The 117,680-nt window shown below is 46.3% G+C and overlaps 2 protein-coding genes, 1 long non-coding RNA gene and 1 pseudogene across 14 annotated transcripts in view; 2 read left to right on the plus strand and 2 right to left on the minus strand.

The window, feature by feature from the left end:
• Positions 1-9,609, plus strand: part of Coro2b (coronin 2B) — a 117,393-nt gene extending 107,784 nt beyond the window's left edge. Inside the window, exons 12-15 of one of the 8 annotated variants that reach the window (XM_060384969.1) lie at positions 494-4,920; positions 5,048-7,438; positions 8,618-8,929; positions 9,126-9,609. In XM_060384969.1, the coding sequence (XP_060240952.1) occupies positions 494-625 (132 nt within the window). In that variant the 3' untranslated portion in view covers positions 626-4,920; positions 5,048-7,438; positions 8,618-8,929; positions 9,126-9,609. The remainder of the gene's footprint in view (positions 1-493; positions 4,921-5,047; positions 7,439-8,617; positions 8,930-9,125) is intronic. The other 7 variants (XM_060384972.1, XM_060384970.1, XM_060384968.1 and 4 more) reach the window with 7 other exon arrangements.
• Positions 9,610-39,110: 29,501 nt separating this feature from the next.
• On the minus strand, positions 39,111-78,149 carry Anp32a (acidic nuclear phosphoprotein 32 family member A). Of its 5 annotated transcripts, none has more exons than XM_060384975.1 (7): positions 77,053-78,149; positions 46,840-46,989; positions 46,518-46,640; positions 43,962-44,154; positions 42,967-43,064; positions 40,557-40,620; positions 39,111-40,324 (listed from the first exon to the last, which is right to left on the minus strand). In XM_060384975.1, exons 1-7 carry the CDS (start codon positions 77,629-77,631, stop codon positions 40,263-40,265), a joined length of 1,269 nt encoding a protein of 422 aa, XP_060240958.1. In that variant the 5' UTR covers positions 77,632-78,149; the 3' UTR covers positions 39,111-40,262. The 5 variants fall into 5 exon arrangements, with proteins under 5 accessions (XP_060240958.1, XP_021496151.1, XP_060240960.1 ...); XM_021640476.2 differs by having other exon boundaries at positions 76,842-77,065; XM_060384977.1 differs by lacking the exon at positions 77,053-78,149 and adding an exon at positions 76,396-76,476.
• LOC132654612 (uncharacterized) lies at positions 75,207-80,912 on the plus strand. The gene is made up of 2 exons (XR_009592258.1): positions 75,207-75,804; positions 76,421-80,912. It is a non-coding gene; the product is annotated as an uncharacterized LOC132654612 (long non-coding RNA).
• Positions 80,913-93,200: 12,288 nt separating this feature from the next.
• LOC110550531 (translation machinery-associated protein 16-like) lies at positions 93,201-94,194 on the minus strand (annotated as a pseudogene).
• Positions 94,195-117,680: the final 23,486 nt, after the last annotated feature.

Consider the following 117,680-nt stretch of genomic DNA (forward strand, 5'->3'; position numbering starts at 1 on the left):
CAAAAAGAAGAAGAAGAAGAAGAAGAAGAAGAAGAAGAAGAAGAAGAAGAAGAAGAAGAAGAAGAATGGGAGAGGGAGGGAGGGAGGGAAAAGAGAGAAGGGAAAGTGGAGGCAGGACAATTAGGAGTTCAAAGCCACTGTCAGCTATATAGCAGAGCTTGACGCCACAGTGAATTAAAGTGAGACCCTATCTCAAACGAAGGCTTTAGGTTCAGACCCATAAAGGGGCCAGCTTGGGGTACTGGAAACTAGCCTCCCTTGGGCAGGTCTGCACCCCGACTTTCTAGTCTCCCTTCAGGAGTAGGTAGGAGCCCTGAAGGGATGAGCCTGGAGAATAACTTCAGGGAGCACTGGCCTGGCTGTCCCAGGGCGGCAGGAGGCCTGGGGAAGGTGAGCAGGCGGGGCAGGTTTGGGTGGGGCGGGCTGACTGACAACCATGGTCCTCCTAAGTTCTCCTCATCTGCTCTCTCCCTGCACCCCTGCTGCTCCCCAGCTCCTCAGGATGTTCTTCAGGCAGCAGGATGAGATCCGAAGGTTGAAGGAGGAGCTGGCACAGAAGGACATCCGACTCCGTCAGCTCCAGCTAGAACTGAAAAACCTGCGCAACAACCCCAAGAACTGTTAGCCTCTCAGTGGGCTGTTTTCCAAGCCAATCTCTCCGGTGTTTCTACTGGTCCCTAAACTGCCCCTTATCTGTTGAGCCCAGAGACAGGGCCTGGACTGGAGCTAGGGACCATCTGGTAGACCCTAACTACCACCTCAAGAACTGGAAGCTGACCTTTGACCTCCTGACTTCATGCTAACACCAGTCCCCCAGCCTCTCCTGGAGGAGACCCCACCCCTGACTGGCAGCCCTTTCCCCTGCAGCCCCAGGAGCAGGGTTCCCCTTGGCTCCTGCAGGTGTCCTCCAGGGAGGGAGCGGGAAGAGCAGGATTGAAGCCTGACTTAGAACTTGAATGTGTCCCCTGCAGAGGGGTTGCCGGGACCTATCTACACAGGGACCAGTTGCCCCAGTCCCAGCATCACTTCTGAAGCACAGTGAGGGCTGGGTGGTTGCCGTGGAGCGCTCTGCCCACCTCCGGCCTCTTTCTCTCCCAGCTGCCCTGGGAACCCAGCTCACCCTACCAAAGGTGAGCTCCTGGCAGGCAGGCCCTTTGCTTTCTGAACCGTCCCCCACCCGACCCAACCCTTTGTCTTCAGGGAATGAGGAGGATGCTCTCCAAGGCCATAATGACCCCTTGCCTTCCCCGTGGTTCTCTTCAAAGCCCTTTTAATCCCTTTTCATTTAATTTGTGAGGCAGGCAGGGAAGGGTTTAATGTCCCCACTTGTCAAATGACAGAACTGAGGGGTTGCAATAAGGAAGCAACCTAGGGTCACCCAGAGGACCCTTGACATCCAGACCCTGCGGCCAAGACCCTTCCCACTGTACTGAGACTCCAAGCATTTTGTGGGCTTCCCCAGAATGAGACCCGGGAGCCACTTCTACTGTCCATCCAACACCAGTAGTGCCAACCCACCACACTGCCCGGTGAAGCCCTCACATGCAGTGCCCGGGATCCCCCCTGGCCTGCACTCCTTGCTCTCACTCCCTACAGGGAGCTCCGTCTAAGATGAGGCCTCTTCCTGGAAGCGGAGGCTGAGAAAGGATAGAGCTGGGCCCTAGGGCAGGCAGAGCAAGGGTCCATGGCTTCCAGGATGCTCTGCCTGTGTCTCCCCCCACCCTCCTCTTCCCACTTCCAAGCCTGCTATCTCAGCCACTTTCAGCCTTACACACGCAGGAGGACCACAGCCTCTCCATCCGCACAGCACTTTAAAGTTTACCCAGCTTTTTGACACACAGATCTCACTGACTCTCGCATCCGCCCCACTTTGCAGCGCAGGGAAAGGGAAGTGGCCCTCGGGCTCACCCTCCAAGATGCTCTGTTTCCTCTGGTCTTCTACAGGCTTGCTTCCCTCCCTCTTTCCATTTCCCACCCACCACACAGAGCTCCAAAGCACCAATGTCACGACAGTCACTGCCATTTGGGCAGAGCAGAGAAGGGGATCTCTGTTGTTGGCTGGGATCTGCTACGCACAGGAAACTCCTTGCCTGCCCTTCCTGTGGCCACCTTGCAAACTTCCCAACTGCAGAGGCCCTTCCAGGGAGCTGGGGTGAGCTTCCCCAGCCCGGGCCCTCTCCACTCCATCCACTGATGCTCCCTGACCCCAGCTTGCTGAAGCAACTCCCACACCACCCACAGCCAGACTGTCAGCTCTCATCTCCTCCTCCACACTTCTGGAGCTTTCTTTCTGTCCATTGACCATTGTGGTCTTCTGTGATTATTTATGCTGCCTCCCAAGGATAGAACTGAAATAAAATGTTTTCAACTTATCAAGCCAAGGCACGGCCATGTCATTTAGCTGCAGTGAGATCCTGCTTTTGGTCACCGCACTGCCTCTGTGGCCAGCTGCACACTGAACCGTCTTTCTGACACGCAGCTACCTCTGTAGAGCGATCCTAGCATGTTCTGTTCACCTGGCATGTTTAGTTATTAATTTTTTTTTTCCAGACAGGGTTTTTCTGTGTAGCCCTGGCTGTCCTGGACTCGCTTTGTAGACCAGGCTGGCCTCTACCTCACAGAGATCCCCCTGCCTCTGCCTCCCGAGTGCTGGGATCACGGGAGCGCACCACCACACCGGGCTCCTCCAGCACTTTGATATTGTGGGACTAACAGTGCTTGGCTGTGGGGTTTGTCCTGGTCCCTGTACCCTCATCAGTGTCCCTGGCCTAGTGCATCAGATGTCATAGCAACATCCACCTAGTTTTGACTGACAAAAATACCCCCCATCTATTGCTAAGTGACCACGGGGGTATCAGAATCACCCCCAATTCAGAACTAGTGTTCTGGGGCTGGTGAGAGGGCTTAGCAGGAAAAGGGACCTGCCTCCAAAATAGACGACCTGAGTTGTAGGAGGAGAGAATTGGCACATTGGACATGGGATACTTGTATACATATACACACACATAAATAGTACTACAATTTTTTTTTCCTTTAAACATTTTGATTATGTGTATGCAGTACCAGCTGTGGCCAGAAGGGGGCATTGGGTCCCCTGGTGCTGTAGTTACAGCCTGTTGTAAGCCACCATTTGGATGCTAGGAACCAAACCTGGGTCCTCTACAAGAGTAGCTGGTGCTCTAACCGCTGAGCCACCTCTCCAGGCCCATATTACACTTTTTTTAATGAACTGCTTCTTACAGCTATGCCAAGTAAAGTGTATCAAACTTAGAAATCTACTACTCAGAGGCTGGAGCAGGAGGATTACCAACAGTTCAGCGCAGCCTGCGATACACAGCAGGACCCTGTCGCAAAAGGAGAGGCACGCTAAGAATATACCTCAGCTGGTATGGTGCTTGCTTAGAATGCAGGAAGCCCTGGCTCTGATCAGAAGCACGGCAGGAAGATCAGAAGTTCAAGGTTATCTTAGCCACCCAGGGAACTCAAGGCCAGCCTGGGCTATAGAAGACCAGGACTGTTCAGTATCCAGCCCTGTGTTAGGGCCCAGGAAGACTGTGTCGTACACTGGAGTGGCATGTCACAGCCTGCAAGGGACTGATCCATGAATCTGACTCGCTAGGTTCTATCACTGTGCTGGCGGAAGAGTGATGTGCCCAAGGTCACTGAGCCAATGTGATGAGGATTTTCTAGGTCCAAGGACAGAGGATCTGAGGGGAGCCTGCTCCAGGAGGGTGCTGGGGTGCATCATGAGAGCAGTGATGGTGGACACCAGTACTCCCTCACCACGCCAGGCCTGTCTGAGGACAGGGTTGGCAGTGTGAAGGTACCTCACAGGTACCTCAGAGGAGCCAGAGGAACTAGCCCAAGCTGAAGTGGGGAGCATCAGAGAACTATAGGGGCACTGTGCACAGGACCCTGGGCAGGTGAGGCTCAGATCCATTCCACTGTGGGAAATCCCGCACGTCACTTCTCTGCGCTGGGCATTATTTTCCCATCTGTACAAGGGGGGGAACAATTCCCAGGGTTCCCTGTTGGTCAAACACCTGAGGTTTCCATGATGCCAGCTGCTGGAGAGGACAGACAAATTCCCAAGACCACCCGTTGTCTGCATGAGTGATACAAACAAGCTCCTCAGGAGGAGGGGAAGCAGCAGGGGTTCCTGTGAGGCCTGAAGGCAGCATTGCCTAGCGTGAGTTTGAGCAATCCTACTGAAGTTTCTGCTCCTAGATCAATTTTGTGGGTTGTAAGGGATTCTGAATCCATTCAGAGGATGGTCCACGTAAGCTGTCAGGTGGCTGAGACTAACGTTGCCTGGACCCAGGGGAGCAGGTAAACGAGTAAACACATTAACGTGGCTTCTCCTGTGGCCCGCCTGGTCCACGCCCAGAACAACAACTCTTCAGCCCTTGCTCCAAATGGTAAATTGCCTACGGTAAGTACTGCCCTCGGGAGCCCGTTTTCTAAACCATGTCTGTTAAGTATTCTTCCCATTGGCTAAGTATTCTTCCCATTGGCTACCACGCGTCCTTAGTCATCATGTGCTATGCTGGGGTGCAGCTCCCACGCGGCTGGCTCAGAATGCTGAGTTTCACCCCTGCACAATCAGGCACGGTAGCCTCTGCCTGCAGTCACAGCAGTTGGGAGGAAGGAGCACGAGGTCCACAAGTTTGAGAATGTCTTTGACTTTATAGTGAGTTGGAGGCCAGCCTGAGCTACACGAGACTTTGTCTTTGAAAAAAAAGTCTTCTGCTATGAAAGCTTTCAGTCTAGTCTTTTAGGCGGCCTCTCTGCCAGTGATGACTCAGCTCACCACCCAGCTTCACTTATTTAAAGGCGGGGAGGGGACGCAGCCTTCTGTGGCTCTTCAAACCATCTCCGTTGGAATGTTTCCCCCAGACATTGCTCTGGCTTCGCCCCGAGGTAAGGCTGTCTTGGGCTAAATTTCAGATCCTTTTCTTCTGTGCGTAGGCCTTTATGTGTCTACAGGTGACGGTACCTCTCCCAGTTCTAACGCCTGTCCTTCCCCTGAAACTGGCTGGATTTCCAGCTTGGTTTATCCAGCAGGTTAACTGAGGACTGTACGCCGCACCTCAGAACTCCAGTCATGTCTATCTGCATCATCCGAGCACCGCCTGGACTCAGAGCCCTGAACTACAGAGGCTGCCCTCTGGGATGGGTTCGAGGAGGGGTGGTCAGCAGTCTGGGGAGGTTGCTGGCTCTGGGGCTGTCTTCCAGCCAGTCTCCTGAGATCTCAAGATGGGTTCAGGCATTTTTAGACTTTTAGCACTGGGCCGGTATCCAAGGCTGTCCGAGGACCCATGCAGAACCTGGCTGCTTCTTCACTGTGGGAAATGATTTCATCCTGAAAACACTCCCACCCTGCCTGCCTTCCAGCTTGGAAGGACTAAGATGCCTCAGCAGGGACACACAGCAGTGGCAGACACTTAACCTTGGCCAGGAAGAATGAAGAGATCCACTGAGGCCTGTGGTGCAGAGGAGAGAGGAAGAGTATGGTGTGGGCCTGTGTGCGCATGTGTGTGTCTGTGTGTTCGTGAGTACATGCCTGAGTGTGTGCATGCGTGCCTGTGCATGTCTGTGCCTGTGTGTGTGTGTATGAGAAAGAGAGAGAGAGAGAGAGAGAGAGAGAGAGAGAGAGAGACCTCTGCCCCCTGCTGGATGACAACTGAAGCTCCCAGGTGTGGGGAAGTCTTCCTGTTTTGAAATAACCTGCAGCTTGCTATTTCAATTCAGTAACAAGCACCGCGTCAGCCTTACTCCGACCCCTTTGCTGACACCTGGCTTCTTAGGTGGACACTGCCTGGCAGCATGGTCCCTTAGGTTAACCATTGACTTCCCAGAGCACTGGTCCAACACACACACACACACACACACACACACACACACACACACACGATGTTAACCACTAATAGCACCTGAGGAGGGGAGAGGGGCCTGAAGACACAGATCTTAGATATCAAGGTCACCCCAAAATGCAAAGACCAGGAAGAATTTGCTAGAAACTTGAACCTAGCCAGCAGGTGGCAGATGACAGCCTTCCTATGAGACTGTTCTGAGCTGGATGCCTTCTCCATCTCCCATTCTACCCCTGAATGAATAGACCCAAACACAGACCACTGGGGCTTCCTGGTGAAGCAGGCACTCGGGCTAGCCAGGATCTGAACCACCCAGGCGTGGGTGAGTGAAGCTCTCCAGGGGTCCGGAGGCTCCTAGCCCGGGAGGATGGCGTTCTGAGAATGGCCAGAGGAGGGCGCTCTCCTTCCCCTTCCGCAGATTCTGCTGTCATTGCGGGCTGCACGCCTGCTTGCCTGCGAGCTGGAACGAGGCTGAGGCTGGCTTCCCGTCCCAGCACGGATCTGACCTGCTCGGTGACCTTGAGCAAAGTTCCCACAGGGACAATGACAGGGAGGGGCCCTTTCTGCCCAGAGAGTCCGCAGTTCCCCGGGGTTTGGGTCTGAGCGGGGAGGGGGGGAGGGAAGAAGAGGAGGGTAGAAAGGAAGAAAGGATCTGATAGGAGGAGCCAAGGGTCAAGGGCAGACCCTAGCAGTTGGGGGTCATTGCCCAGACCAGTCCGGGAGCGCGCCAGCTGCAGCCTACGCAATCTCCAGGAAGCTGCTGTTGAGAGAAACAGAAGCCGTTCTCCCCAGCTCCCTGCCTCCCGCCCGGGAAAACACAGGGCCAGAGGTGAAGGCGGAGCCTCCTCTGGGGTGAGAAGCCGAGGAAAGGCCTGGAGTGGACCTACGCTAGTGTGCTGCTTGGACCGGAGGAGGTGGAAGGGCATCGGTCAAGCAGCGGCAACAGGTCCAGCTGGGGGCTAGTGGCCTGGTTAATGGTGAGAGTGTGTTGAGCTGTGGAATTGACCTTGACTGAGGGAGAGGGAGGGCACAGTTCCGGAGTGCAACTAGAGATGAGATGAGAAGATCCCTCCTATCAGGGGATACACCATGGAGCTCAGCAAATGCTAAGATTCCCAAAAGAGAAGGGAACAGTCTCAGAAAATCGCAGACTTTTCTCTGCCCTTTAGATCAGAAGTAAAATATTTGCCAAGTACTTTTTTTCTGCTTCTGAGAGACAGAGGTGCAGGATTTCTTGGAGCACCAAGTGCCCTTGAACGGTGGCTGAAGATGACTGACTGCTGATCCTCCTGCCTCCACCCCCCTGGTGCTGAGATCATCATCCACACCCGACTTAGGACGTGCTGGAGATCCGCTCCGAGGGCTTCCTGCTAGACAAGCACCCTAGCAACTGAGCTGCATCCAAATCCTGCTGGCTACTGCAATCGCTGACCGACGGGGCTGCCCCTTGGAGCTTCCGGGAAGTCCGATTAGAGTGTCCCTCATACCTCCTTCCCTAACACTATCCTCCATCGACTTAGGACGCCAGAAATTCACAGTTCCCCACAAAATCACTTTTAAAAATAGTAAGTTCTTTTACTTTGCCTCCTGGGTTTTGGAGACGTTTTCATTAAAAATTTCTTTGGTCAGGTGCTCCTCAAATGTCCTCCAGCACCCTAAACTCTCCTGCGTGCTGGAGCTGAGGAAGAAGAAAGACTGGGGTTGGTCTCGGAGAGAGCAGTGCAGTGTTTAGTTCCTACAGAGACTGCACGTGGCATGTAACTTACGTGTGTGTGCATAGTATGTGTGCGAGGACTGAGAGCTGGGCTGTCTCAGCAGGAGGGGGCCTGTGAGCCTGGAGAGATGGCTCGATGGTCAATGCTCTTGGAAAGGATGCCGGTTCTGTTCCTAGCATCCCTGTCTCATGGCTCACAACTGGCTCCAACTTCAGCTTCGAGGACAACCTCTCTGGCCTGGGTGGACACACACACAAGTTCCATGCACTTCTACAGACATTGACATACTTCTTGTTTTAAACAAAAATTTTTTCTAAGGCACACAATTGATTTTCAGGGGAGAGGGGTTTGATTTGTTTTGCTGTTATTGGAGACAGTGTCTCATATAACCCAGACTGACCTTGAATTTACTTTATAACCTAGACTGCCCTTGAACTGATCCTCCTGCCTCCACCTCCCATGCATAACTTTCAGTCCTTGGTTTTTTGAGACAGGATCTTGCTAGGTAGTCCAGGCTAGTCTCAAACTAATGATCCTCTGTCTGCTGGCTCTTTTGTGAGTTCCCAAGTGTTGGGTTCACAGGTTTGCACCACCACACCTGGAGTGGCCTGAGTATTTATTTGTTTGTTTATGTTTGCCTGAATGTATGGCTATGCACCACAAGCCTGCAGTGCCCAGTGATGCCAAAAGAGGGTGTCAGATCTCCTTGGTCTGAGGTACAGATGGTTGTACCTGTTAAACCTGGATCCTCTGAAGAGAAGCCATCCTCGAACCTGTTCCTGGGTCCTTTTAATGTACATTGCTTTGCTCTATGGTCTCAGCCTCTTCTGCCCACTAACCCCCTCCCTCTCTTGTCTTTAGAGTGGGGAGCACTGATTGTATCTTCTAGCCTCTCAGCCTACTCTTTGTAGCATAAGGCCTATGGCCTCCTTCCCTTGCAATAAGCCCTTTTTTCCAATGCAAAAGCCTTGCTTTCAAGTCTATTGCATCTTGTCTCAGCCATGAACTTGTTTTTGTTTTCACGTTTAGACTGTCTCCAATATGAGCTGGCCTCACAGTCACCACAGAACCACAGAGCCGAAGATGGAGCTCCTGGCCTTTTTTGCCTCCACCTTAAAAAAAAAAAAAAGATTTATTTACTATTTACACAGCATTCTGCCTGCACACCAGATCTCAGTATAGATGGTTATGAGTCACCATGTGGTTGCTGGGAATTGAACTCAGGACCTTTGGAAGAACAGCAAGTGTTCTTAACCTCTGAGCCATTAGATTACAGGCTTACTCTCCTCCCCCTCCCAGCTATCAGCCATGGACTTTTGAAATCTGTTCAGACAACTAAGAGTTGAGTATTGACTATTTGTTGATTTGCTCCTACCAGCTAAAAATCTGATCATCAGGCCTGGCGGGGGTGGGGAGTGTGGCTCAGTTGGTAAAGTGTTTGCCCAGCATCACAAAGGCCTGGGTTTGATCCCCAGCATTGCATAACCTGTATGGTAATGTTCATTTGTCTTTTTTCTTTCTTTCTTTTTTTTTTAAGGAAAGAGAGAGAGGAGAAAGAAAGGAAGAAATGTAGGTGTGCTGGCGCCTCAGGAAAAACTGTGATTATTTCCAAAGCCCACACTCACCAAGTCCTCTCACCATACATATGCAATGCATCATTGAAATGGTCAAAGGGAATAAGACCATACAGACTTCGGGGAGTTAATTACTGATGGTGGTTTGAATTAAATGGTCTCCATAGGCTTATAGGGAGTAGCATTGTTTGAAAGGACTAGGACAAATGGCCTTGGTAAAATAGGTATACCTTTGGAAGAGGAGGTACTAGGGCTGGGCTTTGAGGATTCAGAAGCTCCAGCCAGACCCAGTGGCTCACTTGCTCTTCATGCTGTCTGCTGATCCAGATGTAAGAACTCCCAGCAAATCTCCAGCACCATGTCTGCCTGCATGCCACCGTGCTTCCTGCTATGAACTAAACCTCTAAACTGTAAGCCAGCCCCAGATAAATGTTTTCCTTTGTAAGAGTTGCTGTGGTCATGGTGTCTCCACAGTAATAGAAACCCTAGGGCAAATGATGATACAAAACTAGAGAACAATGTTCTTTTGCTATTTTCAGTTAACATCTGCAGTAGATGCCGGTGACACAGAGCAGACTAAAAAGCCAGGCTTGGTGGTGCATGCCTGCAATTGGGAGTGACAGACAAGAGGATCAACAGTTTAAGGTCACCCTCAGCTTTGAGGGATGTGAGACCAACCTGGGATATCTGAGACCCTGTCCCAAGGGGAGAACAGGACACTGAGACACATGGCTGGTTTAGCAGGAGATGCAGGTGTGCAGGTGAGGAAGGGCACTCGGTCCAATGTGTATGCACTAGAGCAGTCACTGCAGAGGGCAAGAGAACGCGACCCCTCTCCCACAGAGGAAAAGAAAGGCCTTGGGGAAACAGCATGACTAAAGTCACTGGGAACGACAGCTGGCACAAATGAGCCTGGCATGGCTGAAGCCAAGAGGAAGGCTGGCGAGCTGCTGAGAAGTTACTCTACAGGCCTGGAGAAGCTAGGGAGGTTTCACTCCAGACTGTCTGGCCAGAGAGCACGTCCAGCCGTCTCCTGTTGAGCCCCAGCCTGGCCAAAGTCAGGCAGGGATTCCAGATTGGCCACTGTGACCATGGCTTTCATGAATCCAAGCCCTAGTCATCAGGCTCACCCACAAACACTTTCCCGCACTAAGCCAGGGCTCCGTCCAACCCTGGGAGGTTTCAGTGCACCCACACCAGCCAATGAGATCAGAAATATTTTTTATAGTGCGTGTTTTAAGAGAGGCAAGGTGGGGAGGTAAGGGAGGGTACGTTTCACAATCAGCGGGGTTTGGTGGCCTTTTGCCTAGAAGAGGCTAACAGTGCCAAGCAGAGAGAAACTGTCAACAAGGTTTCTGGGAGAATGCCACCATGCCTGCCATCAGGGATGGCTTCCCAGGGCATCCTTGCTAGTAGGAACTGCGCCTTGAAGAAGCTCAGGTATGAATGAAGCTGGTGGAAAAGCAAGACAGGGCCGAGAGGAAGCTTTGGGGGTAGTGGCCCTGGCTTCAGTGCAGAGGTGTACAGGAGCCCTCCCCAGCGGCCCCTTCCTAACAGCCGAAGATGGTTATCTTAGGAGATAACATTTCACACTGTGAGAAAAAGAAGCAGGCTCGCTGACAGCTCTATCTTTTCCTTGTGCACATCTATAAAAGCTGTCTGTCAATTAGCCCCTATATCCTTGGGCCTTCCTTACAGGATCAGCAAGTTTGCCCTCAAAGACACCGGCTAGACTTGCAAGGGACATTTTCCATTCTCCTAAAATGTAAACAACTGACTGTTACTGAGTGAAACAACTGACTGACCTGAGATCTGGGTTTAGGTTCTAGCTCTTCGTAAAATGGGCTACAGTACTGCATGAATGAGGCATAGTGGCACAAGCCTGTGGTTCCAGCACTGGGGGCTGGGAGGAGGCAAAAGCAAGGATATTAGGAATTCGGGGATAGCCTCAGCTACATACTGAGTTTGAGGCCTTCTTGAGCTACTTGAGATCCTGTCTCAAAAATAACAGAAGAGGGCTGGAGAGATGGCTCAGTGGTTAAGGGCGCCGACTGCTCTTCGAAAGGACCCAGGTTCGATTTCAGCACCCACATGGCAGCTCACAACTGTCTGACACCTTTACCCTAATGCACATAAAATAAAAATTAAATAACTTATTTAAAAAAAATAACCAAAGAAAGATAGAAAAACAAACAACAACAAAAAACCAGTGATGGGTCCTGTAATCCCAGCACTGGGGAAGCCACAAATGCAAGGCCAGCCAGAAAACTAAAAAATAAATAATAAAGCAACATGTGTTAGCCGGAGCTACCCAGCCTTCCCGAATGTGAGAGCTCCGCAGAGCTGCTGGCTGCTGAACAAGCCATAAGGAGTGTCATTCTAACCATCAGCCAGCAGTCCCAGAAAAGTCAGAGGGCCAGAGAGCAATTACAACTTGGCAACCTCATTGCAGATGGGAGAGATAAGACAAGTTACTATTTTATCAGCTGACACCAGAGTTCCTCTTAGGGAAGGAAGCATCTTTGTTTAGGAAAAATTCCGTGATAGGTTAGGGGTGAAAACAGGGATTGGGAGGAAAAAACAAAAGATGCCAAAAGACTCTGAGGAACGAGCAAGAGTTTGGGATGAGGAAGAACCAAAGAAAAGGAACATGAAGCTAAAGCCCACTCAGGCAGACACTGTGGCTTCAGCACTGGAAAGGCAGAGGTAGGAGGATCATCACTTGGAGGCTAGCCTGACATACATAGTAAGAGCTCAATTAAAAAACAAAACAAAAAAAAACAATCAAACAAAAAGAAGCAAACCCAAATAGTAGGGGGCTGGAGAGATGCTCCTTGCTGCCCTTGCAGAGCCCCCGAAGCCACATAGCTTACACCACCTGTGTCCCTGCCTCCGGTTCCTAATCTGAGGCTCTCTTCTGGTCTCCCGGGGTACTGCACACTTGTGGTGCGCATAAACTCACTCATGCGAGCAAATGCCCACACACAACTAATTTAAAAACACAAAAACCTTTGTAGGTGGGACATTGTAGAAGCTCCCTTTTTATTTGTTTAAGATTTATTTATTTTATTTTATGTGTCTGAATGCATGTATGTGTACCGTGTGTGTACCTGGTTCCCACAGAAGTCAAAAGAAGGCATTGGATTCCCTGCAACTGGAGGTAAGAATGGTGAACCACTATGTAGATGCTGGGAACCCAACCTTGGTCCCCTGGAAGAGCAGCAAGTGCTCTTAACCACTGAGCCATCTCTGCAGCCAAGGAAGCTGTTTAAGAACAGCTGTGAGATTTAATCTAACCCTTTTCTCCAATATACTACACCTGCCCAAACTCCTAATAAATGTTACGCCACCCCATTAGCTGCAAATGCCTGGGGATTAGAGGAGAATGGACCGGGTCCACTTTGGGAAGCAGTTCTGAGGTACAGATGAAGGTGTGCCCAAGGGCAGCTAAGAGGGATTTAGAAACCTGAGTTAGGGAAATCTCAGCTAATGGCAACACAGGAAGTTTACTGTAGTTTGTGATGCGGAATTCACAGAATTCACACGGTGCCTTGCAGTCGCTGTATTAGGATCAGCCTGGCACACACCACCAATGTTTGGGTCACAGTTCTTGTCTGTTATCAGTGTAAACATTTTCTCTAGGCTTCTCTCTGGCTGAGGTCAATTCTACTGACTGTTGCCGCTGAACTTCAGCCCTGACTTTCAAGCAGATAAGAGATTACACTATCACATTTAGCTTCTTGCTTCTCTTTTCTGACTGCCTGTGGCCACTGGAGGCTCTGGGCAGTGTTTATCTGATGCAGTGGCACAGGTGAGTCCTTTGTGATAAAAATCTACGCACCTGCCTACAGGGAAAGCCACTCCACCTTCTCGTTTTGTTGAATCCTGGGTGGCCGGAAAGCCTTGAAGGGCAGAAAAGCCCCAAGGAGACAGAAGCGCAAAGCTTCAGAATTCAAATGTGGATTAGACATGAGATGGAAACTCTGAAGAGACAAGAAAACATTAAGGAAGTAGAAAGAAATGCAAAAATATGGAGCCAGGCTTGGCGGTATGTGTCCATAATCCCATTCATATGGAGGTAAAAGCTGGAGGATCAGGAGTTCAAGGCCATTCTCCGATACCTAGTGAGTTTGGAGGCTAGCCTGGGCTCCATGAAACCCTGTCTTTAAAAAAAATCCAAAGCCTCAAGGTGGTAACACATACCTTTAATCCCAGCAGAGGCAGGTGCATCCCTGTGAGTTCCAGTCTACAGAGTAAAGTCCAGGGTAGCCAGGACTACACAGAGAACCCTGTCTAAAGAAAAAGAACAATCCAGAGCCTGCGAAATGGTGTAGTGATCAGAGCACTTGCTGCATAAGCCTGATCTGAGCTTGAACCCTGAAGCCCACTGTGGAAGGAATTCTTGAAAGTTGTCCTTGAAATGTGGCTATGGCATAGGCTCAATTTCAAGTGCTCTCACGCTCTGTGTGTGTCTCTGTGTATGTGTGCACAGGCACACACGTATGTATCTCATATGAATAAAAACAAATTTCACAAAACCTGTAAGATACTGTTGGATCACTGATGATACAAGAAAGTCAATAGAGGGCTCAACCACTCGCACCTAAGTTTGAGTATAAAACTGGAATTATGGCACGTGCCAGTAAAACCAGCACTCAGAAGGTGGGGGTAGGAGGGTCACAAGACCTTCTTTGGCTGACTAGTGAGTTCAAGGCCACTTTATCATGACAAAGCCCAAAGAGTCAGCCTGGGGAATGCCTGCTTCTCTCAGTCTGCTCCCAGGCCTGAGTACCCCACTCTCCCTGGTTTGATGGGCCATCTGTACATGCAACAGCAAGTAGCACACAGAGCTGAGGAACATCACCCACCAGAGCCAACCCTCTGAAGGTATTTACCACAGGGAGGGCAAGGCTGGAGGGGTGTTGTCAGGCAGGGAAACAAACCATGACGAGGTAACAATGAAAACTCAGTTCAGATTGATTTCGTCAACCTGGATCAAGTTGTGGGGAGTCTGATGCCTGCAGTTTACTGTCAGCATATTTCAAGGACAGTGCAATTTGGGAAACAGTTTCAGGGCAATAAACATTTCCATTCCAGCTTTCTGGGTAACAATCATTCCAATTCCAGATGCACAATAAAGCTTGAGGTGCGACTATATACAAACTCCTTTGCAAAGTACATATGACCATGAGGGTGGTTCTGTAGCTAAAAGGCCTAGAATCTAGTATGGTCTCTGACCAAGATAGCATAGAGATCAGCACGGCATTGAGTATGGGTGACAGCTCCCCTAAGGATGGGTTCCATTAGCTGGGAGCTAAAGAAAACAGAGGGAGAGTCTGGGGCAATCACTTTGGGGATTTGGGTGAGGTCTGCCTCCACAGATAGCAAAAAGATCACCGGTTCTTTAACAATATCCACTCCCAGCTTTCTGGGCAGGGAAACAGGTATTTCCTCCTTTGAGGAAGCATCCCTTTGTGATTAACATTTCTGCAATCTGGGGGCAAAAAGACCTTTGTGTCCCCAACAGGAAGTGTTCTCTCTTCTAAGAACTCCTAAATAAAGAATACTTTTAAAGTTGACTTTTCAGAGGCTAGAGAGATGGCTCAACAGTTAAGAGAGCTTGCTACACTTACAGAGAGCAGAGTTCAGATCCCTCACAGCTTACAACCTCATAGAAGTCCAGCTTCAGGGGCTCTGGTACCCTCTTCTGGCCTCCATAGACATCTGCACATGCATGGCATATACACACAGACATTAACACAAATGCACACATAAAAATAAAAATAAATGTATTTTGCAAGTTAAATTCTCAGGCTGGAGAAATGGTGTGCTGATTATTAGCCCACATTGCCCTTGCAGAGGACATGACAATGCCCACCACTACCACTGCCTATGACTTGAGTTCTAGGCCTCTAGGACTCAAATGCACACACAACTTAAAACTAATACATCTTTTTTTTTAATTAGATTCTCATGGTTTTTAAACAATTTATGATTTGTTATATGAATATTGGTGTTTTGCCTGCATGTATATCTGTGAAGGTGTCAGATCCCCCGGAACTGGAATTACAGACAGCTGTGAGCTGCCATATGGGTGCTAGGAATTGAACCTGGGCTCTCTGAAAGAACAGCCTGTGGTCTTAACCGCTGAGCCATCTCTCCACTCCTACCCCTTTTTAACTGCAGAAGTCATTTAGAAGAGGGACTCTTAATTAGAAAAATACTGTCATAAGACTGGCCTGCAGAGGAGTCTGTGAGGCATTTTCCTTGTTAGTGTTTGACATAAAAGGGCCAAGCCCACTGAGGGTGATGCCACCTCTGCTCAAATGGTTCTGGGCTCTATAAGAAATCAGGCTGAGCAAGCCAGAGGAGCAAGCCATAAGCAGTGTCCCTTCATGGCCTCTGCATCAGCTGCCAGGTTCTGGCCTGTGTTCTTTGGTGGTAGATTTTACACCACGCTTTTGGTCACGGTGCTTAACCACAGCAATAGAAACCTAACTAAGACACTATCTGTTAGTCTGTGTCACAGCAGCTCCCTCTGAATTCCCAGCAATAGTTTGGGCCTTAGGTGCCTAAGCAGCTAACCAGCACCCTGACTCCTCAAGGACATCTGAACAGCAGATGTGGTGACTGAGTAAGGGTCCCCATGTGATGTCTATGCACTTTGGCCCTTGAACTCACCAGTGTATTCTGATGCCCTCAAAAGGGAGATTTGCAGATGTGGGAGAGATTCTGCTTTGGCTACAGTGACTGATATCTGCAATCCTCAGGAGACTGAAAGTACCAGCATGGCCTGTATATCAGGTTCCTGGCCAACCAAGGCTACACAGCAAGGAGGATCCACCACAAAACTCCCAGCACTAGGGAGGCAGAGGCAGGAGGATTTCTGCAAGTTGGAGGCCAGCCTGGGCTTAACACCTGTCCCATCTAACCAGGACAACACAGGAACACTCTGTTTCAAAATAATAATAATGAAGATAGTTAATAATAATAATAATAATAATAAAACAAAAAATTTAAATATGTGTTGTGGAATAGTGAGATGAATTTAGTGGCTCTCCATCTAGAGGACCTGAGCTGGATTTCTGCTACCCACATGGCAGCTCACAACCATCTGCCACAGTAAACATAAATACATAAGTTATTTACTTATAACAATAAATAAACCTAGCATAAATAAATGAGTTTATTTTTTTAAGTAGGTGGTCCTACGCAGCTGAAAATATAAATCAGTTGATGAAATACTTGCATACACAAAACCCTGGGTTCAATCTCCAGCCCTTCACAGACCTAGAATGCTGGTGTATCCCTGTAATGTCAGCCTTTGGGAGGTGGAGGCAGAACAATCAGAAGTTCAAGGTCATCTTCTGCTACATAGTGAATTTGAGGCCAGCCTGGGTTACGTGAGATCTGTCTCCAGAATAAAGGAAGATGAGAAGGAGGAAGAAATGTCTCCATGTTGAGATTCATAAACACAGCCCTTTGCCCTGTACCGCTTGGGCTGTGGTCTTGCATCTCTGAGCTGGAGAATTGGTGTGGGCTGAGAGACTGGCCCAAGGCAGGAAGAGAGAAGGAAGGAGAATCATTCTCCATAGGGGTCAAAAGACCTCTCCCAGGACTGTAAGTGCAAATCTAGCATGGGACACACAGTGAGACCCCTTTGAAAAGATAGAGGTGGGAAAAGAGAAGAGAGAGGAGAGAGAGAGAGAGGGGAGAGAGAGCTTGGGCACTATTGACAGAAGCAGCCTAGAACCCAGCACCCCCAGCACCACATAACTGTACCATGGAAGTATACCTTATAATTCCAAGCCTCAGAAGATGAAGGCAAGAGGACCAGAAGCTTGAGACCAGCCTAAGCTTCTCCAAAAGAGAAGAGCACAGCCTCTCCCAGGAAAAAGACCCACTCACAAGCATGGTGTGAGGCCCAAGCTGTGGTGCAGGAAACAGGAAGGGCGTTCAGCTTTGGTGAAGGGTACTCGAAGAACACAGAATGCCTTTCTGGAGGGACTTAACAGCTGGTGGCTCCAAGACGCACAGGAGGGCCAATGAGGGAGTGAGAGCCTCAGCTCCTGCAGTTCTGTGGTACAGGATGAGTCACAGAAACATGCATTTACTCAGTGATGTAATCATAGTCTGCACCCACACCGGGATGGCTGGAGAGCTAGGACCCCAAGCGGCTAGCCTGGGGCAGGTTTCAAAGGGTCAGAAAAGGGAAAGTAGTGTGTCAGGAAGGGAAGGAGAGAGAGAGACTGTGCTGTGCTGGCACAGTGGGATGCCAGCCCTTCCCCAGTGGGTTGCAGAGAAGGAGAAAACATGATCTATATCCCAAAGGGCTGCTGGTGAGCAGGCTGCTGGTCTACACTGCGGCACAGTGTGTCCTCTATTCTCTCTAGTTCCAGGAGCCTCATTTCTTCACTTTTGGTTTTTTTTTTTTTTTGTTTGGTTTTTTTTTTTTTTGAGACAGTTTCCAAAATTGTCCTCAAACTCATTGTGTAGCAGAAGATAATCTTGAACTTCTGGTTATCCTGCCTTTTATTCCTCAGGGCTAGGATCACATGTGTGTTCTACCAGGCCCAGATAATACAGCACTGGGGATGGGATCCAGAGCTTCCTACATGCTAGAATCTAGCACCTGAGGTAGACAAACCTCACCCAGTTGTGCCTCGATCCTCATGTCTCTTCTCTGACCTACCAGCCGGGAAGCAGTCTTGAGGAGCCTGCGCTTGCAAAGTTAGTGCCCAGCCAAGTAGGAGAGTTGCAAAGAATACAACAAAGTGACCTGGTATAAATGATGCTTTCTCTAGCTTCTTGCAGACACAGCACAGCTTTGTGTCCAGGACCGTGGCTGCCACTGATACCTGGCCACAGAAGAACCAGACGGCCACAGTGAGAAATGCTATTGCAAATCAATTTTGCTACTGTTTTTTCTTTTTTAATTCTCATACAAGAAAGGTGTAGGATAAAAGAAAAACAGTCCATGTAAATGAGTTGGAAGGAGCATCTCAGTCACCACAAAACTGAAAGAAAGGTCTAAGAGACAGACAGACAGACAGACAGACAGATAGATAGCACTGGCGAGGCAAAGACTGAAAAATTCCTCTGGCTGTCCAGCCTGGCCTAATCTGCAAACTGCAGGACAAAGAGAAACTTTGTCTCAAAAACCAAGATGGTGAGGCTGGAGAGATGACTCAGAGGCAACTGCTTTAGGCAGCTCACAATTGCCTGAGGCTCCAGCTCCAACCATCCAACACCCACTTCAGGCCTCCTGGAGTACCTTCACTTGCTTGCACATAGCCACTCACATAAACATAATTTAAAAAATAAAATCACTTAAAACAAAACACCAGGCAGTGATGGTACATGCCTTTAATCCCAGCACTCAGGAACAGAGGCAGGTAGATCTCTGTGAATTCGAGGCCAGCTAATTCTAGAATAATCAAGACCACACAGAGAAACCCTGTCTCAAACAAACAAACCCTTTTCCCCTTGAGTTGCTTTTGGGACTGGCTCAGTGGTTAAGATCTCTGGCTGTTCTTCTAAAGGACCCAGGTTCAATTCCCAGTGCCCACATGGCAGCTCCCAACTGTCTATAACTTCAGTTGCAGGGGATCTGACACCATCACACAGATATACATGCAGGCCAAACCCATTGCACATAAAATCTAAATAAACCGTTTAAACAAAACAGCAAGGCGAACAGCTCCTGAGGAAGAACACTGAGGTAGTCCTCTGACCTCCACATGTACACATGCACACAGATGTAAACACGTGTTCACATACATGAACACACACACACAAAGGTGATCACCCTTGTGATCCCAGCTCTTGGGAGGCAGATACATGAAGATCACACATATGTTTCCGGCCAGCAAGACCTGTATAGTGAGGCCCTGTCCCAAACAAAATGCAAGGGTTTGGGTTATTGTTTAATCCTAAATAACTACATGAGGCCCTGTGCCAAAATAAAAACATAAAGAAGTTAAAATACAGAGATAACTGGTCATGGGGTGCTTTTCCCCACGTAATACACCTATAACACGAAGCCAGCACCTAAGGCTCCAGGAACATCCTGGGAAAGGAGGCAGAAAGACTGTAAGAGCCGGAGGATAGGGAAATCTGCTGTGAGAGTGCGTCTCCTAAGAATGACTTGAAGCGGCACCCGTGGAATCTCACCCACATTGCTGCCCATCTGAGACCTGAGCAAACACGACGACAAAACCCAAAACCCGACAGGGCCTCCCCCCCACAAAGAACTACAGGCAGCTAAGGAACACCGAGAAGGAGAGGAATTGTCTTTCCCAGGGAGGAGCCCCTAACTGGTTACCTAACACCATGTGGCCGTGCCTGAAATTAAATATCTATATTGTGTGTGTAACACAAGTAAAAAGAGTCTATACGTTTGAGATGGATATGGGTGGGGACATAGGACAAGTTGGAGAAAGGAAGAGAAGGAAGGAAATTATGTGATTACATTTGAAATTAAAAAAAATGAAATCCCAGTTTAAAAAGGTATAACACACCATGACTAAGCAAACTTTATTCCGAGATTTCAAGGTTAATTTTACAGAATAAAGGGTGAAATCTGTACAGTCATTTCAATGTGTGAAGAAAATGCTGTTCAAAATTCAACACTCACAATCTTAAAGTTCCTTTAAAGATTTCTTTTTATTATTTTAAACTGTGTGTGTGATTATGCCTGAGAGTGGATGCGTGTGTGTGTGTGTGTATGTGTGTGTGCGCGCGCGCACGTGTGCATGTTTGTGAGTATGTGTGTAAGTGTGAGTGTGCAGGAGAGTGTGTGTGAATGTATGTGTATGTGCATGTGTGTGAGTGGGTTTGTGTGTGTGTGTGTGTGTGTCTGCATTTGTGTATATGCGTAAGGCCAGCACTGGAGTCATAGACCTGTGTAAGGAGCCAGAAGTTCTCCAGAAGAGCAGTAAGTGCTCTTAACCACTGAGCCATCCTGCAGCCCACAGTTAAAACAAGTGTGCTGGGACACACTTGTAATCCTAGCCCTTGGGAGGTTGAGAGGGGAGGCTCTCAAGCTTGGGCTATGAGACTGTTTCAGTAAACCAGCACAAACAGGAAAGGGGCTCACAAGGAAAAGCATCAACTGTACTGTTGTGAGGTACCTCCACCAGAGAGCACACGGACACTCTTGAGGCAGAGTATGAAGTCTGTTTTGCTGGCCAGCAGCTACATGGGGAACCTGCCCAAATCATGCAGCCTGGAGTTCACCATTCCTTCCCTTCCTTTCCCGAGTAAAAACCACGTCCAGGTTGACACACTCTGGTTAGCAAGAACAGCTGGGGGCTGTTACAGTACAGACGGCTTTTGAAGGCTGGGCTCCTGAAAAGGAAGCTGCCTTCACTGTCAGACGCTGAGGAGTGTGCCGTGTTGAGCAGTGGCTGAGTCGAGCAGTGGCTGAGTCCTGCACTCGCCCTGTGGGAGAGGTCAAAGAAGGAACATGTTCCACTTACTCTGCAACCCCCTTTTAAATTGATATTTATGAGCCAGACCTGGCCTGGTGAACCACACCTTTAATCCCAGCACTCAGGAGGCAGTCAGATCCATGTAAGAGGCCAGCCTGGTCTATATAGTGAGTTCCAGCCAAAGCTACAAAGTGAGACTCTGTCTTTAAAAAGTTATGTATGCATTTATGCAGCCTTTGTGGTTCTAAGACTCAAACTTAGGACCTCACAAATGCTAAGCAAGCTGTGTGGCGCTGACTTACACACGCCAAGCCCTTTAGAATTCTTTATTTTTGTCTGACCATTGAGATAGTTCATAGGGTGATGGTACTTGCAGAACAAGCCTGCTAACGTGAATTTTATTCCCAGGAACCATGCGAAGGTGGAAGGAAAGAACTGACTCCACAGAGCTGTCCTCTGTCCATGTGGGCACCATGGCCTGCAGTTCTCACACACACACAAAATAAATGTTATAGATGGTTGTGGGTCTGCCATGGGTGCTGGAATCCAAACCCAGGTCCTCTGCAACAGAGCAGCAAGTTCTCTTGATCACAGAGTCATCTCTCCACCCCTCAACACAAAATCTCTTCGCTAGTCAATTCATTGCGGACACATGGTGCTGTGTATAGATTTACTGCATTCTTTGTTATGGCTGCATTGCTTTCCACAGTTTCATGATAATATTAACTAACTCCCACTGGAAGTTTTTCTTTAATTTTATGTGCATATGAGGTTGTCAGATTTCCTGGAACTGGAGTTACAGACAGTTGTGAGCTGCCATGTTGGTGCTGGGCATTGAATCTGGGTCCTCTGGAAGAGCAGACAGCCCAGGATTTTTCTTTTCTTTTCTTTTCTTTTCTTTTCTTTTCTTTTCTTTTCTTTCTTTCTTTTTTTTTTTGGGGGGGGGTTCAAGACAGGGTTTCTTTGTGTAGCTTTGGCTGTCCTGGAGTCACTATGGAGACCTGGTTTGGCCTTGAACTCAGAGATCTACCTGCCTCTGCTTCCCACATGCTGGGATTGCCTCCACCGCCTGGCAGGATTCTTTTTTTAAACGCCATTTCAAGACTGTATTTCTATTTCTGCACTGCAAAGTGCAGATTATTGCTGAGTGGCTGATTCTTTTAGTGGGGTAGTTTTGCCCTATGTACATCAAGCTTCCCTACCCATGAGGGTTTGCATCTGTAAAACCTGAGCAGGTGCTTTCCACATCACACCTGCTTTATCACAACACGTCTTGGCTGCTTGTGTGAGCACTTTTGTAAGACAGTTTTCTAGAAACAGATGGTGCCGGGAGATGGGTCTGGTCACTCAGGTCAGGTGATCTTAGCACTAAGATGCTAAGGTGGGAAGAGCGCAAGCATGCTTAGCCTGGGTTATGTAGCTCAGGCTACTGAGCAGACCCTGTGTCAAAAAATAAATGAGAAAAAAAATAGAGACAGGGCTGGGAAGGAGAACAGAAGGAAGGGGGGGAGGAAAGAAGGGAGAGAAGAAAAGGGCCAAAATGCCTGTAAAGTGCCTGACCTGCTTCCGCCGCCACTGGTGTCATGTGAGACATCCCTCTGCTGCACGCTTGCTCTTCATCATTGGGCCCAGACTTTTAAATACTTCTCAAACATTCATGGGCTGGGGATGTGGCTCAGTTGGTAGAGTGCTTGTCCAGCATGCACACAGCATGGTGGAGAGCAACAGTCGTGGTGGCGATCGTATCAATGGTAGGCGGAGAAAGAAAGATCAGAAGTTCAAGGGCATCTTTGACTAGAGTTTGAGGTTAGCCTGGGCTATATGAGACACCCTTCCCCAGTTAAACTTTTTTTTTTCTTTTTCAAGACAAAGTTTCTCTTGTGTAGCTTTGGCTGTCCCAGACTCACTTTGTAAACCAGACTGGCCTTGAACTCACAGAGATCTGCCTGCCTCTGCCTCCCAGAGTGCTGAGATTACAGCAATGTGCCACTGGGCCCAGCTCAGTTAAACATTCTTGGTCCATGGTTAGAAGCAGACTTGAATTTTAAACTTGGGTTTAACAGAGTTGCAAAAGTATCAAATTCCTATCTTTGTTGCCTTCAAGATGCAAGTGTGGAAATGAGTCATCCAGGCATCCCAGCTGGCTCCCAAGACAACATGGCTCCAGAGAACTCATCCTGGCTTCATCTGTGACAGCAACAGCCCAGAAAACAAGAGGACTAGTTAAATAATTCATACAGTGAAATACCCGCACAGTGGATTACTACACAAACATTTAAAATAGAAAGACGCTTATCTGTACTCAGAACAATATCTAAGATGTATTTCTCATTTAGAATCCACGAGTGCAGCCACTAGGACCCAGGTGTCTCCCACGCTGGGGACACATGCTTCTTCACCCAGCATATTTGAAATGAAGATGGATATTATCAAAGGCCCGCCATAATCCCAATGGAATGCTTTTTCATATTTACAGTCTACAGCATTTGTAACTTTACAAAAAGCAACATCATTAACCAAGTTCAAGGCATTTTCTTAAGTGATATGCAGCTAGTATATGTGTTTTTCTTTTTATTACAGTTATTTAGTATGTGAACAAGTGTGTATGTGTGCATGCACACATTCGTGCTTGTGTGTGCAAGTGTGTGCTCTAGCACACAAACACTGTGAGGACAGAAAGCCCACAGGCTTGGTTCTCTCCTTTAACCATGTAAGTCTAATAATCAAATTCAGGTCATCACCTTGGCCGCAAGCACTTTTACTAAGTTATCTGGCAGCCCATACACACACACACACACACACACACACACACACACACACACACACCTATGAGGGTGGGCCGCCGACATTCTGGAGGTCAGGAAGGAAGATTGACCTAGGCACTCTGGATTTCCAGAGCTGAGGCTTTTAGGCTCAGGAGTCAAATAGTCGGCTAATAATGACAGTGTCACATACAGAGGGCTCTGGGCTCCAGGTCTGACGTCAGTGCTTGCTGTCTTAACTTAGTTCTCAGCTAGCATGCAGCAGGGGTGACAAGGACATCTCTCCTGTTTGTGTGGATGAGGAAACAAGCAGTGAGAGGTTCAGACACTACTCACAGGTCAGGTGAGTCTAAACCTCTGTTAACCAAGTCTAGACAACCGCTCGCAAACATACCTGGAGCTCTGTCTCCACGGTGATTCTACACCGTATCAAGTTAGTAAACCCGGTAAGCCATCACACTCATATGTAGAAGCTGGGTTCTGTCACCAGCACCACATACACAGGGACTGACAGTGAACTCCTGTAACTACAGCAGTAGCAAAGTGGAGGCAAGAAGATGAGGATTTCAAAGTTATCCTCAGGTTCATAGCAAGTATGAGCCTACCCTGTCTCAAACTAATAATAATGTGATATTTTGCATTTATAAAATGGAATTTTGAAAGGAATAAAAAGAAACTGATGAGTGTGTGTTGCTTGTAGAGTGGATAGAGTGTATGATGGGAATGAAACATTTTATTCTGCACCTTTTTACATAATTTGAAACTTTGTTTCAAAGAAACACAGCACTCTTGTAAAGAGAAGCCATCCCGAAGATCCGGAACCCAGTTGTTTTTTTGATATTTTGATATTTATCTTTTAAGCCTCTGACAGATTTCATTTTGTTATTTTGTAGTATCAGGGGACAATTGATGAACGCTTCCCTTAAGCCTGACCACACGTGCCAGGATTTCGAAGCTCTAGTCCCGTGGCATTGTCTCACACGTGGGTCCCCCAGATCTAGCCAACAGAAGGGCAGCACCATGGCTAAACCAGCAAGACATCCGCCTTCCCTCCAAGGGCGACAGCACGGATGCCAGCTGCGTTGGAATGGGGATTTGTCTTTTAATTCCTTTATCTAACCACAGATTCAGTGGAGTTGACTCTCTGACATCCTCTTCCTCAAAATTCACACGGTCTAGGTTGCTTAAATGTCCAGATTCAAAATAGCATCTTTCCCCCATGTTAAAAACTGTGTGTGTGTGTGTGTGTGTGTGTGTGTGTGTGTGTGTGTGTAAGCAGCCTTCTAATAAAAAAGCCCCTGGGAGTTTGCTCCAGACAAGGTGTGGATCTCTGTCTATCTCTGTCTAAAGGTCTGCTGCCTCAGCAGCCCTCAGACATGGGAGCTTATTGTACTCCCAGGACTCAGGACTCACAGACTTCCAGAGCCATCAAAAGATCTGCGGTAGAAGTGGGGATATAATAGTCAGTAGGGTGCCTAGCATGCAGAAAGCCCTGGCTTCCACCCTCAGCACTACAAAAGCTAGGTAAGGCAGCACACACTTGTAATCCTAGCCCTTGTGTGGTAGAGGCAGAAGCAAAATTTCAAAGGTCACCCTTGGTGGTGACATCATGAGTTCAAGGTTAGCTTGGGCAACATGAGACCCTTCCTCGCCTTCCCACACCAGCCTCCCCAAAAAGGAGGCTCATGCTAATATCATGTGGGGTTTTTTGTTGTTGTTTGGTAGTTTTGTTCTAAATTTACTTATTGAGGGCTGGGCATGGTGATGCAATCCTTTCACCCCATCACTTGGGAGGCAGAGGCAGGATGATCTGAGTTCCAGGCCAGCCTGGTCTATAGAGCAAGTTCCAGGACGGCCAGACTATACAGAGAAACACTATCTTGAAAGCCCCAAGCCTGCTAGAGCCCTTCAATTTTTATTTTGTATGTATGATTGCGTCCATGTATGTAAGCGTACTGTTTGCCTGCCTACTACCTTTGAAAGAGGGCACCACAGTTGGGAATGGTTGTAAGCTGTCATGTGGGTACTGGGAACCGAATCAAGATCCTCTGCAAAGCAGAAAATGATTTACCACTGAAACACCGGCCCCAGTAAACTCAGATTTTAAGCAGCTACTAAATCACACAATGAAGAAATACTCAAATAGGCTCACAAAAAAGTAGTATATTTCAAATAGCTGTATTTTAATTGGATTTTATTTTATTTCACATCATTTTATAGACAAAATCTTATATATCCAAGTCTATGTAAAACTACAGAATGACTAAAATAGGCCCTTTTAGTTCAAAAACAAAGTTAAAATAAATTCATTTTATTTTTGCTAACCAGGAGATAATTACAGAATTCATAAACATTCACCCACAGTGCAATGATTATATATTCCTGACATGAAAAATCATATTATCTACAGTTACTTCAAAATCTAAATTAATTTAAAGATAAGCAATACACTGAGAGGAACAAATGCCAGCAACACACGAGCATGGGATTAATACAGTTATCTCACAAAAAGCTCCCAGAAACCCCACAAACACAAGAACTCTCCCCTTCCATGTGAGGGATAGGGATAGGGAGATGATTTAAGGAGAAATACTGATTTTTATCATGTGGCTCAGTGTATTTAAGGTCCTGGGTTCAACTCCCAGTTTCACTCACACACACACACACACACACACACACACACACACGTCACTAATAATAACAAAAATTAAAAATATTTAACTTGAGTTGGGTGTGGTGGCATATACCTGGAATCCCAGCACTCAGGGATGCAGAGACAGGCAGATCTCTGTAAGTTGGAGGCCAGCCTGGTCTACAAAGCAAGTCCAGGACAGCCAAGGCTACAAAGAAAAACCCTGTGTCAAGAAAACAAACAAACCTTAATTCACCTGTAGGGGGCCTGGAGAGATGGCTTGGTGGTAAGAGCATTTGTTGCTCTTCGAGAGGACCTGGGTTTAGTTCCCAGCACCCATATCAGGGGGCTCCCAGCCATCTGTAACTCCAGTTTCAGGGGATAGGGCAGGTCTGGCCTCCTCAGGCATCTGCACATGGGAAGGGAACACACACACATTTAAAAATAATAAATCTGCTGGAGTGCTGGCAGAGTATGTCTCTAATCCGAGCACTCAGATAGGAGGGAACTTTGTGAGTTCAAGGCCAACCTGGTCTACAGAGTGAGTTCCAGGACAGCCAAGGGTACACAGAGAAACCCTGCCTCAACCCCCTCCCAAAAACAAACAAACAAACAAACAAACAAGTAAATAAAAGTTTTACAAAATAGAGACCTATTCTCTATCTTCCTTGCACACACTCGTTTACCAGGGGACAGATGTTAATGCACAACACTAACGATTGTGAGCAAAGCTGTATAAACTATTTCCCTTTGTTACATTCAAAAGAATAAAGAAAACAAATTAAATCCATTTCCTTCGGTGAAATGGGCGAGGGAGCACAAGTTTAAAGGAAACCAGAAGGTGACCACGATGCAGGCAAATACACCCTCTCATCACATGGAATAAAGAAATTCAAAACTGACTGAAAAATAATTACTGGTATTAAATGTCCAAAACAGCAAAACGAAGCCCCCAACCTCTCTGTAAAAGGAACCTTTATTCTCCTGAGGCAATTGTCTCTGAGGCTTACTGCCTTCTTCTGCTAACCTAGGCCTAGCCCTGGAAGCTTGTAGCCTCTGTACAGTTTAACCTAGGCCTAGAGTGTTTTCAGCCTCTGACATTCACTGCTTACTAAGCTCAACTTTTCTTGCTCTCACTGAGCTCTGGGCTGGCCTGTTCAACTCAGCTGTTCTGGTTCAAACTCCTCTCCCAGCTGATTTATTCAATCTGGCTTCTCTCTTGGCCCCTGAATTGCTCTGGTTGGCTTCAAACTGACTCCAGTAATCTTTTTTAATCTTCTGTCTCTTTCTCATTCTCTGGCCCATTCTGTCTTTGTCCTGCCCAGTTCACGAACCCCCAAAGACCAGGAATAAACAGACTCCGCTATAAATACAAGAGGTTTTTTTAATTGTAAATTACAAGCTGCAGCTTGGGCCCACACTCCCCACCGCCAAAGCGGTGGGAGCTGAGCCCTGTGCTCAGGTTAATTGGGTGATTTAAAGATTCTGGTCCATCCCAGCATGCCCAAGGCAGGGGCGATTCCTGCCTGGCAAGCATCTATTGGTCAAAATGCTACATTTTGAATTGATTGGCTATAGGAAGGTCCCCAGACCATAGTGACCTGGTGTCCTTCCCGAGAGGGAATGGGCCAGTTTCCTAGCAACTGTTATCTCTAGTGGGTGGGGAAAGAATGCAGTAAGGCAGTCCTTCCCCTCAGGGCATTACTGGACTTCTCCACCCACCTAGTTCAGGCCTTAATTAATAGCTGATTTTTAATCTTTTGGTCTCTCATCTTCACCTGTGTCTAGCTTGTTCTCTCTTCAACCTCTCTTTAAAAAACTCTCCCAGTAAAAACTGCCTCCTGTCTCTGTATTGCCCTGTAAGTAGCTTCCCTTTCCTCACTCTTCTCCTGAGAGTTGGGCATATCCTATTCTGTCAAATCTTCCTCTGATTTGTCACTTTTTCTGCCACTCAATTAAACATTTTCAAACATGAGTGCTTCCTTTTACAAACTAATTTTACCTTCATTGTTGGGAATTAAAGGCATGTACCACCATTCCTAGACCTAACCTTTTTTTTTGTTTGTTTGTTTTACCTGAAATTTGCTCTATACCAAGCTGGCCTTGAGCTCAGATCTGCTTGCCTTTGTCTCTTCTATTAAAGGCATGTTTGTATTCTAGACAGATCACACAGACCTAAAAGGTCTTTGGATGTGATCTCTTGCCAGAGCAGCCATGTTCTGAATTAAAATTCCTCTACAAACTTCTGGCACAAGGAACCCACATTTAGGAAGGAAATTTCAAAATGTGGCCTGAGACATACTCAAGGCAATGTTGCTCAAGCCTTGTTGTAGATAAGGAAAGTTGGAGGCAAGCTGGCACATGACAACAGGGAATCACACAGCTGTCTAAACAGACAACATGCATGCCTTGGGAACACGGCTAACTTAAAATCGTGCTTTTGGAGGCAGCTCAATGAGGCTATGCACTTGAGTGAAAAAAAAAAGCATATTGCCATGTTATTAAATGGGTTCTAGGTGGGTCATAGATGATAAACAGAGTCTCAGTATAGCTCTGGCTAGCCTGGGACCCACTATGCAGAACAGATTAGCCTTGAACTCAGAGATCTGGCTGTCTCTGCCTTCTGAGCACTGAGATTACAGGTGTTAACCATTGTATCCAACCACAGTTTAAAGTTTCTATTTATAGTGTGTGTGTGTGTGTGTGTGTGTGTGTGTGAAAGAGATGTGTGCATGTGTAGAGGTCAGAGGACAACTTTGGAGGACAACTTTAGGAGGTCATTTTTCTCTTTTCACCTTGGGTCATCAGGTTACAAAGCAGGTGCTTTTACTTACTGAGCATCTCGCCAGCACTTTTCACTTTGGTAATATAAAAAAATCATGTTGAGGGCTGGAGAGGTGGCTCAGCAGTTAAGAGCACTGGCTGCTTTTCCAGAGGTCCTGAATTCAATTCCTAGCACCCACATGGTAGCTCACAACCATCTATAATCTGGTGCCCTCTTCTGGCGGGCAGGTGTACATGCAGGCAGAACACTGCATACATAATAAATAAATCCTTAAAAAAATATGTTGAAGTATTTTAGTTGACTGTAAAAACATGTTAATGTTCTAGGTGGTTACAAATTGGCTATGGTTGTCAGTTTATAATCTTGGTTTTTCATACATTTTCACACTGTTGTTTCATTACAGCATTTTTCATACACACAGAAAACCTGAAATATATTTGCCAGCTCCATTCTATAATTAACCTTTTTCTATATTTACTTCATCACATGTACACTGATCCAACTAATTTTTATGCATTACTAAATAAATTCCAGAAATCAGTGCCACTTCATCTTCGAGAGCCCCAGCACACAAGCCACTAGCTGTGGCTCAATGTTTATTTACAGTTGTGTTGTTTTTTAGCCTGCACTCAGTGAAACCCATAAATCTTACATGGTTGATAAATTCTGATAAATGCAAACACATGTCCAATACACACCCCAATTAAGATGTAGAGTAACTCCATCATTCTGCCTCCTGCCTCTCTCCAACACATTCTCATCCCTGTGCCCCTGCTGGCAAACTAGTTTCTGACATCTACAATGTATGCTACTTTTGCTTGTTATTAAATTTCATATGCGGGTTTGGGGATGTAGCTCAGTGGTAGGGCATGCGTGTTTAGTGTGCACAGGGCTCTGGGCTCGGCCCCCAACACTATGCTACACACACACACACAATCTGTGGAGATTGCTTAGCGCATAGTGAGAGCATGCAGACCTGAAATCAGATCCCTAGAAGCTACAAAAAAGTCAGGTGTAACGGAATGCACCTGTGAGCCCAGCCCTGCGTAGGGTAGAGACAGGCTTCTGAAGGCAGAGGCAATCAGATTTCGGGCTCACAGTTTCAGAGGCAGTCTGTGCCTTCTTTTTATGCCACTCCTCTCAGATCTTTGTCACAGCAACAGAAACTAACACACTGTCTGTCAGGTTCCAAAGAAACCAGGGACAAGTCTAGCTCAGTGTCTCTGGCCCCTCCCAGCACTTCTCACCCCACTCCTTACCCTAGGGGCTGGACTTCCCTTCCTCCAGCTCCTGTTTCCTATGTAACTCAGCCATTTTGTCCTCAAGCTCTCCTGGCTCTTCTCTCCACAGGTCTGCGGTGCTTCTCTTAGTCTACTTGCCCTCTCCCTCTCTTCATTTCCTCTTTCACTCCCCACCCCACATCCCTCATGGCCCAATTCAGTCTGGACTCCTCCAGATACCTCTGTCTGCCCCCCTCCCATATACAAAATCACCCCCATTCTCAACCATACTTTGGAGCGGTCATGTTCTCATTTTCATTCCCTGTCTAAAGCGAAACTGTGCAAGCAGGGGGCAAGGTTCCCTGTCGCAGATGGGGTTTGCTCAAATGGCTTGTTTTGGCTTGAGACATGCAGAGAACAGCAGAGCTACCTCAATGCCCGAGGTCCTGGAGCAGCCACGTGTTTGAGTGACAAGAGGGCATTTATCGAAAGTCTCTCAACTACCTGTTGTATGCTCTGTTCACAGCTGGGCTGCTGTGGGTGCCTCCCGATTTTCTCCTTGACATCTGACTTCCAGTGATCAGGTCTGGAATGCTGGCTGGGGAACACCTGACTCTCGTACATGGTCACAAGGATGTGTGCTCAGGGCCTCCATCACAGAACTTCCTGCTGGGATGGTCTAGAAGAGTGACTGGACCCCAGGTGACAGGAGAAAGACAATCCCTGTACCCAGGTACAGCAGAGGACGGAGAGCTGTGGGACACAGGAGAGTGGGAGGTCCCAAAAGGAGGATACAGCATGCTCCAGAACTCAGAAACGACAAACAGAACACAAGACAGCCACCTGGCTGTGAGCACCCCCCCATTGCAGTGGTGCTCCCTCTCCCCCATCTAGCACCCACAAAGGCTATTTTCTTTTTATTATACTTATGTGTTTATTTATTTCATGTGTGTGTGCTGTGTTTGGGTGCAAACATGCCACGCGTGTGCATGCCAAGATCAGAGAACAATTTGCTGAGGTTGGTTCTCTGCACATGGGTCTTGGGGACAGAACTTGGGTCTTCAGAATGAGCAGTTAGCACCTCACCTGGTGAGCTCAAAAGGGTTATTTTCTACCACCTCTTACACCTTAACTGTTGGGAACCAAATGTGATGGTTTTGATTATCAATTTGATGGAATCTAGAATCACCATCATAATAAAATTCTGGGTGCTATGACCCACACAGCTTTGGAATTGATCTGACTTTATTCTCTCCCCACATTAAGTTAAAACACCTACCCCAAATGTGGATGACACCTTTCCTTGACTTGGGTTCCTGGACTGGATAACAATACACCATATGTAACTAATACACTATGGTTAGCTGGTTAGCAGATGGCAGGCTGTCTCCATGGCACACTGCCTGATGAAGCTCCTTCCTGGTGGCCTCTAGCTCTCTTGGGTGACCCTGTTCTCTTAAAGTCTTTGAGTGAAGCAGCCACAAGGGAGGCTGTCCTGTCTGTGCTCCAGAGCCTGGACTTGGGAATTCTTTTCATTCTCCATTACTGCCTCATTTCCCCCTTGCTGTTCAGGCTCCACTTTCCTGCTCATCTTGGCACAATCAGCCTGTGTTGGAGACAGGTGGATCCTGAGAAAGGGAAGCAGCACAGGAATGGCCTGGAGTGGCTGGGAATGGAAGAGACTCCAGGCTGCTGTGAGCCTGAAGAGAACAGACCCTCAGGAGACAGACTTCGGTGAGACAGCTTGTTTAATGGGGGAAACAAAAGCTAGTTAAACCTTTGGGGTTGTCTAAGGGCTTTCAGGAAGAGTGTAGATTATTGGCTGGGGCTGGGGCTGGGGATGCCTCATTTGCATAAGAAGGAATTCCAGGTACTTCAGGGCACGACCTTAGAAGCAGAGAGGAAGTTTATCCTGGCTGACCTACTCCAGGGAGCAAAGGTGGAGATACAAGTCTATGTGCTCTGGACAGGCAGGCCCAGGGCTTTCCCGAGGTTTGGACATGCCTTGACCCCACTCTTGCTCCAGGCTGACTTCTGTCACCCCCACATCTCCCAGCCCTACACTCCTTCCCCTCTTTAGAGAGCTTCCTACCTTGGAGACTATATTATTTTCTGTCACTGTGACAAATATCTGAGGGAAATGAATGACTTAAAAGGACAAAATATTTACTTTGGCACATGGCTTCAGAGATTTTGATCTGTGGTCAACTGGTCAACTGAGTCCATTGTTTCTGGGCCTGTGAAGTAGGAAGTTACCGTGGAAGGGAGTGGCTAAGCAAAGCTGTTCCCTTCAATGAGAAGATACACTCAGATGTGGAGGAAGCACAGAGGGAGAGGTGGGGAAGGGCTTGAACACTTCTTGAGAAAAAGATCTTATAAAGCCCAGAATGGCTGAGGATGACCTTGAACTCTGAATGTCTCCGCTTCAACCTCTGAAGTTCACCTCCACTGAGGCTCCCTTCTCCACTTTGGACATCTCTGCCATTGGCCTCTTCCCTCCTCTCTCCTGTCAGTGCTGACTCACCTCCTTAACCAGCTTAGAACTCAAACTGTAGCCTCCTAAGTTCCCGAACACTCTGCTCTAGGGGCTGTTGTTGTTTCATGTATCCCAGACTGTGTTGAACACAGCTGCAGCTGAAGATGACCTTGAAATTCTGGTCCTTCTACCTCCAGCTCCCAATGCTGAGGTTCCTGGTGTCACCGTGTGTAGTTGTTATGGTGCTGGGGAAGAAACCGAACTTCGTGCATGCTAGATAAGAACTGTACCAATGGGTAGCCCCAGCTCCTAAATGCCCCACTTTAAAGCTATACTCAGCGGTCTCCACTAGCTGAGCTGATCCACCCTCTGCTGTACTGTCGTTGCTTTCCCACCACCCAAGAATGACTTCCTCATGCCTTCTGTCCCCATCTCAAGCTCCTGTCCCCACCCCACCCCTCACTGTTCCTGTGTCTTATTGATAACCCCAGATTACATTTTCCTTCAAAAGCCAACATGTGCCCTCCTTCCAATTTCCTACCAGTGAGTCCACCCACTTAGGCAATTGATGGCCTTTCTCTTCCTCTCCTGTTATAAAGGATGAAGTGTCGTGTTTCTATGGAAGACAGTATTAGTCAGGGTTCTCTAGAGTAACAAAACTTATGAATCTCTCATACTATATATAAAAGGGATTTATTGAAATGACCTACAGGCTGCAGTCCAGCTAATCCAGCTGGCTGGCTGTGAACAGAAAGTCCAAAATCTAGTAGTTGCTCCGTTCATGGGGCTGGACACCTCAGCTGTATTATAATAGATGAGGAAATTCACACCATGCAACAGGTCTGATACAGGAGGTTTATTTGAGGAAAGGGAAAGGGAGAGGAGTTAGAGTCTGGGTGAGTCATGAGCACAAAGAGGGAAAGAGAAAGAGGGAGAGCATAAGAGACAAGAGGGAGCGCATAAGAGAGAGACTGGTAGGTCCTGTCAGGTCTTTTTATCTGGCACACACCTGGCGTGTACCTGGAGGAAGCAGGCGGTGACATTAGTGGTTGCTGGGCCCCTGAAAGGCAAGCTAGTGTGATGCCTGTATACTAAGAAGCTGTCTTCAGTATATGCTGGAACCCTGAAGGAGGGGCTCTAATGCCAGTGAAAGAATGGCCTTGCTAGCAAGGTGAGAGCTTCCTTCTTTCATGTCCCTATATGGGCTTCAAGCAGAGATGTGACCCAGATTAAAGGTGTCTCTTCCCACCTCAAAACCCAGATTAAAGGTGTCTATCTTCCCCCTCAAGATTCAAATTAGAATTGGATCTTCCTATTTCAAATTAATTAAAACTTTCTCATTGGTCTCCTCTCCATTTTTAGATTTTGGTTAACTTCAGATGTAGTCAAGTTGACAACCCAAAACAGCAATCACTGATTACTGAGTGTGGTGGCACACACCTGTAATCCTAGCACTCAGGGAGGCAGGTGGATTTTTGTTAGTTTGAGGACAGCCTGGTCTACATAGTGAGTCCAGGACAGAGAAACCCTGTCTTGAAACAAACCAAAAAAAAAAAAAAATAAAAAATAAAAAATAGCAATCACAAGGTGAACTTGTACTTAAATCCAAGATTCCATGGTTCCTCACTTCCCCATGTCTTCCATAACTCTTTCTCTTGCACCATTCCTAGCAGAATGTATGCTCTGACCTCCTGAGCCTTCTAGAGATGGGAAATGAGAGGTGACTCGTTCAAGGTCACATAAACCTCTGGCATTGGCCTAGGATGGCTGCAGCAGTTCGGCCCCTCTGCCTGTGCATCATCACCTGATTTTTCAAGCACCAGAAGCTACCGCCAATGCTTGGAAACAGCTAGTACTCTGGTGAGCAGCAGAGACCCATTCTTCTCGTACCTGAGTTTGCTGTGAGATATCTGTCTCCAGGGATAACGGGAACTCTGTGTTGCTGGCTTGGAAGGAGAGAGAGCTGCAGAGATGAGAGGGAGGACTGTGTGGAGTGTGAGAACTCTTGAGAAAAAAATCTTGAGAAAAAGTGTGAAATTAGTCAAGATGAAACTTGCTGTGGTTAACTGTGAGCCATGATGGCTCTGAGAAGAGCAGGGCAGGAGGCTATGGGTGCTGGCGCTATCAATGCCTTTCTGGTCAGGTGACCTTGAATAAATAAGGACTATCTTGAAAGTTTTGGGAAGCAAAACAACAAACTATCAACTGATGCTCCTGAAGTGACTCTGTTTGTCCTGGCTAGTTTTATATCAACTTGACACAAGCTAAAGTTATCTGAAAGGAAGAAAACTCAATTGAGAAAATACCTCCATAAGATTTGGGTGTAGGACATTGTCTTAGTTAGGGTTTTATTGCTGTGAAGAGACACCATGACCACTGCAACTCTCACAAAAGAAAACATTTAATTGGGGCTGGCTTACAGATCAGAGGTTTAGTCCATTATTATCATGGCAGAAGCAGGGCAGTATGCAGGCAGACATGGTGCTGGAGAAGAAATTGAGAGTTCTACACTTTTATCTGCAGGCAGCAGGAGAGTGTGTGCCACACTGGGTATAACTTGAGCATAAGAGACCTCAAAGCCTGCCCTCACAATGACACACTTCCTCCAACAAGGCCACACCTCCTAATAGTGCCAGTCCCTATGGCCAAGCGTTTAAACACATGAGTCTATGGAGGTCATTCCTATTCAAACCACCACAGGCATTTTATTAATGCTCCCTCCATTCCAGGAAGTTGCCTGTCCTCGGGCAAGTGGGGCTTACAGCCTAGAGGCATTTTTATTTTACAGATAAGCACATCAATTTCAGCTTAAAACATGACTTCAGCCCTCACAGTTGGCTCTCTCCTTCAACCATGAGCGTTCCAGGTTTGGCAGCAAGCACCCACAGAGTCATCTCGCTGACCTATCTTTTTTTTTTTTTGTTAAAGAGTTCTCACTCTCCACTTCCCCTTGCTTTTTTCCAGTAATTCCCAACCTTTGAGATATGTTGAGACATGCAGGTAGTTGCTATCACCTATTTTCCACAGGAGCTATGAAAATCATGTAGACCCAGATTTGAAGTTCAGCTCAGCAGTGTGGCAAGCTGCTTAGGCCACTCAGCGACTCTGAGTCTCACTGCTCTTAACTGAAGGAATGTGGCTACAATCCAACTTCCCTCTGCAGGTCATTGGTGGTATTCAGTTTAATACCGTTTTCCAAACTTCCCTCACTTGAGTAAGAGTGCTCTGAGGGATTGTTAAAACCCCAAGCCCCGGGTTTTCCAGGCCCCAATCTAGAGTGAATCAGGATTCCCATGGGTGAGACCTAGAGCTTGCACAAACCCTGGAGACTCCAGTCAGGAAATTTGGGGGAACATTGGTTGAGAATCCCTTACTGTGCCCAGTACTAAGCAGAAAATGAGCACTTATGTGTGTGGAGTCTGTGTAGTGGGGATGATTGTCAGCCAGATAGAGTTCTAGTGAGTGAAAGGCTTCTTCAAGGACAACTGGGGGCTGCTTGCTTTGCATTGGTCAGACTGAAGCTGAATGGAGAGCCCTGGGAAGCTGGCTGCCCTGACTTTCTGGCTCTGGTTGCAGGATGAAGCTCTTCCTGGAAGATGCACCTACGTGACCAGCCTCCTCCATGTTTTGCTTTTGGTTGTTGGTTTTTGCTTGTTTGATTTTTTGAGACTGGGTCTCACTCTGTAGCCCTGAGGTGGCTGTGGTTAAGAATGCAGAGGACCTGAGTTTGATTCCCAGCATCTATGTTGGGTGAGCTCCAGGGTATCCAATTTCCTCCTGTTCTGGTCTCCTTGGACACCTGCACTCATGTACATATAGCCCTCTCCACATGCAGAACTTAATCTTTCTGGCTGGAAAGATGGCGCAGAGGTTAACAGCGCTGGCTGCTCTTCAGAGGTCCTGAGTTCAATTCCCAGCTACCACATAGTGGCTCACAACCATCTATGAGATCTGGTGCCCTCTTCTGACATGCAGGTGTACATGCAAACACACATTGTATACATAAATACATCTTAAAAAAAAAGTCTTTCAAACAACAAAACTGTCCGTATTCTACTACTTTTCACACGTCTCTGGACAGCAGGCAGACTGTGAAAACACCCTGCTGACATCATCCAACTGGACCTCAGGAGTGAGTGTTCACAACCCCCGGTCCACCCAGTCGAATGGTCCCTGCGAGGAGGAACTGTTATGACCCCTGCATCTGCTCCTGGAGTCCCAGTGACAGTGTTCCGGTCTACCCTACGAGCACCTTCCTGGCTGGCTTCAGATCTGTCCCTGTCTCTGGCCCTCTCCTTGTCCTAGTCTTGCTTATGCCCAGCCTGCCACAGGAACTGCTTGTTAGGGACCCACTATGGGAATCCTTCCAAATGTGAACAATGAGTTTCTGAACCAGGATATAAATAGTCTTTGCAAGTCAGCAAATGAGAGCCTGAGTTGCTCACCTCTGGCCTGCATCTGCTAGCACTTCTAACACAGATAAGAGCCGTGTCTCTGGCGTCAAGCACCTGGGGTTTTAAGACACTTACTAGCTGGATAGTCATCCTGCATCTGAAGCTGTTTACATCTCTGTGCAACCTAGGAAACCAGAGGGAATGATGGGCTGAAAACAAGAGGCCTGGAGGCCACACCCAGGGCATCCCCACCACCCTCTCTTCAGGCTGGACTAGGAGATGCAGAGAACCTTCCACTTGCGCTAGGAATGTGGAGAATTTGATGGGCCCTATTGCCTCATGAAACCTGTAGGCTTGGCTCCATTCCTCCTGCAAATGCTGCACTCCATCCCTTCCATCCTCACTGTAGTGCCATCCTTCAATCACGTATTTCAGCAGAGGTAAAGGTGTTCTGGGCTGGAGGCTTGGCTCCTCCACTCCCTTATGGTTTGATCTTGGGCACATCACTTGCCTTCCCTGAACTTCAAGTTAGAGGATGAACTAGGAGCCTTATTTTCATGTAACCAGGCTGTTCAAAATCTTCTTATATAGACATGGATGATCCTGGACTTCTGATCCGCAAGCCTCCACCTCCCAAGTCCTGGGATTCCAGGTGCCACTATGGATAGTTAGGACTCCCAATGGCTTCCTGGGATCCATCTGTTCAGCCCTTGCTAGTACATTGCTGACTCAGTCATGATAGCGTGAACAGAGGAATCAAGCCATGACACCTTACCCAGCAGGGCACAAGTCAAGGTGCAGGAGGTTAGGGGGACTTAGTGTAAGGACAAGAAGGCTGGATCTGGGGTCAGACACAAGCTCAGCTCCTCAGGGTTCTTGTCTGTGACCTTGAGTGAGGTACAGGGCTGGACACAGGTTCAGTGCTCAGAGAAAGCTCAACCTTCCTTCTTCCCACTCAGTGAAACTGAAGTCATTACAATCAGTGTGACAGGCCACCTGTAATCCCAAACTACTCAGCTCCAGTCTTCCTCATCTGCAGGGGTGGGTTCCAGATCATGTGTGCACATATGCAAACATGGAGGCCACAGGTCAACCTAAGTGGTTGCTTTTAAATGTTCACAAGGGCATCTCAGCAGAATCTGGGGCCTGCGTAGGCTAGATGGCTGACGGGTGAGTCCTGGGGATCCGCCTGCCTGCCTCCCTATGCTTGGTGACAAGTGTGTGCCACCGCATCTAGCTTTGTACAACAGATGATGAAGAGGGTACTCAGGTCCTCATGTCTGTGTTTTTCTGACTGAACCATCACCCCAGAACCTTCACTAACCTTTCTCAAAGGTTGATACAGAAAGGGAATGCCCTGGGGGCTGTCTGCAGAGTGTGTTCACCACCCCACTACGTTATCTAAGGCACCACGGAAGGAGCCCGGGTCACCTGTCCTGATGCGGCACAGCCAGGACATGGCTGCCTGCCTCCCGGTCCTGACCACAAAGCTTAGCCTGTTGAATAAAAGCCTTTGCCATGGAGCCTGATGTTCCAAGTTCAATCCCTGAGATGCATATGGAAGAACTCTCAAAAGTTGTTCTGATATGCAACACACACACATACACACACACTAAATAGATTTAAAAAATTTTAAGTGTGAGTACTTATCAGAAGAATGCTGCAGGGGAAACTGAAAAAAATCTAACAGTCTACATATTTGACGGGTAAGCCACTCAGAAGCCAGCCATGGTATTAGCCGGGACACTTGGGAACAGAGAGGTACCCAGGACCACAAGTAAAAAAGTAACACAATAAATACCAGCTGGAAGTCTACAGTTTGTTAAATAACGTTTTATATGTTCCTGAGTTTTCAAGAATACATTCTTTACAACAAGAAAAAAAAAACATGAAAGATATTCAAAGATATTAAAAAAAAAACCAAACAAACAAAAAAAAAAACAACCCAAATACTATTTATTGTTGGTCTGCCCTTTGGGTGCTTTATTTTTTGTTATAAGTAAGCCTTGCATCCACCCTTCCTTCCTTCCTTCCTCTTCCTTTCCTTCATGTAGCCTTTAAGTAGAATACATGCCATTAGGCTTGCTCTGAGAACAAAAAAATGTCTCCAATCTTGGTGTAAGTAACATCCTCAGGAGAGCTTAAAGTTTTAGCAGGTGATATATAAGACTTCCCTCCCTGGCCAGCAGCTGATCCCAGGACGATCAATGGCTTGTAAGAACTCAAAAGAAGCCATCCCCCAAAAAATTGTATAAAAAAGATTTATTGAAATTTATCAATGACAAACAGACATAAAACTCAAAGTTTGGCTCTTCTCAAGGGTGGGAGAAAAATGAGTTGCAGATGTTCTTCTGTACAAATGAAACAGTGTAGGAAACAGCACGTCACTTCTAAAGCGATCCGGAAGGGGGGTGCTGAAAGCAAACAGCATTCACTAGGAGGAATCTGCGGTCACTTCAGAGTCCCACTAGGTAAGAAAATACAATTTTGCATTCCTTTTCCGTGCTCCTGATGTATGTGAGAAGGAAAACAAAACAGAACAAAAACCCAGTGGACATGCAGCGTGCCTCCAGAGCTTAGATTTGTAAAAAGAGTCTAAGCTGGAGTACCCGAGATGAGTCCTCCTGTCATTTCTGCAAAACAAACTGCTCTAATATTTTACAGAACAAGATAGAACATGATATTTTTTTTTAAAGAAGTTAAAATATGAAGGTTTGCTTCTTTTCATTACGATTACCAACCCATTCCTAAGCCTGCCGGTTTTTGGCTCTCAGGATCACAGCGCCGGGAGTAACAAAAGTTCTCTTTGCAAAAGCAAAGCCCACTGCCATCTGTGAAGGGGGAGAAGGGATGAGAGATGGGGAATGTCCCCAAACCAGTGCCAAAATACGCCTTTAGGATGCTATTTACAAACCAGGGTGCTGGGTACCTCTGGCAGAGACCACATGAACCAGAACAAGAGTGATTGAACACAGAGGCTGGGATTCTGTGCCTCTTCAGCTGTGAGTTATCTGGGAGGCCAGCCACAGCCTCCTGACCAACTCTGGGGATGTGAGATATACCAGAAAATGGAGAGGCCGGCCGCCAAGCCATCCTCTCTGAGAGTAGGAACAAATACTTGCTGGGTGTGCGCTAAGCTATTGCATTTACGGGGGCAAAACCAGACACGAGGAAAAAGGAGGGGGGAAAATAAAAAGAGTGGCAGTAAAAATAGTATTTTATTCCTCCCCCTCCCGCCCACCCCCCGGCAACCCCCAGTACACTTTTCCCCTCTCATTCCCACAGCAACGCTACAATCAGAAAAAAATAAGTTTTGGGGGCAGGAATAGGAGGGGGGAGGGGATATGGGTAAAAACAGTCAAATCACGATAGGAATTTTCCCAAACAGGTTAATTCCCCTTAGTCATCCTCTTCACCCTCATCTTCGGGTTCTCGTTTTCGCTTCTGACTCCTTTCTTCTTCTGGAAAAGAAGGAAAAGGTTCGGTTACCAGGCAGCCATCTTTCATTCAGCCCTGTCCCCACCATGAACCCAGAGCTGTACATCTAGGAAGCAGGGCCATCTAATGAAAAAGGCACAAAAGTGTCGGGACCCTTGGATATACCCCCTTCTATTGTCTGGTCCTCAAAGCAAGGTAATGCTAGAGGCAAAGGGGCTGGGCTGCCTCCGGGAAGGAGCGGGAAGGATGACATACCACCAGCCTCCTCTTCGTCTTCCTCATCTTCCACTTCTCCATCGTTGTAACCTTCTTCATCCTCCTAGAGGCAAAGACAGATAGCAGAGCATTAGAGGTGCTCCTGCTGGATCTGGGAAGGCTCAGTGGCAGTCCATCCCAGCACGTATGTAAAAGCTGGGCCCAGCAGCACGCCTGTGCATCCAGCACCTTGGAGATACAAACAGGTGAAGCCCCGGAGCTCACTGGCAGCCAGTTTAGCCAAATCAATGGGCTCCATGTTCAGTGAGAGACCCTGGCTTAAAATATAAGGTAGAGAGAGACAACTGACAGACAACTGACACATGGGGTGTACATACACAAATACATGTGTACATACACACAAGTATATACAGTATACCCACATACATACATGAGTTGAAAGAGAGATAAATGTCCCTGCCTAGGAAGATTTTGCATCCTAGCTCAGAACTCACAAAGGCCTGCAGCTCAGGGCAAACACACAGTAGGGCTTCTTACTGTTTTGTATCAAGGCTTCCGACATATGTCCTAAGATATTTCCCACATCAAGTAAGATATTGGCAAAGCATCTTGGGGTGGGTAGTTGTGGCCTGCCCCATGTTAGAAACTCTGGGCAAAGTCCCTAGAAAACGGGCAGCTTGCCAGTGTGCAGGATCTTAGGAGAACAGACTCCCCAGGCAGATGCCCTGTTGTTGAAAGTAGGCCATCCTTTCTTGCATCTGTCCTCAATATGGTTTTAGCTTCAAGGGAAGACCCCAGTTTCAGCAACTACAGAATCAAATGGGCAAGCCTGGCTCTTGGTTCTTTGCCTCTCCCCTCAGCCAAGCCTAGGCATCATGTCGGGGGAGGGACGGGCTCAAGAGCCTTTGAGGACCTCACTTTCAACTTGCTTGGAATTTAGCCAGGCCTGTGACTTCATCCTCCCGACCCAGGGCCCTTGCTCTGGGTATTTCCCAGGGTTCCATGCTGGTAGCCTTTCTGTTCCTGAAGCCCTGGTCTCCAAGGTGCACAGCAGACCACTGTTTCCAAGAACTGTTGAAGTAAATTTGCTTTTGTATCACTGTATAGTTCTCTTCCTGGTTTGTCTGCTAAGACTGTGTGTGTGTTTAAGCGATCCTTCACTGGTAACTGGATACGGGCAGATGGTCAATGAGATTACAGAAAAAGAAAACAAAGTTGACATGTGGGGCTCTTATGACAGGCAGGAATAGGACAGCGGACAGTCCACCAGCCAGCATGTCCCATTACCCTGTCCTCAGGGAAAGAGTCGTTCCCTCCCCCAAGTATCCCTTAAGGGTGGGTCTGTCAGCCTGGACCCAGAAGAAAGAGAAACTGCAGTAACAGACTGGAGTCTGGCTTTTCGGCTCACCATCCCGAGCCCTGGGGAAGGGAGTCCAGGAAACCTGCTCAAGCGGTGTGTGGCAGGTGGACTTGTGTACTGTCAAGGCAGGAGGCAGAAACTAGGAGGAACTATGGTGTGTATGCGGTGTGTGTGTGCCTGAGGTTGAAGTCACCTGTCTGCGCGCTGTCACTGCAAACCCTCCCTGCTATACTAGTCATCAGCAGCAAGAGCAGATTTAGCGTTCTTAACAACTCATGAAAAATGACTCTGCCCTCGAGACCCGGAGCGCTAACTCTAGTACACGTGAAAAGGAGGAAGGTGTGGACACCTAATGACTCATGGCTGCCACACAGCCCTCACGAGACACCTTTCAGTGTGCTACTTTACTCTCAATAACGTAGTGAGAAAGGCCACTTGATCCCTTCTCCACAGATGCCAGGACACCCAGAAAAGCCAAAAATTTTGTTCAAGTATACACAGCTAGCTCAAGGCAGGGCTGGGACTGGTTATTTAAAAAAAAGGTAGGAAAGCCAGGTATGGTGGTACATGCCTTTAATCCCAGTGCCTGGGAGGCAGAGACAGGCAGACCTCTGTGAGTTCAAGGCCAGCCTGGTCTGCAGAGTGAATTCCAGGATGGCCAAGGGTACAGACAGACTGTTTTAATAAAATAAAACAAAAACAAAAAAGTAGGGACTGGCAAGAAGGCTTAGTGACGTAAGGGTACTTGCTGCTGCCAAGCCTGGCACCTAAGTCTAACTCCTGGAAGCCACAAAGAGAAAGAACAAAATTGACCCCCAAAAGTTGTTCCCTGACCTCCACCTGCAAAGACAGGCCTTCCCTAAAGCATGCAGAGGCCCTGCTTCCAGCATTCCCTTCCCCACTTGGAAACCAACTTCCCCAGAACTACAGCCGATGCCTTTGCAGCCAGCCTGTACTGTCAGAATCTCGGAAAGGGACCCCTTTCCGTTCCCTGTGGGTGGGCAGGGGACAGACAACCAGGGCTCCTGGGTTGTTGTGACTGACAGGACTCAGGTGAGAATGCGCAGGCGCCCTGCCCAGTCTCCTTACCTCCTCCTCTCCACTCACATCTTCTTCCTCCCCTTCTTCTTCCTCATCCTCTTCCTCCTCGTCTTCAACTAGCTGGGCATATTCATCATACTCCTCCTCTATGGGGGATGAGTAGCAAGAAGACAATAGGGATTGAGATGCCTGGTGGGCCATGTCTGCCCCACCCCCACCAAAGCCCAGAGCCCCACTGCTCTAATGCATTGAAGTGGCATTCACACAGCCAAACACACCAAAAGTGACTCATGTTACAGGCCCTTCTCCAGGTCACATGCCTAGAAGAGCCTATGTGTAGGTAAGGCCACAGAGACCCTGAGGTCTGAGCCAGTAGTTCTGGGGTGGGCCCAGCGAATCACAAAGGATAAGTCAACAAAACTCATCTCTTTTCAGAGAAATGAGTTGTTCAAGGCCACATGTGGCCTGAGTAATGGAGCAACTAGGTAGGGGCCTGGGGGCTAACCTGGGGCCCCACCACAGACCCCTGCCACATACCACACTGGCACCCCAACAGGAGCACATTCACAATTTATCGGGCAAAGGACCTCCACCAAGGCCAACAGAATATATGAACATCTCACAGAAGAGCCCAGGCCAACAAAGAAAACAAAATCTTTTCTTCATTGACTGGGCCTATTTAGACTCTTAGCTTTGTTTGGGCTATAAAGACACACAGGAAAGCTGCAGGGTGCCAACTGCAAAGAAGCTGCAGTGGACAAAGGGAAGGGGCTGGAGGAGGGGCTCTTAGCCTCCTCTTTCTCCCCTAGGGTTCTAACAATTGCCTACTGTGGCCCTGCATGCTGCGACCACCAGGGGGCACCACAGTCTCTCCAGCAGATGACCTGGTCTCCAGGATAAAAAAAAAAAAAAGAGGTCGTCAGGCACATCCCCTCTTTTGGCCTCTTCCCCTCCCAAGTCTGAGGTCACACTATAGGATCTAGATATGGCTCGCCAGCTTGTTCCGGGTGAGCCCGCATCCCAGGGTCTCCACTGTCACCCACCATCTTCATCTTCCTCGTCGTCATCCTCCACGTAGCCCTCAACATCAGAGTCAGGGGCCTCCTTGTTGTCCCTGTCATAGCCATCGAGGTACATGACCTGGGGCAGGAGCTTGAACACGTTTTCTCGGTAGTCATTCAGGTTGGTCACCTCACAGTTAAACAGGTCTAGGCTCTTGAGATTCTCTAACTTCTTCTGCAAGTGGAGAAAGGCAGTCAATGGTAAGGGTAACTATGGAAAGTGGGTGGGGAGGGGAACCGCCCTAGGAAAGGCAGCAAGGCCAGCCCAAGGACTCCAGTGAGAAGCAAACCAGGCATGTTGTGGCTGTCTGCGTGTGTGTAGAAGCTTGTGTGCTCGCTTGCAGATAATCAGGTCAACGCTGGTTATCTTCCCTTGTTTTGTTTTTTTTTTTTTTTGTTTGTTTTAAGATAGGGTCTCTCACTGAACCTGGAACTCACCCTTTTGGCTTTTTGGTCAAACCACTGGCCTACCAGCCCCTGGGATCCACATGAGATCAATATCCCAGCACTGAGGTTCTAGGGGTGTGTTGTCATTCCTAGCTTTTACTTGGGCCCTGATGTTTTGATTGCATGTCCTCACATCTGCATAGCAAGTAAAGTACTTCCTGTCTCCCCAACCCAGACCCACACTTGCCCAAACCTCAGCGTACAAAATGGGTTGGACTTGAGGGTTTGAAAAGTTTCACCAGGAGTTAATACTTTATTCAGCTTTTAGCCCGTGACTGGCTTGAAACCAACATGGGGCCTTTTGGTATATGGGCTGAGGGCTTTGTGCACCCCTGTGACAAGAAGTCCAAAGGCAATGAAAACAACAACATGAACTACCCAACTCTGGCATCTAATGATCACCAGGCAGGAGCACAGCCCTTGCAAGCATTAAGGCAATTTATCCCCACCTCTGTAAGACAGAGCTAATCATCAGTGCATCTGAGGAAGGAAAGGAAAGGCCTATACTCTTAGTCTGTTAAATAACTCTCAAAGAGGACAAGAGACAAAGCGAAGGAGGACCCAGTTATGCTTGTAGCAATGAATATGATATGTCCTTTTGTGTCACACTTTTGTGTCACAAGATGTGTCCACACTATCATGTTGAATAGCTGGGAAAATTGGGGCCCAGGAAACTAGCAAGCGAGGTAGCTGGGTCCTATTCCATGAGTCCCTGTTGCCATTCGGACCAGGCCAAACTAGGAAGAGCAGAGCCCTCAGGGGCAGTGTTGATTCCTAACAACTTTTGTTTATAGACTTAGGTGATTGTCAGTGGCCCCAAAGGCAGGGAGGGCACCTGAGCTCCTATGTGAGGGGGCCCGGCAGCCCCCAACCCAAAACAGGTTCCAACCCTGGGAGGACACAGGACATCATATCAACAACCAGGACGGGAAAGCTGCATGAACACATGTGATTTGCATGCAGGGAAGAGTATGTGCCTGGTCTCCAGTGTGGTTTGGCTATACTGCTTCGCGAAGACTTTATTGACTCAGCCACTCCCGACACACACTCCCAACACAAGTGATTCAGAATTTAAGATGCTTCTCCTTGTGACAAAAATGATGACATCAGGATTTCCAGGCAGATGGAATAGCTCTGCCTTGTTCCTAGGTCAGGGATAGACCTGGAAAGAACTTTCTGTGGTCAGTGTTTTATTAGCTGACCCCAAGACACAGAGAGACAGGCGAAGTCAAGGCTTGAAAGAAACATGCAAGCTTGCTGTCACTGTCACCTGACAGTCAGCGTGACCCTGACCCAAGAGTGTCCAGATTGAGGGGTGCTTTGTGACGGGGCTTTACTTGGACCAGCCACTTTTGCAGTGTCCCCAGGACCTTCCTGACATTAGCTTTGTGAATGGGCTACTTTTCTCTGTTTCTGAAGAATTCTTGTTTATCACATCTTCAGGTGGTCTTCTTCAAAATCAAAAGAATGCTGCACCTCACACCCTGGTCACAGAGACTGTCATTCTGACCATCATTTCCCTTTCTAACTGGAAAAGGAGTAAAGCAAGAGCCAGAGATGTCATCCATCATGCATGTCTGAGGCCCTGGTCACCAACAGAGACTCTCTTCCCTCCATATGCAAATGGAAGGCCTGCACCAGGCTCCCTGCAGACACAGCCTCATGCTCCCCGAATCCTGTGCCAGTACCAACCACTAACCCACTAGCATAAACGCTGGAAGAAACAATGGCCAGACTACCTCCAGGGTCAGCTTAGATCTAGAAGTGTTCCTCCCTCCTCAAAGGGTGGCAAGCCAGTCAGGCTGTAAGCCCAGGCACACCACAACCCAGGCTGAAGGGCATAAGCAGACCAGGGTCCATTCCCTGCCCCACACTGGCTGCCCATTCTGGCCAAGTGACCTTGGTCAAACCGAATTCTCCTGGACTAAGCAGAAATAAGAAACAGTTCCTGCTTTAGCTCACAGCACAGAGTGAGAGTCAAAGAAACAGTGATAAGAGGGGAAATGAGTTCAAAAGACAATCGCAAAAGCTGGGCTCCCCAAAGCAATCCCCACTGCCCCCAGTGGAAAGGGAGGACCCCAAGGGACTCACCAGTGGCTCTATTGTGCTGAGGTCTTTTATTTTGTTGCCACTTAAATTTAGATGCTTAAGGTTCGGACATTTTTCTGCCAATACTTCCAGGTCCCCTGAGATTCTGTTATCGCTTAATTCAAGCTGTATGAGGCAGGGAGGGAAAAAGCTTTTAAAATGAAGGCTCAGGGCCCAGAGCCTCCTGACTCTCCCCAGACAGCGGGAAGGGATCATCCCCAGGGACCATGCCAGCCAGTTGGAGCACGTACCTGGCCTTGCCCTCAATTATGCTCCCTGAACACAAAGCACTCCCACGCCCAACATCCTAGGCCCTAGTGTTTACCTTCTTGAGTTTGTTTAACTTTGGTAAGTTCGAAATGGAGGTGAGGCCTACGTTGATTGTACTTAAGAATTCCAGTTCTTCAAATTCATCTGTGAGGCCTTTGATTTTGCCTTCAATTGACCGACAGTTGTCCAGGACGAGTTCTTTCACCTGGAAAGGAAGGATGGTGTTGAGTGGAGGTGGGGAAGGGTCAGAGAAGCCCCCACTCCCAATGTCGAACCTTCCCGCTTATCCAGGTCAGAGTTGTCTCAGAGCAAAGGATCACCACCAGCCTACCCTGCTCTTTCCACCATTAGCAAGGCCAAGCCAGAAGAACCTTGGGTAAGCACACCTCTAGAACCAGGGAGTCATTTCAGAAAGGACAACCAGTAGGCTTTACTGTCACTGAGGCTGGGGTGTGTGTGTGTGTGTGTGTGTGTGTGTGCGCGCGTGCGCGCACACGCACAAGAGCGTGGACAAGTATAACAACCTCCCACTACATGCTCTTCAACTTCAGTATACAACCAAAACTCCAGTCTCCCACCACCCACAGGCACCCAGGTAGCCCCAGGCAGATCACCCACCGGAGGTAGGACGCTCATGCCATGCTCAGCCCCCACTTTCCTCTCCCTGAAAATCTCATGGCTTGCACAGAACGCACTCACGCTCAAATCCTTTTTCTATGCTGCCCCCTGAGGTCTGGCACTTATCTCTGTGATCAGGTGCCGGGCCGCTTCACCATTAGGGCAAAACAGCAGAGAGCCCTTTCTAAGTCCTCATGCCTAGACAGCGCTGTTCAGCAGAAGTTCCCATCAGGGGAAACACACAGTGCTGTTCAAGAACAGAGCCTCGAGTGGCCCTGAGCACTCGGCATTATTTTAATCGTAAGAATACGGAGAGGCAAGGCACAGTTACTGCATGACATGGCTCACGGTGTAATTCTTGTTCCCTGCCTTGTAGATGAAGATGAAGAAAACTGTACTCCCCAGACAGCCCATGCTGAAATATGAGGGCCAGTAAGGTCCCCACCCTATCAGCTCTCCAAAGACTTGCAGTGGGTGGTGGCAGGGAGGTTCCTTTGTTTCTGACCAAGTAGAAAGAGACAGTGGGGAAACAAACAAACAAACAAACAAACAACAACACAACACCACTCTGGTGAGGAAGTTCCAAGCAGGGCAGTTGCTGGCTCCAGTGAACACAGCAAATGGATGCTAGGCCAGGGAAAAGCCAGTGGGTCTCAGGCACAATCTCAAACAGCCCAAGGAGTTGGCAGGCAGGCCAATGTAACCCTGGGCAAGCCAGGTGCTTGGGGAACCCAGTCTCTTGGTGATAGAAGGAACACTTACTGTGGTATGGAACTGAAGGTTCCATACCAAGGCCCTCATATATATGCTAGGCAAGCACCCTCTCCTTTTCTTATCTTTTTACTCTTCCTTTTCATTTTGACACAGGCTTTCTCCAAGTTGTCTACGTTGGACTTTTTGATGTTGTTTTTCAAGATAGGTTTCTCTGTATAGCCTTGGCTGTCCTGAACTCAATTTGTAGACCAGGCTGGCCTCGAACTCACAGCCATCTGCCTGTCTCTGCCCCAATGAGTGCTGGGATCAAAGGCATATGCACCTTGAAGTTGTAACCTTCCTGCCTCACCTCTGAAGTAGCTGGGTTAGAGATCTGTGGCTCCAGGACTGGCTGTAAGGAATCTAAAATAAGAAAAGATTCACCCCTCCCTCTGCAACCTTGCCCCTGAGGACTCTGCCTCAGAAACAGCTTCTACTGTTCAGCCTCTGGAAAGCATTAAGAACATTGACTGGATATGTGGCACTCTCCCATCCATGGGACTTGACCACAGGCCTACAGGGCTCACAGGGTCACCACTGCCCTCTGAGCCCTCCCTTCCCCCAACTAAACAGCACATGAGCCAGTCCTGTCCGGCTGCATCTCTCCTCTAAGAGGACCTTGCTTAGATCTCCCTCTGGTCTTCCAGCAACCCCTTGAACTCAGTCTGCAGGGAAAAGGCAGAACAGAGTCCACTTCAGGCTAATGACATGGCAGGAACTATGGGGCACCTGGTCTCAGAGCCCTGCCTTCCTTCTTCCGGTGGATGAAGGTACAGTGAGAGCTCCTGGTAGGATGGCACAGCAGGAATTCAGAGTTCCACCGGAAGGAGAGAGAGCCAGGAACACCACCTTCCTCCCGCAATCACAAGCTCCAAGCCTCTGCCCTGGCCTCGCTCCATCTTCCTGATAGATCTAAGAGCTGAGGTTGGCCATGAGTCTAAGTCAAGACACTCACTGGTTAGAATACGTTGGAGGCCTCCACCCGAGGGCAAGAAAACTGTAGAGAGAGAAGGCCAGGCTGCCAGCAGCAAGCAAATAGAGCAATAGTGGCTGCTGGGACAAGTATTAGCTGTTGGACTCCTGTGGCCCAGTCTTCTTCCTTAACTGGTTCCCCAGCGAATCCTGGCTTCCAAACGCAGATTCCACCATATCCTGAGTCTACAGACATACTGTGGTTTTCCCAGAGTGGTCAAAGGCCTCTCCTCTCAATGCCGAGCCTACAGAGGACCAAGGATGGGAGGGGCCATGCTGGACAGTCAAGGCAATTCCTCAGGAAGCTGCTTCTGTCCTGGGGAGGCACAGTCCCTCCCGAACTCCTGCTGCCAGGGGAGGGAGCCTAGCATTTCTACAAACAGACGACCAGGTCAGTCCCCACCTCCCAGCACCACACCCAAACTGGGGGGCCTTCTCACAGCTACTGCTGTCACACACACACACACACACACTCCAGACACATTTTAAGTATTTCACACAAAGCCAATGAGGTGTCTCACACCTGCAATCCCAGCACTCAGGTGGATCTCTGTGAGTTCCAGCCTGGTCTACCAAGTGAGTCCAGGACAACAAGGCTACACAGAGAAACCCAGGCTCTAAAAACCAAAATAGATAAATAAATTAGAAAAAGTATTTCACATAGTTCCAAGACCAACTACACCACGGAGGGGGATTCTATTTACAACCACATCAAAAACATCTGTCTTGTGTTGGAGATGTACTTGATTCCCCAGCATCACACAAACTAGGTGTGTTCAAGGTCACCACTGGCTACATAGCCAGGTTGAAGCCAGCCTGGACTATAGGAGAACTTGTCTCAAAAAATAAATAAGAAAAATAAACACTTCTCCTGCTGTGACTTCGTAACCAAAATGGCCACTCAATGTAGCGGTCCTTGAAGCATCTGACACCCCCAGGCATAGTGGCACATGCCCAGACACCACTCAACTTCAGAGGCTCTCATAGCTATAATGGCTCCCTTTTGGCCATTTCCTGCTTCACCAGCTGGGTGGGTGTCATTTCCACCTTCACAGACACCTACGTGCAGAGCTCAACCTGGCCCCAGCTCAGGTGTGTGTCCACCTCTGGTGGAGTGTGGGCCCCCAAAGAAAGGCATTGTTTGTGCTCCCTTTGAAAAACTCTAAGGTACCCTTTCGCAGTCTCCTTTGTTCTGTACTTCTTTCCTGACAGGCAGTATGAATGCCAGCACCTAGGGAGTAAGAGGAAGGAGCCAGAGCACAGACTCCAAGGTTTCAATATTCGATAGACAGCCCAAGGCATGCAGGCTCACAAAGAGAAAGGCAGGTGAGTTACCCGAGGAGTGGCTCAAATGGGACAAAGCAAAAGCTCTGCCCACAGTCCCATGTGAGTCATCTGCCTGTCCCCCTGCCGGTCTCCAAGGTCTTCGAATGAGCGGACACACCCTGCAATCGCTATCATTTCCAGTCCACGTCCTCCAGACTCGGTGGCTCTTCTCTAGCCCTTCCATGTGAGGACAGTACCCTTTTTGTATCCAGGGTGTGCTGTGCTTAAAAAATAAAAATAAAAGACTTTCCTTGCCAAGTCCTGAGTTCGAGAGAGCTTCAAGTTAGGATTAAACTGAAAATTTGTACTTTAGGTTTAGCATATTCACAAGAATTCGGCCAGGAGCCCCTGTTCTTATTTAAAACAAACAACTGGACCCCACCCCACCCTCAATTTGAGTCTGTCATCATTTCTCACCAGTGGGAACTGAATTTCAGAATAATAAACAGTAATACACTCACTCAACCCAGAACTTGTTTCAAAACCACCAAGTCTGGTCTCTACAAATTTCTCAGATGTGACCTTTCTTCTACATCTCCAACACTGCAGCCCTGGTCACTGCCACCAAGCTACTTCAAATTTGTTTGTCTTGAAATGAAGACTGTGACCTCAGTGAAGGATGTGGTTATGTAGTAGCCTAGGCTACTGGTAGCAGCCCTCACGCTGGATGTGAGACCCTTAATTTGGGCTGAATGATACCATCTCTTTTCTCTGGGGTTCAAGCTTCTACCTCCTTAGGAAAAGCACAGTGACATCTGCTTAACCTATAAAGTGCAAATTCTAGCCTCCCAAAACACTCATGGCTAGTTAATGTCCGGGAAAACATTCAAGTTTCTAAATGTGACCCACCAGCCTCCCCCATCACCTACACTTGCACCTAAATCTAGTTCAAGCCCCCCTCCCAGGAAGCCATCATTGTAGCTGGCACCCAGTCTGGGCTCTGGGCTCAGAGGCGGAGGCTGCATGAATCATTTAATCATGTATTAAGCATCTGATCCTCCTAGAGGTCAGAGACTGTCCTTCCCCATAATCAGCCTAGCAGGAATGCACAGCACAGTGCTGCTTAGCAAATGTCCCCCTTATTGGCCCTGGCACAAGAGAGACACAAAATGGCCCTGATGTGCAGAGCACGAACAGCACACTGTAACGGGTGAAATCAACACTGCACAACCTCTACCTTTCATGCAATAGCTTTGGGTATGTGCCCCAGCCCTGACATCAGGTCAGCTGCTGCCCTACTAAACTGACACAGCACTCAGCAAACAGGGCTGCAGTTCTCCCTACACAAGACAATTGTGCCACCTTGTTGGCTGAAGGGACACAGGAGCCATAGTGAACCAAGATGGGGGGGCAGGGGAGGAGTCTGCCAGAAGAGGGCTGGTGGCAGGCTGGGAGAGGACAGCTAGCCGGTAAATAGCCCCATCCCAGAGTATCAAGAAGCAGGATGAGTTAGGGACAAGGCATGTAAGATGGGCCACTGAGGGCAGGTAAGAGGTACCCAGAAGGACCAAAGAAAGGTGCTGTCTCAGACCACTGCAAAATGAAAAGGTGGGTCTCTTGCCCAAAATTCACTTAAAGGGACGAACTGATGGATAAAAATGTTCGCCTAGGAGGTACCGAGCCTTGCATTTCATCTCCAATACTACATACATATCAACTGGGTTAGAGGGAGGAGGGTTACAAGTTCAATATCACCCTCAGCTGACAGTGAGTTTGAGGCCAGCCCAGCCCAGGTGAAACTCTGTCTCTACAAAACAAAACCTCACATAGCAGTGACATCCAACTATGTGAATTGGTCACATGGCCTTGAAGCTGGCTCTGATTAAAATGGACAGCTTGGGTCTACCACAGCTTCCCAAAACAAACAAACAAACAAACAAACAAATAAATAAAGACTCAAGGGGAAGGACACTTAGAGAGTCACTTCTTACTTTTTCAGAACTTTTGTGGCAACTCAGTGAGGGTAGGCAGGAGGCAGGCTCTGTAGGCACACAAACCTGGTTCTAGCCCAAGTTCCTCTGTCTAGCCCAGCTGTTCTCAACCCATGGGTAGTGACTCCTTTGGGGTTGAATGACCCTTTCACAGGGGTCCACCTGGGACCATGGGAAAACACAGATATTTACATTATGATTCATAATAGCAAAATTACAGTTATGAAGTAGCAACAAAAGTAATGTTAGGACTGGGGGAAATGTATTAAAGGGTTGCAGTGTCAGGACGGTTGGGAACCACTGGTCTAGCACACCTTACCTCTTTGGGTTTCTAGTTTCTTCTCACAACTCTAGTGCCAACCTAGGGCCAAATTAAACAATAATATGTCCTTAAACCTTAAGGGTCCTTCCTAACTAGTCCTCAGTCCTCCAAGGGCTCCTGGCCCATCATCCCAAGCCTCCCAACCTGCTCTACAGACACTAGCGTGCTTAAAAACCCTCTGGGTTCACTCCCTACATTGTTTTGCCTGGCTTTCTACACCAGCCCCTAGCCAAAATTTCCCTGAACAAGCACTGGATAAATGTACGCAGCTTGGGTTTCACCCTTGCCAGCCCCTGACTAACTGTTCCAGGTTCCAGGCTTTGAACAGGAGGGAGGGAAGACTCAAATCAAATTGACCCTGTGCTTTCTGGTGCTCCTGGGTTTTAACTAGGTCAGCTTTTAAATGGGCCATCCCCTGTTGCAGATCCATTTCTAGCTTGAAGGCCAAATTTCGTGAGTCATCGAGGTTTGAGGTGTACGCTTGGTTGGGTTTGTTTTAACGGTAAAGTCTGCTTACCAACCTGGTGTGATGAAACTTAAAAAACTCAATCTGGTTCCACGAAGCAAGGGACACAGCTCTGGGGGAAAAGTCGGATATTTTAAAAGTTACAGGGATCTTGGGGATTTCTGATCATAATCCACTGCAAGGAATACATTTTAGGAGCTGGAGAGATGGCTCAGCAGTTAAGCACACTTGCTGCTCTTGTAGAGGGCCAGAGTCCGGTACCCAGCACCCAGGGTCAGAGGCTCACAACTGCCTGTGACTCCAGCTACCCTATTCTTGTCTCCCCAGGCACCTTCATGCACATAAAATCACAATACACAATTTTTAAAAAACCCACTCTACTCAGAGCATGTACACTTTTTGTGTGTATAAGCACACACAGTGAAAACAAACACCACTTAGGATTTATATCAGTCTTTTACTGTGTCTCTGTGACTGAATGCCACGAGTGTAGGGGAGCCTTCAGAGGACAATCTCTCGGAGGAGTTACAGGGGGTTGTGAGGGCTGGGTGTGAGTCCTGAGAACAAGTGCTCTTAACTGCTGAGGCATCTCTCCAGCCTTCTTATGGCTTACATTTTAGAAATATGGCACACAGCAAGGGGTGCCACGGTCTGGAGAGATTGATTGTTTAGTGGAAGCCCCAGGGGCAGGCGGACTGGGCAGAAGAAGGAGCAAGTAATTCTGAACTGGGTGATTTTTCGTTTTGTACACACCAGGCCTTCTGTCCTAGGTCAGACTCATACCTCCCCCCACCCCCTGAAAGTAAGGGAAGACACAGCCCATCCACCAAGCTCCCAAGTTCCTACAGTCTCCTGGCGGCCAGAGCTTGGGGTCTCCACGCTTTCATAGTCTTAGCTAGGGGCAAGGCCCTTCCTCAATTTAAAAACAAACAAACCCTCCCCAAGAATTGAAAGCGGCTTTGGGCCCTGGATTTTTGCTGCTGCATACAAAGCAGCTCGGCAGGCAAGCAGCGGGGGAGCACGTGGCGCGGGCAGCGGTGACGCCATCTTCATTACTTGGAGGCAGGGGGGCGGGCTGAGGGAGAGCAGGCCGGCTCATAGGTCCAGGGCCGCAACAGCTCCAGCCCTCCAGCCCCGTGACTCGCTCTTGTCTCTGGCTCCTCCCTCCTCTTCTCACTGCTGCGTGACTTGGCATATACTTCTCCACAGAAATAGTCGGTGCTAGGGACGCTCTCCTCACTTGGTGGTACCTGGAGGCCCTGTGCAGGCCAGGCTTGCAAAAGGATGTCTAGCTTCTGCCCCAGCCCGGATGCTGCGCCTTTGCGTTCCTCTTATCTTTGGGTTTTTATTTGTTTTCTTTTTTAAAGATTAAAAAATGTGATGAGTGCTTTTCCGGCATGCCTGTGCACTGTGTGCGTGCCCCGTGCCTGCAGGGGCCGAAGAGGTCTTCGGGTGTTTTGAAACTGGTGTTACAAACGCCCATGAGCCACACGTGGATTCTGGGAAGCAAACCCGGGTCTTCTACAAAAGCAGCAAGCGCTCTTAACCGCTGAGCCAGGACTCCAGCGCCATTTATTCCTCCTCTTAAAGCCTCATTCCTGCCTTCCATCTCAACCATCGACTCCTCCTGCACCAAGCCTTCCCTGGTTGCCTGGCCCTGCCCTAGTCCTGCCCAACTTTCAGGTAACAGAAAGTTACCAGAGAGGCCGGAATCAGCCTAAAGAGCTGCTGTGGGGTCTGGCTGGCTGTGGCCGAGGGTGCAGTGGATGGGGTTGGGGAGGCACGGGAGGCCGGAGGGTGATGACTGAACCTACCCGGCTCCATTCCCTTAACAGTTGTTCTTTTCCTGTCTTCCTGTGGAGGCTAGAATACAGGAAGAGACAGAGTACTATTCCAGGCATCCAGAAAAAGAGGGGTTAGTCAAGAAGCACTCACAGAATATGCGACAGATGCAACCAGGCAGTCTCTGGAGTTGGCCTCTGTCCCTGCCATGCCTCTGAATTTCCTGTGTGCCCTGGCAGAAGTTGCTGCCTGACTCTGGGCTTTCTGCCCATCCTCCTTACTGCACACTGGGCAGTGTGGCTGGAGTAAAATGATGAGGTCCTTCTGGTCCCCTCTACATCCCTTCAGGCAAGGCTTCCTAAAGGAGGCACGGGGACCTCAGAGCTGAAGAGCTTGGGATCCAGCATGCAAGTGTGCAGACTGTTCATTATTCTAGGCAATAACTAACATGGAGAAACTGGTCTCTGGTGTCTTTCTGCACACCAAGAAAAAAAAAAAGTCCCCCAGGGCCCAGGGTGGGATTTCCAAATGTGGGGGTCTGTCAGTCATCTCAGAGAATGCCAGTAGCTTCCAAGCCCCTCGAGGCAATGAGAATGAGCAGGAACCACCTCTATTCACACACCCCACTCACCAACAGATTCCTGCTGAAACCCACAGTGGTTGATATGTTCTTATTAAAGAGCTGCAGCACTGTCCCTTGCAATAGGAAGGCTGGTCAGGACAAAGAGGACAGATCCAATAATGTCATAATAATGTGGCTTGTTATTCCCCCAGCCTTTAATGGCCACAGAGATCAACTGCAAACCCAGAGCAGGGTTCCCAGGCCCCCAACCCCACACCTTTCCAAGGCAGCTTCCCACTGCTAGCCCCACTCCTCTACAGCAAAAAATGTTGACACCAAATGACATTGCATGTCACAGGAACTCTTATCTCCCCTACCCTTCCCAGGAGCCTGTCCCTGTCCACCAAGGCCCTCTGCGAGCTGCTGCACAGGTCTAAAGACTCAGTGTCGGCCTCCCCCAGTACCCCACACAGAGCAGCTGACACCAGTGCATGCTGAGTGGTCACATGGGAACGAGCCAGTCAGACTCGGGGAAAGGCTGGCTGAGTGGAGTGCAAGCGGACAATAGTTCTAGAGAAGCTTCTAGATGGCTAACTCCTTCTGACTTCTGAGTCAAAACATCCCACTAGAACCACTGCTGGGCAGATCAGCTGTACCAGCTGAGGGATGCCAGTGACTAGCTGCTGAAATCAGACGGTCAGACGAGAGGCTTCTACCCTGAGATGCTGGCTGCACAATACAAATGAGATCATTTCCCCAGTCTCACTGTCCAAAGACCTACGCACCAACAATTCAAGGATTCTGCCCATCCCAGCCACTGCCATGACCCATCTCAAAAGTCACAAGGCCATGCAGACTCACAGACCGGGACACTGGAGCCTTGGTATGGCGATCTACCATTTCCAGTTGGCTTGGTAAAACAAAACAAACACATGCTTCAGGGATGGAGATACAGCTCAGTTGTTAGAACGCTTGTTTAGCATACAACCCTCCGCTTGATTTCCCCAGCACCAAGTAAACCATGCCGGATGAAATGCCTGTACTCCCAGCTCTCAGGGGGTCAGGAGAATCAAGGTCAGGGCTATTTTCAGCTGCATGAGCTGGAACCCAATCTGTGGTATATGCAAAAATCAGTCAGCCTGTGATGAAACCTTGGGCCATTCACTGTCTTCTCAGCTGAGGGCTCAGATGCAAAGACGGTCCAGTCCAGGGAGACCTCCTTGAAGCAAGGGGAAAGAGAGGGAAGTACCCAGACCCAAGCTGGGCCTTCTCCCTGCCAGGCCTTACCCAGAAGGCACAGAAATAAATACACGAGAAGCCAAATAGCTGCAGAGAAGAAACCTTGTGCTTGGCTTCCTTCCTGCCACCTCTACCAGAACAGACAGCAGACCTCCATCACAGGAGCCGAGCAGGCCCCTGTGCTAAAGCCTGGGTATCCCGGCTCTAATAGGGAGTGAAAGATTTGGGCAGAGATGGTAACCAACCATGCAGAAGAACCTCACCGATTAGCCTCGGGTTACGCATAAGAAGTGAGTTAATCAGCTCTTCCTCCCTTAACCTAACAGGATACACTCAACTTGCCTAAGGGACAAATCAAATATGGTAAACTTCCTGGTGGAGAAGGAGGAGGGGAGAGGGAGACAGTGGGAGAGGAGGAAGGGGAAGTAAGTCAAACCTGCAGCGCCTGGATTGGCTTTGCTTCCAGAGCCAGCCACTTTCCCTGTCTTGCTAGGGGAATCTGACCTATACTTGATATTTAAAATAGGATATGGATTGAATTAACTGCTGTTCACAGGTCTACAGATGCTTTAATTTTGTTTATTGTCAAGACAAGGTTTCTCTGTGAAGTGCTGGCTGTCCTGGAACTTGCTCTGTAGACCAGGCTGGTCTCAAACTAGCTCTGCCCGGCAAGTTCTGGGATTAAAGATGTGAACCACCAACTGCTTTAATCTTAAAATGCTAAAAAACAAAACAGAAGACCCAAAATGTTACAACTTTTAGAGAGTCAAGGAGAGGCTAGTTAGCTAGAAATGAGTGGTAAGGTTCAGGAGATCAATTCCTGAAGGAGGGCCTGCCAAGCAGCCCGCACACAGTAAGCTATATTCAAGCTGTGCGGAAAGGAATAAGCAGGAATTCACGGGGGTGGGGGTGGGTTGGCTCACTGGTAGAGGGCTTGCCTAGCATGTATTAACATGCCTTAAGTTCAAGCTCTAGTACCAAAGATTTGGGGTGGGGTGGGGGCTTGGTGCTTGTCACCAAGGCTGATGACCTGAGTTTGATTTTTTGAAACATACATGTGGAGAGCACCAACTCCTGCAAGTTGTCCTCTGACCTCCACATGCATACTATGACACCCATGTTTGAGTACACACTGTCTGTAAAATGTAACAAAAACTTTAAACTTTAAGACAAGCAGTCATGGTGGTGGCAGGGACGTGACCAAGTCTCCTTGGTGGCAGTGTCCAAACCTTAAATTCCAGAACCTCAAGGGCAAACAGGATGGGGAGGCATCTGAGAGCTGGGGTGATGCACAACTGAAGGACCTGGATGGGGGCGGTTAAGCAAGAAGGTGGGAGACCCAGGATAAGCAATGCTAGCAAGCATCTGCAAAGATTCTGCATACAAACTGCCAAGGGCCTTATGAGGCCCTGCTAAGCACACGTTGTGGGTCTTTTCACTTCTAAAGATACCCCACCCCCCACCCCAACACACAGCCAGGGAAGTTACCTGCCTGGACTACAGGCCCAGTCATTCATTGGACAGTTTTATTTTTAAAGATTTATTTATTTACTGCATGAGTGCTGTATTTGCATATACACCTACATACCAGGAGAGGGCATTAGCTCTCAGTATAGATGGTTATGAGCCACCATGTGGTTTCTGGGAATTGAACTCAAGACCTCTGGAAGAGAAGACAGTGCTCTTAACCTCTGAGCCCCAGCCTCTGCACTGAACAGTTTTTAATGAGTAGCTGCTGTATGTCAGGGACCAAGCTAGGCATTAAGGTATGACACTGCAGAAAAACAGTGTGATGCCTGCCCTCCTATGTGTGTACCTTCTAGTGAAAGAGCCAGATACTAAGCCAGTGATTGTATATACAACTAATGCTCAAAGGAAAAAGCAATAGTGACAAGGGACAGTACTGAAAGGGTGGTTGAGGACGGCTATCTATCGTCTGTGTAGACTTGAACCCCAAAGAACATCTGATCAGGGATGGCTTACAATGGAAGGAATATCCGTGGCCAAGACTAAGTGGGAAGCATGCTTGGTCACACTCTGCAGCTGCGTAAATGTAAGAGAGTTCGTGGAGGGAGGGCTGGTGAGACGGCTCACGTATTGTGATGGAAGGATCCGACTCAGACAAACTGTCCTCTGACCTTCACAGCTGCTCCACAGTACATGAGCAAAGGGACTTTACTGAGGCTGCGAATGGCCATGTATTCTGGTAGAAATAGGCATACACTACACAATAAGAAACATCTTATAAATAGATGCTTTGATTATTAGCACAGGGACACATGAGTCAGTCTGGTTTGGCTCCAGGCTTTTTCACTTCAGAACTGAGACATATTTTGTTTGTTTTTGTTTTTGAAACAAGGTCTCATGTAGCCTAGGTGGTCACAAACTCTACTGTAATTGAAGATCTTTAACTTCTGATCCTCTTGATTCTAATAATCCAAGTACCATGAATTCAGGTGTACATCCCGTTTAAGCCATGCTGCAAATGAATCTAAGGCTGTGGCATGCTAGACAAACTCTACAAATTGAGCCACAATCCCAGCCTAGAATTGTGGCTTTGGTCATGACTTCACCAACTCAGTGTGTTCACCACTAGAATGGGAAGAAGAGCTATACCTACAGAGGAGTCCATGGAACCGGGCAGGCCAGATGCTGGCTAGGAAGGCCCTTCGAAGGCTGTGCTGTGCTGTGTTTGGCAGTACCGCAGTACATCTCACAAGCTACATTCCTCACCAAGCAAGATGCTGCACCCCAGAGAACAGAGAAGAGGTGCTGGAAGCCCAAGTCTCCTGCTTTGCCTTGAGGTTATCCCTCAGTAAATGTTTGTTGATCAGAAAGGCATTAAAAATAAGCCAAGAAAACACCCTGACTCCCCCACTATATGGCATCCAGAACAGTCTGCTGAACCCTTCACTTCACTCAGTTGGGGAAAGAAACAACTGAGTTACACCATGGCAGTGTGTTGGGGGATAAACTCCAAAGATGGAGACAAGGGCTGACACCTTGGAGGAGGCTTCTTGCTATGGTTGCGGTCCCAGCCTTAACAAGCACACAGCCAAGAACGTTCCCATTCAGATGAAGAGGCTGTGATAAGAATACAATAAGAAAAAAAAAAAAAAAAAAAAGAATACAGTAAGAAGCTGGTCCAAAACCACCTTCGTGTTGTTGCTTGTTTTCCAGGTGTTATAGTGATGATGTTTAACTAGTAATACAGTCATCTTCCTGGTTTCAGAATCAGACTGTAGGAAAATTCAGCAAATCCTCCGACCACCAACCAGTAACTACCTCCTGTTGCCTCAGTAACTACCTACTCCACCTATCTATCTCCAGAGTGTTTGGAATTTTTGAATCTTACTTTTCTCAACTTACTCCCAAACCAACCTGTAACATTGCTGGGTTTTTGTTTGTTTGTCTGTCTTGCCTTTTCCCATACAGTTCACAACCTGCCTTGGCTGTCACCTGAGCTTTTGGGAGTCCAAGGCAGAGAATCATGAGGCCATCCTGAGCTACACAGTAAGCCTCTGTCTCATAAACAAAACAAAACAAAACAACCCCAAGAGCCTCCCTGGCAGTCCTGAAGGTTGGACCTGAGGCCTCATGCATGCCAGGCCAATGCTGGACTGCCCTAGACCACCAAATGGTGTCCTGTCATATGGGGGCCACTGTTCTCATCAGGCCCTTCTTCACAGACATTTCCAATGTTTAGCTGCAATAACTAACCACAGAGTATAAATATGCAGGCACATGCCACTCTGTGCTCACCTGGCTCAGTGCTTCAATCAGATCCCACCCTGATTACAGGGTCACAGTCCACAAAGTCCTCCAAACCTAAGGCCTCATCATCTTTCTGGATAGGTTACTTAACCCCAGTCCACACCACAAATGCCTAAAACTCACTCAATGGAGACTACAACAGAAGATGGGGCTACAGTGGAAATGCTGTCCTTGCGTCCTGACCCAAGAGTGTCTAGTCTGGGAGGGGCATGCAAAAAGAACCCATGACAACACAAAAGGGAGGTCCAGTCTGCCAATCTGACCTCTCTGAACCAGTCTACCTGTCTCAAAAACAAGTGGCCCAACCTATACCTTGGGATGTGCTAATAGGTCCAAAAGGTGATGTTTACCAAGTACCTAGCCACAAGCACCACCCCAAACTCACCCTAGGCACTCAGGAATGGTCAAGTAAGCCTCCTCTCATCCCAGGAGAGCTAAGCACAACAGGGTAGGGAGGTGCTTGCACTGTTGCCATGCCCATTCACGGGGGTGCTGTTTTGCTCTTGCTGAAGAGGCTGCCAAGACCTGCTCATGTTTGCAGAGGCGCTAGGCCTTAGGCCCCTAATTACACTTTAAGCCTACTTCCCAGACCTAGGTAAAAAAATCTCTGGGTGTGTTTCTTGTCTGTGGGAATAAACCGTGCTGTATGAAGTATGTCAGAGCCTGGAAGAGAAAGGACCTTCCCCCGAAGGCCCTGGCACAGCCAGAGGCATGCCTGCAATCTCAGCACTTAGGAGGCTTGGGGAGCTCCAGGAGACCCCAAGTTTGCAGAGGCAAAGGTGAAGGAAAGTGGGGAGGGTGGGGCAGACAAATAGACTAGAGGTCTCCCAGGTTATCCTGAGTGGCTGGAAGGTGCAGGTCAAAGCGAAGGGTCTACTCTAGGTTGCACACGCAGCTCGGAAGTGGACCTGGCTGTGCACTCAGGACAGCTGCTCAGCAGCCACCACCTGGGCCCCCTCACCTGTTACTTAACTACTTTGTAGCACTTCTGTAGCTTAAACAAGGTATCCCGCACACAGGCAGAGAACAGTAACAAGCAACCAGAACACAAATTTTAAAAGACTACTTTTCCTTGCTCAGAGAATAGCCCACAGTGTTATGAAAAAGCACCAGGGAGCCCCAGTGGAGCCAGAAGCACCTTTCAAATTCTCTAAGGTAAAATCCAATGGTCCGAGGTGGTTCACCCTGGTCCTTGAGACAGGCTGGCTGGTCAAGTTCCCTCCCCACAAATACCACTGCAAGGGGCACTAGCACTCCTGCCCCAAACCACCTGGACTTCCACCCATAGGTGTAAAGTCAGGCAAGATCTAGATAGAATGAGAGAAATGGTGGATGTCTTTCAGATCCACTGTAACCTCAGAAAGACCAGGGTGGAGCCAGGCAGGCATGGTGCCAGCACTGCAGTTCTGTGAGTTCAAGGCCAGCTGTCTACGGAGTGAGCTCCAGGACAGCCAAAGCTACACAGGAAAACAACAACAAACAAACACAAAACAAAACCCCATCCTGAAAAAGCAAAAGGGTGGCAGGGTGGTGGTGGTGAGGTGGGGGTGTTAAATGGTTAACAAAATGGGAGGCGTCTCTGTCCAGACAGAGAAGACCAGCTTAAAAGTAGCCGGTCTGCCTGGAAGGGTGGCGATGTGGTCATAGTCCACTCCCTCCAACACACCCAGCTATAGCTGAAAAGGCAAATTAACAAGTCCATCTCAAAGTTCAGGTCATTCATTCAAGGAATCAGCCTTAAGAGAATAACAAGACATTCTGGGATGTCAAGGTCTGGCCTAGGGCTGGGAGGAGTGGAGTACTGGCCAGCCGCAACATAGTTTCCCATATTTGTTTCCCTCTCTCCCCTTGTCTCCTCCCTGCCTCCTTGAACTTCTGATCATCCTGCTCTTCCACATCTCAAGTGATGGAATTTCAGGCACAAACTATTCCCGGTCTTGTGCAGTATTGTGGATTAGACCCAGGGCTCTGTGCATGCGAGGCAAGCACTCTGCCACTGAGCTACATCTCTCTTCTCAACGTTAAAGGATTATTTTTATTAATTTTATGTAGACGAGAGCTCTATCTGCATGTACACCCGCATGCCAGAAGAGGGCATCAGATCCCAGTAGAGGTGGTTGTGAGCCACCGTGTGGGTGCCAGGAATTGAACTCAGGATCCCTGGAAGAGCAGACAGTGAATACTCTTAACCACTGAGCCTTCTCTCCAGCCCTCTTCTTACCTTTTATTAACACAGAGAGATTATCACTAAGTTGCCTAAGTTAGCCTGGAACTCTCTGTAGCCCATCTAGGCCTTAACCTTGCCTAGACCTGGTGCTACAGCTCTGGTGTTAAGGCTTGTCAGCTCACATCTTATTCTTCTGGGAACTCAGAGATACTTCTCTAATCAACTGGATTTTAAGCTATGAATCCAAATCCAGCAGAGGTTATTATCCTGTCCACTAAAGTGTCACCACCTCCAGGAAGCCTGCCTGGACCACAGCTTTGTGTTCATGGCTTGTATTGGTATCTTTGCTGTGGTTTGTGTGGGAAGGACAGGTGATGTGACTGTCTGCTTAACTGTCATATCCAGGAAGCCGGCAACATACCCAGTATACAGTAGGTATTCAGTCTCTGTGTACAGAAAGAATGGAAGCAGTCAAGGCCAGGCAGGAGTCAGCAGGGAGCCAGGATTCCAGCTCTGTGCTGCCGTTTGCCAGCTGGGAAATGCCGGCTAAGCTGCTCACCACTGGGAAAGCATGGAGTTAAAACTTAAAACATTCAGGGAATACAGGTCTGTGTTCTGGTGCAGTGGGCACTTCCCCCAGTATAAGATCGACCTGGCCAGCGCCTACAGCCACTGGTCAAGCTCAAGGGCACATGTGAACTTGTCCTGTGCCACTTCTGACAAGGACCACACAGGCCACTGGGGTAGATAAAGTCCCTGAATGCTCCCGGAGAACAAACATGCCCTGAAACCAGTACCCTTGTGGATTAAGAGGACAGCCTGCATTCCAACTGGGCTCCAGCCACCACATCCCAAGCAGCAGCCCAGAGTGTTGCTCCAGAAACTGCCCCAGACTCACCCCCGGAAGAACAGATATACCTACATTCACCCAAGACACATATAAGCGTGTCTGCAACAGAGCCACAAACTAGATGGAGCTCAGAAGTGGAGCTGCTTGCTATGGCTGCAGGCCAGCCTCTGCAGGAGCTCCCCAGACCCTCAGAGCCAGTGGGGAAGACAGCACACTGACAGCTCAACATCCAGGCAACATCCGTCCTCCCTGCAGTAGACATGCAGCAGAGAAAGGCTAGCTTCAATCCTGCATGTGGATGGGACGCTTCCCACAAGCAGTGAGGCAGAGGCCGAGGGCACCTCTGCCACCAGGGAACCTTCCTATTCATGCCGTGGGGGAGTCACGCTGGACTCCGGAACCCTCAGAATGCTCCCTGGCAAGTGTACAGAGAAACACTGACCAGATGAACTGGGAGAGCCACTGGTGCACACTCCCACGAGGAACTATGGGGAATCCACTGGGAAGACAGACCATGGCCTCACATCCTGGATGCCACCTGGGCAGATGTGGAGGGTCCCCTCCCTCCACTGGGTCCAGGAGGACTTCCTGGGCAAGGAGCCTTTGGGGAGCTGCTTGAAAGATAAAGGATGAGAGAAACAGCAGCCCAAAGCTCTGGAGAAGCAGGAGGACTAATGCCCTGGGACAGTCAGAAAAGGCTGGCCAGGCAGAATCCCACCTAGGATATCCCAGAGCAGGGCATGCCTGAAGCTGCCGGTGTCCCTACAGGGCCACTTCAGCACAAGTCAGGGGCTCTGTCCTTTTCTCAGGTCTCCCATCTGCTTCTGAAGCTGAGTGTGAGCCATGCTAAGGAGGAGAGCTCCCCCACCACACAGGAGACAGGCACAGCCTTCTTCAGCTCACCTGACCCCCCATTCAATCACCTCTGGGGCTCAGACCTGGTGCAAACTACTCTCCTCCCTTCCTGGAAACAGACCCTAAAAAGACATGGCTGTTATCTTCCACTTTATAGAGACAGTGACTGAGGCCCAGAGGGGACCAGCTAATACCCTGAAGACACTGCTTCCCACGTTCGCTGTCCTGGACCAGCAGTCCTGCACACTCATGTCTGTGTTGTTCACAGCTGATCGCTCCCTCAGTGGCTCTCTGATTTTCTCAAGCGGGGTCTTGAAGTGAACCTGCAGCTCACTGATTGGCTGAGCTGGCCAGCCAACCAACAATCCTCTTGTTTCTGCCAAATCTCTAGTACTGGTATTATTGACAGGCAGTACCATGGCAAGCTTTTATTGGGGACCTGGGTCCCCATGCTCACACGGCAGGTACTTCACCAACTAAGTCACCTCCCCCAGGGCCCAGGTCCACTTTTCGTCATAGTCTAGTAGCAGCAGCCTCCTGGGACACAGGTACATAGACACAAGTGTGACGAGCAGAATGTGGGCATGTTTAAACTTGGCATGAATGCCTGGAGGGAGGAGGGGGAGAGACGCAGGCCAGGCAATGGGTCCTTGCAGCCCTGCACATTAAAGCCTGGACCGTTCTTTAGCTGTTTTCCCTTTTACTTCCATTTAGCATGTTTCTTCCCATCTACTGAGAAGCACCCTACTTCAATGTGCCCCCACCCCCAGCCCCAGCTTCGAAAACACACCCAGAGGCAGATTCGGCAGCTGGGGGGAGCCTCATTTGGGGAGTCCCTCAGATGCTCCCCTGGCAGTGCACGGAGCCTGCAGTCTGAGTCACTAACCACATTCTTTCCTCCTGTCTATCAACCGCATTCCACCACAAGACACAGGCCTCCCACACCTGTGCGCCACCCAGGACACAAGGGCAGAATGCAATTAGATAATAAGTTTGCTGTGCAAATGGCTTAGGAGAACAGGCCAGCCTTATTTCAGTGCTAGTGCACGGGACATGGCTGATGGACAGGGAATATGACTCACTTTTTCTTATAGTCATATCATGTTGGTCTCCTGTGAGATCAAGGGCAGATCAAGCTGGTTGCAGAAAGTGGGACCAAATCCCTCTAAATTTACCTTACCTCTGCCTTTGCCAGATCCCTTGCTTTCCAGTCTTCATGATGCTTGCAGGTAGGCCTGGGCCCTGAGACTAGCTGCAGTCCTTTCAGGACTCTGCTGCACCCTCACACAACAGTGAGGAGCACGCACACTTACACACATCCCTGAGCCTCATTGTTCCCTCCGATTGCTGAACTTTCAGCCTGCTGCAGATTCTTTTCTGGTGTCGTTCTCAGAAAAAGGAAAGCAAGAGAAAAAAAATCACCCAGGTACCCATCGGCCCAGTGTCTCTGGTATGTGGGAATAGGATCCTCTTGAGTCCCACTTGTGGCTTCTCCAGCTATCTGCAGGGAGAACCCAAGGCATATCCCTTTGGGACCTTCAAGAGAATTAGAGTGGACTTTGGAGGTCTGCACACAAAATCAATCAAGCTGGCATGCAGCAGTGGCCTCTGATGAGCTGGGTACCTTAGGCTGGCTTACTAGTGGGTACTGTAACTGTCCCCCACCCTATCCCCATGCCAGGGTTGGGAAGATCAGCACATGGACAGTGTTTGACATGGTATGGACTTTATAACTAAATTAAAAATGAAGCACACAAGCCAGAAGTGGTGGGACAAACCTTTAGTCCCTGCACTTAGAGGGCAGAGGCAGGTGGATCTCTGTGTGTTCATAGCTGGCCTGGTCTACACAGGGAGTTCCAGGCTAGTCAGGACTACATAGCAAACCCTGTCTTAGGAAAGAAAGAAAAGAAGGATGAAAAAAAAATAAGGAAGAAATGTTTTTTAAAACAGACTTAACTGAGCTGTCCAGGATATTCCATTAGGCACAGGGAATACTACTACTTCGAATATTTTTAAATGCCTCCTTAATTTATGTTCTTTGAGATACTTAGTGCATACTTATATGTACACAGTCCAGAACTGAAAAACAGAAAAGTAGCTGCACGCAGTGGCTCACACCGACGGTCACAGTTGGCTAGGCTGAGGCCGGGGCATAATGAATCCATGAATTCAAGGCCAGTCATGGTGATACAGCAAGGCCACCTTGTCTCAGAAGAGGGGGAGAAATGAGGTGCATGGTGGCACACACCTGTAATCCCAGCATGTCCAAAGCTGAGGCACATGGACCACAAATTGGGAGCTATCCTGGGCTACCACAGTGAGAGCCTATCTCAAAAACAGGAAAAAATGATAAAAACAAAGAGTAGGTGTGGTAACACGTGTCTAGGATCTCATTACTTGGGAAGCGGAAACACAGCGATTGCCTTGGAGTTCCAGGTTCACTTGGGTCATATAGGGAATGAGAGTAGCCAGGTCTATATGACAAGAACTGTTTCATTCCTTCCCGAATCCCTGCATCTGTCTTTCACTGACAGGACCTGCAGATTTTAGCTGACAAAGTGAAATAATCAACCAGAATAGAAGGTAGAAATACAAATACAAATCCTACCATTTGTATTCTTATTTTCTACTCCTAAGAATTTCCAAAAAAAAAAAATAAAAAAAAAAAAAATCTGGGGAGGGGGTGTGGAGAGATGGCTCAGTGGTTAAGAGTACTGTCTGTTCTTCCAAAGGACCCGGATTCAATTCCCAGCACCCACATGGCAGCTCACAACTGTCTATGCCCCCAATTCCAAGGGATCTGACACCTTCACACTAATGCACATTCTTCTGCCAGTCAGCAAGGCTCCCAGCTTCCATCTGCTGGACAGCGGGTGTTAGGAGATCAGTCCATATGAGTACTGTGGATCCTTCATTCCAGCAATACTAGGAGAATGCTTGCCAAGTGTGGGCGCAGTGCTGAACACTGGGGATACCCTAGGGTGAAGGGCAGGTCCTTGAAGCACACAGCATACTGGCTTCTCAGGGGAAAGAGATGCTAATTTTTTTTTTTTTAAGAGATGCTAATTAAAGAGGCCAGGAATGTGCAATTATAAGGGAAAATCCTATGTAAGTTTTCAACAAAAGAATGTGACCTAGACCTTCCCCGGAAGGAAAGGGAGGAGAGCATTATCTGCAAACTGTGGTAGGAGTGGCTTAGATTCAAATGAAAGGGGTGGGGGAGAGGCTGCCAGTAACGCATAAGTGGGGAGGAACATCAGTTAAAAGGCCAGGAAGGGCTGCACCAAGTGGGGCACCTTGTTGAACTTTCTAAGGAGTTTCAGACGTTATCCCAATGGTCAATTTTACACACAGGATGGGGAAAAAAAGGGTCACCTGTGCTTTAATAAAATCTTTTTTGGCTGAAATTGGAAGCCTGGCTTCAAAGAGACCAGAACTGTGGCATGGGGAGGTAATCTGGGATGGTGTAAGACTGTTGTAAACAGTGTGGTAAGTGAAATGGGGGGGGGGGGCTGCGGGGGCAGGGCAGAGAGGGTACAGAGGCCATGGGCTGGGCTTGAGCGCAGGGTGCTGCTGGGATATACAGGTGGAGAGTGGCTGGGAGGTAAACATAGCCCAGGCATAGCCCAGGATATAAAGGGCCCAGGTCCCACAGTCAGCTGAGTTTAAGACTAACGGAGATGCAAGCTAGGCTAGGAAGCAAAGCTACTCAGAGAGGAGGTAGGGATGGTAAATGCAGTTACAATAATCTAAAGGACAGGAGACAGCAGCAGCGGAGGGACCCAGCTAAAACAGGAATCTGGTCTTTTGTTTTGTTTGAGACAAGGTCTCAGTTGCATAGCTCAGGCTGCCTTTGTGATCCTCCTGTCTCAGCTTCTGGATTGCTGCCCCTGTCCAAGTCCAGTGATCTAAGACCACAGAAATATCCTCAGTTCAGAAAGAGTCTATATAGAGAGAGCCAGTGGAGTCGGGAAGAGATGGCTCAGTGGGTAAACAAAGGTGCCTGCTACCAACTCTGCTGTTTAATTCCCAGGACCCACAGAGTGAAAGGCAAGGGAAGCAACTCCCCTAAATAGTCCTTTGACCTGTAGGAGCTCACACATGGCGTGTACACAGAAAGGCACACACGACAGTGTGCACAAAAGGAGGGATTGCAGGGAAGGCAAAGAGAACTTCTTAGGAAACAGGCTAGGAGAGAGTGAAGGACCAGGAGCCAAATCTGAGTGGATGCCTGAAGCAGAAGATGTGCAATGAATGAGAAAGGTGCTGCCTGGAGAGGGCTGTGGACACACATCAACCTCTATAGAAACCATGGTGGGAAGGTAGAGCTGGCTGGGGGACTGCGCTGCTCTGCAACGCTGCAGCTGCTCCTGGACCTACAGCGGCCACTGAACTGCTGCTTCTGACTTGTCATCACCAGGTTCTAACCTCTTTTCCTGTAGAAAAGAGTGCTACTTAATGTTAAATTTCTCTCTTTCTCTCTCTCTCTGTGTAACATAATGTCCCTGAGTGTGTGTACTCAGGAGACAACCACAGATGCTAGTTCTTCAATTCCACCCTGTTTGACTTGAGCCAGGTTCTGCTGTTTTTCTGTTGCATATAGCAAGCTTCCAGAGACTTGTGGTCTCTTGTCTGGAGCCCTGGATTACAGATGCTCATAGCACACTGCACACCTCCCGCTTTTATGTGGGTTTTGAGGATCTGAACTCAGATTAAGGCGAAGTGGCAAGTGTTTTACCACTGAGCCATCTTTCTAGCCTCATATTTCTGTTTTGAAAAGCAACCACCAATTTCCACACTCTAGCATAGTGGCAGTGGCGCTTCCGGTGCCTAAGACTGTTGGTAGATGGTGAGACAGCCTCAGCTTTAGAGACCCCAGCACACTGAGGCTAAGGGATTTGCCCAAGTACTGAAAGGAAGAGATAGGAACACACCAGACACCCCTCTAAAACTATCTGACTCAGTGAAAGAAAAACGTGGGTGCCCTTCATAGCGCACAGCATAACGTGCTAGGGGAGGTGGTAGCAAAGAGCACTGGCACAGGCCATAACTCTGGCAGGCATCCATCTAGGATAGGCATGAAAGCAAACAGCTACTTTTACCGCGAGGTTGTGTGGGGTAGACCTCAGTAACTGGAGCAGCCAAAGCCCGGCAGTGAGCTGCCATGAAATTGGGAAATGCACTATTATGTCACTGCAGGGCTCATACACAGCTTCGAAGGGCAAGCTCCATCCTCCAACCAAACGGTAAAAGAGTTGAAGGAACCTCAATATCCAACCCTTAATATTTTCCAAACAGTAATAGAGTGAAATCAACCTGAGCCTAAGGTAGCGTATATTTTTTTAGATTAACCAAAGGTGTTCGTGTTTTAAAAACAGTATGTATATATGTATGAATATGCTGGGCAATTGTTCGAATGTCACTAGTAGGCTCAAAAAGTCTGACTACCACTAATTAACTCAGCACCCTCAGCTTATTTATTTGGACAGGGTCACATGTAGCACAGGCTAACCTTGACCTTGATATGTAATTGAGGATGACCTTTAACTTCTGATTCTCCTGCCTCCACCCCAGTAGTGCTGGGATTGCAGTGAGTGCTGGCATTACATCTGGTTTACGCAGTACAGAAAGCAGACTCTAGGGCTCTGTATATTCTAGCTAAGGACTCAGTTAAGTTAAAGCCCCAGCCCTGAACACCCCCTCCATTTTAGACGGCAAGAAGACAAGCTGAACAACTTGTCCAACTCAAGCTAACGACAAAGCTGAGAACATCCCAGTCTCTAATGGTTCCTCACTAAAGCAGACTCTCAAAATGCAAACACCTTTGGGAGAAAGGGACCAGGATTCACACCAGAGTAAGTAAGTAGTAGCGTAGGGTCATATTTTAGACCTGCTGCCCAGAGCCAGCTTGGTAAAGAAAATAGTAGAATGGGCATGGGGGTTTGCACAGCACAGAGCAAATCAAATCAGTTTGAGAGGGACCCTTCCCCCCACCGCCAGTGCTGCACAGAATGGCAGAGGACAAGGCAGATGTACAAAACAAAGACACTAGTGGCTATCATCTGGTTCTACACAAGGAGGCCATTTCAGTGTCCGGGGAGGCGGGTGAAGATCATGGATGCTTTGCTCACCTGGCAAATTCAACCATGTATTAAATGAGATGTTCTGAATAACTAACTACCCCTGTTCCAGTCAGAAGCCTTCTCTTTAACTCACACTCCCTGAGCATTCAGTACAATTACATTCCAATGTAACAGGAGACAAGTCAGGTTCGTGTCTTTTTTTTTTTTTTTAACCTGTCTGTGGGGAGTGGGTGCTGGGCACTGATGGAGAGTAGGTCAGAGGAGACATAGCCCCCAAAAAGGGATTTCTCCAAGGAAAAGGCCCTTCTAAAGACCAAAGCAATGAGCTTGCTCTTCCAGAATTCAGGCCAGAATGCTGTACCAAGCTCACTCCATCAGACCCTAATCACAGCCACTCAGCAACAAGCTCTGTAGAAGAGGGGTGATCAGCCGGCTGGTGCACACAGCTCCCAGCTCCTCAGTGTGGTGAGTTAGTACGGCACGGAAGAAGGATGGCTAACTGCAGAAGTCCCAAGTGAGTCACCTTGAGAGGCTGCTAAACTAGTGTGGCCGCAGCCAAGAGAGGGGACAGGGTTTGAAACTGCTGTCTGGCACGTCACATCCCACCCACTCCTGCTCAGTAGCTCAGGCATTAAGAAGCTACAATTAGACAAGGGTTTTGAAGCCAAAGCCATTTCTGCTTTACTGTGGGTTCTCTCCCAGGAAACATGCACCATGGACGAGCAGCTGGCCTGGAAGATGGAGGTGCCTAGGGGTTTCATGTTATGTGCTGACCGTGATGCCAGTCATTGGGTACACAGCAACTTTGCCTTCAGTAGGCCTCAAAGCCTGTAACTAGAGTGACTTAAAAGTTCCTCCCCTCCACCCCTGTGACAGAATGGGCTGCTCCCTAAAGAGCCAGGTGTGAGAAAGTCCTAAGGAGGCTGGTAAACTGGGGACCATTTCTGTGAGGACCAAACTACTTGAAAGGTATACACAGAAGGTCCTGGAAATTTCACAGTGCACCATCAAAGGTAGGACTTGCTACAATCCTAAAGAACAAAGCACAGCACTTCAGGGACCTCCCCAGCCTGCTAAACAAAGACTAACCAACTTTCCAGGTAGTAAACTTCACCAAGAAGCAAAACTGTGAACACAACACAGCTGTTATAATGAAAGGGTACACATATCCCTGTAATTCTTTTATTTGATCAAGTTCAAAATATAAGTATATATGTATATATTTTTTTGGTGACACAAGTTTGTTAAAGTGACAAGTGCAGTTTGTAGGAAGAAGGATTCAAAAGTTAGTGTCCCAAATCACAAATTTCTCAGGGTTTATACATACAATTGTTTTCAACTCAAGTATCATAAAGACAAGAAACATAGCCACAGTTTGGTGACCTGGTAGTAAACCCACACCCAGGGGTGGAGCCCAGGAGTCTGTATTTCACTGGCTCCCCTGATGATGTATTAATATAGGTCACATTTGGGCTTTGATCAACTACAGAACTGCATTCTCTACTGTCCACAAAGCCTGCTGGGAGGTTGACTCTAGGCCCTCGGCGATCTCATCTGCTTTGCCTATTCTTAAGGTAGTAAGTGAGAGGCTCTAGGCAGTGTTATTAGCAAGCTACATCCCAACACTAAGGGCCTGCCTATTCTGTCCAGATTGTTTTTTTTTCTCTCTGTAGAAAAGACTAATAAAAAACAGAAAATGCGTTGTATATAAAACCCCAAAGAACCACTAGATAAGAATGGCTCCTGCTTGTCTTCTCATCACCCCAAAAGTATGGCCCAACATCAAAGAAGCCAGATTCATCTCACTCTAAAAAATGATGTGCATTTATATTAGAACCAGGGTAAGGTTCTCCATAAAATGCACTCTGCATATCTGTTTCACCTAAGGCTTCAATAAGAAGCTACACTGTTTCAATGCCCTCAATATCAACAAACCCAAACCTCTTGTTATTAAGGTGGCATCGCTCCAAGGCTCGAGGAGAAAGAGTCCTTCCCCACGGTGCTTTACAAAAATACAACAGCGCTTCAAGCAGTACAGAGGCTGAGAATAACGGAGTTAGAATCCTGGTCCACACTGACTGTGGTGACCTGGAGCTCTGCCTCAATTTTGTTACATTTAATATAAGAATAACAACAGTACTTAACAGTGCCCTTGTGAGGATAAATTAACTGACGTCTGTAATCCACTTAGCCACATGCCAGACACTGTAAGAGGCTATGTAAGCATCTGCTATTATCGTTGGAGCTGTTATCTTAAACCTCCAAGAGGCCCTATATTAGCCCTCAGCACTCCCCAGCATCTGAGACTAGACCAAGCACCCACTAAGGGCCAACTCAAACCAGTCTTGTCACATACTGATAGAGCAGAACTGTCCCCATCTTACAGGTCACACGTACAAAGCTTTGGGGGTAAACTATGCCAGATGAAAGGTTGGTCGGATCCTACCTCCTTGATGAACTCAAACCCAGGTCTGCCATGGCTTCAGAGCCCAGCCTCACCATGGAACCTTCAGATTCAAAACAAGCAGCAGCTGCTGCCAGTCACAAGACACCAAGGTCTCACTCAGTTCTCTGCCCCCAAATCCCTGCTTGGCTTGCATAAATTGGAGCAACATGCCAGACACAGTAAGAGGCTGTGTCACTTGAACCCAACCCACTTGAACCCAATTAGGCAGTAAGTCAGCCTGGAAGAAAAAAAAAGCAATGCATTCCAGAGGTTAAAGGAGGCACTGGTTCTGATGGCAGCCTTTGCCGGACCCTTCATGGAAGTCAGTCTCTGCACACAGGCATCAGCCTACAGCGCGCGAGGGGTCTACCACAGGCTCTGAGTCCCACAAATTGCCTGAGTCTGAGGTCAACACAAGAGACTTTTAAAGTCTACTTCTCTTTCGGTTTAGGGTGATGTTTACTATGTAGTTAGCTGCCTTCCCCGCCAAAACAAAAACGGGGTGGGGGTGGGGGAGTTGTGTGTGTGTGTGTGTCTGTGTGTATGCGCGTAGGGTAGGAGAAAGAGCGAGAGTTCCCGCAGCCTGCAGGGTGCTACGACACCCACCTGAAACTCGACCAACCGTTCTGGACAGCTCAGCCCGGGAGGGCGTTTCCCCAGCGCATCCTGACAGCTAGACGCTCCCGGGTAGAGGGCCGACGCCCTGCGCTTCGGTGAGGGCCACTAGACTGGCGATCCCGAGCGCCTGCCGCCCTCCAGCGTCACCCCACCCTCCAAACACCACCCTCTCGTTTCCGCCTAAGGCGCAAACACCAGAGCGATCTCTTCTTCAAGGCCGCCTTTCACTAGGTGCCAGAGTGCAGCGGGAGCCTCGGCTGAAAGCCGAACTGAGGGCGGGAAGGGGGGTGCTTTGGCTAAGGGGACCATCACCTTCTCAGGGCTGCGGCAGCTTCGGGATCCTCAGACCCTGGGCGCGGGGTAGGAGTCCCCAAAGGCCGAATGCAAAAGCGGGGTGGGGGTGTCTCTGGTGCCAGCTCCGCCAGCAGGCACCTCGCTAGAGGGCGGCCGTCGGGGCGATGGCGCAAGACTCTCGCCTCCCCCCACCCCAAGCGCGACAACAGCCACGGTGACAAAATGGCAGCTCGGCGCCAGGCTGGCGAGCCACCGCCACAGAGCCGGGGACGGCCGCCCGTCCCCCCGAGGATGGCTGGGAACCTGGGGCGAGGTCTCCCACCGGCCTCGCCATGCAAACGGCGAGGGCAGGGAAAGGCCCGCAGATCCCAGCCGGTCGAGGGGCCCCGGCACGCCGCGCCCTCTCCTGACCGGGGCCCCAGGCCTGCGGCTCCGGCCTTCTGCTGCGCCTGTGTGCGCCCAGGTCCCCACCGCCCGCAGCCTCGGTGCCCGCCGCTCCGGGTCCGCGGCCGCCGTGGGGGAGGGGCGGGTCGCCGGCGCCCCGGGAAACATGGCTGCTCGTCCTAGTTCGGCGCCGTCGCTGCCACCAGTCCTCAAGACGCGGCTTGGGAGAGAGGTTGCAGGAGGTGGGTGAGTGGGGGGGTACTCTGGGGAGGGAGGTTTCCCAAAACAATCTGTTTCCCAAAAAACGTTTATTCGAAAAAGCAAAAAACCCCAGCAAAACAACAACAAAAAAGCCAGTTCCTCCTCCCCCACCCCTTTTGTCCCTCTTTCGAGAGCTTTCTGCCCTCCCCTCCCCCACGCGCAGTTAAGTGCCCCCTCCCCCGCCACCCGCGCGCCCCACCCCGCCAGAAGCCCCGAGGCCGGCGAGTGGGCCGCGGACTCGCGGCGAGGGGGCGAAGCGTGAGAAATCGCGCCCAGCCCAGAGCGCCCGCCCTTCCCCCTGCGCACACACTCGGGGAAGTTTAAAGAGCCGGTTCGACCCGCTTTCCCTTTCGCTCCGGGTTGGCTAGCACTGCAGATCGCACGGTCCGGCCCCACGCGGCTGCGCACCGACTCGCCACGACCCCGAAGCCTCCAGTCACCCACAGGGGTCTTCCGGAAAGTACGCGGGAAGTCGCGTTCCGCCCCCTCCCCCAGCACCACACCCAGCCCCCTCCACCCTCGGGATCGGGCACCCGAGCTGGGTCGGGACGCCACCCGCCCAGCCGGGCAGCCCAGTAGCAAGTCCCGCGGCCGGCGGCGCCCCCTCCTCCCGCCCTGCGCGCCGTAGGGCTGGAGCACGTCTCCAGTGCACGGCTGCCTGAGGATGGGCGGACGGCAGAAAGGAGCTTGTTTTCAAAAGTCTCACTCAGGTTTGCAGGGAGGAACTGGAGGAAAAGAGGAAACGAGGCCTGCCTTTGTCAGGATTCGAGGGGCCAGGCGGCTGCAGGGGCGACAGGTCGGGACAGCGTGCTGCGCGAGCCCCTAACTCACCCGAACCCCGGGCACTCAGCCTGGACCCGGGATCTTCCCGCCTGCGAGCCTCTACTCTCCACGGCCTAAGGAAGTCGACCAGGGTTTATACCCTAGAACCTAGGATCTCTCGGATGGGCCAACTCGCAGACAGCACGATGGTGTGAAAGCGAGAGGGAGACAAAAATAAACAGCGTTCGCGTCAACACCCACCACCCTCACTTCCCCTGGCAGTGGGCTCGCTCGCAGCCTCCCTGTTCCCACCGGTTTAAGTTTTCTTCTGCCATACTCCCGCCGCTGCCCAATCCGTAACGGCGACGTCCGGACGAGCTGCCCATCCCAGAGCTGCGTGCCAGCCGTGCCCGCAAGAATGTAGACCGGACCGGTCCACACAGCGGCACAACCTCCGGGCAGCTCGGGTCCTGATAAAGTTTCCCGTGCCCATTTATTAACCAGGCGCCGAATGGCTGCCAAGGAACCCACCTCAAGAGAAGCAGAGAGCGGGAGGTGGGATGGCTGGTGCCAGTGGGGCGTCAGGGTGCCAAGGCTAGCATCTGGGGAGGGAGCCGGGGGCCAGGGGCTCACGGGGCTGTAGCCTCCGGGCAACTTGCACTAGCGATCGCTCGTGGTTGGGGCGGCGCGAGGATTATCTGAGCATTTGCACACTCCACAATCCCTCCCCCTTCAAGGACCCCCCCCTTTTCCGCGAGAAGGGAGAAAAGACAGCATCTGGCCCAAAGGTGGGGTGGAAAGAGTGAGAAAGAAGGAAGGCAGGCAGAGAAAGGGAGGGAGGGAGAGAAAGGGCGCGTTCACGAACACGACAAAGTTACAAATATGGCTCCCCACCTCTCGCCTCATCCCCGCAGAGAAACGAAGACGCGCTTTAAACTCGAGCCATCTCCCAACTCCGCAACAGCCGGGCCCCCAAGCGCTCTCCCCGAGGGCCGAGGGCCACACTGATCAGAAACTAAACCGGACTCGCGAAGCCCAAAACTTATTGTGTGCGAGCGAGAGAGCTAGCGAGCGAAGAGACGGCAAAGGGAGGGGGCAGGCGCGAGAGGGGGAGGAAAGGGGGTTACGCTTCTAAAATATAACAACACCCCCTTTTTGTTGTTTAATCCAGGAGGCAGCCCATCTTCTCCTCCCCTCGATCATCTTTTCCATTCAGATGCGAGTCGTGGGAGCTGAGCTCGGACGCGGGTGAGATCGCCGTGTTCCCTCCGACCCGAACGCGTGCGCCCCGCCGGTCCCCCACCGGGTGCACACTCGCACGCACATCCTCGCACCCGTACCCGCACACGAGGGAGCACACGCACAGGTAGTCAGTCACAAACCAAGGGCAGGAGCGGTGGCGGCGGCCGGAACATGCCCCGATGGCACTGCACCCCCCCATCCAACCTTGCAATTCATTTGCAGTCAGACCCTAAGCCCCACACCTCCCCGTAGCCCCTCTCCATGAAAAGTGCCTTCCCCCGAAACACACACGCACACATAACACAAAGTAGGAGAAAGGACCGACAGAGATATTTTTGGCAAATGCTCACATCAGAGGGCGTCCTGTTCCGCAGCTCTAAATAAATCCGTTTGTCCATATCCATCTCTCGCGCTCTCTCTTTTTCTCTCTCTGCAGAGGACCCTGCGCCAGCGGAATTCAATCAATAAACCCCGAACCCACGGCCGCGCGTTTTAGGACTTTGGAGGCTCAACCAGCTCCGCTCGGTTCTCGAGCCCCCAGCACCCGCGGCGCACACTAACCTGATCGCCGTGGAGGCGGGACCTGCAGCTCCTGCGTGGAGCGGCGGCAGCACGAGCCAATCGAGTGACGAGACTCCGGAAGCCAGCCAATGGTGGTGGCGGCGGCGGGGGGCAGGGTCCAATGGGCGTCCTGCGCAGCGGGCCAGGGAGGCTCAGCCATTTGGCTGTGGTGCCGGAGACGGACCCATTTAGATACCCGGGCGGCCGAGGAGAAGAGCGGCTGCAGCTTGGTGGTTGCGCGCGGGGGGCGGGAGGGAAGGCAGGGCAGGTGCGTGGACCTGAAGGTTTGTGGCTGGGGGCGGGGCCGCAGCTGCGTGGACACGGGAGGGGCGGGGGCATCCTCTGGCTGCTTGGCTGTCGGACAAGGCCTGGGGCGCGCGGGCGCAGGGCAGGCCCAGGGAGGGGGCGCATTCTGGGGGTGCACGAAGGACAGATATCACACCACACACCCCGGGGTGCCCACCTGGCACATCCCTTTAGACCAGGTCTACTCCCATCCTCGCAATTCAATAATCTAAGTGCATGATGCTCCCACCTTCCAAGGAGGGAGGGAGCGATCTGGACCAAGAGGTTTGGCATTCTGATATCCTGCCTTAAAAGAAGCGATTCCCCGAGAGCCACCGGGGATAATGATGCAGAACTGTAGAGAATAGTAAAAAAGAGCTTTATAGTTTTGTTTTGTTTTGAGAGAGACGGAGAGAGATTCACGTTTCTTTCTGATCGTCTACCAAAGTCTTTGGTTGCATCTGAGTTGCCAAGGAGTCGCTAACTGGGGCATTTATTCCAGGTCTTTCAGTTGCTTTGGGGTTTTTTGTTCGACCACGTTGTTTTTAAGAAACCTTAAAAACCATGGTCACACTGGGCTACCAGCTTTTTCTGGGCAATCCTAGGACGTCATGTACTGCGAGGGTGTCTGTGGCGGTGGACAAATCACGGGGCTGACTGTGAATAGGGACACGTGTTTAACTTCAGCCACACAACTGGATCGTAGTGTCTTTCCTCTTGTCTACACTCTTTCGCAAACAGCCCAGTGTAGTTTTATCTTTTGGATACATTGGAACTGAGCATTTTATTCAGTAAATTCTTTTAGATTAATCAATAAATGAATTTGAAAGCTGATAAGTGTTTATTCTAAGTAGCTGAAAGTACAAAATAGAAACATGCTATCCGGGTAAATATGATGTAATTTGTTTAAGTTGTTCATTTAACATTTTTTATCCTTAGATTTTTGTTAATTTTTTGCGAAGGCTGTGTAACTGGAAATTTTCAGTTGTATTGGTTCCTTTTAAAAACACAAAGAACTCCAAATTACCTCTTTGCCATTGGTATTTCTGGATATGATAGTTAACGTTTTTTTAAAGCAATAGCTTTTCATCACAAATATATTAAGACGGTATGGTGTGCAGAATCTGTTAGCAGGAGTCTTGAAGTTCATGTTCTTTGGGATAGAAAATGCTCTTTTGCTTCTCAAACACTGAACCATTCTTGAAGTCCCCTGATAACAGCAATGTTGTGAGATAGTCATTTCCACAGGAATAACTCTTAAGTCATTGAAGGAAGGAGGTGCCGATTTTCCTACCTCTGCTAAATAGAAGCAAATAGCTCACATGACATGAACAGAGAAAGAATTCCTTGGGATCCCAACCACCCCCCAACACCTCCCCTTAATGGAGAATATACAGAAACCAAAAACTATGAAAAGGCAAGTGTTTTCTTACGATCCAAAGAAAAACCAGAATACTGGAGACTCAGAATAGAAAAACAAATGGTTACTTCATTACTGAATGTATTAAATATAATTTATTTTGGAGAGTCTTAACTTTACAAATTTTGGGTTAACAGTTTTTGCATTTAGTGTCACAAAACTGAAAGATGGCTTTCACTGGATGTCAGTCAGTTTAGAAGCTGAAATATAAAAGCACTTTGCCTATCTCGGACTTGCTAGTACATGTTCAAGAAAGTTCCTCTTGTAGTTTATCTAGAAAGTTTTAATAGGTCTTTGGTTTTTATGAGGAAACAGTAAGTCAGCTCAGCCATTTGCCCTGTAAGACTTGGATATATGTACACACATATGAATGTATAGAATTATTTACAGTTATTATATTTTTATTGTGTTTTATAGTAGGTACTACTCCAAACTGATCTGCATTTCAGTAAGAAAGGAAGAAGCCCCACCTCGAGGAATCTTGCAGGAATTTTTAGAGACCGGGAACATGTGCAGTTCCTCATTGCAGATTGACCCTACTGCAGGCGCTATGTGAAGAGGGATGGGCCAACTGCCCCAGGGCTCGATTCTTGCTGAGAATTAATGAGATACAAATCAAGTGTCGAGCAAGAAAGGCACCTTCAAGACATCACCAAAAAGCAGCCCAAACTAATGAGCAGCCTGTGTCCTTAGCCTCCCTGTTTTTTGAAGGTTTTATTTTTTGTGTGAGGGTGTGCTCATGAGTTAAGTTACCCAAGGAGGCTAGAAGAGAATCCCTCTGGAGCTGGAGTTCCAGGTGCCTGTGAACCAGCATATGGGTGCTAGGACAGGTACTTGGATCCTCTGTAAGACCAGCAGATGCTTTTTGTTTTGTTGTTTATTGTTTATGTTTGTTTGTTTGTTTTGGCACGGTTTCTCTGTGTAGCCCTGGCTGTCCTGTACTTGCTTTGTAGACCAGGTGCAGAGCTTCACCTGCCTCTGCCTCCCTGCATGCTAGGATTACAGGCGTGCAGCACCATGCCCGGCTGCAGCAAGTGCTCCTAACTGGTGACCCATCATCACCCAGCTCCCTGAGCCAGTCCTGACATGTTGACATGTTCAGTCTCTGAAGATGGTGACCCTTTGGTTTTTATGAGCCAACTAATGTGTGCACAGATGAACTTTTCATTCTTCAGCTTGAAGCATCTAGACTGGAACCTGGCCATTGTGCCCTTCCGCTTACACTAGGCTCGGCTCCGTGGGTCCCAGAGACAATGACATGGAAAGGCTCCAGCTTGCTTGTGTGTTCTTCTGTCCTTGTTTATAAATAGCTTTTAGACATGTAGATTATTCCTTTGAAACCCATGGTAACAATGTGAGGATGTCTGCGTTTTGATTTGAATAGCCAAGGAATTCTTAAGTCCAAAATCTAAAAAATTACTCATAATTTTCTTGTTGCTTGATAAAGGATTAGATCTTAAAAGTATATATTACATTTATTTGTATTGTTGGTGGGGTCATGTGCTGCTGCACATGTCTGGAGATCAGAGGACAACTTTCAGGAGTCAGCCCTCCTGTCTTGTGGGACCTAGGGATTGAAGTCAGGTCATTGGCACCTTTACCCAATGAGCCATCTGGCTAGCCTGGGTGACTTTAAAAAAATGCTTTAATGATTGAATTAACAAGTTACTTTGTTATGAGTTGGTCCTGGAGAAAAAGCAGTACTAATCAAAAATAGTTATTACAGGTCACTTAAAAAGAGTAACAACCTAGCCATGGTGCCTCACACCTGTAATAGCAGCAGAACCCTGGAAGCAAATCACTGTGTTTTTGAGGCAGCCTGGTCTATTGGGTAACATTGTTTCAATAAATCAGGCATGGTAGCCTGTGCCTGTAGGTCCAGCATGGAAGAAGGAGGACCAGAGTTCAAGGTCATCCTCCACTGCATAGCAAGTTGGAGGCCAGATGGGGCTCCTTAAGACCCTATATTAAAAATTAAGTTAGAGCCAGGCAGTGTTGGCACATGCCTTTAACTCCATCACTCAGCAAGCAGGCTGATCTCTGTGAATTTGAGGCTAGCCTGGTCTAAAAGTGGGTTCCAGGACAGCCAGGTCTGTTACACCGAGAAACGCCAAAAATAAAAGAATGAATGAATAAATAAATATATGTCAGTTAATTTTGAATGTATTGATTTATTTTTAACCAGTATGGAATTGAAGCTCACCTGTAACAAAAAAACAACTATTAAAGTACGTTAAGAGCTGGCGTGTTGGCTCACACCTTTAATTCCAAAACTTAGGAGGCAGAGGCAAGCAGATTTCTATGAGTTCGAGGCCATCCTGGCCTACAAAGGGAGTTCCAGGACACCCAGGGCTGTTATACAGAGAAACCCTGTCTCGAAAAACCAAAAATTAATTTTGAATGTATTTATTTTTTAACCAATATGGAGTTGAAGCTCACCTGTTACAACAGAAAAAATGTATTAAAGTACATTAAGAGCTGTGGGTTCTGGTGCACACCTTTAATCCCAACACTTAGGAGGCAGAGAGAAGCAGATTTCTGAGTTGAAGGCTGACCTGGTTTACTACGCAGTGAGTTCTAGACCTTGTCTTAACAGTAAAATGAAATATATATAGGGATCCAGATAATGTTTAAAGGAGCTTTTAGCACATTCTTATTTTGCATCTTATTGTTCTTCATTCAAATCCATAGTTTATCTGCCCCTCAGATTCTCTGCTTCCTTCCCTCCGCACCTCCCACACAGGGTTTCTCTGTGTAGACCACACTGTCCCCAAATTCATGAGATCCACCTGCCCCTGCCTCCCTGAGTGCTAGAATTACAGGTATAGATTCTCCGCTTTCTATTGGCAGTTATTTGTTGTTGTCTTGGGTTGTGTTGCTGTTGTTTGCTTGTTTGTTTTTTATCTTTTAAAATATATACTTTCATGTGTGGATATCAGAGGACAGCCCAAAAGAGTGAGTTCTCTTGTTCTGACATGTGGCTCCTGGGGATGAAACCTCAGGTCATCAAACCTGGTAGCAAGTGCTTCCGCCCACTGAGCCATCTTGCCAACCTGAATAGAGATTTGCTGAACTCATTTGCATATGTCCAGATGAGTTGACCCTGTTAGGACTTTGACAGCAGAAGGACATGTGTTCTTTGCTAAACATCTTTTATGCCTCTTGTGTTCGAGAATGGTGTCACTTACACATGTATTTATTTAAAGGCAAATTTAGCAAGGGTGACAAATACATCTCACTCATCTGGACGGAATCTTTGTGTGTAAATCAGTGTTGCACAGAGCTGTTGTAGCGAAAGCAGAAGAGCATGCACGACTGGGAAATGTGTGGGACAAGATGCGGGACCAGCACGTGGATATGCTGCTGAGGCACTTTCCTAATGGCCAAAGGAAACCAAACAAAAAAGGAATGCCGTGTCTGCAGAGTAAAGGTGGAGGAGGGTCAGGCAGAACAGGCTGGTCTCGCTCACTCACTGTGTAGCTGACCAGGGCCTTGAGGTTCAGATCATCCTGCCTCCACTTCCCCAGCCTGTGTAGAAGGTGAAAATATACCTGTGCTTCTCGTTTGCTGCACGTATTGGAAAGGGACCTCATTATGTGTTTAGCATTGACCTAAAGCAGAGTTAACGTCTGAAATCCTAATGTTCTTTTGAGCCTCTCTTTCCTACCAGAATAACAATATGTCAGAGCTGTTGGCAGTGCATTTTTATGAAGGTAGAACGGACAAGATCAAGCTTAAGACTGCAAGAAACCATCTCCAGTCCAGATCGTTGACTGTTTGTTTGTTTTGGGTTTTGTTTTTTTGAGACAAGGTTTTTCTGAGTAGAGCACTGGCTGTTCTGGAACTCACTTTGAAGACAAGGCTGGCCTCGAACTCACAAACTTCTGTCTCCTGAATTCTGGGATTAAAGGCGGGTGCACCACCACCACTGGCCCAACAGTTGATCTTAAATTAGGATTTACTCCTAAAGGGTAATGTGAGACAAGAACAATCCATCTATTGCACGTCTATAATGACGTCAGAGACCTCTGGAGATTGGGTGGTATTGATAAGTTTCAATCTGAAAGCTGGACAGTGGTGGTGCATGCCTTTAAGCACAGCATTTGGGAGGCTGTGGCAGGTGGATCTTTCTGAGTTTGAGGCCAACCTGGTCTACAGATTGAGCTCTCTGTTACACATAGAAACCCTGCCTCAAAACCCAACAATTTTAATAGTAATTTTAATAGTAATATATTATTTATTTATTAAAATATATATTTATAATAATAAGTTTCAGTCTGCTGCTGTAAGCAGGGTTCAGACCCAGATGCAGATCCAAGCTGAAGGGTGTGAGAGCTGCAGCAAAAATCTCCAGAAGATGACAAGTGGTTCCTAGGCTCATGGAAGGATGAAGACACTTCAAAGACCATTTTGGGAAAAACAGAAACTATTGATAGCCAACTGGGTGCATAATCCACAAACACATCTGGTATTCCTGGGAACAAGAAGGTAATTTCTACAAGTTTGTGCTTGTAGAAATGTATGGGTACTAGCCTGAGCTGGTGCTCTAGACCTGTAATCTCAACTTCCTGGGAGGCTGACACAGGAAAATAAAAATTAGTTTGCTGGGACTCTAGGGTGAGCTCAAGGAACCTAGAGATACAAATCAGTGATAGACCACTTCCCTGCTAGGTATTATCCCCACAATTGAAAAATAAATCAATATCAAGGTTGCAACATGCACCCCCATCCTATACACCACTTCAGGTCAGTTATATTAAACAGCTTTTCAGCTGGAAAAAGCATATGCACAGACTAAATATAACTTTTGTAAAGTTAAAAAAAAGTGTTGTGTGAATTCCATGTTTTTGTATTTGTTAAAGTGTGGTTATATTAGTTGTTTGTTGTTGCTATGATAAAACACCATGATCAAACCGACTTCTAGCTGAAAGTTTGTTTTGGCTTACTGTTTTAGAGGCAGAGTCCATAATGACAGGGAGGGCCATGACTGCAGGTGGACCAGAGCAAGAGGCTAAGGGATCACATCACAACTGCACACAGGAAGCAGAAGCCTGAAATGGAAGTAAATTCTCAAAGCTTGCCCCTAGTGACAAGCTCCCTCAACAAGCCTCCATGTCCTAAGGTTTCCCAACAGTGCCACCAGCTGGAGACCAAGTATTTAATGTCTATAGGGACATTTCTTTCAAGCCACCACAGTGACTTTTTTTTTGGGTGGGTGGGGGTGTTTTTTGAGATAAGGTTTCTCTGTGTAGCTTTGGCTGTCCTGGACTTGCTTTGTAGACCAGGATGGTCTTGAATTCATGAGGCTCGGCCTGTCTCTGCCTCCCTGAGTGCTGGGATTATAGGCGTGTGTCCCTGGCTACACAGTGTCATAATTACTTCATGGATGATGGTCCTTGTCAGTGCCAAAACTTCTTTCTGGAGAAGTGACACCCGTGATCCTGCTTACTGAAAACACAAAATGTTCTTTACAACCCAGAACTCAGTTTATTAGAATTTAGCTTTTCTCATAATACAAATCGTGACAGACTGCTGATTGCTCACCAGAATCGTTTCTCTTCTTGCTGAATACGGGAAGCTTGACCCTGCTTCCCAGCTGCCCCTGCAGATAGATGGGATCATGATATTGTGTTCTAACCAACAGAGTACGAATGGAGTGTGGCTGCCCCGTGAGGGCCTGAGATGACCAGTGCATGGACGAACCTGCACTCATGAGGAAGAGCTTCCCTCTGCCCGTGTGCCAGCCACCTCCTCACCTGCCTTATCAACAGAGAAACCGGGAACTGTTTTACAACCTGTAATCCCAGAACTCCGGAGGCAGAGGCAGGTGGATATGTGTGAGTTTGAGGTTGGCCCCGTCTACAGAGTGAGTCCAGGATAGCCAAGGTTACACAGAGAAACCCTGTCTCGAAAAAAACAGAGAGAGAGAGAGAGAGAGAGAGAGAGAGAGAGAGAGAGAGAGAGAGAGACTGGGGAGCTAGCCAGTTAGTTTATTGGGGTAAAGGGCTTGCCATCAAGCCTGGTGATCATGAGAACTAAGAGTTGTCCTATAACCTCTACACTTGAGTCATGCTTGCCCACACTTTAAATTAATTAATTAATTAGTTAACTAACTAACTAAATAAATAAACTAGTTAATTAGATAAATAAAACTGGGGTAGAGGGAAAAACTGTGTTTAAAGACAAAAAAAAATGTCTTTTTTCCCCCCTTTATGTATTAGGGGTTGAATCAGGTCATTACAAATGATGGGCAAGTGTTCTACTGAGGTACCTCAAAAAGTACCCTTTTTGTCCTTTTCATTTCTCGGCAGTATCTCTAAGTACCCCAAGGTACATTTGAACTCATTCTGAAGCTCAGGCAAGCCCTGGAACTTGTGATCCCTTTGCCTCAGACTCCTGAGTAGCTGACAGGCCTGTGTTACAGGACCAGTTCCAGACAGGAGCTAGTGCACTAGATTTGTTACTGTAGCCTGTCCCCACTAATACACTAACAGGCTTTGAAAAATTCAGGCCTAGTGTTGTATTCTGGTTTTGTAAGTCAACTATAAATTTGAACAGTGTTATACTTACAATGTATCTTTGCATTTGAGGTTTAAGGACCAGAAAACATACAATGCATCTCAGTAAAAAAAAAAAAAAAAAGGTAAGTTATAAATGAGCTAAAGAAATGGCAGGCTCAGAGGCAGGAGATGATTCTGCTTGCTGGGCAATCAGAACCAGAGTTCAAACACCCAACACCCACATAAAATACCAAAATAGCCAACATTTTTTTAGCAAAGCAGGGTAAGTACCTAATAGCCAGGCATGATGGCACACACCTGTAATCCCAGACCTGAGACAGGTCAGCCTGAGTTACTACCTAGGGAGACACTCTTTTTCCTTTGTTTGCTTGTTTGTTTGTTTTTGGTTTTTCTAGATAGGATTTCTCTGTTTAGCCTTGGCTGTCCTGGACTCAGGACAGAGAAATCCGGCTTTGTAGACCAGGCCGGCCTTGAACTCACAGAGATCTGCCTGCCTCTGCATCCAAGTGCCACCAAACTCTGCTGCGGAGACACTGTCTTATACACACGCAACACACAAAAACCATCCTAGAAATAACTTTGATCATATATGGCCAAATCGCTGTACTTGGAAGCTAAGCAGGGCCAGGCCTAGTTAACATTTAGAGAGGAGAAATGTCTTTACTCAGCAATGCCAGCAGGGTGCTGGGGAAGTGGGATTGCTAAGTAACTTCTTTCTAACACAAGGGGAACAAAAATAAATCCCTGTTTCTAGGACTGTAATATGGAGGCCTTCCTACTATGAGAGTTTTATTTTAGGCACCTCGAGAATTGTCTTTATTTCAGGCTCCTACTCAGGATCTGAATTGTCTTAAGAGTTTGTAAGAGCAATGGAGATTGCAGTTCCTTAGCCCTGTTTACTCTGCTCCAGCAGCGTCAGATGCTCAGCTCCAATTCCTTCAGTTTAGACATCTTCTCAGACTGTTAAAGGCATGCATACCTGACCTTTTATGTGAGTGCTAGGGATCTGAACCCAGGTCCTTATGTTTTTGGAGCAAGTGCTCTTACCTACTGAGACATCTCCCCAGCCCTTTATTTTTCACTGTATTGTACGTATGTATGTACTTTGAGGTTTTTTGTTTTGCTTTTTTGAGACAGGGTTTCTCTGTATAGCCCTGGCTGTCCTGAAACTCACTCTGTAGACCAGGCTGGCCTCAAACTCAGAGATCTGGGATTAAAGGCATGCATCACTACCACCTGGCAACTTATCTATCTATCTATCTATCTATCTATCTATCTATCTATCTATCTATCTATCTATTTTTTTTATTTTATATTTTTGACAAGATTTCTTTGTGTAACCTTTGCTGTCATGGAACTTACTCTGTAGACCAGGCTGGCCTTGAACTCACAGAGATCTACCTACCTCTGTGCTGGTATTAAAGGCATGTGCTACCACGCCCAGCTAACATTGCTCATTTATCTATTTAGCTATTTATTTATTGTTGATTTAGATCTTATTTATTTAATGCTGATTTGTTTATTTTTTAGATAGGCTTTAGTCTGTAGTCCTCAGGCTGACCTGGACCTCACTATCCTCTTGCTTCAGCATCTCAAATGCTGACAGTTCAGTTGTGAAGCACTATTTTTCAGTAAAATAGTTGAGACTAGTATTTTCTCTTTAGTTTAAAAGTAAATTGAATAATTTACCCCTTTATCCTATCATTCCTATATCACCTCTTTTTTCTTTTCATCCCTTCTCTCCCCTTCTCCTTTAACATTAGATAGGAGACAAAGGATAGAGGAAAGAAAAGGAAAGAGAACAAGATATCCATTAATCTGAGCTGGAGAAATGGCTCAGAGGTTAAGAAGCTCTGAGTTCAATCCCTAGATGGCTCACAACTATCTATAGTGAGATCTGGTGCCCTCTTTTGTCCTGCAGGCACACATGCAGGCAGAACACTGTATACATAGTATATATATATTTAAAGATATCCCTTAGTCTAACCTCCTTTAATTTGTTTCCTCCCTGACCAAGACCATTAACAACTTGTAACCAACTCTACTTTACAACAACAAATATCCATCATCCATCAAACAACCAAAAAACATTTGGGAACGGGGCATTGTTCTATTAAAATTATTTCTTGTTTTCTGGGGGCAATGTTCTCTTTTGGGGGAACCTAAGAAAATTAGAATAATGACCAAGTACTAGGAGAGCTAGCTGTAACATTTGCTGTACAGTCTCTGTGGGATAGGAAAGTGCAGGGCTTAAGTGAAGTCCTGGATGGAACAGTCTGTGAGGCTGGACCATCTTAGCTAGCCATTTTTAAGTTGCTCTGATGCAGATTTTTGAGGCAGTCTGTGAGGTTGGATCATCTGGGATACTTGTCTTCTTTGGTGTCTGGTCCTTTTGTTTTGCAAACATATAAACTTTCAAAAGTAATTACATTTTTTTTCATCAACACATGCATGGGGTGTGCAGTGGGCACAAATCAACCAATGATTCTCTGCTCCCTGTTTGAGCAGGTGAAAGGCATCAAACCCCATAAGCTGCAATATAAATATCTATCCATGCCATGGTAAAGGATGCCATTCTAAGTCCTGAGGACTCTGTACCCAACAAGATTTCTTGTCTATGCAAAGAGATGTCTCAGATACTCTCAGAGCTGTTCCCATGTAAAGGGATCAGCATTCATGTTACCAGTTTTGTTGTGCTTTTTGGTTTCTTTTTTCCTTTCTGAAGCCAAAAATTTCAGGCGGTCTTCCCCATTCAAATCTAATCTTTATTAATTTGGAAGGAATCCATAGTTTTTCTTCTCCTGTTGAAACAAAGGCAAAACCTCTTCTGTGGGACACATTTCCTACTGTCCATTCTGAGGTTACCACTTCTATTGGCTGATCCAACTCAGCCGTTATCCAAGGGTTTTCAGCAGCCGTGCTCCTTAGTCATTGACATTCAAGCATCATTTAATCTATCTCTGAGACAGTCTATATTCTTCTGTCCTATGACTCTCTCTCTGAGACAGGGTTTTCCTGTGTAGTCATGGCTGTCCTGGACTTGCTTTGTAGACCAGGCTGGCCTTGAATTCAGAAATCCTTCTGCCTCTGCCTCCCAGGGTGTTGGGACTGCAGGTGTGCACCACCACGCCCAGCTTGAGTATCTCCTTTAAAGTGTAGCAAGATCTGGTACAATTGCCTGATCTGTATGACTGTAAGATAGATATGTAATGTGTTCTATGTCTAAAAATTGTTGTATTCTAATGGATACATATGCTGGAGTAGAATCAGCTTCCATCTTCAATATAGCCATCACCTTTAGCAAATGTGCAATCTCAGAATCATCCTTTTCAGAATTTTAGGCAAAAGCCCACTGGAATTCTGAATATGAACTTATAGTATGGTACACATATTTTACTTTTCCAAACTCTACAAAATAAAACACAGAAGCTATTGTATGACATTTCTTTAAGGCTACATTATTACACAAAAACTGTATTTTTTTTAAACTCAGGATATAGACCTTCATCTGGTAGTTGATTCTTGATACTATGAATATAATATCCAGCTTGACCATATTGGTGTATAGCCAAAGCCATTCTGTAATCTCTTTATGCTCTTGTGGATTTCTTTCAACTGGCAGTACCCTTTTTTTTTTTTTTGTCATTGTAGGTTCCAGATTTGATTCTTCTGAAGATACTTTATTATGAATCACAGGATTTTCCAATCTCTTTTTTATTGTCTCCATTCTAGCATTTAATTTTTCAGTTTTTTCCTTCTCTAAGTCTGCTTTATTCTGATATTTCTTAAAGAAGATATGTACAATTGCAATCATTACTGAAAAGTATAATTATTTCTTTGCTGATAAGTGTAACAAAATTATACACGGTCCAAGTGCCCCCTGCCATTGCACTTTCCATTCGTCAACGTAGGAAATGTTTTCCTTTTCTCCTCTCTGTCTCCTTTTTTCCAGGGACTGTATTATGCACATTGGCAGGATATTCCTACTTTCTCTCTCCTCTGAAGACTTTATTTTATTTTTCTCTCTTCTTTGTTTGGAAATTTTACTTTCTATGTGTATTTATTCATCTCTCTTTTGCTGCTTTTTAACCTAATATCTTTTTCTTATTTATTTGTTTGTGTGTTTTTAGAGACAGGGTTTCTCTGTGTAGCTATGGCTGTCCTGAACTCATTTTGTAGACCAGGCTGGCCTTGAATTCGCAGAGATCTGCCTGCCTCTGCCTCCCTGAGTGCTGGGATTACAAGCGTGTGCCAACCAGGCCAAGCTCCTTAATATCCTTTTCTGTATTTAATTTCCTCTAGACTCTTTTTCGTCTTTACGTGGCTTATTCTTTTTAATTTTATTTTACTCTTTCTTTGTGTACTTTTGTTGGCGTGTCCTCTGCTGGGCCAAGTTTCTCTGCCCCGCTGCCTTCTGTGGGAGGATGCGTTGTGTGTGGGAGGTGGGGGAATACAGACTTTTGCAGTCATTCAGCTAAATGTGCTGAATGTGCTGAATGTGCGGGCTGCTAGCTCCGCCCCAGCCATTCTGTTCGTGGGGAAGGGGCAGCTTTACCATTCTGCTGGAGAAACCACGGCTTCTGGGCTGAGACTTATCCTTAGGCTGACGTGTTTTCACTGCCTGTCCTGGGCCCTCGGGCCACCCTGGCTGGGCTGATGCTTGCCCTCCTGTGAGAGTCAAGTCTCATGTAAACAGGTGTCGGAGGGCGCCTCCGTTACTCTCCACCCCAGCTCTAGGAAATTGCTGGGCCCCACTGCCACCACCATTTCTACCTCCACCCACTCTGGTTAGGTGGTGCCGGCAGCTGCGTTGGCCACTGGGACACAGCTCATCCCAAATGGGCTATTGTTTTTGCTGCTGTCTGTAGCTCATCAGCTCTATCAACCAGCTCTGACTGGAGCTGCTGCACGCAGCAGTGAGTTCCCAGAGGCTGGCATGCTCCTATGTATGATCCACCACCGCTTCTGCTCTCTGTTCACGCCTCACGTTCTCGGGCACCAGCTGGTACCGGCGGGACTGTGTCTAATACCTGCATCTTTTGTTGTAAGCTTGGATTTTTGTCTTAGTTTGGGCTACATGCCTACCATGTTGGACGCCAAATGTGAAAGTACGGATTATGCCTGCCCCAGCTCGGAATAATGACGCAGAGACTTACGTATATTTAAAATAGCTTTAGGCCTTAAGCTAGGCTATGGTCCCCAACCAGCTAACCCATTTATCTTAATCCATCTTAATCTATGTTCTGGCTGAGGTTCCTTACCTCCCCTCAGTCTCGTACATCCAGCTCCTGCATCTCGATGGCATCTCTCTAGGTCCCCAACTAAGACTGACACTCCTCTCTCTGTCTCTGTCTCTCTCTCTTTGCCCAAAAATCCCACCTTTTCCTCTCCTGCCCAGCTAAAGGATGTTCAGCTCTTTGTTTGACCAATCAGAAGATGACTGAGAACAATGTTTTACAAAACACTGAATCAAGAGATGCTTCATAATAATGACAATATCAAGATCTGGACTGAAACCAGCTCTTTGGGGGGAAAAGTCAGCACTTAAATACACAGAGCACAAAAACACCCTCCAACAGGTTTTGTAAAGAATAGGCGTTTAGCAAAGATTAAGCTCATTGTGTTTCATTAATTAGTAACTGTTTTATGGGACTGAAGCCATAACTAGTGGCATAGCACTTGCCTACCTTGTGGTAAGCCATAGGTTCTAGCCACACAAAAGAAAAAAATCTCCAGTGGCAGCAAGGATCCTCAGTGGGTAGAACCATCTGCCATGCAGGCCTGAACCCCCCTCTCCCCAAGGTACACCCCAATATGGCAACAGGAGGCCCACTCTCAAAACTTGTCCTCTGATGACACATACTAATATGAACATACCTCACTTGTACTCACGCACATGCACACACATACACATATATGTACACACTCATACACACACGAATGCACACACCACCACCACCACCAATAATAAATTAAATGAAGGAGTCAGAGTGATGGCTCAGTGGTTACGAGAACTTGCTGCTCCTCCAGAGGATTTAGGTTGGCTCCAGCACCCACACTGGGCAGTCATCTCCAAGGGATTCAATACGTCTGAGGGCAACTACACTCATGTGCACACACATGCACATGTAATTAAAAAAAAAGTCACTTTAATTAAATTAAAGAATAAAAACTCTAGCTGGGCAGTAGTGGTGCACACCTTTAATCCCAGCACTTGGGAGGAAGAGGCAGGTGGATTTCTGTGAGTTCGAGGCCAGCCTGGTCTACAGAGTGAGTTCCAGAACATCCATACCTCCATAGAGAAACCCTGTCTCAAAAAAACAAAAAACAAAAAAGAGCAAGAAGAAGAAGAAGAAGAAGAAGAAGAAGAAGAAGAAGAAGAAGAAGAAGAAGAAGAAGAAGAAGAAAGCTCTAAAATAAGGGCTATTGCAGAAATCTTTTTATTTTGCTTTGTTTTATTTTTTAAGACAGGGTTTTTCTGTGTAGCCCTGGCTGTCCTAGAACTGGCTCTGGGCTGACCTGGAACTCACAGAAACCCACCTGCCTCTGCCTCCTAGGCACTGAGGTTAAAGGCATGCATTGCCTTTAACCTGGCAGTTCCCCCTCCCCCCTTTAATGCAGTGTTTCTCTGTGTAGCCCTGGCAGTCCTGTAACTAGGCTATCATCAAACTCAGAGATCTGCCTGTCTCTGCCTCCAAAGTGTTGGGATCAAAGGAACGTGCCACCACCACCCAGCCAACAATTATCTTTTTAAAACAATAGTTTTGTGTTTATTTGTGTGCCTAGGTATGTCTGTGCCCATGTCCACAGAGGCCTGAAGAGGGTGCTACAATCCCTTCCATTAGGGTTACATGTATTTGTGAGCTTCCAGATGTGAATACTTGGAAGGAAATCCTGGTCCTCTGCAAGAGCAGCAATCACTGAACTAGTGAGCCATCTCTCCAGCCCCTATAAATAAAAGCACAGGCCCTTCCAGACAGAACACTCAGATTGCGGGATGTGAAGACTGATCATGTATACCAGCATTTACAAAGATGCCCATTAAAAATACTGCAAGCACCTGTTTCCTTATCCAGAGACTGCAGCCTCGGTAGCCTGTTGGTGGAAGAGCACTAACAAGCTGTCCAGACACTCTGGACAATTTTCAGGACATGGGTGAAAGCACGTGGAAGGAACTGCAGAAGTCTGTTTCTAAGAAGCCAGGCTCGGGTCCTAGCTGATCCTCAGCATGGGTGGTCAATCAAACCACCTAGATTTGCCATCTACTAACTGAGCGCTAAGGAAAGACATCAGAGAACAGGAAAGAAATAACCTGGTGAGCTGGCTCAGTGAGTAAAGTTCAGGGCAAGGCTGGTGACTGACCTGAGCTTCATTCCAGGAAGCTATGTAAAGGTGAAGAGAGAGGACCAAGTCCACAGTATTGTCCTTTGGCCTCTGGTGCGCACGCGCACGCACGCACGCACGCACACACACACGCGCGCGCACACACACACACACACACACACACACTGGCATATGTGTGCACACCTACATATATAAACAGATAATTTTTCAAAAGTAAGTATAATGAATAATGAGCCCATATTCATGGACTAAAATAATTAAGATTGTTTAAATGTCCGTTACCCAAAGTGACCTGTAGAGTCTAGGCAAAACAGATGAAAATACCTGTGGCAGGCTGGGTTTCTAGTCACACGTGGTAATCCAGTGCTGAGGAAGCAGAGGCAGAAGGATGATGTGCTTCAGGGACAACCTGGTCTAAATAGTGAGTTCCAGGCCAGTCAAGGAAACAGAGCTAAAGTTTCTTTCAAGAAAACCATCTGCTAGGCATGGTGGCTCACGCCTGTAATCCCAGCACTCAGCACTCAGGGAGGCAGAGACAGGTGGATCTCAGTGAGTTCTAGATCAGCTTGGACTACAGATGAGTCCAGGACAGACAGGGCTACACAGAGAAACCCTGTCTCAAAAAACAAACAAACAAGAAAGAAAAAAAGAAAACTATCTTTGCCAAATACAAAGATATTCTTTTTTTCTTTACTTACTAAAACTTTTATCTGTGTGTGCACTCATGCCAAGGTGTGCATGCAGATGTCAGAAGAAACCGTGTAGTGTCTGTTCTCTTCACCGGTGGATTCCGGAAATCAAACTTTGGCAGTCAGGCGTGGTTGCAGGCCCGTCTGCCGGGCCATCTCACCAGCCCACATGTAGGTGATTACTTAGCACGCTCAGCGAGTAGGATGTGAAGGCCTCAAGTGACTTCAGTAAAGTCAGGCAGGCACTGGAGTCATTTCTTCATCTGTGTCACTCGCTTCACTTGCTGGTTCCAGTTTCCCGTCTGTAAAGTCCCCAGTTTCCCCTGTTCTAATTCTCCTAAGTCCTTTTCTATATTTAAAATATTCGTCTGTTTGTGCTTCTCAGGGATTGCATCATGAGCACAGACTTTCCTCATTCTGGTGTTCGGCAATTTCTTCAGATCAAAATCCCATTCCCGGGAAGTCTGCAGACTACCAGGGTCTAAAATGCCTGGGATCTCCACGCCGTAGCCGTACTGCTGCCACTCCTGCTCCTTTGTTTGCTTGGTGGCCGCCTCCTTCCCTGCCTGTCCCTGGTGCTGTTGTGTAACTCAGTCTGCTCCAGCTCACCGCTGAACCGATTCACATACCTTTCAATTAATTCACAGGCATCTTTCTTTGAATATTTCTTTCTTTTTTCTCTCTCTTTTTTTTTTTTTGTATCCAGATGACTGTGAAACCACTGAAGCTTGTCACCAATAAGGTTGAGATGCAAGGCCCTCTCAGTCTTCAATCTTTCCTTCTTGTCTTGTCTGTGAGACTCTCTTGCAATCTGAGCTGCTTTTCTACCATACGGAGGGATGACTTTCTTTTCCCGTCCTACAATTTTTCCTTTCATTCCTTTAGGCACAACTATGTCCTGGCCATGGAGGCCCCGCAACTTAGAAGCAACAATCTCACTGAATGCAGTCTCAGCCGCAGCTGCAGCCGCTCCCAAGTTCATTCCTTTTGAAACACACGTGGTTCCAGGGGGCAGAGACATTCTTTACAGAACTCGAAAAAACAGTTCTGGAATTCACATGGAAGCACAAAAGACCCTGAATAGCCAATAGCCATCTTGAGCAAAAGAACAGTAATCAAAACACAGTAATCAAAACAATATTTTATGTACAAAAACCAGATACACAAGGCTGGAATGATGGCCTAGGGGTAAAGGCACTTGCTGGCAAGCCTGAGGGCCTGAGTTCAAACTTAAGGGCCCACATCATAGAAGGGGAAAAGCAACTCCAGAAAGTTGTCCTTGGACTTTCACATTGTGAGGTCCGTGTTGTGATGCCAGGAAAGGAGAGGTTCACAGGATCAGGAGCTTGAAGAGGTCATTAAAGAGCCACAGGCAGAGACAGGCTTTATTCACCAGGACAAAGGCCCCTCGTCAGGGCAGCCAACAGCAGTCGCCTGTGCATGTGCCAGGACACGTGTAGACTGGTAGGCAAGCCACATTGCTGTAGGCTCGTACACCTACAAACACATGCAAGGCCATATTTATACAAAAATCACACGGAAGTGGCATTTGCCAAAATAGCTATACAACAGAATGCATCATCAGAGAATGGTCTCTGGATAGTTGGTGCCAGCCATGTTGTGTTGACTCGTAATCCACCATGCTCAGTGTCAGGCATGTTTTAACTGATTCTTATCAGATATCCGTACCCCATGGTGTGTAAACATAAACTGGCCCTTATAGTCTTCTGTTCCTAAGAAGACCTGGGGAACAGAACAAAGCTCTAAATTCAGCTCACACATTTGCAACCTGCACCAGAAAGAAGAAAGATTAAAGTCACATACTCTCTTTGACAACCACACCAAAGCTTCTATCAACACAAAAAACACAGTTCTCACCTCACAGGGAATAAGGGACAGTTTATTCTGGAGACAAATGTGGGTGACCACAGCACAGAATGCAGACTTAGGCTCACCCCCTAATGGCATGTTCTGGTGTGGAAGCAGTTCTGTGACTTTTTTTTTGTAACTATAACAAATAAAAATCAGCCAGGTGATGGCAGTGCATGCCTCTAATCCCAGCACTCTGGAGGCAGAGGCAGGGAGAACTGAGTTTAAGCTCACCATTGTATGTAGAGGGAGTTCCAAGACATCCAGGACTACACAGAGAAAACCTGTCTCAAAACAAACAAACAAAAAACAGCCTCCGATTCAAGAGCAAAACAAATAGAAGTCACAAACCAAGGCACTTATCAAATACATTGGAGGGGTACCTCAGGTAGGTGCGTGAAGGCAGATGGAGAGAATTTGCTATTGGCCTTAGATGTTTCTGACAATATTCTTACCTCTTTGATTGGTGGAAAACTAAGATTTTGTTAATACATTCTACAAGTGTTCTGTTTGTTTGTTTTTAAAATTTCTTGGGCTGTTGGGTTCCTCTTTATCTGAGTGTGAAAAGTTTCACAAGGAGGAGGGCAAGGAAAGGCTAAGTCAGCAGGCTAAAGATAGCCCAGGATACCTTGTACTTTGGCTCTGGCTTTGCAGCATTCCATGCTCTCCACGCCACTGAAGTTCCAGCCATCAGCCTTTGTAAACACAGCTTCTTTTCAGAGATTCTCCTTCACATTTTGCAACCTGGATGCAACTATGAAGATTACACGGGCTGGAGAGATGGCTCAGTGCTTAAGAGCACTGATTTATTTTCTAGAGGACCTGGATATAGTTCCCAGCACCCAAATGGTATCTCATAACCTTCGCTAACTCCAGCTCCGGGGGATACGACACCACTTTCTGGCCTCCCACGGGCACTAGGTATACACATGGTACACAAGTATGCATGCAGGCAACATAGTCATACATATATATATATGTGTGTACATGCATGTGGAACATGTATGTGCATGCAGGTGTATAAGGACCGGAACCCGTTTGCATGCTCAGAGGTCAGAGATGCCATGAGCCACTCTACTCGATCATCCTGCCTATGTCATTTAGAAAAGTTTCCTTACTGTGCTAGAGCTAGACTTTCAGAAAGCAAGTCCCAGCACACTCTCTCCCCACCAAGACGGGGCTACAGGAGCACTCAGCCAACCCATCTTCTCAAAGGGTGCTGGCAACTGGACCTCAGTTCTGCATGCCTGTTGGTGAGTGCTCTTGCCATCAACCATCTTCCCAGCTTCCTTCCTTCTCTTCTTTTCTTTCTTTCTTTCTTTCTTTCTTTCTTTCTTTCTTTCTTTCTTTCTTTCTTTCTTGATTTATTTACCAGGTGTGGTGATGTACACATTTCATCCCAGTAGAGGCAGGCAGATTTCTGAGTTCGAGGCCAGCCTACTCGACAGGGCAAGTTCCAGGACAGCCAACACTACATAGAGAAACCCTGTCTCAGAAAAACAACCACATAAGATTTATTTGTTTGTCTACTTAAGTGTTTGTTTATGTGTGTGTGCGGGTGCACATTCCTGTGTTCTTAAATTGATAGAAGAGGTTGTCGGGCGTTTTCCTCTATCTCTCTCTGCCAACTCCTTTTGACATGAGTATTTAGCATAATAATAGCAGTGCCGGTCAAGGCTCTGACTTCCATAACAATGAGTTTGAATAGGTTTAGAGTAACAGGCTTGAAATTTTTCCTGAGGAGCAGATGCCAAATCTAAGAAGACAGTGGTTGGTTAGCCCCATAACAGTCTTCCTAGTATGACCGGGGTCACATCTCGCCGGCAGGTCAGTGTTGCAGCATATAGGATCACTCTGATGAGGTCTTTTCCCCGCCACAGCAGCCTCCGTAGTGCTTCATGCACTATGAAAGCTAGCTAGGAAGGAAGGTCGCCGTCTGTTTCAACCTGATTTCTCATGTGCTTCAGCCAAAGTCTTACCATATACTTGTGGTGGGCAACCAAGAGCACTGGCAATAACTTGCATCATTTGGGGGACTTCTGAGACTTCCTTGATCAGTAACTCATAGAGAGGTTGTCCTGTGCCTGTCCAGCCCTAATTTCTGAATTTTGATGATTGTATTATGGTTATATGTGATAATTATTAGAAGGCAGTTTCCCGGGGCCCAGCCATCTCAGGAACAAGTTTCATCTTGCTGGCCAATCAAAACTGAGTTCACATTCCTAGCCCCTGGAACCCAATTCATATCTTGTTTCTTTAGCTATTTTCATGTTTGTTTGTTAACCAGTAAAGCATTTAAAGAGGGAAGTTGCCGTTATCAGTTATCTAAGCTGAGGCGCGCAAGCTAATTGTCAATGTGTTGTCTGTCTTAACTTAAAGCTTGCTCACTTCTTCATTCTCTTATCTTCTAAATTCCAGGCCAAAGTCCAGAAGAGAATGTGACTGTGGGTTCTGAAGCCAGGTGACCTGAAAAGGTCCTGTCACCTTGTGCTTAACCCTGTGTGTCAAAGTATGATTGGCCAATACAGCAACCCACCCCGCTCCTGTTCCTAACCCTTAAAAATGTTGCACAATCTCCCTTCCGGGACTGGTTCAGATCCGGAACTGGCTGCCTCCCTGCTAGCGCAGAAAATAAAACTTGCATTTTAAGCTCCTGTCTCTGAAGTGAGTTTTCTAGGCTTCCACCCCGAACCCAACATTTTGATGCATGAACTGGAAAGCCAAGAGCTCATGCCTGTTTTGGGGTGCCCCACCGGTAAGTCTGAACCTCTTGTGAGGTACCAATTTGGTACTGGTGCTCAAACTTGTAATTTGTAAACTGTTTTGGGGATGCCCTTTATGTGTTTTGAGAATTTGTTCAGTAGTAACATTTTGAGACCTAAAAGAGGAGAGCTGGATGCAGCAGATCTCCTAAGGTCAGAGGAGGTCCGGAGACGTCTGACCCCTCCTTGGTTCCCTTTGGGGAACGTTTGGAATCTGTTTGTTCGGGGAACACTTGGAATTGGTTCAGCCGTATATTGTCGAAGTCTTGAGACTGTGTCGTTTTGTCTTGCTCATCTGACCATCTGTCTGCTTTACTGTCAAATTTTATTTCTATCTTTATATTGTCAAATTGTTTTGTTGCCAAATTTTGTTTCTGTCTTTACCTCATCAGCTTGTTGTTGGAATTTCGGGACTTTGTTTATCCTGGAAAACTCTTTATGTCCTGCTACTTTAAATCCAAGGGCTCATTTAACTTGTCTGATTAATTTGCTGTCTGAAATATTATCTTCGGATTGCCTGGGGATCCAGTCCAGGCCCTGTACTTTGTTGTCTGGATTTTCCTGGTCTTCTCACTGGCTCGTTGTGGGACGTCCGGTTCCCTTTGGGCATGCTGGTCTGTTCCTGTCTGTCAGTTTATGTCCATAGTTTCGTTTAGTTTGATTGTTGCTCTGTGTTTTATGTTCAGAAAATGTGCCGAAGTTAATCTGCCGTCCAGCCCTTGCCTTAGTCTTAGACCATCTCAGAGATTTTTCAAAAGAAGAAACCTGGCTGAATCGAGACAGCAAAAGCTGACGAGCTGGCTCTGCTCTTGGAGCCCTGCGCACACTGGCCGCTAGGAGCCTGGCAGCCTTGCAAGAAACCTTACCTCTTGCTTGGATCAATTGGATTCAGCAAGTAGAAAGGTGTTCCTCCCTTGAAATTACAGCTAGGAAGTAAGGAAAGTTTTGTCTGTCTGTTTTGAACAAATAAATCTATGTGTGACCACTGCGTGTTTATTTCTGGCTGGTCTTAAATGTATAAATTTCCTATGCTCTGTATGTTTTGGTTATAGATTATTGGTTACTGGGTGTGTAAAAATCTGGGACATCTGAAGCAAAAAGTTAGCTTAGAACAAGTAACTCAGGGTTGGAGCCACTCTGGGCGACAACACATGGCACGAGAGGACCAAGGAAACAGGTCTCTGAAGATGCTTTAAATTGTCCTATCTTAAAAACCAGACATATAAAAAGAGAGGATTTAAAGCAAAGTTTCTTGAATGAGGTATTAAAGCTGCACCACCATGTTTTTGTATAAAAGAACTTTTCTTTCTGGTAACCAAACTTTGTAACATGAAAATAGCCTACTTGGTATTGATTTTTGAAACACTAAATTGAAATTGTTTATAGTGTTAGAACTTGGTTTTGCCTTCTGAAAATTGTGGTCATGTTGTACGTCTTTACTCGTAGAAAGGTACTTTATTTTAATATTACAAAAATAAAATTGAGGGACTTTAAATTTTAGAGGTTTAGAGTATTAAAAAAGTTAAGAATCAATGGCTTAAAAACATCTCTTTCTACCTAAGGTCTATTCAGGCTAACAGAGACTAATTTAAGAATATGTGTCTAACCTTGCTTTTGGCAGCATTATTAAACTAAAGCTTATATTATAAACTGGGTCATACAGAAAACTTTGTTTTATAATGTTATAGTGTGGAAGGATCAAGAGAATTCCCAGTCTCTAAATTTAAAAGTCTTATTTGGATACTGAAAAAGCTTTCATTCAGAAGTTCTTATTTTATTATAAACTGTTAAGGATACTTAGAATATAAGTTAATATTAGTTACCTTATATGTTCAGAACTACATTTATAGTCATGCTAAGTATGTTTTAAAGGTACAATTTAGTGCAGATAACTAAAAACAGACAGAGATTGTTTAACTGGTTCTGGCCCTCAAGCCTGTCAGAGACCTGTTGAACATGGCACTTAAGAATGTTTGAACATATTATGACAGAGACTGCCAAATCCTAACAGCGACCCAACCCTGCCAAGGTCACCAAGAAGATACGAGCACAATGACAAAGGACTCCACCTGGACTGTGGTGTGCTAGCCACCCGGCAAGACTTCCCCTATGTCTCTCCAGCTGCTAGAGCCCAGCCTGAGCTGTGGACAAACAGGACACCGGGAGAGTTAATTGTCCCACATTGCGGAAGACAAGCTGAAGTCAGTCTCTCCCATGTTCCTTTTCCACAAAGAATGTCTCTCATCTTCTGGGCCTGATGGCTTCCGCCTATGATAGCACTGAGACCACAGGAGCCTGGGACAACTGTTTAGGTAGTGGACAATGGACTAGTCTCTGCCATTTTAATTAATATAGACCATTTAGATTATTATTTTTCCTTCTCAAGTCTCTGACTACATTGATGGCTAAGCTGACTGTAGCTTGGCAGCTAGGCAACAGCAGGCAACTAGCTCCTTACCTCAAGGTAGACTTCCACCATGTTAGTGCATTTGTCAATCCATTAGTTACTTTAAATTGCTAGTCCTATTAAAAAAGGCAAAAAGGTTTGCCTTGTTCACAGGCTTCATGTTAAAAGACACGTAGATTGCAATGTAACTTTTTGCTGTTCTTTTGTTTAAATAATCGCTCCCAATAATCAACCAACTATGTCTCGAAATGAATAACTGGGTAGAAAAAGTTTAAAGTTTATATAAGTTCTGAGGATATGACAGTTTAAGTTATGAGGGTCTAAGAATGCGTTTGAAGGTTGGTAAGTGCAAGTTACGATGGTTGGAAGATCTAAAAATGTGTTTTCAGGTTGGTAAAGGCAGATTATGAATTGGCATTTCAGCCTGGGGCCTGAAATGCCAGTTGGGGGCCTAAGAAGGTGTTTTAAGGTATGTAAAATTGTAGAGCTGTAAGAAAGTGATTTAAGGCATATGAAAATGAGAAATGTTTCAGGATTCTCTCCCCCCTCTATGCTATTGTTTTTTTTCCATTTTTATTCATTACTTTTTATTATTAGTTACATTTTATTAACTTTGTATCCCAGCTGTATCCTGCTCCCTCATTCCCTCCCATATGCTATTGTTATACTTATGTCATTATAAGATTTCAAACGTTTAGAATTAACATTGATCAGTGGAGTTCTGATAAGCTGATGGAGCACTGGCTGCTTTCTATTCAGTCACAAGCTAAAGATTTTAAATTCTTTTTGGTTGTCTTCTGAATGTAGACTTAAAGGTGCTTCTCATTGTGCTGAAAACATGTCTGACAAATCTGTGCATGTAGCCCTCTGGGCTGGGCGGAAAAAAAAAAGAATGTTCATTTTTTTTTTAATCCAAAGTTATGGCTTTTTCTAGGTCTCAATGGCATGAGTCTACTCCAGCTGTCTGACAGACACCTGATAACTGCTTTTTCTAACATACTTCCTTTTGTAAACTAAAATTCATATAAGGTTCCAGAAATGAAAAAAAGTGGTAAGACTTGGCTCCACCTGCCACAGACTGAACATGTACATCTGCCTGTTCTTGCAAATGGAATTTTCCCCTTGGTCTTGGGATTTCTCATTGTCCCCAAATACTAGACAATTTTAACTTCTGTCCCTAGTCTATATTTGTCTCAGCAGATTTTTACCTGGCTGACAAACTTCATTCAGGTTATCACCTGTCGACTGCAAGCCGATATCCACATCCTAATGTCAGATTAATTGAAGATATTAATTAATTAATTCATGTCAGATGTATTGAAGAGAATACGTCATACATTGTTTTACCTAACAGGCTGAAATGCCAATTCAAAAAGAAATTCTCTGGCACAAGGGACAAATGGTTACCTATAATGCCACCTGACATACCAGATCATAACATTAATCAATGGAGTTCTGATAAGCTCATGGAGAACTGGTCCTTGGTTCTGTTTCTCCTGGTCATGCTTTGTGCTCCTTGCATTATAAACTTTAATTCAAGTTTCTGTCCAAGGCCATATTAATGCTATTAAATTCATGGTCTTGAAGGAACAATACTACCCCCTCTATACTGGAGAGAAGTCATAAATATTTGATTTTGGTACATAACAACAGGGGGAAATGTTAGGAGGCAGTTTCCTGGATTTCAGCCATCTCAGGAACAAGTTCCGTCTTGATGGCAGGGTCAAAATTGAATTTATATCCCCAGACCCCAGAACCTTTCTCTTGTCCTGCTTCTTCAGGTGTTTTTACGTTTGTCTGTTAATCAGTAAAGGATGTAATGAGGGAAGTTGCCATTCTTTATCTATGCTAAGGCACACAAGTTGTAAATGCGCTGCCTGTCTTGACTTAAAGCTTGCTCACTCCTTTGTTTCCTTATCACTCTAAATTTCAGGCCTAAGTTCAAAAGAGGACATGACTGCAAAGAGCGGAGTCAAAGGACCTGAAACCAGGTGACCTGGAAAGGCCCAGTCACCCCTTACTTAACCCTTTATGTCAAAATATGATTGGTCAATGCAACAGCCCACCCTGCTCCTGTTCCTATCCTTTACAAATGTTATACAATTTCCCTTTAAGGACTTGGCTCAGAAAAAAAAAAAAAAAAAAAAAAAAGACCAACATAGTATTGCAGTTCTGACCACTGTTGTCCTCAGTAAAATTAAGTTCATCTACCCCAAATTACATAGGCATCAAATTTTTCCATTTGTAAATAATACTTTAAAAATTTCACCCAAACACAAAAGAATATACCTTCTCAGCACAACATGGAAACTTCTCCAAAATTAACCATATATTCAGTAACAACGCAAACTACAACTAATATAACAAAATTGAATTAATCCATTTTAATTTATCAGATTACCATGGTTTAAAGCTAGACTTCAACAACAACAAAAATATAAAAAGCTCTTGGAAACTGAACAACAATACTCAGTGACTACTGGCCAAGAGAAGAAATAAAGAAAGAAATTAAAGACTTCCTAAAATTTAATGAAAATGAAGGCACAGCATACCCAAACTTATGGGACACAATGAAAGCAGTGCTAAGAGGAAAGTTTATAGAACTATGTGGATTCATAAAGAAATTGGAGAGATGTCATACTAGCAACTTAACAGCTTAGCTCAAAGCTTTAGAAAAAAAAGTAACAAATAAAAATACACAAAAGGAGTAGGCACCAGGCAATAACCAAACTCAGGGCTGAGATCACTAAATTAGGAACAAAGAAAATAAGACAAAAACAAAACAAAACCAAACAAAAACCAAAAAAACATCAAAACCAAGAGCTGGTTCTTTGAGAAAATCAACAGGATAGACAAACCTTTAGCAAAACTAACTAAAGAGCAGTGAGACAATATCTAGATCAACCAAATCAGAAATGAAAAGGAGTACATAACATCAGACACCCAGGAAATCCAAACAATCATTAGGTCTTACTTCAAAAGCCTATATTCCACAAAATTGGAAAACCTAAATGACATGGACAATTTTCTTGATGGACTTCACTTACAGAAGTTAATCAAGATCAAGTACACAAGATAAACAATCTTATACAATCTATTGAAACAGAAACAGTCATTAAATTCTCCCAACCAAAAACGGGCTACTGACAGATCATTTCTGTTCAGAATTCTACCAGACTTTGCAAGAAGAGCTAATACCAATACTCCTCAAACTATTTCACAAAGTAGAAACAGAAGGAACATTGCCAAACTCATTCTATGAAGCCACAGTCACCCTGATACCTAAAACACAAAGACCCAACAATGAAAGAGAAGTTCAGACCAATCTCTCTTATGAACATTGATTCAAAAATACACAATAAAATACTTGCAAATAGAATTCTGGAACACATAAAAAATACCATCTAACATAGTCAAGTAGGATTCATCCTGGACATTCAGGGGTGGTTCAATATACAAAACCCATTAACGTAATCCACCATATAAATAAAATGAAAGAAAAAAATGAGTATCTCCTTAGGTGCCAAAAAATCATTTGACAAAATCCAACACCTGTTTACCATAAAAATCTTGGAAAGATCCAGGATACAAGGCACAGACTTGAACACAATAGAGACAATATACAACAAGCCTATAACCAAGATCAAATTAAACAGAGAGAAACTTAAAGCAATCCCACTGAAATCAGGGACAAGACAAGGCTGCCCACTCTAGCCATATCACTTCAATAGAGTACTTGAATTCCTAGCCAGAGCAATAATACAACTAAATAAAATCAAGTGATACAAATTGGAAATGAAGAAGTTAAAGGACTGCTATTCATAGATGATATGATAGTTTACATAAGTGACCCCAAAAATTCCACCAGAGAACTCCTACAGCTGATAAACACATTCAGCAAAGTGGCTGGATACAAAATTAATTCAAAGTATTTAATAGCCCTCCTGTAAACAAACAACAAAGATATTGAGAAAGAAATTAGGGAAACCATACCGTTCACAATAACCACAAATCATATAAAGTAACTTGGTGTAACTCTAACCAAATAAGTCAAAAGACCTGTATAACAAGAACTTCCAGTTTCTGAAAAAGAAAATTGAAGAATATATCAGAAAATAGAAAGAGGTCTCATGCTCATAGATCAGCAGGATTAACATAGCAACAATGGCCATCATACCAAAAGCAATTTACAGATTCAATGTCGTTCCCATCAAAATACCAGCACTTTTTGTTGTTGTTGTTTGTTTTTGTTCTTTCAAGACAGGATTTTTCTGTGTAGTCTTGGCTATCCTGGACTCAATTTGTAGACAAGGCTGGCTTTGAACTCATGGAGCTACTCCTGCCTCTGCCTCTGCCTCCCTGAGTGCTGGGATCACAGGAGTGCAGCATAGTGCCCTGCTACCAACACAATTCTTCACAGACCTTGAAAGAACCAGTCTAAATTTCATATGAAAACCAAAACCAAAACCAAAACCAGAATAGCTAAAACAGTCTTATACAGTAAAAGATCTTTTTGAGGTATCTCCATCCCTGATTTTGATTTCAATCCATATAACAGAGCAATAGTAGTAAAAACTGCATGGTACTGTCAGAGAAACAGATCAGTTGATCTTGATTTTTTTTTTTTTTTTACAAAAAAAGCCAAAACCATACAACAGAAAAAAGAAATCATCTTCATGAAATTGTGCTGGTCCAACTGGATGTCAAAATGTACAAAAATTTAAATAGATCCATTTCTATCACCTGTACAAGACTCAAATTCAAGTGGATCAAAGACCTCAAGGTAATACCAGAAACACTAAATCTATTAGAAGAGAAAGTGGGGAAGAGCCTTGAACTCATTGGCATGGGAGACAACTTCCTGAACAGAACAACAGCTCGTGCTCTAAGGTCAGCAATTAATACATGGAACTTCATCAAATCGAAAAGTTTCTCTAAGTCAAAGGACACTGTCAAAATGTCAGCTTACTGATTAGGAAAATATCTTCACCAACCCCACACCTGGCAAAGAGCTAATATCATATATGTGTGTGTATACATACATACATACATACATACACACACACATATATATAAAACTCAAGATATTAAACACCAACCCTACCAATAATCCAATTGAAAATGGGGTACAGAGCTAAATATAGAATTCTCCACTAAAGAATTTTGAATGGCTGAGAAGAACTTAAAGAAATGCTCAGTATCCTTAAGTCATCAGAGAAATGCAAATCAGAATGACTCTGAGATTCTATCTTACACTCATCAGAATGGCTACGATCAAAAACACAAGTGACAAGCACATGCTGTCAAGGAAGTGGAGAACAGGGAACACTCCTCCATTGTTGGTGGGAGTGAAAATGTGTACAACCACCCTGGAAATCAATCTGACACTATCCCAGAAAATTGGGAATAACTCTTCCTCAAGACCCAGCTATGCCACTCCTGGGCATATACCCAAAAGATGCTCAATATACAACAAGTACACTTGTTCAGCTACATTCATAGCACCTTTATTCATAATAGTCAGAATCTGGAAACAATCTAGATGCCCCTCAACTGAAGAATGTATAAAGTAATTGTGGTACATTTACACAATGGAATGCTATTAAAGGCAAGGACATCATGAATTTGCAGGCAAATGGATGGAACTAGAAAAGATCATTCAGAGCGAGGTATCCAAGACCCACAAAGACACACATAGTATGTATTAGACATATAATATAGGATAAACATATTAAAATTTATAGTCCTAAAGAAGCTAAACAACGAGGACCCAAGAGAGGATCTTAACTCCAAACTAGAAGTAGAAATAGAATAGACAGAGGAAGTGGTTGAAGAGAGGGAGCAGGGTAATAGAAGGAGCATGCAGAGAAATGAGGGTCGAAATCAGAGCTGGGCAAAGCAGACGCAGGAAGACAGGGCTTGAAGGGAGAAACCTTAGTCGAGGCTTCTTTGTGAAGCTGGAGACCTACGACAGGGTGGGCTGCTATGAGGATATGAGGGTCACTCTAGCTGAGATTCCTGGTAACAGGGGTCACAAAGACCGAAGAGGCAACCCTCTAACTAGACAGGACTCCTGATGGGGGGGGGGCAACAACACGCCCACAAAAATTCCACCTATAATTTATCTTGCCTACAAGATGTGCAGGGACAAAAATAGAGCAGAGATTGTGGGAATGTCCCACAAACGACCCGCTCACCCTGCGGCTCCCCGCATGGGAGACAGCCAGCTCATGACAGGATTAACAATATTTTCTATGCTTACAGATGGGAGCCTAGCATAGCTATGCTGAGTTGCTCCATCCAGCAACTGATGGAAACAGATGCACAGACCCACAACCCATCATTGGTTGAAGCATAGGGATCCTTGTGGAAAAGTATGTGTGTGTGTGTGTGTGGAGTAGAAGGATCCAGAGGGGACAGGAGCTCCACAAGAAGACCATTAGAGCCAACTAACTAGGGCCCAAAGGCTCCTGTGGTGACCATGCATGGGCTGGACCTAGGCCTCCTACACAGATGTAGCTGATGGGCAGCTGGGTCCTCTAGTAAGCTGGATGGAGGCTGACTGTGACAGCCTGTTGTGACTCTGTTGCTTGCCTTTAGGTCACTTTCACCTGGAAGGGCTACCTTGCTAGGCCACAGGGGAAGAGGATACACTCGGTCCTGATGCCATTTGATATGCTGCAGTGTATGGATAGGTGGGGGCTCCCCTTCTCTGAGGTGTAGGAGAGGGGGAGAGGGAAAACAGGGAGGGGTTGTGAGATTGGGAGGAGACGAGAAAGAGGACTATGACTGAATGTAAAATAAATAATAATAATAATAATAATAATAATAATAATAATAATAATAATGAATGTGGAAGAAAGAATAATAGGCCCCAGACAGTATAGGCTGGGATGATTGCAGCGAACAGGGAAAAGGCAGCGGTTGAGGAAACCAAAACAGTAAAAAGGAAAATGCCTTCAGGAAGTTGCTACTTTGCAAGCTAATAAAACACAGAAATAAAATGAGACACACAAAATAACAATGAATACAAAGCAAAGGAAGAAATGGCTAAAATCACCAAATTTGGGCATGGTTGTGGATGAACCACAAATCTGATGTTCTGGCAATGTTTGCATCATTGCTAATGTTGGAAAACAAATCACATCTGCTTAAATGGGGAAAACATTACCCTACACACCAATGATCACACTTTTTTTCTCCTTCAACATTCCATTCAGTATTTAATTATTCTGAGAAGCACATTGTATAATTACAATTTAATTTGTGTTGCACAATGTAAGATTTTTTATGGGCTGTAGTTCTATCTCTTTAATTTTTCAAATTAAAATATAATTACATTATTGAGCCCTTCTTTACTTCAGCTATTTCAAGTTCCCACACAAACACTCCCTGTCAAATTCATGACCTCTGCCTGGTTTCTTTTAATTGCTGTTACATATACAGACATATATAAGTACATCATTTGAGGGTTTACCACTAGGGACTGGGTAACAAATTAGGGGGTCTTTCCTGGGGAAGCCACTTTTCTCCTGCTCTCAGTAGTTCTTCGAACCCTGTAGCTCTCATCATAACAGCAAGGAAAATTCTCTTTGCAAACAAACAACAAAAACAAAGGATCATTACCAAAAAAACCCCACAAAAACAAAAAACAAAACAAAGCAACAACAACAAAAACCCCTCACAACTGATGAAAATCTAGAAAGCAAGTGAATGTTTTGTGCCAGTCCATAGTTGATCCATCTACAATCCAATTTTTGCACTCCAAGGTCAGGAACATTTGGTAGATATGGAAGAAAGATTGTAAGAGTCGGAGGAATAGATATCTGCATGCCCTAGAAATGTCAGGGAAGCTACACCCATGAAGTCTCAACATACCTGCCTAAACAAATCTGAACAAGCACCCCAAAACACATGCTTGCATGGAATGGGGAGATCTCATTGTGTCCCATTAACCCTGAATTTAAGAACAACCAGAAATATGGTTTCTTTTTACATGATCCATGAACAACCATGGGAGTACTGACGTGCAGTCCATGCACAAAGGCCAAGTGACATCCCATGATCAATTAATTGATACTTACAAAATAAAATTTTACATGTCATCTGGTCTAGGGAGATTTTCGGTCAATGCAGGCAAATGGATGGAGCTAGAAAAGAGCATCCTGAGTGAGGTAACCCATATCCAGAAAAACACATTGTGTGCACTCACTTGTGCGTGGACTTTACCCATATACAGGACAGACATGGTACAATCCAAGACTCAAAGAAGATAACTAACAAGGAGGACCCAGGGAATGATGCTTAAGACTTACTCTGAAAGGGAAATAACATAGACAGTGGTAATGGCTGAAGAGAGGATACAAAGCAGGAGCCTAGCATAGCTGTCTTTGGAGAGGCTCTACCCAGCAGCAGATTGAAACAGATGCTGAAACTCACATCCAAACATTGGTTGCAGCATAAGAAATCTTGTGGAAAAGTTGGGGGGGGGGGAATAGAAGGACCTGCAGGGGACAAGAACTCCACAAGAAGACCATCAGAGCCAAGTAACCAGGGCCCAGAGGTGCTTGTGGAGACTGAAGCACCAACCAAGGATCATGTATGGTCTGGACCTCGTCCCCCTACACAGATGTAGCAGATGGGCAACTCAGGCTTCATGTGGCTTCCCTATTAACAGGCGCAGTAGCTGTCTCTGGCATGGACTCTGTTGCATGCTTTCTAATTACTACCCCCTCGCGGCCCTGCTTACCAGGCCACAGGGGAGAGGATGCTCTCAGTCCTAATGCTACTTAATGAGCTGAGGTAGGGTTCTCCTGTTATCTGAGGAACAGGGTGGGAGATGGTGGAAGAGGAAGCGAAGGTGGGACTGGGAGGAGAGAAGAAAGGTGGCTAAGATCAGAATGTAAAGTGAGTAAATGACTAAGTTAATTAAAATTTAAAAAATAATTTTTGGTGACTAGTGAAGGCTGCCAGTCTTGCCTGTAAGAGTCTTGGGTCATAACTCTGGGTAGACCATTGATCTATTGGATAATTGTGGTTGCTGAGTCTACTGTTTCCAGACTCTAGTTTTCATGACATCAGGAATCTGCTCTCTCTGCTCAAACCTAGCCGCTGAACATCTTTAGCTAACTATAGATTTTTGAGCTTGTTTTGTCATTGCTGATGAGCCCTGCCTGCTTCTGATGCAACAGAGATGAAGCTCACAGCGTGCACTTGGCTATAGCTAGTGGGAAATCAGCATGGGCCACATTAGATGATCTGTACCACTGACTCTCACACTCTCTGTCATTTCTCTGCCTCTTTCTCTCTCTCACGCATATATGTGCACACTTCTCATTGGTGTATAACATGGCTACTGTTCTATGTGCTAATTTATAAAGACTTTGCTGAAGGTAAACATTGTTAACAGGTTTTTGGTGGTTTCTTTTGGGGAAGTGTCTTACTTATAGATTATTATTCATATTACCTACAGCTAGGGGTACTGTGACTTCCCATTTACACTCCTTTATTTCATTCTCTTGTCTGAGTTCATTATCTTACTACTTTTACTCCAAACATTATATTGTAGAGAGCAGACACTCTTGTCTTCTTTCGTATTACAGTAGCAATGCTTTGATTTTTTTCCCATTTAGCATTGTCCTGGCTTTGTGTTTGTCGTATGTATCCTTTATGTTGCGTTACAATCCCTTTGTCCCTACCTCTGCATGACTTTTTTGATGAAGAGATCCTGAGTTTTATCTAAGGCTTTGTTTAAGGATGTTAGTATATGGTTTTTGTATGAGTCTATCCATGTCAACATTTACTGGTGAATAAATGTTGAACCATCTCTGCATCTCTTGGATGATATCAGCACTATCATGGAGAATGTTTTGTAAAATGAACATCTTTTAATAAAGTAAACATAAAAGTGTCACATGGGTAGGTTAAAGTAGACATGCAAACAAACCCTTGGCCCCTCTCAAATTCACTACATCTCAGTGAGGTTCTGAGCAGTTACACTCACCATTCTAAAGACATGGAGCTTTGTTTAGACTTTTATAATTTCATTTTATGCCTTTATACATCACAAAGCAAAATATAAAAAAGACAGCTTTGAAAGTAAGAAACTATCTTCTCATGCAATTTCATGTCACAATTGTCCTGATGCCAGAATTTTGCCCTTCCTCACTATCTAACTTCACTTACACTCACATGTTTGTTTGCTTTTTTACATACATACACATTTATACAATATAGGCTAGGATATGAATATGAGGTTGAAGGTTCAAGGGTTATTTGTTTATTTTTGAAATTGAGTGACCATACTTAATACAATACATTTCAAGAACACTGCAGACATTATTATTTCATTTTAACTGAAGTTGAATAGCATTCCAATCTATATGTGATCCCAATACGAATTATTTACTCATCTGTTAATATATGTCTGTGTGCCATTTTCTTGCTATTGTGAACAAAGCAGCAATAAAAACAAATTTGCAAATATTTTTATGGTAGGATATGGAGCTCTCTGGGTATGTGTCCAGGAACTGAACAGTTGATTCATATGGTAATTCTAGTCTCAATTTTTCTAGGAACTTCAACATAGATTTCCATAGTGGTTTTATTTTTTTGCACCCTCACCAACAGTGAATAAGGCCTCCTCTTTCCCCACATCATCTCCAACATTTCTTATCAAATATTTTTTTTAGGGGAGAAGTAATATTGCAAAGCAACTTTAATTTTCAATTTCATGATGAGGGTGTTGCATACATTTTACAATAGTTCCTGGCTCTTGTTATATCTTCTTTGAAAAACCACTTAACTCATTAGCATGTCATGTAGTTTATTCAGTGTTTTATAAATTCTCAATATTAGCTCTTTGTACAAAGAATAGCTGATAAAGATTTTCTCACTCTCTGTGGGCTGTCTGTATCCTCTGCTGATAACGTATCATGCAGTGCAGACACTTTTTAACCTCATGCAGTGCCATCTCTTGATATCTTGGTCTATTTCTTGATCTGTGTTGTTGTAGTTTGTTCAGAAAGTTACAGTCTACCAGTGTCTTAAAAAGTATTTCTTATATTTTCATCTAGTAGTTTCAGTTTTTAAATATTTTTATTTATTTAATTTTTAAAAGATTTTATTTTATGTATATGTGTGTCTATCTGCACGTACGCCTGCATGCCAGAAGAGGGCATCAGATTCTAGTGTAGATAGTTGTGAGTCACCATGTGCTTGTTGGAAATTGAGCTCAGGACCTCTGGAAGAGCAGACAGTGCTCTTGACTGCTGAGCCATCTCTTCCGCCCTTATTTTACTTTGTTGAGACAAAGATTCTCACTATTTTGTTATATCACCAACATTAACCAGTTTCCCCTGTAAACATCAGGCCACTTCAACCAGGTAAACAGGTAGGCTAACTGTAGATCTTCAACTCTCCAAATCTAATTCCCCAGACTCATCCTTGCCTCCGCATCAAAACACCTGCGGAGTGTCCCCTGATCTCAAAATCCAGTAGATCACACAGACAATCTCTACCTAACATCCATCCAAACACCCATCTCTCCATTCCAGCCTGCAAATCCAACTGGAACTCCCTGGGAACACACAGGCCACTTCAGCCAGGGAAGTAAGTAAGCCAAAAGCTGATCTTCACCTCGACTTCCCTTTGCTCAGGTAAAATTTCTCTGTCTCATACACAGGTCTGAAGAAACCCACTTGTTGCTGCTCCTCCTCACTCTAGGGCTTCATTCCCAGGTGATAAAGCAGCCTCTGGTGGGACACTCTGATTTCCTCATCATGTGACCCTCTTAGACCCTCCTCCCACTTAGCCCATCCTTATTACTAAGTGTCAGATCCCAATGACTAGAAACTTGTGTTACATGGAACCCCCCGTGGCCACAATTATCCATATCCCAGATGAGTTTTCTACAAGACAACACACAGCAACCATAGTCTTCTAAGAATCAGAAAGGCAATAGAAACCAAGAAACAGAATTACCACACAAACCCAAAAAGACAAGATTTCAACACCTAGAATTATAACTTTCCTAAACCCAGATATCTGATACAAGCACAAAAATGCGATCAATAACATTCAGGTATAACCCAGAACCTCTGTTCGGATGTAGCCCACAGTAGCTCAGTATCCAAGTGGGTGTTCTAGTAAGGGCAACAGGGACTATTTCTGACATGAACTCAATGGCAGGCTCTTTGACCTCCCCCGAGCAGCCCTACTAGGCCACAGAGGAGGACTTTGCAGCCAGTCCCGAAGATACCTGATAAACCAGGGTCAGATGAAAGGGGAGGAGGTTCTCCCCTATCAGTGAACTTGGAAAGGGGCAGGGACGAAATGAGGGAGGAAGGGTGGGATTGAGAGGGAATGAGGGAGCGGGATACAGCTGGGATACAAAGTTAATAAACTGTAACTAATATTAAAAAATAAAAAAGAAATAAATACATAAATCTAACATAAAAAATAACATCTAGGGCAATATGTTTACACTAAAAAACTATATACCACATAAACCACATAAAAGCAGGCCCTGGACATTCTAGCATAGCTAAAGCACAAGAAAAACAAAAGAGTTGAAAATGGTCTTCATTAATATGACATAAGTCCTTAAAGAAAATAAAGAAATGACTTAAAAATCTATATAAACACAAATAAGAAGTAGAAGACAATAAATAAAACTGTTCATGACAAAATTAGAAATAGAATCAGTAAGATAAACTAAAATAAGGAAAATTTTATTAAATTTTAATAAATTTAAAAATTTATTAAAATAAAATTAAAAATTAATTTAATATTGGATATTAAAAATTAAGGAACTCAAACAGAAATATCAGAGTCCATGTCATCAACAGAGTATATATATTATATATGGAAAAAAATCTCAGGGATTGAAGACATGATAGAAGAAATGAATACATAAGTCATAGAACATGTTGTATCTAAAAATGTCCTTGTACAAAAACATCCAGAATATCTGGGAGACTGTGTAGGCAGAGAATTTAAAAATAATAGAAGCAGAGGAAGGACAAGAAACCTTAGCCATAAACAAGAAAAATATTTTAGTAATATCATAGAAGAAAATTTCCTTAATCTAACAAAGGAGATACCTATCATGGTATAAAAAAATACAGAAAAAGAAAGAGACTGGACCAGAAAATAAAGTTCTCTGGAAACATAATATTCAAAACACAAAACATACAGAACAAAGAAGGAATATTGAAAGCAGGAAGGAAAAAAGATCAAGTAACATATAAAGACAGACCTATTAGAATAATACTAGACTTCTCAAAGTGGACATTAAAAGCCAATAAATGTGTTGCAGACACAAAGGGAACACAGATGCTAGCCCAGACTACTATATCCGGGAAAAAAAAAAAGGGCAATCACAAGAGATGGAGAAAACAAGGCATTACACGATAACACCAAATTTAAGTACTATCTATCTACAAATCCATCTCTACAGAAGTGCTGGAAAGTAAACTCTGTTCTAAAGGATAATCACAGCCAAGAAGACAAAAAAATACATAATCCCAGACTAGAAAAATCGAAAGAGGAGAAACACTCACACTACCACAATACTGTTCTTTGTTAACTCTCAACATCAAAGGTATCAATGGATGTGAGAGTAGATCCATCCTTCTACTATGCTCAAGAAACACATCATAACTTCAAGAGTAGATATCTTCTCAGGGTAAAAGGATGGAAAAAGATATTTCAGGAAAATGGGCCTGAGAGGCAAGCTATTGTAGCCATTGTAAAATCTGACAAAATAGACTCCAAACCAAAACAAATTAGACAAGCTACAGAAGGATACTACATATTCATCAAAAGAAAAAACCCACCAAGAGGAAATTGCAGTTCCTAACATCTGTTCACCAAACACAAGGGCACCCACATTTATAAAAGAAATACTACTTCAGTTTAATTATACATTGACCCTCATACATTGGTAGGATACCAAATGGTATCCTACGCTTGCCAAAACACAGATTATTCAGATGAAGAAGAGAAATTCTGGCATTAACTGATATTATAAATCAAACGGACCTAACAAATATTTTCAGAACCTTTCAGTCACAGACAAAATATACCCTCTTCTCAGCACCTCATGAACCTTTCTCCAAAAATGACCACAAAGCAACTTCAAAGCAACAAAAATGGAAATAACCCCTGCCTCCTATCTGACAACCATAGATTAAAGCTGAGTATCCACACAATGGAAACAACAGAAAGCTTACAAAGTTATGTAAACCAAACAACTACTACTGAATGAAAAATTAGTAAGAAATTACAAAAATCTGAAGACAGAAATTAGAAAGAAATTAAAGACGTTCAAGAATTGAATGAAATTTAAAACACATTATACTCAAATATATGGGACAAAATGAAAGCAGTTTTAAGATATACGTTCAAAAAAAAAAGATATACGTTCATAGCACTAAATATCTTCATAAAATGTAATTGGAGAAGTCTCATACTATCAACTTAAAATACACTTGGAAGCTCTAGAAAAAATGAAGAATCACAACTTAGAGTAGCAGACAGGAAGAAATAATAAAACTGAGGCTGAAAACAATTAAATAGAAAGAATAAAAACCAATATAAGTAATCAATGAAATAAAGAGTTGGTTCCTTAAAAAGATCAGTGAAATTACCAAACCCTTATCTAGGGAACAAAGGCAGAGAATGGTACAAAGAAAATTACACAGACATGAAAACAAGCTGAGGATGTTTCCTCAGATCAGGATGAAATCTCTGTCTTCTGTGTCTACAGATTCTCAGTGATGGAAGAGTGAGTTGTAGATCCTTGGGATTCCGAAAGAGGTGGGTTTGATATGTGTCATTTACAATTGTATTATAGAAGTAGGTGTACTAACTAAAGCAAGTTTTTAAAAACCCTAAGATATGTAGGTTTTTAGTTTTATACTGCATGCTTAACTTTCTCTGTTTCTAAAGTGAAATGACATTCTCAATGCTTTAAAAATATTAACAAAAGTGCCATTAATTAATCTGTGATTGTCGTTATTAAGAAATTGCTACAAGTGATGTTTCAGTTCCTGAAAAAATGTTTTGCCTTAGAGTTCTGTGTGTGCTCTGGTCATTTTCTATTTGTATATTCAATTATATTTGAAGACCCTGGCTCCAATGAACTTCAAAAATCTTTACACAGCTTTTATCCTCACTATCACTCCCTCTCCCTCAGAACTCCCATCTGCTCCAGCTCCCTGGATTTCCTTTGTGTCCTAACACTGCATGGATCCTATGGGCACTGCTATTCAGACCGTTCAGTCTGTCCTTTTACAGTTCAAACATATTGGAAGTTTCTGCAAGTTTGTGATGGGAAGTCGTTCTCCAGGGGTGATGTCAACTCCCTCATGGTCATGAATACTTCCCGTGGTATCATCTTGACCCCAGGAGATATGAGATCTCAGCATATTAACATGTCACACTGTGTGGGTAACTTCATGGAGACAGACTGTCTGTCCCCTGACCACTGAGGCCCCATCCAACAAGTGCCAGCACAGAGAAGTCTACTTGCACGGCTGAGTCTTCATTGTCTTCCTCAGGCCTTCGGAAGCTAGAAAGGCCTTCTGCCAGCTGCTGGAGTGCAGCTCCAGAGCTCGTCTCTCTCAGGGACAGGGTGCTGCACAGCCTGGATGCTGACAGAGCTATTCAGGTCGCCACTGTTCATCATGTCCCTTGACAGTTCAAACACACTTGGAAGTTTCTGCAAGTTTGTGATGGGATCATCGGAATCCTCACAATCCACAGGAGGAAGCCTGCAGGGCAGAGGCCCCTTTGCAGTCTCCTCTCCCTGACAATCTTTGGCAAGGAGATTTGCTGTAGGATTTCTAGTACCAAAGGACAGGTGGGGGACTTTTTTTTTTTAATCTACAGTGCTTTATCACTGTGTTTATAGGACACACACATTTTTTTTTTCTTTGAACAATTATCAAGCATATCAGGCATACTCAGTGAGATATAACACCTGGCAGGTTCTCATGCACCAAGAGAGCAGAATCTAGAGATCTGAGAGCCCCTGGCTTAGCATCCTGCTGCCTCTTTAACTCTGGCTCAAGTCAGCAGTTGGTACTTTTCTTTTAAAACCATGGGTGCTAAGTGACAGGAGACTATTTTCCACTTTAGTGTGCAAGAGCAGTAATAAAATTTTCATATTGTATTTATGTGCATAAAAGTGTAGGAAAAGTCAGATACTTGGTATTCAGATTTTGGTTGCTTCTAATGAGGTTTCTCTGACTTGCATATTTGACAGCACTGGGTCGGGGCTGAAGGTTAATTTCTGTGCAACTGTGGTTTCTACCTTGCAGACACGCCCTTGATCTCCTTCTCCTTAGGACCAATGTACACATACATCACTTATGCTTTCTGGGTTATAGAAAATGTTACATACTGTGCATATAGGTATGCAGAAAATTTTATTTCCCATATGTTTAGACAACTGTGATGGAATTGTGACTATATTTGTGGTGTTAATGTTGCCTTAATTTAGTAGATGGAAAAAGTTCTCATGGTTATCATCTCAATATTGAATATAACTTCGCAATTAATAAGTTCACCTTTGTCTCAAACTGAATTATCTTATGTGGGATTATCATTGTCACATTTGATATTTGCATTTTATATGCCAATTGCATATTTTAGGAATTAAAAGCATATTTAAAAAAATATACAAGAGCCTATGAAATAGAGCTCAGAATGACAATGTGAATGGCATTAATTTTAAAATTGAGATGTGGAATATTTTAAAGAACAATTTCCCTGCACACAACTTAGTCGGTGTTATTTTCCTGCACACAACTTAGTCGGTATTATTTCCCTGCACACAACTTAGTCGGTGTTATTTTCCTGCACACAACTTAGTCGGTATTATTCTCCTGCACACAACTTAGTCGGTGTTATTCTCCTGCACACAACTTAGTCGGTGTTATTCTCCTGCACACAACTTAGTCGGTATTATTCTCCTGCACACAACTTAGTCGGTGTTATTTCCCTGCACACAACTTAGTCGGTGTTATTTTCTTTTAAAGGCGGAGCTGGTTGCGGCACACTTGCCATTAGCCAGTGGTGGAACCTGGGGAATTTGAAGGGTGACTGAAGTCATCCTGACAGTCTGCCTCCCCATTAGAAGCCCACACACAGACCTGCTCTGTCCTGCAAATCACACATCATTTGTGGAGCCGCACAGAGAGTGCCGACAACTCGCATGTGCTGTGCTGTTTGTTTTTAGCTACAGCGCTGTGATTGGAGTCCTCGGAAACAACTGGGGTGCTTTGAGCCGTGGAAAACATCTTGTTCGAAAGCCCATCTAGGGGC

Source organism: Meriones unguiculatus, chromosome 6 (genome assembly GCF_030254825.1).
Source record: "Meriones unguiculatus strain TT.TT164.6M chromosome 6, Bangor_MerUng_6.1, whole genome shotgun sequence".
NCBI lineage: Eukaryota > Metazoa > Chordata > Mammalia > Rodentia > Muridae > Meriones > Meriones unguiculatus.

Coding starts and splice junctions, on each gene's coding strand:
- Anp32a (XM_060384975.1), bottom strand. CDS start 77,631: ATGCCAAACCTCTTGGTCCAGATCGCTCCCTCCCTCCTTGGAAGGTGG. Junction 46,990..77,052: donor CCCGCCTCCACGGCGATCAG/GTTAGTGTGCGC, acceptor CTTCCTTTCCAG/GTGAAAGAACTCGTCCTGGA. Junction 43,065..43,961: donor CGACGAGGAAGATGAAGATG/GTGGGTGACAGT, acceptor CATCCCCCATAG/AGGAGGAGTATGATGAATAT.